The sequence below is a fragment of the Helicoverpa armigera genome, chromosome 7 (genome assembly GCF_030705265.1).
Source record: "Helicoverpa armigera isolate CAAS_96S chromosome 7, ASM3070526v1, whole genome shotgun sequence".
NCBI classification, from domain to species: domain Eukaryota; kingdom Metazoa; phylum Arthropoda; class Insecta; order Lepidoptera; family Noctuidae; genus Helicoverpa; species Helicoverpa armigera.
Genome location: NC_087126.1, coordinates 655,109 through 799,287, shown reverse-complemented (window position 1 = coordinate 799,287; position 144,179 = coordinate 655,109). Strand labels below are relative to the sequence as shown.

General features: G+C 35.5%; 3 protein-coding genes and 1 long non-coding RNA gene across 5 annotated transcripts; 2 read left to right on the top strand and 2 right to left on the bottom strand.

Moving 5' to 3' along the window:
- The first annotated feature begins 6,046 nt into the window (after positions 1-6,046).
- Positions 6,047-9,955, top strand: LOC110379859 (organic cation transporter protein). Its single transcript, XM_021339673.3, has 6 exons — positions 6,047-6,327; positions 6,574-6,811; positions 7,073-7,328; positions 7,769-8,410; positions 8,497-8,678; positions 9,019-9,955. Exons 1-6 carry the CDS (start codon positions 6,110-6,112, stop codon positions 9,178-9,180), a joined length of 1,698 nt encoding a protein of 565 aa, XP_021195348.3. The 5' UTR covers positions 6,047-6,109; the 3' UTR covers positions 9,181-9,955.
- Positions 9,956-12,356: 2,401 nt separating this feature from the next.
- Positions 12,357-16,269, top strand: LOC126056070 (organic cation transporter protein-like). Its single transcript, XM_064035534.1, has 6 exons — positions 12,357-12,686; positions 12,880-13,129; positions 13,377-13,632; positions 14,029-14,670; positions 14,743-14,924; positions 15,257-16,269. Exons 1-6 carry the CDS (start codon positions 12,469-12,471, stop codon positions 15,416-15,418), a joined length of 1,710 nt encoding a protein of 569 aa, XP_063891604.1. The 5' UTR covers positions 12,357-12,468; the 3' UTR covers positions 15,419-16,269.
- A 21,379-nt stretch (positions 16,270-37,648) lies between these two features.
- On the bottom strand, positions 37,649-51,427 carry LOC110377871 (uncharacterized protein DKFZp434B061). 2 transcript variants are annotated; one of them, XM_049847646.2, is made up of 7 exons: positions 50,541-51,426; positions 49,958-50,070; positions 47,697-47,883; positions 46,415-46,474; positions 43,131-43,320; positions 39,741-39,921; positions 37,649-37,787 (listed from the first exon to the last, which is right to left on the bottom strand). In XM_049847646.2, exons 1-7 carry the CDS (start codon positions 51,376-51,378, stop codon positions 37,746-37,748), a joined length of 1,611 nt encoding a protein of 536 aa, XP_049703603.1. In that variant the 5' UTR covers positions 51,379-51,426; the 3' UTR covers positions 37,649-37,745. The 2 variants fall into 2 exon arrangements, with proteins under 2 accessions (XP_049703603.1, XP_063891635.1); XM_064035565.1 differs by having other exon boundaries at positions 37,651-37,787; positions 39,729-39,921; positions 50,541-51,427.
- A 24,653-nt stretch (positions 51,428-76,080) lies between these two features.
- Positions 76,081-143,677, bottom strand: LOC135117115 (uncharacterized). The gene is made up of 3 exons (XR_010276654.1): positions 143,415-143,677; positions 97,494-97,519; positions 76,081-76,123 (listed from the first exon to the last, which is right to left on the bottom strand). It is a non-coding gene; the product is annotated as an uncharacterized LOC135117115 (long non-coding RNA).
- Between the last annotated feature and the right edge of the window lie 502 nt (positions 143,678-144,179).

The window sequence follows — 144,179 nt, the reverse complement described above, 5'->3', positions numbered from 1 at the left end:
AATAACTATTAAGGATTGTAGTTATGAAATTTTCCCTTTTTTTTAGTATGGATATTCCTAAATACATAGTGTGGATACTCCTTTCTCAATAACATAGATTAACTGCATAGAAAAAAGGATTAGGTCATCAATTCGGATGACACCAAAATATATTTTATTCTTTCAAAAATCTCAACCTACCTATTCACGAATCCCAATTTTCTTAGTCCTATTTACAAAAGGAACATGAAGTCCTACAAAGTCTTTGTACACCGGTATTGTTTGCCGCTAGATGGCGCGCCTCAGGTTTCAGAGTACCCCTGAACGGATATCAGATACCCGTACTGTACCCGCCCTTATCGATAACATAGGTATTTATTATAGTTACATCATACGTAGGGTACGAAGTTAGAATTAAGTCGTGGTGGTGTTTGATATTTAGGAGAAATAGTAGTACTTAACACGCTTTTAGGTCGATTTGTATGTAACCATGTATGTATCTAATGTAGCTAATTTAATCACCTTTAATGATCGTACTGTCATGACAATTGGTATACAATATAAAAATAAGGTACTGTCGAACTGATCTGATAATGGAGATATTTAGAATAGGTAGAAATAAATGATTCTTAGTTCAAATGGCCTCAACATCATTTGTACCAAATATATTTGAAAGCACCTATTATCATTATCAAGTGAAAACAATCTAAAATACATAAGTAATATCAAATCGCTTTAGTTGACGAAAATTAAATTCTAAACATAGAAACAGGGTTCATGACCTCTCTATAACTTCTCAATACAGTCAACGCCTACAACCTTATTATTTTAACCTTAGCTTCGCAGTCGAGTACTGGAAGCCAGTGCTCTCACGAGCTAAACGAAGCATGAAATGAACAACCCGTCAGCTTGGAGCATTTAATCCACCGGAGTTGCCATTGCACAAAGCTCACATGCGCACAAATCTCTAGGCGAAAAGTATGCCAAAACACTCGTCTTATCGATCACATTGCTTGGGAAGACCATCAAACACGAGTAAGTAGTTACAGTCAAACCCAAAATTCAATGAATACATCAACACTTGTAAATGAATTTGTTACACAACGTAAAGTCCATAAATTGCTTGGCAACACACCAGAATTCAGTTCACATTCTATAAATTCAAAAGCAGCTGAACACTTAGTTGGCAAAAATAGCGTACCAACAACAATTCCAGAAATCGCAATACGAATTATATTTTTTGGAGTTTGACTGCACATTGAAGAGACTGAGGCACCTAGCACCTTTTTCAAAGATAAAATCGTGTGGTTTACGTTTCCAGTTGGTTCAATGCTCCAAGTCCTCCGGTCGCGCCAATCTGCCGCAAATTGCATTGTGAATTAACTGCTGGCGTTGTCTCGCCCACACGTGATAAGCGCGGCTTCTACAGTTGGACTACACTTCGCTTAATTGCTTCTATCAAAAATAATTTCTACATTCAGGTTGATTTCCTGTAGGAATAGCAGACATTTACTTACATTTATCTCTTTTATTTTGATGTGGTTAAGTAGGCAGTAGGTATCTGCTGCCTGCAAAACTGCCTTTTCAAAAAACAAAATGTAAATTGCTGAAAAACAGTACTTTTCAAACGTAAAATATTACCTACATTAATTAGATAGCCCACAAAAATCCCCTAACTTCATGAGTTCCTCTATGTTCTTGCTGGGAAAAAAGGGGACACAACAACTCCATTGAGGCAGTTATCGACAGTGAAAATAAATATTGTTGAATAAACGTACGTACATAAATGTTATTAATAAAAGGGTCACTCCTATCTAAAATATTGCTTAAAAGATGCATAAAAACTTTTTAATGAAATTCAGTAAACAAGTTTGTGGTATCTCCCATTCCAGCTGTTATTTCCTTTCATAACCTTTTTAGAACATGCTAGAATAATCTGACTTCCGCGAACAAATGCACATACGATACTAAAATACCGGAATAGTTGTGCCACAGACATAGTTTACTGAATATTATCACGCTATGTCTCTTGTGGTATAAAATAATATGGGGAGTATTGGTAGAAGTTTTCGTGAGTAACTAACTGAACAGTCTCGCATGGGTCGATCAATGATAAGCTAAATATGGAACGCTTGACGCGGTCGGTCCGTGGATGGGTGACCACATCGTCAGGATGAGTCCGTGCTTCGGAAGGCCTGTTAAATTATTGGGTCCCGGGACTCATTTAAAAATCTTGGCAGTCGAGTACTCAGAAGCTAGAAAGATTGACAATTTGTGTCTAATTTTTGATCTTCATCATCTATTCGATATCAAAACGCAATTTCTACCAAAAAATATAAACGTAAATGTATAAATCTAACAACAGTCTCCAACATTCACGTTAAGTGAACTATTTCTCCACTTAACTTATCCAACACATATATTATAACTATTTCTCCACTACACTTAAGCCTTTATCTCTAACAGGAAAACGCTCTGAAGACAAAAATCTAACAAACAGAAAAACAGTAAACTCTGTTACATAGGAAACTACAAAGATACAGGAAAACAAATATTTTCGCGACTACTCGAACGAACAATATTTTTTTCGAACAAACAAATCGTTTGTACGTGATTTGTGTACTTATTAGTTTTGTTTTTTGGTGAGGAAATATCCAAAATCCAATGCGTTATCAAAAAAATATATAAATAGTTTTTTGACGATAAGAGGTGGTCGAGTAAAGTTCAGTAGGTAGAGATAGTAGAAAATAAGAGTGACCAGCAATTTTATATAAGTTCTCATATAATATTTCCTTTTAGTTTATTCTTTTTCCACTGTTTATTTCAGTTATCTACCAAAAACCCGCGTAAAAAAAATTCAGTTTTCAAAAGGATCTTTTCAGCCATGATTTATCTCTACCTACCAGCCTATCTCACCATTCAGCTTTGTCTTATTTCGTCTGAAATATCGTCAAACCAACACCTATTTCACCAAAGCACAATACTCCTTTGAATATTTATGCACCCATCTTCAAGTACAAATTCTGTCACCATTAAACCCAGGTGTGCATCAAAGAAAATATTTACTGCAATATATTATACTTCGCCACGGAGTAAGAAAATATAAGCGGAGATACCCTAACCCTACCCTAACCTGGGTTCATTGAGACATCTGTCAACGATTTTGGTATCACATAACATGGGCGGGTCCAAAGAAAGCATATAAAAATGACGATATAAACGTTCCTTCTCCACAGCACACTCGCATTTTGGCGCGCTATTATCTTACGAGATTTTCCGTTATGGCACCTCCGCTAGTCATTTTGTTCTCCACGTACTTAGCTTTGTACTCGCGATCTTAGAATTGTTAGACAGGCTTCGGAATTTCGTGCTAAGTGGCTGGAATTTACTTCGATAGATTTTGCCTGTTGCATGCGATTACAATCTTGCCTATGTAGAATTTAAGCTGGGTTGTTTCAGTGAAAATGTATGTGATGTTAACGAAATACCTTTTTCGGTTTATTCAAAATTGTTTTGTGGTTAACTTGTTAATTTCTACGATGCTATTTTTGATAGGTTGACCTCAAAAATTTAAGTATACACTGAAACTGAATTGTAAAAACTCAGATCATCTACGGTTATATAGAGTTAAAGTCTAACGTGTTAAAGTATTTTAGACGCACGTTGTGACCATGATATCATTAAAGAAAAGTCCTGTATCTTTGTAACAATCTTTATCAATATTTAGAGCATCTTTGCACGGTCTTGACATAATTCGCCAATATAAGTATTAATAAATCGATATCAATGTAATTCGATTGTAAATCGTCATTATGATATTAAGATAACAACTCTAATGAGATCATAAATACCAAAGATTATTTTATGCAAAGTAATGGCTGGTAAAAAATAATAATAATTCGTGCGTCATATTTTCAAGATATCGGCTCAAAAGCGGTCAAGCATTTAAACTACTCACTCTAAGTTTCCTTGTAATTTTCAATTATAATATTTAAGTAGGTGCTCCTGAAAATAGTGGACTCATAAATACTGCCTGGGATTGTGTTGCCTAAAGTAAATGTGATGATGGTCAAACAACAATTTATGCATTTTCTTTAAAAAAATCATGCTTTTGCCCAGCGTGAGATGGAAATGACAATACTGTGTGGGTATCTCATAATTTTGAGCTCCGCATCTGTTACAGCGTTTTTATAGTAACTGATTTTCTGCTCGGTTGTTTTCGGCAATGTCGCCCGTTTAACATTTAGAAAAATTCAGTTATATACGCGCGACACATTCTAAATTTTAATCTACTAGTGTGAAAGCGCTGTTACACTCGTGGAGTGCAAAATTGTGAGGAGCGCAAATACCTATCTCTTAGTCGAACAAACTGTCTTAGATTAAAGATTAATTCATGATTAATGAAGAAGTTATCATTTCCTAATACAACCATGATACTGGGTATTTACATATTATCTAATCCTATACAATTATCTGTATTAACATATTGATTATTTAGTTTATCTATGTGTTTCTTGCAAGGTCAATGTCTCGATCTGGTTTTAGTCAGCCATTTATGACCTTGAAGATAACAATTCTAGGTGAAGAATTATTGTTTATGTTCCGGAAAAAAAGGATTATTTTTATTTCCAGGTGTTTGGTTTGTCTTAATCTGAACCTTGAAATAATTATAGTTAATCGTATTATGATTCAGAAATATTTATTTGTCGCTAGTACATTTAAAGTTTCTCTTAATTTGTTATTGTCTTACGTATGGTCACCATGCGATGTAAGTATCATGTAAACTCTGACCTGTCTGACCAATGCCTTCTCAACCATCGGATTCAAAGCATAACCAGTAACGACTGTTCAGATAATAATTTACAAATCTTAGTTGATTATTTCAGTCTTGGAACGATAGAGAGCAACTTAACCTTAATCCATGTGGCTCATATTTAGTCACGAGATTATTATAATTTTTCTCATAAGAAACAAGGCTGAGAAAATTGTCATAAAATTTGTAGGCGATTATAGTAAGACTCTGGTAAAGCAGCGTAAAACCCAATTGCCCTGACATGATAATGTCATTATAAATGAAAAATCCAAATATGTAAAGAAAGATACATCCTTCGATAACATGCCTACTTATTATAATTGATGAGCACTTACCAGGAAATTGGACAGGTGCAAAAAAAATAACTATCTCTAATTAATCAATTGAGACATTATCTCTTAAAGCACTGATTTATTTTTTCCAATTTTCTTTTAATCTGACTGGGGGAGCAACGAACTATCATTGCGTGATAATCATCATACCTACTTATGATAGTCCGTCTGTAACATAGGTATACAAAATTACATATTCATCATGCTTTGTCACGTGATATCAATCACGTAAAAAATATTAAATGACTAGACAATTACAAAAAGTAGGTATAAGGAAGGAAAAAGATTTTATCGCGGGCAATTCCTCCTCTAGATATTTTTATGTTAATAATATAAGTATTTTAAGATCTGTCTGTATGTCTGTTTCTTTGTCAGTTGAGTAAATTGTTAGAAACTGCTCATTGTAAAATGTTAATGCAGTCTAATGAGGTTCTCGTTAGGCAGTTGGGTCAAGCGCTTGATACAAGAAAGACTACTCAGACATTGTCCATAACAGTCATAAAGATTTTAACATAAAATAGTAATAAAACTAGAATGAAAGTGATACACTTAACACTGAACATAAATTTCAGTACGCTCAATTGCTTGCGATGAAGTTTTCACGAGAAAATATGGCAATTCATGTAAACAAACAAAATTGTTAATAGAAAATTAAACGTCGATTTGTTTTTATTTCACATTCTGTAAACTTTACGTAAGAAGATAAAAAAGAAGGTATTAGTGGCAGTAGATTAGTCTGGGTACTAAGAATCACGAGACATTCCTGAAGTCCGTGATAATCACTTACAAAAATTACTGAAGTCCATAAAAATATCGATACTAATAAAGAATTTAATCCAATAGACGACAGCGTAGACGGTGTGAATGAATAGTATGTTTTATCAGCAGTAAATTATAAAATAGATAAAATGTTTATAAATACGTTATTCTGCACTTTGCTAGAGGTGCAGGCACTAGTCCCGGACGTGATTCGAGGCATACCAAAATGGACGGTGCTCAAAATGATCGGAAAATAGACGTGGATTTTGCAGCACCTGACACTGAACCAAAGCCTCATGTAGAACTAGATGATATTCTAGTACAAGAGATTGGTCAGTTTGGGAAGTATCAATTGCGGTCATTTTTGCTATCCGTGGTATTAGTCCTCTTTGTCGCATGGAGTGCTGTGGAATACGTGTTCACAACTGCCAGAATAAATACCAGGTAAATTAAAATTTTCATCTTCTGAATGGATGCTAATTAATATGTACTGCAGCTTGCGAGCCAGAAATTCAAATTATGAAACATTTTTAAAAGCTAGTTCCATTTCATGTTGGGTGTCTAAAATGGCTTTGCACATATTTTTAACGTATTAATAAATATAATTAGCGGCTGCAGTTCATGTCTGTTTTTTGAGACACAACTTCATCCACGTAAACACGTTTCTAAATTGATCACATTATATTCCAGATGTCTGATCCCAGAATGTGAAAGTGACCCAACAGACTTCTCTCCATACTGGTTAGCAAATGCAGTACCAGCAGGCTCCAGTTCAGGTTCATTCGACAATTGCCAGCGGTTCGCCAATACATCAGCTGCTTTGAGAGTAGTTGAAAGTGCCACTTGTCCAAGCAATCTCTTCAATAGGGATAATCTACAGCCTTGTGATGAATTTGTGTATGAGAATACGCACTCTGTTGCATATGATGTAAGTCTTTTCTTTCATTATAATCTGTCCTTTTGATGTTCTTATGGTTCTCATACATACTTAAAGCAAACGTTGAGATTTAAACTGCCTCACCATATGACTAAGTCAATAGACTTCATGGTTCTAATTCAAAAGATCTGTGTTTAATTTTATCGTGCACCAAACCATCGAAATGATAAATGTGACAACAGTCTTTTGTTGTAGACTTAAGTAGACTAAAATGTCCCCCCATATATAACGTTTTGACCATCATTGTTTTAGTATGGGCTGGCATGTGACGAATGGAGGCGCTCACTCATTGGCACAGTTCGTACATTTGGTACCCTCACTGCTTTGCCCATTACTGGGTTTGTCTCAGACCGATGGGGTCGAAGAGTTGCTCTCACCATCAATGCATTCAACACAGCCTGGCTAGGAGTGACGAGGTACTGGGCCGATACTTATCTCGGCTTTATGTTCTCCGAGTTCTTTGAGGCTACTTTCGGATCTGGTGGATTCTCGTGTGTTTATATTTTGAGTGAGTACTTATTTTCGATAATAATAATTTTCATTCTCATTTTATTGGAACTATTTCTGACCATCATACATTTGTCTGGTGATTTGAAGACTTCATCAATAATAGTATTTCTCGAAGTGCAGTTATTAAATAGTGCGCTTTGTTTATTATAATGTTTTTGTTGTATGAGACTTTAATCTTGGTATGTGTCAAAGACCGGATTCAGATTGTAAACATTTTTTTGTATATATTCCAGCCATAAACTCTTGCGATAAGATATTTTTCTTTGTTGTGTTTCAAAAGTTAGTTGCATTGTATTGTAAAAAATTTGAACTACGATTACCTAATGTTACATACTTGAAAATGAAAAAATACAAAAGATTCTTACTCGCTGCCAACATGAGTACAATTTTAAAACTGCATACATAAATAAGTAATTTCAATAAATACCTTCTTCACAGTGATGGAGTTGGTTGGTCCAAAATTTAGAGTGGCAGCAGGAGCAGCGATGAACACCTGCTTCGCGCTAGGACAAGTGACGATGGGCCTGATTGCATGGGGCGTTCCCAACTGGAGGAACCTGACGCTCGCACTCTACATCCCTCAGTTCCTCACCATCTTCTATTACTGGCTCATCAGCGAGTCTGTACGCTGGTACATGAGCAAAGGACGCTTTGATGAGTCCGAAGCACTGCTTAGAAAGGTGGCTCAGGTCAACGGGAAACCCATATCTGAGAAGTCATTGGAAGCTTTGCGTCATACTGCGCAAGAAAAGTTGAGAATCAGTGCTGTCGAAGCAGAAAAACGTGGCAGTGAACCATGGCTTATTGTCCAGGTGTTCCAACACAAGCCTATATTAATCCGTTGCCTAATTTCGCCCATTTGGTGGATTACAACCACGTTCATTTATTACGGACTCTCATTAAACGCAGTGAATATGTCTGGAAACAGATACTTGAACTACATAGCCGTGGCAGCAGTAGAGATTCCTGGATTTTGGATCTCATATTTCCTTTTGGATAGAATTGGAAGAAAGCCGGTATTGACTGGAGCTTTTTGGTTGTGTGCTGCATGTCAAATTGCATACATTTTTATTCCTACAGGTTTGTACCAAATATAATTATAAAATTAAGCTTGGAATAAGCTGGTTATGGATGAATTGTCAATTTTTAATAAATATTTTTTGCAGATCTCTACGCAGTATCCCTAACAGTGTACCTGATTGCTAAATGTTCTATTGCAATGGTGATGACAGCAGTATACGTCTATACAAATGAACTGTACCCCACAAGATACAGACACAGCTTATTTGCCTACTCTTCCATGATGGGAAGGATTGGATCTATGGTCGCACCTCTAACTCCCGCTTTTGTAAGTAACCAGAGTAAAGCCATTGACATAAATAATCACACATAAAAATCAAAAATATTCATTGTAATAATGAAAACAGCTCATTTGTATCATCAAGTGTATCATCTCATACCCTGAGTATACATTTTTCTGTCTGGGAATGCAATATCGACTAAAGATTGACAACTCATCGTTAGGAATACCCCAGGGATGTGTACTTGGTCTTATACTTTTTAGTGGAATATTAAATATTTTCACATGATTAAAATGTCGATATTGTGCTCATTATTTTACTTAGTAACAGCAAGTGTTTAGTGAACCGTCGCGAAATATTTTTGTCATGAATATTCTCCTATTACAGGGTGCACAATGGTTCGAAGAGTTGCCGTTCGTACTATTTGGCACCTTTGCTTTAGTGTCTGGGATACTGATCTTCTTCACGCCAGAGACTCTAGGCAGCACACTACCAGACACCTTCGAACAAGCTGAAGAAATCGGTAACAAAAAGAAAACAGTCTTATGAGCAGATTTAGGATTTAGACTTTTATATGTAATGAAATCTCGTATTACTTTTAGGATATACATTAGGGTGTCCCAAAAAAATCAAAATCATTTTTTTTTAACGCATACCTTCCTATTTTTTTCCTTTTGGTCCAAAACTATTATAAATAAAATTTTATGATGGTAGGACCACGGTAACCCGTGCCGACTTACATTTGAATGTATGTCATACTTGCTCTCTAAGACTAACGCGATCTAACGCGTCGATGTGCTTGTGATTTCTTGTTATTTAGTGATCGAATCATTGTTTTCAAACAGCCAACATGTCACTAGACTTACGCAGTTATAATTAGGGGACCTAAAGCATCAAATGACTTGCTCAAAACTTCCGTCTAATGGACAAGTTCTGGCAGTTTCATTGTACAACTAGCGACCCGCTCCGGCTTCGCACGGAATAACAGTATTTCTCCGCTATTTAATGTTTGTTATTATACATGTAAACCTTCCTCTTTAATCACTCTATCTATTAGAGAAAATCGCATGAAAATCGGTTGCGTAGTTTTGAAGAATTAGGTAAGCTTACAACGGGACACGGGGACAGAAAAAGCGACTTTGTTGTATACTATGTACTTAGGTAGTGCTATTCGGGAAATTGATTTAATTGTGAATGAAAACGTAAATCTTACTATTCGCGAATGCATTATCTACTGGGAAAAGGCGCGTATTCCAACAAAATCTTTGCCTAATTGTGTGACGAAACTCATCACCTTGTATCAAGTTTGGAGGGACAAAAAACACAAGACGTTTTTAAGCAACGCCATCACGACTTTTTCAGCAACTTACATATGTAATTTGTTTGATTTTGATTAATAAGAATAAATCATCATGTCCCGAGCCTTTTCCCACTATGTTGGGGTCGGCTTCCAGTCTTGCCGGATTCAGCTGAGTACTAGAGTTTTACAAGGAGCGACTGCCTATCTGACTTCTCAACCCAGTTACCCAGCAACCCAATACCCTTTGATAAGACTAGTGTCAGACTTATTGGCTTCTGACTACCCGAAACGACTGTCCAAAATGTTAGATGACAGCCAGGAGAGCAGCCGGCCTACAGTTAGCGCGAGTTACAGAAAGCACGCGCCTCAGAGGAGCAAAGAGGAAATTACTCTTGAAAAACTATTGGATGTATCGTTTTTCAGGGGTTATTTTGTCTTTGGTTAATTTTTTTTTTTCAAAAGAAGATCTTAACGGTACGTTGTATGACAAAATCACCTCTAACTTCATTTCAGTAAAAAAGTAGTTCTTTGATCGATCGCCTTAAAATTAATGATAGTTTTCTACATGAATGTGTCCTACCTTCTAGTCAAATAATGCTTCGTATCAAGAAGCCAAAGTTTCAGCACTGAGAGTTAGTGAACGATGTGGCCGAAAGATCGGTGAAGTTCATGCAAGACTTTTATTGATTAATCACAGTAGATGAGGAACAAAAACAATTATTGTTAGGTACTGTCCTAGAACATCGGAAAATTTATCCTGACTGTAAAAAAAAACTACTTTAAAATGAAAATTTTAACAATGAAATTATTTTTCAATGTATATGAGAAGATAAAACATTATTTGGATGTATTCGAGGTTTATTTTTAGTAATAATAATTAAGATCTAAATTTCTCCATAGTAAGTCAGTACAAATTTTCATGTGAAAACTTTGGCATTAAGTCGGCACGGGTTACCACTGTCTGATCGAGATAATATTTATTATAGGAGATAATGAGGTCAAAACGAAAAAAAATAGAGGGTATGCGTACTTTAATTCGAGAAAAAAAAATTCCCCCTTATGTCTTGGGACACCCTAATATACATAGGTTAACTAGTGTTTATGTTAATTTGAATGAAGCATTCGTCTGAAATAAATTACTGTTATGTTTTTTACTATCTTTTATTTCAAAAAACCTTACACAAACATAAGTAAAATAAACGGGTTCCAAAGAAGGTGTATAAGAGTCCCTCAAACGCCTGTATTTTGGCCCGCTACTCTGTTAGGAGATATTTCGTTAGTCATTTTGCTCTCCATGATAATAACTAAATGATCTAAAAATATACTGATAACGATTGATTTTCCTCGATAATGATATTCTAATTACAATGTTATTATCAACATACAAAGCTTAAAGATAACCTGGAGTGATTACTGTCACATGATCATCCATCATAGGCCTTCGTCAAGGCGATGTACTATTATCCTCAGATTTCGATCCATATTTGTACCCACTTCATCGCAATCGGTTTTTACCTAACACATAGCTCCCCAATAATCATAAAATAATTTACTTATCAATATTACTGTGATGAAGATAAATAGTAATATAAAATGCTATAAAATTCATTGATGTCGTCCGGAATTTTGGCACGTGCAATAATACTGCACTCGATATTTTATAACCGTAATTTGAATAGCGTCCTCCCTACTTTAGAATTGTGATGTACTTGAATCAAAATGTGCCTTGGCTTTAAAATAGTGGTCTCTTTATAATATTTAGTTTTTTTTTTTTTTATAAGCAATATAATTAAAATCATATTTGAAACATTTTCAAAATTGCAGTCATAGCAAATGATAGCAGCAATGGAATTTAGACTATCAGTTGTGATGGTGAAATGGACAAAGTGATGTAATGGTTTTTTAACAGCTCCTAATTTTAGATTACCTAAATAGACTTTTATCCTAAAATAACATTAATACAACGCGTGACAATGATTAGTGCAAATACTTATCATCATAAATATTATAATACAGTATAACAATAAGACACTTAATCCGATATATCTAATACCTAATAGGTGATGGCGTTAACAGCAGTAGTTATTAGAGTTTCTTTTTATCTGTAATGAATTAAATAAAAATCTTTCTTCCAAAAATACAACCAACTTACGAAATGCAAAAAGAAATATTCTTGGTCTTGGACACTTGATTTTCTTTTAGTAAAATTAGACACGTAAGGAACAGAATTATAGCAATCACCTCGGTTATATCTAATCCGATGAGTTATATTATTATAAATGCTAGACTGAATCTGTCTGTCTGATAATGTAAAGCTTGAGAAAAGACAAAAGCTATTTTAAACCAGGTGCAGTAAGCAGCTCTCTCAACACACGCGAGGAACAGCGGTGAAAAGCTAGTGAAGAATAAATTCTTAATCTAAGTGTAATAAAAAGACATAAAAAGACAGTAAATATTTATTAATTAGATAAGATAGTAATATTTAGTATGCTGGAGGTAAACATACGAGTACTTGCTGTGTTCCAAGAAACATTAAGATGGAAGATCCTCAAAAAGATCAGAAAAAAGAAGTAGATATTGAAACAACTAAACCAGATCAAAAGTCTAAAGTGGAACTAGATGATATACTGATAAAAGAGATTGGTCAGTTTGGGAAGTATCAGTTGAAAAGTTTCCTATTGGCTGTGTTATTAGTGATCTTTATTTCGTTCAGTGCCGTGGAATATATTTTTACAACTGCAAGAATAAGTACTAGGTAAGAGGTTTTGAATTAATCTTAATCCCAGGGTCATTAATTCCACTAGGGTCAAGTCCCACCGGGATTTCGGGATTGTTCGAAAGAGTAACCTTGGTCTTGGTCCATGAATGAGGGAATAAATGCTCATCATTATTTGATGACTTCCCATGAAAAAATAATCTGGATATTCTAGGTATTTTATCTATTTCAGATGTCTGATTCCAGAGTGTGAAACTGAGCCAACGGAATTTTCTCCGTACTGGCTACCAAATGCAGTACCATCAGGGTCTAGTTCAGGCTCTTTTGACAACTGCCAGCGTTTTGGCAATACGTCAGCAGCCTTTACCGTAGCCAGCAGATTAGTTGAAAGTAACACCTGCCCCAGTAATCTTTTTGACCGCAATGTGCAGCAACCATGTGACAGTTATGTGTATCAAAACACACATTCAGTCGTGTATGATGTGAGTCCTGAGACCCTTAAATACCTAAGTATATCAAACAAATCTTGATAATTGTCTTACTTTTGCGCCAATTATATTTCGTAAATATAACAGAGGTAAAATGATGCTTGAGCTAATTAAAATTTTGTAGTATTCAGTATTCGTCTGTTAGAATCTCAACTATTTGTACATAAAAGACCAACACAATTGTGATTTTGTGAACAGTTCTCGCTTTGGTCAATGTATGTGATGCGTTTGATTTTCTCAGTTTGACCTTGCCTGTGATGAATGGCGAAGATCCTTGATTGGTACAATCCGAATCTTTGGCACATTGACTGCTCTGCCCATCATTGGCTTCATATCAGACCGTTGGGGGCGAAGGGTTGCTCTCACCATCAGTGCCTTTAACACAGCTTGGATTGGTGTCACGAGGTACTGGGCTGATACTTACATTGGATTTATGCTGTCAGAGTTCTTTGAAGCCACCTTTGGATCTGGCGGGTTCTCTTGTGTTTATATTTTGAGTGAGTATCAGAAACCTTAGAGTTTTTATTCAGTGTTCAGATTACATATCTTTATCAAGTAGATATTTATAAAATAATAATACATTTCATGCCTATTATTATTTGAGAACACTAATTAATTAGTTGATAACCATATGTCGTTGGATTTTGTACCAGAGGTTAAAGGTAAAGTTTTATAAAAATTATCTTTGCACGTGCTCAAAAATATTTTATAAACATATAGTAAACTATTTATCAATAATACGTTGCAGTAGTCATAAACTTTAATCTTTGATAAGATATGTACTTTGTTTTGTTTGGTATTGAGATGTGACTTCTTAATAAAAAAAATATATAACTCTTCTCATCAGAAATTCATTGATATGCATACTTTAATATTCTTTATAATTGACACAGTGATGGAGCTGGTTGGTCCAAAGTTTCGTGTAGCAGCTGGTGCGGCATTGAATACCTGCTTCGCAGTGGGTCAAGTAATAACAGGTCTACTGGCCTGGGCCGTGCCAAATTGGAGGAACCTCACCCTTGTATTATACATCCCACAGTTCCTCACCATCTTCTACTACTGGCTCATCAGCGAGTCTGTACGCTGGTATATGAGCAAAGGGCGCTTCGATGAGTCCGAAGCACTGCTTCGAAAGGTAGCTCAGGTCAACGGCAAAACATTATCTGAGAAGTCATTAGAAGGTTTACGTCATACAGCACAAGAGAAGTTGAGAATCAGTGCTTTAGAGGCAGAAAAACGTGGTGGTGAACCATGGCTTATCATGCAAGTCTTCCGACACAAACCAATATTGCTACGTTGCCTTATTTCACCAATTTGGTGGATCACAACCACATTCATATACTATGGTCTTTCGCTGAATGCCGTGAACATGTCTGGCAATAGATACTTGAACTATGTTGCTGTAGCGGCAGTTGAGATTCCTGGCTTTTGGATCTCATATTTTCTGTTGGATAGGATTGGAAGAAAACCGGTATTGACGGGGTCATTTTGGCTGTGTGCTGCTTGTCAGACTGCTTACATTTTTATTCCTACGGGTCAGTATCAAGTAACACATTTTTTACTGTTTGATGTTTAGTTGCACATATTAATCTTAATGTCTTTTGCAGATTTGTACGCAGTATCACTGACCGTGTACCTAATTGCGAAATGTTCTATAGCTATGGTGGCAACGGCAGTGTATGTATATACAGCAGAATTATATCCTACGAAACACCGACACAGCTTGTTCGCTTATTCTTCCATGATGGGAAGGATTGGTTCCATGGTTGCACCGCTAACACCCGCATTCGTAAGTGACCTTTATAAAGCATTTGATGTCTTGAACACATTCTAATCAAAATAACTAAAATGACCTAGGAATGCCTTACACGTATGATAGCAAAAAATGCCTTAGGTATAATTAAAAATATGTTTTTAGAAATACTTTACGGTCTCTTCACAGTGTTGAGTCGCAAATATATATGGGATACCGCAAGGATCTATCTTTGGACCTACCTTTTTCCAGGGTAGCGACTCTAATACTCATCAATACGATATTTCTGTCTTAAAACTTCTGCAAGATTTTTTATCTTAATTTTTTCACTTTTAAAAGGTTTTTTTATGATGTATTTTAAATTGCAGGGATCAGAATGGTTCGAAGAACTGCCGTTCGTGCTATTTGCATCCTTTGCTTTGGTGTCTGGAATCCTGATCTTCTTCACACCAGAGACTCTTGGTTATACACTACCCGATACCTTCGAGCAAGCTGACCAACTCGGAAACAAAAATAAATCTACGAATTGATAGACTGCACATTGTGAAAATCTCGTCTTAATATTGTTAGATAGTAGTGCCTACAAAATTAATAGAATATATAGGGGGTAGGGTTATAACCATTAACCCTGTTATGTGTATTATATAAATCTGTAAGTCTTTCGATTAAATCCCTTATAATTATTTTTTAAAGTTACACCTACTTACCAGTTTCTACCAGAATTTTAATTTCTACTTCTGCAAACTGGAAATTCAGTTATTGCTTAACATTATGAAATAAAATAGGTAATACACATGTAATCTTATTGGGTTTTCTGAGGAAATTATACATATTTATTGATATAAAGATACCGGCAACTTTTTAAAGATTTAATATGCGATTACTTTATCACTATTTATGACACATTGTTAAGATTATCGTGAAAGCATCACAATGACTATTGATTTTTCGTTTAGTACGCAGTTGAAACTGGTTAAAATAGATATATTATAATTCATAGGTTAATACAGGTTAATACTAGTTTTTTGCGAGCTATTTTAGTCAAAAAAACTTTGAGACTTCTCTAGGCACAAATAAAATCCTATTTCTTGCCCATAGCATAACTAAAAAGGTAGCGTTCAGTGGATGCATGCGGGCTGCCCAAGACCAGGATGGTTGGTAGCTCATCGAGGGATATCTCCTTTCAGGAGTGGACGGCAATTGTCTGATATGATGAAGTGTTATGAGTAAAGGGCTGGATTTAGATAAAGTCCTTGTATTATTTACCGATTGATATACATGTGTAACACTATAAGTTAACATATTCAAGTAATCCGCTAGCTGCACACTGGTGCCTAACGAACCTTGCCTACAGCTAAATTGATTGACTAACCTTGTGTTGCACTTTGACAGCCCTAGAGATATGAATATGGTAATATGGATAGTGGTAATGGTATAAACAGATGAAAAGGATTTTTATTTTTGCAGTTATGATTGTCCTGTAGATATTAAATACATACTACTTTTAATTACACCATTGAAATCCAAAATATTTTTTCACATATTTTTTCAATTATGTGTATATCTCTAAACAGTTCAATTATGTGTATATCTCTAAACAGTACGGCACACGTGTATTTCACTGTACATAATATGATCATGGTAAAAAATTATAGATTGACTGTCCTTTTTCTATTCAAGAAAAAGAATGGAATGGTCTTAATTAGATAACTTCAAAAAGCACCTTATTGGACATACAAGAGTTCCTACATATACATAGGTAGTAAACAGTTTTTTAATGATAACTGATGTTTAAGTTGTCTCTGAACATGAGCCTTAGACATCTCCCAAAAGCAACGTTCGCGTGTGGTGGAGAAAACCTACTCAATATAACAGGAGAAACGTAGTAAGGTACAATATACGTGTGACACAATCACGTAATAATAATGACGTCATAAATCATGAGAACGAACACGTAGAACCGGCTGTGAGCCGAATTTCAATGTAAACCGTTCAAGTTTCATGTCAACGGGAAATATTAGTAGGTAAGGTACTCACGATTTGTTTACTTGAGAACGTTTCAAGTTTTAATCTGTGTAACCTTGGACTTAAATAAGGTAAGTAGGTGAATAGGATTTTGGGGTTTAATCTTGATGCCCTAGAATTTAGAAGGTGGTCAACGAGTAGGTACCCGTTTATTGTTTTTGATTTGTTCGGATCTTTACCAAAGCACTTTGGTAGTATTTTGCTTTATCCCTATGAATTTTGTATCATTCTGGCTCTTTTTACTTACCTACACATATTTACACTTATATGAGACTCAGATATGGTAAGAAACCGCACACCCAAGTATTACTAATTTATATAGGTATAATTTCTTTTTGATTTAAGGATATTGTGTAATAAACAGTACTGAAAGAGCCAACATAAAGCTAAACTAATAGAAAACAAATTAATCACGCAATTCCCAAGCACGTCCAGCAAAATATTAGTATTAAACAATAACTTAATACTTATAATCACATTAAACGCCCAATTAGGCACTTTATTGTGAACACGCAAACAAACTATTTTAGTTTTTATCCGATTAGCAAGTTAATCACGAAGTGTTTACGTGAAAAGAAACGGCGGCATTGAAGTACTATAATTTTGTTTTAGCTTAGTACTTGTTAAAGTAAGTGCTAAACATTTGGTATTGTTTAATCTTCTGTCGCTCCTTTTGCCAACAATGTTGGGGTTGGCTTCCAGTCTTACAGGATAGAGCTGAATACCAATGCTTCATAGTCAGAGCAACTGCCTGTCTGACCTCCACAACTCAGTTACCTGAGCAAGCGTATACCCCTTGGTAAGTACCTACTTAACAAGCAGAAGTAAATATTGCACCATTCAGATAAAATTCACACATAGACAAGCCTTTTGAAATAAAATGCTCATAAAATAGAATTGACAACTAAACTATTAGTATTCGGGACATTCTTACAAAGTCTATAAAAACGTCCCTCGTTTCACACATTCATTGTAATCCCAACTATTCACATACAAACGTCGGTCACTCGGAACTTTAACTATTACTACAGAAAACTTTTCAGTTCAGGATTAAAAACCGAACCCGATAGACAAAAAACTACTTTATTACGTGCCACCAAGATTGAATTTCGATACTTTCAATTAGGAGATAAAGGTTCGATATTATTCAGGTGACTGGGCCTTATTTCTGGGTAATTTTACATTAAGCCTGTGACTTGAATGCTTGGGACATTTCACTAATAATAAAGGGACATACGTGGGCGCAATAAGGTACAAGTTGGTCCAAAGTCGTCCCGTTTTGTGAAAATATACGCTCGTATGTACCAAATGGACCCGTGGACGTTTGAGTGGGTAATATCAATATACTTAACTTTTGTACGGGTCTTTGGTCATTTGAATGTGGAAAGTAAGTTCGCAATTTGAAGTATAGATGAAGAGTTTCCCTTCTTCTTTTTTCAACGGAGTTGACATAAGAAGTGGAAAAAATGATAATTTTGGCAGATTACAACTGATTATTGGAAGAAGAAGATACGGAAAATGGACCCCGTCACAAGACGGGATAAACGTTAAGAAGAAGAAGAAGACAACTGATTACTAGATGCTAGATAACAGATAATTTGTTAATTTGCTGTTCAGAAAAGTCCCTCTATTCAATAAATCCTTTGGACGTATAAAGTGCTGTTTTCTTAGTGCTATAGTTTCAAGAAAACTCTGTAGGTACTACGCATATTTTATTCAAAAAAGTCATCACTTTCATGAATGAAATATGTAAAACTTTACCAAGAAGCGTAGACAAAAATACCAGGCGAGAACTTAAAAATAATATCACATTTTGTAGTCATAGCGAGAAATATTTCTAGACTAGAAAATACAAAGAAAACTTGCGTTATTCCCCAAGACGATATTTATAGTGAAACGTTAATACTGCGAGCTGTAGTGTCAGGTGTCCACGCGATGGAAACAAATCGACGAGACTGTCCTGAATGTTAAATAAACTAACCAAAGTATCTGTATTATAGCTATTTGTGAAATGGGAGTGTTTTGTAAATTATGATAGTTTTTATAGAATTGATTATTGTGAATTCTATTGTAAGACTTCAGATGGAGGCAGATTTTTGTCGGCTAAACAGAGGTAGGTCAAGATTTTACGAACAAAAACTTGGGTCAATAATAATACTGGTTAACTTAATTAGTGCATATGTAAAGAAAAGGATTCATACAGGTAAAATTTTATTATAATTAGAAATTATTTATTTTCAAGGGAATAATAATTATTTATTTACATTCATCTAATGTCGTTCCCAGTCTACACCCCGTATGTTTCCGATCACGAAAACGTAATTACATATCGAAACTCGTGACGTTGCGTAACCGCAGCTTACCTCGCATTGTTCAAGGTCAAGGTCACAGGTCAAGTGGACCCGGACAAAACAATTAATTTCCATATTATTCTTTCAACGAAATTAATTTAAAATTTAGAAGGCTTCATTAAGGGATTACAGCCGGGCTTGCTTTATTTTGGGCTGATGTAAAGGAATATTTTTAATGAGTTACAGAATTTTTCGGTGTTGTTTTGCGGATGAATTTACGGAACACAGTAAAAAATTGAAATATTTGACTATAACACTAACCATCCAATGATTAAACTTCCAAGAAGACTTTGCTTCCAATAGCAACATGTTTTCACGGCCTTAACTTATACCTATTTTAGTATATAGTATGTTTTGTATTTAAAAAAATATGACATTTAGACAAAGTCGCATGAATAGCTAGTGTGGGAACTTCCTTCCCCTCTTAGTGTCTTCATATACTTCGTGTAGGAGATATACATGAATTGTATCGTTAAGGGCAATCGAGCGAGGTCAAGGTCAAGGGCGCGACTTGACGATTAATTGAAGTAGCTGCTCTCCTCACCGCTGCCCATGCGGTGAAGCTGTCAGCAGCCTTGGACACCACGGCTTGTCATGTAGCCGCAGCGCCGGCCGTTTTGCACGGCATGCGAATATCAATGACATAATCCGTCGCGCTCTTGTTGCCGTCGGCGTTCCAGCCATATTAGAACCCAGTGGTCTGGTACGCGACGATGGCAAGAGACCAGACGGTATGTCGTTGTTCCCGTGGAAGATGGGTAGGTCTTTAGTATGGGACGCGACCTGTGTCGATACTCTTGCACCATCTCACCTTCCTAGCTCGGCGCGATGTGCTGGTTCCGCTGCTGCGGCTGCAGAGGACCTCAAACGGCGCAAATATAGTACCCTGGTGGGTAACTATACCTTTGAGCCGTTTGGGGTTGAAACCCTCGGGCCGTGGGGTCCAAGTGCTCATCTCCTATATAAGGATATCGCTAAGCGACTTGCTGACACTTCAGGTGACCCAAGGGCTGGTTTTTATTTTGGCCAAAAAGTAAGCATTGCCATACAACGTGGCAATGCTGCCAGCCTCTTGGGTACACTCCCGGTGGGCAGCGATGAGGAGTTTTTTGATGCAATTTTTTAAATATTTTTATTTATAGTAAGTGTATATGTTAGGTAATAAGTTAGTTGTATGTTGTATATATATTTATTATTAAGTTATTGTAAAAAGTTATTTGTAAATAAATAATTATGATGGTATGTACCATTGAAGTAGCGTATTTATTGAAGTCAGACATTCAGTAGGAAACTTCCACTGTTTCCAATAAAGGTTAAATTTATCTTAAATGAAGATAGACATAAATATAGTTTTTAGAAGACTAAAAGAAAAATTTTAAGAATGCGGTATCTCGAAATAATAAAAACCTTTAAAAATTAATTATATCCATAAATTAACGCTCTCATTTAGCCAAATAACAGCAAATTAAGGTCAATATTTTCCTACTTAATATGACCCTTCTCATATTTTAGCTTCATAATGCGTCACATTAAGAATCAAAATAAACATTGTTGGCAAAATACAGCTTCATTGTATGTTAATAGCTAAAAATGAAAATAATTAAAAATGAGACCTCTATTGGCGGAAGCTACTGATTACTGTTATAAAAACAGGATTTTAAACTTAGGCTCGTGAACTCATGAGAAATCTCAACAACCTTAGATCTACCTATGAGATTGTAAACACAAGTAATAAATCGCAACAGCAAATACGAAGACGGTAAATGTATGTTATATGACACTTTCCCTATCCGAAACATATCTTCACATTACAAAAGAAAAGTCCTATATTGTGTCGCTACAAGGCCCTCTAGAGACAGATAAAATATTTATACGCAGAGAGTTAGGTCCACATTCTATTCTATGTGTCCAGCGGGACGGACATGCGTGTCATCTAGCCTGTTTTTCTAGAAAAATCTGTAAGGTCAACGACCGTTATATAGGGTATATAGGCGAAGAAATTGTGGAAATTTACCTAGGAGGGAGGAGCTTGTCTTAATATTCTGTAGCTAAAATACATAGAATAAAGTTTTATTTGAATGATTGGGATCCTGACTGGCAATTTGGGACTATTCTTTTTTAGTTATTTTTATGGTTAGGTACTCTGTTAGGAAGGTGCGAGTTTTTAAGGGTATTTGACAGATGTTCCTGAAAGCGACGATACAGCTGAAGGTGAAAACAGACTGCTGTCTATAAATTCTGGACTGGTAATTTTTTTTCTTAATCATAGGGGATTGCCACTTAATATTAAGTAATGAATAACTTTCGACACCACACGGTAAAAAAAAAAACATAACATAACGCCCATTCACATGTGACAAAAACCCCTGAACTTCCTCCACAAATCACAAAACTACCCTTAAAAAAAATACCTACCCCTAACTTCCCAAGCACGTTTCACTCACCAATTTCCCTTCTTATTACACTAGATCACATAGATATAAATAGTGAATCAGAAAAGGCTTGGTCACGTACCACGGGACCTTACCTGACGCGTTTGATCTCACAACTCGGTTTGAAGCCAAATTGAATTGCGTTAGGGTTATTGAGTTAAACCTTCTATGTTGTTATGTTATTAAACGTTTTGTACTGTTTGAGGTGTAAGTTTGTGTGTGTCTCGTGAATAGTTTTACTAAGTTATGTAATTATAAATAATTATTATGCTTTACGTAGGTGTTTCCTCCGCGTCACAGGGATTTTTTTCCGATAGATTTTTAAAAATCAGTTCAGTAGTTTCAAAACCTTTACGGTACAAATAAACAGACACAATAAAGTTGCCCCTTTATTATATTAGTAGAGATTATAAACAAGTTTCAAAAATGCCCCACAAAACCATTTACCTACAGATATCGATTCAGCTATTTATATATCCTTTTACCCATAAAGTGAACCTGAAACTGAATGCCTCAATAAATTGTTATTGTCATAAATTATGATGAAATGGCGTTTCGGCCAATTAAAGCACGTCGATAAATTGAGTTTATTTTTTAAAGCTTAACACTTCAATGGAGGTAGGGACACGTAGAATTTAAATTTAAATGATATTTTTTGTGCATCTGTAAATCAACTTCTACCTGTATGTACTTGTAGTATTTGTTTTGTTACCATTTTGATATGGCTACAAAAGTGACAAAAGTTATTAAAGTAATAATGCCATATAATTTTCATATCCACCTCTGTGCAAAATAATTGAACGCCCACGAAATCACTTTGCGTAGGATTTATACCTGTTCCCCGTTTAATGAGACTATAATATTCGGAGTTCCCTATGACTGCAAACATAACCCTGTTGAACGCAGAATTACGTAAAAACAAAGTATTACATCCTATCATTTTAGTAGCTAAGTATTGCTTAACCGCTGTTTTCCTTTTCCTAAAAAAAATCTAGTAAAAAATAAGAAGTAGATACTAATAACAATGGTGAGAAAATGCATGTATGAAAAATGCAAAGAAAGAAAATTAATTCATACGTAACCGCGGAGTGTTTTTCTACTAAAGAATGTTTACCGCTCTGTAATAATGTTTGTTTATTTGTTGCATTTTCTTCGTGTGGTTTCATAAAGTGAAGTTATTTTGTTTCTCGCTTGTTTTATACCTCATGTTATCTTAATATCTATTAGTCAGTTTCATATATGAGCAACGGGAGAACTTAACTAAAAGACTATAGCTTTTAGTGCAGATTTTTCCTTACTAAAAATCATTACGTGACAGTGAATCCTCAAGATGGACATAATTGTACGACCAAGGTCATTTTCACTTTTATTATTGATTTGGCTTGAAAAATAAATATGAGGTTCCCATAGTATTGTAATCAGGATAAGATAATTAAAATAAATTGTACAGTATTTACCTATTAACACAAACATACATCAAACAAAGCACTCACTATTTGAACACAAATAGCATCTTGTTGAAACTCTGCTACATTACATACCATTCACGCAGTTAAAACATAATACACTCATAATATGCCCCAATAGCTCTAGAGAGAGATGCACTTATACGACTCATATAGCTCCATCTCCCTCTAGCAGCAGATAATGACAGCTCTTACATTTCCCAGTAAACACTTACCATTTGGTACAGTTACGTTCAAATTGTTTTGGATATTAGTTTTCCTGTGTTGTGATAATCTAAGTTTACTGTTTGTCTTGTTAGTTTTCACTTTGGTTATAATTCTAGATAGAGGAATTTGGAGAGAAAATGTAACTGGGATGAAATAATTTCGGATAATGACTTTTAAGGAATCTTGCATTTGTACTGTCCATATTTTTGAGATTTGACGTTCTTGATATGCGAAGGTTGTACATATACCTCTACAGAAAACAATAATTCTCTATTTAGAGTGTAAAAAGTAAATGTATAGAGAATTTAAGCATTCAAAATGTGTAAGAAGAACCCTACGTACGAAGCTATTTTGTGTGAGAGTCAATAACAATCAACGTAACCACTATTTGTTTTAATGAAAATCAAAACACATTATTTTATGGTTTGAACAAATATCAAAATACCGCACTCTGTAATATAGATGCTTAAAAATATAATGTCCTATTTATAGATCCTTTAAATACCACTTATTAAATTCAAACTTACTATTCCAAAATCTGCTTCTCAGCTCAAAACCGCGCAAGCCCACAATCCGGCGTACAAAACGGACGCTAACTTATTGCAAACATTTAACAATATGACGTATACGGATAGAGAACTCAGTTAACATCCATGCTGAAGATATTTAAATATGGTCAAGGAATAACAGTGCATTTTCATAATTTAGTGTTAGTTATCTTGTATTGTATGGAAACGTTCAAATCCAAACATATTCTGAGAACTTTCTCCAAGAACAGCTTAATATTCCTTCACGTACATCAATAACCAAGAATAATTTTTTCATCTGAATTCGATACAGATTCAGTTCCTCAGATATACGAAATATTATTCAAGGAAATACGGATCTTTTACTAGGAAATTCGAAAGGTTTTGTAAGAAACCCTCATATGACAGTGAGTTCGAGAAATCAAGCCAGAAAGGCTGTCAACTAGTCTTATGAAAGTTATCCCGGTTGCCTTTTGAGTTTCAGTTTAAAAAAAAACCTATATTGGGAAGGTCAGACACTATTGGTAAAACACTGCTGCTGAAATTAATCTGGTTTAATGAATGCTAACCCCTCATAGTTAAAAAGTAATTAATACCAAAAAACTTGCGTTTCAATAGTTATGTCTGGTCTGTTTTTGTGATGGTTGGCGATAAAACCCTGATGATTCAATGTATAATTAGAGAGAATAGATTAGGCTGCTTAATTGCCCCGCAACTTTTCTATGAAATAAATGAAAGGCTTTTTTACTGTAGGAGCTTGCTTGATACAAGCTGCAAGCAAATGAAAAAAGACTTACGCAGACAGTGTTGAGTTTTGAAACTGAACTTAAAAAAAAACTACCAAGAACTCTTAGTTCCATTCTTAGTTTAGTAAAACCCATACAAGGCTATTACGCCAGTCACAGATACCTATGTAGATACATAAGTTTCTGTATGAAACAAAATCAAACATTTGTAAATAACCAGAAGAAAAATGAAGAGCAACGAAAAAGGTTTTTCCCCAGTTTCCTTAAAACCGGAATTCAATCAGCTTCAAGTAACATTTTATTAGGCAAATGCCATAAATCCAGATAATAAAATACGTGTAGGCCTGGCTTTACCAGAATAAAATCTTTTAGTTTAACACTCGAGGATTTGGTATCCAAAGGCTGTAGGGTTATATGTACTCGGAACATGTATGAAGTACTTCTGGGTGAATGAGTCAATCCGACGAGAGAGATTTTAGTACTGTACGAAAGAAATGTACGTCTATAGAGTTACAAGAAATATGCCGTGTATATCTACGTATAGCTAAAGTGTAGTAAAGTTTGCACCCTCTTAATGATACACCGTCAGTAAAACTTGCCAAAAAGATCAGTTTATATCACAGTCTAATCAAGAGCCCACCGTGGGGCTAACCCACCGTGTGTGGAAAAAAAGCGCTACTCTCGGGATGAAGTTCATAGTCACATTAAAGATGACTGTTAAAATACAGATAAACATAATAAATTATTTGAATCCTTCAAAGCAACAACAGAGCTTACAACCGCCAGACGTTTAATAATAACACTAAATAATGACATAACCCAACTAAATAACGTAGTAAGCTTAGCTAACCAGATTAATACTGGGGCTCTGTGTACTTAGTCTACTTCCAAACTTTGCCAACAAATTTGTCCAAAGTTTCCTAAAGCAAACCTTGTAAATACACCATCTTCGTCTGAAACTTTAGGCGTAGATATGACTTATTTTTCTTTGACGTAAGTTATTTGATTCGAGATCCAGTCACAAATAAAAAGTTGGATTAAGATTCCCCAAAACGTATCGTCGAATTTCCTCGATATGATTTCCGATTTGAAAATGGAAAGCTATGTTTGGAAAAATGGCGTCATTTTGTTTAAGAGATCACACAAGCATTAAGGTATGTTTTGTCGACTACAAATACTGTGACTACTGATTTGTATGTGCATATTTACAAAAAAACTGTTGTGGATCAAAACAGCAATAGCATGAGCAGTCGCCCTCAGATATCGACCGATTTCATGCAGTCGCTGCAAGTGCGGTCTTCAGCTAAGTCTCAAAATGCACCTTTACGCATTTAATAATATAAACATTTTGCCTGACTTCTTTGAAAAGGCAATTGTTCCAGATTAAAATTAGTTTCTAATAACTATGTTTTTATTGCTAACATTACAGTAAGCATAGTGCAATAACTCACAATACACATGTAAAGTGGTATTGTGTGATCCGGTTTAAAGGCTAGCCTTTTTAGCAAGGAAGAAGAACATTTTTCAAACCCGACCAAGTCCATTTGTTCTGTCCCGTACTCCACAGACGAAGAGGTATTTTTCTTTCCTCGTATTTCCTAGCTATGAAATAGAGTTCTATTGCGCGAAGTAATTTCTAAGTTTCCTCTACTTATTTTTATTTACCTGAGAGTTCTAGTTGCTGGAGTTTGAAAAACAATAATGTGCCTCTTGAGAGTGAAGTTTTATGTTTCATTGCAGTAATAAAAAGTGTTTTTTGTTGTGAAGGTAAAATTATGGTTTGTTTTAAACAAATGTTAAGGCAAAAGGGCTATATAGGTACCTATTATACTGCATACGTTATGTGCTAATTTTCGCAGAATAAATTCCTATTTACAAATGTGCAAATGATTAATGAAGACTACTTAAAAATAAACAGCAATTAATTAATTTCAGCAATCAATTACCAACAAAAGCTTTAACTAAGCCGTTCAGGAAATGAGCAACTAATGTAATTTCCGAATAGTTTTCCGTCCAAACTGGTTCCGTTGTCGACCCGTATCGATGAAATATTCCTGCCTATCGGTTAGTTTCGAAGCTGTGACGTACAGATTGACAGACGGTTAAGTGAATTCCAATGTTGTAGTTCATAGTTTTACGAGCCTACCCGCCCACGTCACACTTTTTGTAGGACGGATAATCGGGCCGATTTTTAGGACTTATAAGCTTTTTTTGACCAACTTTGCGTAGGACGTGTGTGCTTTGAACTAGTGCCGTTAGTGTGTTCTCCTACAAAAAATCGGTAACTGATTATGCGACATGCGTAGCGACATTTTCACACAGGAGGATTTTCAGAGCGGAAAAACCGACAACACTCGCTTCGTACGGGCGGAGTCACGAGTGCAAGCGCTTTAGCAAACAATTGACATCGGCCTATGTGACAGGCAGCAATTTTGCCTGTACCAAGAGCATGCAATGGATTTTGATCAGTCTAGTCAATTAAATTAGTATCAAGTTTCTAAATAAATACCAGTATAATCCATATATATATAATATATAATAATAAAATATTTTTATACATTTCTTAGATCTTTATTAGTACAGTTGAATAGACGTATTCTGTCGTCTTAATTATAAAACGTGGGATGCTGTTGCGGACTAAGCATTAATTGCTCAAAGAAATGAAATTCTTGATAAAAGGAGCAAAAACTAAATAAAATATTTTTGCTGTAATAGTGATGGAGCTTTACTCAGAAATTGCATTCATTTTCAGCTTTTTTCTTCGCGACAAAAGAGAAAATGAAAAATATTTGCATGATCATAAAAATCTCAAGGTTTTATTTTATAAAATAGTTCTTGGATTTTGATGTTTTCGCTTAGTTCCTTTGGTTATTAAACTTAACTGTTTTATAGAATATATTATTATTTCAATTTTCTAGATATTATTAAAAAATAGTGCATTATAATCTAGGAATTATTTCTCAGCAAACTCTGATAAGCTTTACCGGGAAGCTAATCCAGCAATAAAACGCGTAACAAAATTCTTTAAAAAATTAAGTTAATAAATATTTCAATTTTAAATTCTCGGTTTCCTAGACGAATTAAATAAACTAAATTTTCTTGAAACTCGGTAAACTAAAGAAGTCTTTACTGGGAACCAATTACCTATAGCGAATTAAAACATAGTTTAAATGTCCAGCAATAAAAAGCTTAGAAAAATTCATTAAAAAATGCAGCTATCATAAGCTTACAATTTCCAGTATATTGCTTTTCTGGAAGCAATCAAACCCGGTATATGAAGGGTTTCCTAGATACCCCAATACTGCAATACTTGGAAGAGTTATTTCTGTATTGAACCCGAGGGGAAAACTTTGTTGTGAAGCACCATCGTTTTCTTGTGAAGCCTTTGGTATTGTGAGGGTTAAAATATACAAATTGTGTACTTAGCTAGGTAGCAATAGAAAAGGTTGGCTATAAACAGCTAAAATTAAGTCGCTATTGTAGGTGCATCTGAGTAAAAAGTAGGTGGTTACGCGGGAAACGCAATATGGTTCAAAAAGATGCGAAAAATTTTAAAAAACTGGTGTTTGCAAATGCGACGGGAAAATCGGCATACTGCGGGCGACACAAAACAAGAAAGTATGCCTAAAGGAAAGGAGCACAGTACCTGTTGTCTTCTACGGCGATTTCTTGTACGAGGAGCACTGCCACAAATAAAGTTCAACACAAATCACACCAATTTTCCACTCAATATCGATTTTTTTATCGGAGAGAGACGTGAGCTCTCGCGCGCGTTGTCAGCCATTTTTTTGTTTGTTATGGTGCACACACGACTCAAGCACAAAATACATAGGTACAAAAGTCAATCTACATACAAAGCGCGTTCGAGTCACGCAGACATAGGTGTCTATGTGTGCGTGTTCACAGACGCGCTGTCTCAAAACAACTCAAAACAGTGCGAGCGCGGCTGCCGCTTTCTTGAGATAAGCGCGTCACACACAAGGTAGATAAATGTGCACGCGTTGTGATATCTAACTGTAATTTGATTTTTAATTTTAATAACAAAAGAAAAAGTAATAACAAAAATGTCGTATTGTAACTGTTCAGTGGACGGTTGTTTTAATACAATAATAAACAGTGAACTGTCGTTTTTTAGCCTGCCGGTTGATTCAGAGGGGTAAGTACCTATAGTATGTAATGTACCTACTTATTTTCTTATATTTCGATGGTTCGTTTAATAAACGCAGTAGGTACAATTAGGTGGGCAGGTAAGCCCCGGCGGTCTCTGGCCCAATGCCGTAATAAGTTTTGCTAGTGTCGACCCAGGCGAACCTGCCAACCTACCCTCAAAGATTATTACTAGGTAGAAGGAGTTAATAATTTTTGTGATCATGGCGAGAGTATATTGTAAGGTAGACGAAATAAAACCGGTCAAGTGCGAGTCGGACTCGCATTCAAGGTTTCTGTAGGTAGAAGCAAGCTTAGATTAGGGACTGTACCAACCAATTACCTACATACAAAAAAAAATTGTTCGCAAGTAAAGAGGTTTTACATAGTGTTTTATGGTATATACGTCTGAATAACAAAATTATAAATTTGTTTCTGAAAAAGATCGGTATCTCGTTCAAACTAATTTCCGTTGAAAGTGTTTATTAACCTCTTGTACCTATGCCACATCAAATATTTTATTATTATTGGTTTATATTTCATTTTTCCTGTTTTATTTTCAACAATAAATAAATAATTAGATACGAGTACCACTTCCACGTTAGTTTTATGCGCATAAAAAAGTTGACAACCCTAGCGCGACCGCCGAGTTTAGGCATGAAAAGTGAAGTACATACATGAGATTGACTTCTGTACCTATGTATTTTGTGACTCAAGGGCGCTAGTGTCGCCTCTCGCTCCAACGAATGCGTTGCGCTATGTGCGGGAAAAGGAAGGGAATAGGATTGCAAACACCAGTGAAATTACCTATATAATAAATTATGAGTATGAAAATTACCGCGCAACCAGTAGGTACCTAGATAATTATTTCCTATGGTTAGGTACTTATTTTATTCGTCACTCACTTGCTGCGTACTTATTTTATTTTTTGCTTATTTATGGAAATAGGGAAATACTTAGATTATTGACATTGGGTATATCTGCTTCACTAACAGGTACCTAATTAGTACATATATCTTATTATGTTTACAGTACACCTGATATAATTATTGTTCGAGAGCTTTCAATAAAACATTGGACTCACCGTTCAACGTGCCGCGCCGCGCAATAAAACACTGAGAATTTATTACTTTCCCTGGTCAAGGTCTGTTAAACAACCACCAATGTATAGGCTGCAAATTATTATTTCTTTACAGAAATACAGGCGCACTATATTTATAGGATTTACACCTTTGCAACTTATAATCATAGGTACATATGGACACTAAATACATAGTTACTAATACGACTAGATAGAGGAAGGAAAGCTTTCCTTTTCACTAAAATTGCTATACCTACCTAACACGTTCATCATCCATCGAACACAAAATCAATCTATGAAAAATCTTTCCTCGTACTAAAAATAATTGAACTCCAAAAGCCGTTCATTGATTAAAATTATTTTTATATCCTCCCAGTTCAATCATCCCAGAAATACCTAAGTACATACTTACATCTGTTCACTGATTAAATTCCAAGCATACTGGAATCTTCCTTTATACCTACGTTTCATTTTAATTACGCTTTTCATATTTTTTCTCAAAGAAATTTTTTCGAAATCTGTACGCAAAGAATCTACTGTTTCAAGGTCACACAGGAAGGATTCAATAGTGAAATCTTGCGAATCAATGTTTTTAATTTTATCGGCAATAGTTTGCATGCGAGCGAATATTCTATCACGTTTAGCTATTAGCAGCTTCAACGATTTATCTACCAGTGCCATTTTAGCGGCCTACGAATTACGAAAAAACTAAATGAAATACGTATTGAAAGCGACTGGAAAGTTGATATCTATCAACTAAGTAGGTACCTAGGCACCGGAATACGTGTGTACGCGAACTATATTTGCGGGGTTAGCGAAATTCAATGAAATAAGTACGTGAAATACCTATCTTACTTTTCGACGCGTATGTTAGGTAAGTACCTACGAAACAATGCGGGTTTGACGAAAACGACCTAATCAATGGCTAACACTGATTCTAAATACTAATCCGGCTATGCAGGACCAAATGGTTACGCGGGAAACGCAATATGGTTCAAAAAGATGCGAAAAATTTAAAAAACTGGTGATTGCAAATTCGACGGGAAAATCGGCATACTGCGGGCGACACAAAACAAGAAAGTATGCCTAAAGGAAAGGAGCACAGTACCTGTTGTCTTCTAAAGCGATTTTTTGTACGAGGAGCACTGCCACAAATAAAGTTCAACACAAATCACACCAATTTTCCACTCAATATCGATTTTTTTATCGGAGAGAGACGTGAGCTCTCGCGCGCGTTGTCAGCCATTTTTTTGTTTGTTCTATTCTATTCTATTTTTGAATATGGCAATCCGTGTCGATGTCAATTCGACGATTCTGCCAATGACAAGTGGGATGACAAGCAAGTAGTGCTTTTAATGTGTCGCCTCTCGCTCCAACGAATGCGTTGAGGTATGTGCGGGAAAAGGGAAGGGATTAGGATTGCAAACACCAGTGAAATTACCAATATAACAAATTATGAGTATGAAAATTACCGCGCAACCAACTTACCTCTAGTACTCGATATTTTCAATATGGAAAAATTATTGGGCAATGGAAATGTGACTTTAGTGCTGCCTACATCTTTTTCGATGAAATTATAATATGTGCTAGCTACAGCTTTCGTAAAACAATTTTGTGCTGTAAAGCTGACTAAGAACAATTGCGCAAAAGTAAAAATGATATAAACTTAACAATGGCTTACTTTAGGATGGTAAGATGAAAATCTGTAGCGTTTTGTTTATTTCGAATATCTTGAAGACAATTTGGCACTGAAAAACTTAATTGACGAGGACTGTACTGGTGACCATTTATTATCAAAACAACTAATGGTAAGGTATGGTTTCGAACGACGACCAAAATAAATCAAGCAAAATACGCATTGGCCAGCTCAATACTTTATTATTTACCATCTTAAAATAAACTTAACATCATCGTGAGATCTTGTCACTTAACATCGGGTGTCGTCTTTTGTTTACTTTCGGACGTCCAGTGTATAGAAGACTATTGCGAAATAAACAACTATATGAGACTCGAGCAGACATAAACAACACTGGAGTGGGTACTTTTTGGTTTATTTTTAGCAAGAAAACATTTTTTCTGTATTTTCTAGATAAGAGGCTGCTCTCGCTACTAAGTAACAAATGCCGTCCATCGATATTTTGGGTCAATTATTACAGGAATGAATTTTATCCAGTGTGCAAACTTTGTGAACTTATAGTTAAATAAGTTTTATAGATACGTATATTTTTATTTTGTAGTGTTTTAGTACAAAAAAGAAAAGTTATTGATATCGAAAGATGTTTATTTTGTAACCGATAGTACGGTCACAGTCGTCATAGTATGCACGGCGGCAACGCGAAACCGGTTTACTGACGCGAGCTCCGCTCGGCGCGCGTAAGAATAGTTGGTATCCATATTTTACTGATTTTAGGGCGGACAAAAGAATGAAAAAAATAAAATTTTACTGATGATGCAGATATGTTCTGTTAACGATTCTGGACCACCAGTTTTTTTTTGCGCACTGCTTAAAATTCATTCCTGTATGTTATGCTTGTCTACTAGTTTTTTGCGGATTTTCACAAAGTGCTCAATAAAGATATGGTTTGACTTACCTTTAATTAAAGCAAAAGATTGCGTCATGTAAATTTTCAATTACAAGAGTTAGGATATTCTGTTTTTTTTTTTACATAAAGTGTTTGTAACAATTGGGTGTTATTTTTTATATTTGATTTCATAGCTTTGCATTGTTACACCAATGGTATGATAAGCTGAGGAAAAAATATAAACTTCGTTTTTAAAAAACACATTTATTTACTTATGTCATCACAATAAATACACGCATTACAATCTTTACAGTTTTTCTATATATCATCATAATTATAATATAATAGTAATACCTATAGGTCATGCTTCCAGCGTTCTATATAATTAATATTCATATTTAATATATTTTAAAGAGACATCTACAAATAGTCTTTAATTAATTGTATTCCACTTCATAGTCTAATGTAAATATGGCTATATATTATTTTATATAGGGTTATATAAAGTGGACATTGATATGGGGATCTAAGTCATAGGATATACTTTTTATATGGTCGTTAAGTAACGCGTTTTCATCAACTCAAAAATTAATATAAGCCTGAAAAATAGCTGTACAATTACTCCTACTACTATGTAAAACAAAAAAATAAAGTCAGAAATTATTCTGACCATGACCTTGAAAAATAAAATGAATAGTGAAAACGCGTTTCCAAAAGCTTAGTTTTAGGCACTAATCATAATACAATATCTAAAGTCAATACTCACTATTCTTTAGAAATATTCTCAAAAGTTGGGCTTCCTACAAAAATATTGAGAACAAATCAATATTATGTTTTTAATATTTATGTTCCCAAAACCCAATGTTATAAGGATATTCCGAAACATGAAATAAATATGAGTGGTAACCAAGCCGAATTGTGAGGAAAGATCACCACCCAAGGTCAAGGACGATTTATTGAGACACTTCGCAATATGACCTTCATGAATATAAGAGTGTATCTTCAATATTCAGTATTACGATTTAGTATTTGACTGACAACGATATGATAATATAAAGTTTGGAGGAAAAAGAAATAGAATTTTGATATTATTTCGTTTGTAGGAAAATTCCTAAAAAATGAAATATCTATGTGAAAACAAATAATGTAATTTCACATTTACATCACCTTTGTAAAAAATATTATTACATAGTCGAATGTACGTAAAATTATTTTAAGAAAAATTGGAATGATGCCAAGTGCAAAAATTGCATTCAATTTTCAATCAATACAGTGGAGCAGTTATTTTTCATGCATCTACTACCTTTTCTATTTATATTTCATATACAATCTAATATATAAAAATAAGTCGGGTTTTCCTCCCTGACGCTATAACTCCAGAATGCATTAACCGATTTCCACAGTTTTGCATTCGTTGGAAAGGTCTCGGTCTCCGTGAGGTTTATAGCAGAAAAAAAAACTTTATCTTTTAATCACCAAACAAAATGTTACATAAATGAAGCCATCTGGTGGCGAAACGGAGTTCGCCGGGTTTGCTAGTGCATTATAGAAATTCTTTTGCGTACACAAAACGTATTATCATACTAAATAGGTATATTCAAAAGGTTTCATCTATCATATAGATATAAGATATCCAAGATTATAGGGATAGGAATAAAATTATATTCTCTATACAAAAATAACTACGATTTCATCTATGTTCCCAAATCCAGTACTAAATAATTTCTAGTACATTTTTTTTTAATCTAGGAAATGTCTTATTTCACAGTTTAACTGCGACATTACAAAATCCTGTAATCGTTTACATTTTCATAATTTGGTTTTGCAGTTAAGCTATGAATAAGTTTTTTTCTTAAAAGTATTTATAATTATAGATATGATACATAGTTAACCATTTAGAGATGGCGGTTGACTATACTTTTTCTAAAATAATTCAATTCTATATCGCATTGCCTAATTTACATTTTTAGTATTAGCATATTTTTTTATTTAAAATCCAAAGCACCAGTAAAGTGATGTTCCTGAATTTTCAGCAATTATTTGTAAAAAAGAAAGATTTTCAAAAATACTGTAAAAGCTGTTCCGATTAAAAATTGGTCTGAAAGGGACGTCTTTACAGTTTAGGACGAATTTAGCGATATATACAGGGTTTTATGTTAGGCCAGCTGTCCACTAACTTGATTTTGCCACTAACCGAAAATATGTAGTATCTATGGAGTTTCTTGCCGGTCCTTCTCCTTGAGATCCATACTTTGGAACCATGCAACTAGCTTGACATTTTGAAGGTGCTCTTATGGCCTTTTTGTAAATTAAAAAAATGATGAAAAAATGATTTAACCTGTCGGTTTGGCAGTTTGGTCAAGTTAAAAATTATTAATGAATTACTTGTAGTCATTAAACAATTTTTAAAAAATGGTCTTGGAAATGCCAGAGATAAAAATTAAGATAAATATTTATGATACAAAATATTTTGTGATATTCATCAAATAAACAAAGAAGTATTTTTTACAAGATCTAAAGTCAGAATTACACTTTACCTAACAACTCGAGACGGCTTCACTGTCTTGTTAGTTTTTTGACGAATGTACAAAATATAAAGGTCAGGCTTAAAATAAAATAATGATACTTTGGTAAGGAGATCTTTTACGCTGCCTGTTTGAATACCTTTGTGAGTTATATTTTTAAGAATAACAGAAACACAACATTTAAGGAAGATTTGGCCTGTTTTTTCTAGGTATATGCAAATAAATAATAGCATAAATGATAGTCTAAAGGGTTTTATAATAGGTAGACACTCTGTATAAAAAAGAATAAAATTTTGATATGAATAAAGATATGAAAGTTATTTCAATGGACAAGCATACCTTACTTTCTAGAAGTATTTTCTTATAGGACTTGTGATACTTTGAAACTACTTTTAACTGCGAAGTATGTTATGTGGGAGTACATAAGAATATCTTCAAATAAAAGTACATATTTGTCACTGATAATATAAGCCAGAGGCATCGGTTAAGGAAAACCCTTTAGTTGTCAAATAAGTTACATCCAATACGTGTTTTATCTACAAGCACATTGATTTAAATATCTTCATACATATATATTTACTATATAAACACATATTATTTCATATTCCTCTTCTATAAAAATATGATTTCACATAAAATCTCTATTAAAGCCTGTTCCATGCAGTTACGTGATCACTTTGTATCGAAACTCGAGACTTTACAAAACTCCGAAATTAATTTTCAACACTTTTGTTAACAGTCCATTGTATATGTAAAACATGCTGCTTAAAAACATTTTTATAAAGTGAGCCGTTTTTTTGTCACGCCTGTGTTTTTTTTTCGTCTCGAGTATCTATATACCCCGTGTTTCACTTACGAATATTCAGACATTTAGTACAATTTTATATAGATATTTAGGTGCACACAAAATTTATACAATACTATCTAATAAACTGTGTATCTTCTGTATATTATTTCTATCACGAAGTACCGTAAAATGGAACGTTATGACTTGTGACGTCATAAGCGAATGCTGATATCGGAACGTTCTGTCTATGAAGCTTACGACAATCCTAGGATCAACAAGTATTTCAATTTATGTTAATACGCGTCGTGGAATAGAGCATCTCTGCATAAATAAGTATATTTAGGATAGGGTATATTATTCCAATCTTTTGATGGATCTAAACGACGATATTATGATCTACAACTATGTAATGATATACTATTGTTATATTTGTGTTAGGAATTTAAGTCATTAATATGTACCATTATGACAATAATAAAACTGTTACTGCAAAAGGTTAAGTTACCTACGTAGTACCTATGAACTCGCATACAAAAAAAAACAACTTTAGAAACAAGGGAGTTAAATTACTTTAAATTACTCCGTTCAAAAATCGCTTACGATATGCATACTTTTAAAAACTTGTTCGTGCTAGGCTCATAGTAATGTCAATTTCATGAGTAATTATGTTAATACTTTGGTCTTTTTAGGACGTTGTTACCTACCAAACGTTCCATTTTCTAAAACTTGAATCATTTTGAAAATACTCTTTAAAAATGCTTAGTCTACTATAAAGGATATGTGTTAACTAGTACATAAGCTGATATGATATATCTACTTTACATAATATTATATTGATTATGTTAAAATCCCAATATTTACAATACAATATAAAAAGCACTAAGACTAATAAATATTCGTTGTATCTTAACGATAAAGAAACGGCACACATACATACCATTAATTAAGACAACACATTGATATGAAATTAAAACTACTATCACATATACTATGTTATTATTTATGCATTATATTAATATATACTATTTTAAAAGTACAGTTAAAGACAGCATTTTGAGCACGGACTCGAAAAGCAGTGACAGTCAAGCAACGGTACACTGGCGAGCAGAAATATCGAACCACAGAAATAACTATAAATACTCGCACTTTTGTAATTCTTAAAGACGGAGGTGTAGTTAGAAAAGTTTTCCCCAAAAGTCTCGTCTAAACCTGGATTCCAACTGTCAGAAACACAAGGTTACTTTTTATTCTATTTGGATAGTGAGCTGAGAAGTTGGAAAAGGTTCGCTTAATGTACGAACAGTTTAGAGCGGATAAAAACCTTCGTTTTAGAATAGTATTTACCTTTGTCAGGTTGTAAAGAGTTTTGTGAAGCCAGCTTCTGGTCCCAGAAATCAGAAAATCTATTAATTGTTTCATGTAATTAAATAGTTCTCTATTTATACTTAGACAGGCAATAAATCTCCGATTTATTTTCGAAAAACTGATGCTATAATTCATATTCCTATTGTTAATCTATCAAAACTTGGTTCGACATTTAGCTCCACCGGTAAAATATCGTCCATAGCAATTCAGAAATAATATATCTTATCTGTTGCTTCGAAATGTACATGCTTTTTGCCGTGCGGTGGCAGCACGACGAACAACCATCAGGCAGGACTGCCCTTTCTCGTGTTCTTCATAGTCACTACGTCGCAGCTCCTCACTTCACTATTCTTACCATTAGCACTTTTGTCAAAGTATTTCTTACCACCATTTTCAGTAACACTAGCACTTTTGTCCTTATGTACACTTTTGGGGTTGTCTACATTCTTAGGTGGGGTTTTCACTTCATCGTCTTTATCACTTGGTTCGTTTATTTCTGGGATGGTGTTCTTTGGTTTGGGGAGCTCTGCCTCCTTGTCTGCTTGGGTGAGCACCTCTTGCACATGGATGGTGAGCTCGGGGCGCACGACCTGGGTGAAGGGCAGCAGGGCTCCGGCCACGTCCATGGTGTTGTTAATGTTCCTGTGCCATAGTTCTAGCACGACGCTGCGCCGTTGCTACTTGTATCTAGGCGGCCCTAACCAGCCACAGCCGAATACCTGGACACAAATTACTTTAGGTATAATATTACTGTTTGGTTGGGTCGGTTTCTAGAAGCGGCCTGGTCTACACGTGGTCGACGATGGATCGTGTAATGTAAAAAACTTTTCCTATTTGCATAAGCAATGTTTTACCCAATACCCCCGAACCCTTTTTCAGTCCTAACTTTTAGAATTTTAATACACAAAGTATCCCTGTAATAAAAGTTTTTAAAACTTCTGTACCCCTGTTCTGTTTGTAGCTGCAAATTCTAGACCGAAATATGAGAATAATACACTCAGCGGCACGGAATCTGGCCCAAGCACATTTGGGCCTTATAACCATTATTACAATGAAAAATCTGAACTTATATTTTAAAATTGTTAAATTTACTCATTTTCCAAAAGAAAATTACTAACAAACAACAGAATTGTGAGGATTTTCATTAAGTTTCATTGAGTTAGAAAACAGAGTCCTTTACCGCAATAACCACTATAAACTTTTTAGTCCAACATTTTTAACAAAACAGAAAGTTATCGAATTTTAATAATGGGTGTTTCTTCCTCTTGATCTGATGACTGCCTGCATACGATCTGGCATGCTCTGGATGATGTTTTTTATCTCCACCTGAGAGATCTTCTCTCAGGCAGCTACCAGCGCGGTTTTCAGTTCACTAAGAGTACGTGGTGGATTACGACTTGCTTGGACCTGTCTTTTAAGCATGTTCCAGACATGTTCTACAGGATTCATAGCTGGGTTTCTTGCAGGCCAGTCCAATTTTCGAATACCGACCTCGAACAAGTAATCGGTTACGCAAAGAGCTGCGTGAGGTCGAGCATTATCCTGCATTATACGAAATTCTTCACTTCCTATGAATCCCTGACAGGGTAAAACATGATTTTGAAGGATCTCTTCAATATACCGCACTGTTGTCAAACGACTTTCGACAACCAATAATTCAGTACGGGCTTCTGAACTTATGCCTCGCCAAACCAAGATGGACCCACCATGAAAACCGACTGTTTGCTTGGTAGTGGTGGGAAGAAACCATTCTCCGCGCTTTCTCCATTCACATTCACGGCCGTCTGGAACTCTTAAGACGACTCCGCATTCATCGGTCCATAAAATTTTACTCCATTGGTCATGCGTCTAATTGGCATGTTCTCTTGCAAACCTAAGTCTGGCTATGCGATAGTGCGGGGGAAGTTCCGGGCCTCGAGTTGGTCTTCGAGCACGCAGATCCCGTTCCTCCATCCTTCTTCTTATTGTGCGCTTACGGACGTTGACTTCTCTTGCTGTTTGCAACCTCTAACGCAGTGAGAAACCGATTTTTCATTATTGCACGTACGATAAATCGGTCGTCGTGCGCCGACGAACACCTTACACCCCCACTTTCTGGTCTTCTTGTGTAAAGGCCAGTTTGGTCAAACATTTTCTATGCATATCTTTAACTTCTACGCAGTGCACTTAAAGTTTCAACCATCTTCCGCTGCTTCCGCCCTTGACGTCTTAGTAACACTACTTGAGCAACTTGAGCTGCAGTAAGGGTAATTTTCAGATCAAATTGTGAAAAAAAGAGAAACAAAAAACGATCACAAACATTTTTTTTTAGGAACGTGCTTAGTACTTCGGCAATTTCTATCTGAATTTAAACTTAACTTTCTGCTTTGTGTTCCAACAACGGAATCTGTTTCTAGTGTTACAAAAGTTAAACAGACACACATTTTTCTGTATTTTAATTAACAATTACGAAAGGACTGACAATATGTCATATGAAATTAGAATTTACAACAGCTATCTGGGCTGATATCTACTTGTGTTTGTTTGGGCCAAATTCCGTGCCGCTGAGTGTATAATTTCAAATAGGTATAATAATGGCAAACACAATGGTGTAGTTTAAAGAAAAGTCAATGAAAGTGCCACTCCAAAATGAACGAAATTAATACGAATTCATATTATACCTGAGCCATTACCTGACAAACAGCAAGAGCCATTAGCACCAGCAGCACCAGAGCCATGAGCCCCCACACCACGCCCAGCTGTGTGAGTGAGAACACGTATAGCGTTCTGTGGCACCACTGGTTCGGCTCGAACAGTGTTGGTGTGTAGTCTGGCCACATGATGCCCAGGGTCCAGTAGTTGCCGACGGCAAACCTGTTGGGGATGGTGTATTTAGTAAGGTTGATTGAAAAAATGTTGGTTTGTGAGGACATATGTATTTGGAAATGTTACGTTTTATGTTGTTATAAGAGAACCATTAAGGGATGAGATCTTATCTATGTATAAGTCCTAGAAAAAAGCTATTTTGCTTACGTTGTTATTGAAGTAAGATTAGGGAATGACTTGTACTTTAAATGACATTGTGGTAGGCATGTATCATTCATATACGTATTTAACCAAGTTAATTAGATGCGTTATTAATTGAACCAAACAATTATCTCACTGTATCTAGATATCTACATAGGTACAACTAATCGAGCACCTGTCAAGTACATAATTACCAAAACCAACATCAACTAAAATCTTTATTGAATAAAATAAAAGTCTTAATATCAAGAATATCTTTCACAATGATTGAAATCAAATCTTTCACAATGACAGCTCTGTTTTGGATACTGAAGGCATGTCTCTTGAGATTGATCGATCTATACGATGACAAGACGTTTTTATTATTTTATCTAAGACACATCTGTAGTATTGAATTTACTTTTTCATATGGGTTATTGATACCACACAGATGTTTGCGAAATATTTCAATCATCAATGTCACAATTATTTTAGGTTAAATTCTGCATACAGGTCTTCCCTGAACTTCATACAACGTTAGGCATTCATACACTTATATACTGAATCAACCAGTTGGTATAAGGGTAATTGACAAACCATCTTTCTATTCCCCTAGGAAACCATCCCCGAAGTAAATAATAAACATTCTCACAGAAATAGGTCTATTATTGTAATCTTGTAACATTTCCATCAAACTTGTCCAAAATTATTCATTTTCAAGTAAACCCAACAAAATAGAAAGTCACAAAACAATAAAACTATTTGGCAACCTCATTGTTATTCAAAGTAGGCAGAACCCAATCTGGCAAAATAAATTGCATTTGCTTTTTCACATTATTATACGTAATATAAACTTCAAAAACTATTTCTAACAAATAACGACATTGTTGATTACACTTGCGGACAATATTATCTACCAAAACCCGTAATGTGATTAAGATTTACAATGACTATTATTTTAAAAGTATGTAGTAAGAGAATTGTTGTAAATGTTCAGTAGGGTGTACTAGAAATGAGTATGTGTTATAGTATGTGACATAATTGGTTGAAGTTAAGATAATCATGGCGCTGGATGCAGGTCGCTTTCAACAGGTATCTGTGGAGATCCAAGTGGGAGGCCTATGTTCAGCTGTGGACGTCCTATGGCCTATGAGATTATGATGATGATGATGATAATCATTGTTCTGTATAGGTATCCACAGTTGGTTCTTTTATTTGACATTTTATAAATGAATCCTTCAGTGGAACGAAAAATAATCTCACATAACATGTTTTTATTTTCACAAAATGTCGCGATGGCCAAAGTTTTTTGCTCGACAGTGTAGTTAACGACGGCATAAAATAAACTTTTCCAACTGCTATTAAACTACTTTAGCCTTAAATAAAGCGAAACAAGTTTCCGTTTCCACAAACGTGAAATTCGACTATAATTTTGTTTGTGCCGTAAATAAGTTTCTGATTGGTTTCCAGTTTATAAATTATGAAACTTAATTGAATATTTGAGTAGTAATAATAATGCGTTTATTTTTGATGACTACAATGGCCCAATTCTTAGTATCTTATCAACTATAACTTAAAGACTAAGGGTTAGTAATACCTAAGAGCTAAGTGTCTGCCTAACAAGCAACTCGATCCAATGCCTAAGCACCGGAGCGTCATGCTTGTCGGCCAAGACTTGTAGGATGCTGTTAGCGCTGGACCTAGATCTGCTTAGCAACGAGGCAGCCTTCTTCCTCATGAGCGCATGGAAATCATCCACCCGTGCTTCAGCGAACATGCCCGATGCACTGCAGTATCTAGGCAGCCCTAACAGCAGCCGGAAACCATTATTATATTGTACCCGCAGGGCGTCTAGAGCCTTCCGCGTACAGTTAACCCACAGACCGCCCGTGTAGAACGAGGTACAAAAAGCTTTGAATAAAGTGATTTTAACTCCTCTGCTACAACGAGCAAATCTGTGAGCCAACATGTTGCATCTAACTGCTAGTGCCCTGCGTTCACGTTCAATGTCTACTTGATCCTTGAGGTCCACGGTCAGATAGTGGCCTAGATACTTAAACTGTTTAACCCTATTGAGTGGCCTGCCATTTAGTGAGATTACAGGTTCATACTCCACACACCTCCCGGGGGCCTCAAAGATCAAGTATTCACTTTTACCCGTATTATATTGCAGACCGTGAGTGGCTGCATACCTCTCGCACATCTGCAGCATCTCTCTGATTGAGCCAGCCGTTGGGCCCAGCAGCACCATGTCATCAGCATAGCTAATGTTATTGATACTGGTGCCATCAATCTTGCACCCGACATGCTTACTGCTGAGCCCAACGATCAACTCATTCATGTACAGGTTGAAGAGCTTAGGCGAGGTTAACCCCCCCTGCCTCACCCCGCACTCCAACCTGTACGGCTCAGAGAGAGTGCTACCCCAACGCACCTGATTACATTGGTTCGAGTACCAATACTGGAACAGGCTCGTCAACTCCGATGGTACGCCCGCTTCCCTGACCTTCTCCCAAAGTATGTCATATGACACCAGGTCGAACGCCTTCGAGAGGTCAAGGAAGCAAGCATATACCGGAGTATTCCTATCCTTATAGTATTGGACCGTCTGCTTTAGACAAAGAATAGCGCTCTCAGTAGAGAGTCCAGGCCGGAACCCAAACTGTGCATCATGCAATGTGATCCACTTATCCAGCTGTCTATCAAGCAGTAGTGTTGAAATAATATTGATTATGTAATTTGATGTAATAGATTTTAAATACAAAGTGTAAGGTCACCTGTCGTGTCTGACAGATTTTAAGAGATTTATTTATAATCAAGCTTTAGCTTATAATTGGAATATTTCGAAATTCTGTATAAAATAATTTATTATTTATAAACAAATAAATAAAATTTTCAATAATATTACTTTGCAATCCTTATCAATCATGTAATTTTTATTTGCTACACCTAATTTTTTTATTTTTATTTATGACTACGAGGATGAGATGGCACCTACCAAGACTCACACGCCTAGTTGGATTATGTCTTACATTAAACTAAAAGGTCATTAATCCTTATATCCACGAAACACTTACCAAGCCATCAGAAACAAAGTCAGCAACGACGCTAGAATCTTCTCAGGCACGCTGGCTGAAGAGTTGGAGTTTCTCCCGAAGAGTTGGGTGAACAGCAGCCAGGCGAGCCCGGCGCCTCCTGACACGCCACCCACGATCATGTAGACTGGCAGACGGGGTTCCGCTGGACAGTCTCGGAGGTAGTGGACTCCTGGGGGGGGGAAAAGGTGATACGTCGGTGTAGCGGTGATGGTGATTTTTGAAGTATGGATGAATCTTATAGGGGCAAAATCTAGGACATTTATGACGTTAAGAACCCTAGCTTGTTTGCGCGTCATGAACGCGAATAAACGTTTTGATTTAGCTCACTGGAGAATAAACAGTTGGCCGATAGTTGGTTCAATGCTTGGCAAACAGTTTATTTTGGGGGTAATTGAGAATCCAATCCAACTTTTAAGTCAGTCTGCTACCTTCTAAAAACCTGATCGTTGTAATGTGAGCGCTTCGATTCATCTTCGTAATGATTTAGGAACCAATTCAAATTGAAACAATCGACTGCCGTTAATTACGATATGAATATTTTTTATGATTAAAAAATAGAAAGTTACAAGTATGTCAAAAGCCATAAAATTGAAAATGTTTACTCTAAGTTTCATCGATATTTACTGAGCGACGTTTATTGATCAAAGTTCCAAGGTAGGTAATGTGGGAATATTCAATATCCTGCTTCTCTGTGTCTCAACCTTTGATAACTCATGCAATTTATAAAGGAAGCTGAGGTGACCCAATTTAGCTGCGAGTAGTGGCCGGAAAACTAAAACATCTAGGTATCTGCTATAAAATATAGCGTCTATATTTTATGAGAAGCCTGAGAAGCTTGTGGTTAACGGTAGATCCACACGATACAAACGTTAAGTTTGTAAAAATATTTGTAGGAACTTAAAGTTTGAACAAAATCTAAAGTCTGACTGGAAATGTGATGAAAATAATAATATGTTTGTACCTACAGTCCTTTATTGGCTTAACCTTTTGTATGCACGATTTACTGCTCAGATAAAATTCTATGAAATCTGTGTGAAGTTGGTATCGTGTGGACCCACTATAAGTAATAGCAACATGAGTCGCTTGATCATAAGGTAAAAGTAGGTTTGTGGATGGCTGACCATCTTTTCGTCGTTATTTCCTCCGTGTTTCAGTCACTAGAAAGTCTAATAACCAATTTTACCAAGTGCGTTATATAGGCGTTCTATGTCAAACGCTTATACCTACTCAACTGCAAGAAATGGCTAGGAAGGTGATTTTATGACAATTCTTGTGTCCCCAATTCTTTGGTCACGTCCATAAATCAGGAATTAATATAATGGGATATACATAATTGTCTTATGTAAGTAATTAACGAAAATTACTTAACAAGTCAAAAAAGAAAATTCTTGAAAGGAACTTTAACCATCATAGTTATTACGGTGGGACGAAGTGGGTCAAAGCTGGAGCCAGTACAATCAACAAGATTCCAATAATGTGTCACCGACCTAATTCCCGTGGCCGGCCCGCACGGAACCGGATTATACCAGTACGCACCGGATTCAACGATCAGCGCGTTGATTAAACCGTTCCTGACTGTACAAATATTTGTCCGAGTACAAACGATCGATTACAATCGAGTGAGCGTTTTTTATTCGATTTTATTGTCGAAAAAATGGAATCGAATTATGATAATTTTTACAAAGGTTTGACCTAAAAAGATGAGTTCATCGTTATTTTCGACCGTGAATAAGAATTTGTAGGTGTCTATGTAAGTAGATCCACTAAAGGGAAGGGTTATTTTGTTTATATTTTACTTTCAACGTGAATACGTAATGTGGGCTCGGATAAGTTTTAACAAGATAAACATTGAATATTTTGTAGCTGCTGTGTGTGGCTATTGAAATGAAAGAGAAAACTGATATAATATTATTACATCTTTTGACGGAATGTAGGTACCAGCGTCTGTGAAAATTCTTGTGTACTGTAAAGTAATATGTCTTGGATACCTGGCTGGTTAAGAAGATAGGTCATCATTATTCTTTAAAAACCGAATTATAAGGTAATACCAACTGTTGCCTATAATCATAACCTAACAATCTACACTGCTGAAAATCGCAATCTCAAGAGCGTTATTTCTAACCCTTTGAACATACAAAGCGTATTTCATTTTAATTAGCAATTTAATAACCTGTCAGATACATATCGACTCCGTGTAATGAGCAACAGTGAAACTTATTGGTTCTAGTGAAACGGTTCAATCAGATGTGTATTAATTAATTTGAATATTCATGCGATTCTACCGGTGTGCTCAACTTGTGTGGGGAATAAATGATCAGTTCTGACTTTGGGATGCTGGTAAAGCCACGAGTAGAATTCTGTTTGGGTTAAGTTTTTACCTTTTGGTTATTTCAACAAAGAAGAACAAAATTCAATTAGATAATACCGTTAAGTATGGTTCAAAATCAAAGTTCGTAGAACCATTTTCTATTTAATTAACTAGAGCTCTAATGATTCAAAGGTATTCCAGGTATTCCTTCCCACTTCTTATAGCAACATGTCGACATAATAGAACAAAAAGGAACCTCAACAATTTAATTGTATTAAGAAACAAAGCTGATCCCGCCGTTATCTATTCAAAAGCCTAGCAAAATTCCTGAACATTTCTCTTGCCCTCAAACTGAGTCAAACTTGTCTAAACTCCGTAACTTCAATCAAACACCGCCAAAACTTCTCGACGACCGCCATTAGAACCTCCTTTTAATCAATAAACTTATTTACAAACTTTTTGGTAACATTTTTTCGGCGCCATTTTGTGGCATCTGTCAGTAATGTCATTATGTTGGCATCTCGTCCGCGTGGACTTATCAGATTTGTGTCAACTTTGGTTTAAGCTTTATCTCGGTGACTGTACGCGGGTATTTACGTAGCTGCTTTAATGTTGTGAAGTAAGTTGTGAGGCAAAAATTAGGTACAAAGCTGTAATTATTAAGAAAGTTAATTATGTAGATGTTTAAAACTTTTGTGCTAACAAACTTTAAGAGTTTGTAATATTAGTAGATATAGATTAATGTTCTGCCATGGCTAACATGGCTCTTTACATTCGATATATTTCTTCTCTTACCGCGATAACACAATCCTGCTAAATTATGACTTTTCCAAGAAAAATCGAAGTGATCATTACTTCTAACAGATCCATCTCCTGATATCAAGATTTAGTAAGTTATGTTAGAGCCACCTTTAATTCTAATATATTGCTATAATATTTTGTGATAATAACTTACCCATAATCATCATAATAATAGGCAGTGTAGACAACATCACCAAGAACACCGTCATGAGAACTGAAACAAAAACATCATATTTAACATCACAACGTTTTAGCTAATTGCATCTTATTTTTACGAGCATAAAGCTTATATTAGACCACACGTTGCTGGCATAATATAGCATTGTTCTTTGAAGCTCTATCTTATAATTGCGAAATCAATACTTATTCCTGAATCTTACTTGAAACTGAATAAAAAATGTTGAAATCAAGATACTATAAATTATTATATACGGATTATTATATGCAGATAACAGTTTTTCCTCACTATTTAATGTATATTATTATTCATATAAACCATCCCTCTTTAATCATTCTATCTATTTAAAAAAACACATGAAAATCGGTCTGGTAGTTTTAAAAATATAAAATTTACAAAGGGACATAGGGACAGAAAAAGCGACTTTGTTTTATATCTACTATGTAGTGATAATGTAGGTACCTATTATTTATCTGGTAAATAAGTATATCTTATTGCATCACAATAAAAGGTTTTTGTGATCTAACACTTAACAGATTACTTGTCAAAAAGATTAAGAATAAATAATTCAAATGGTACATTATCTATTTAGCTTAATCTTAATGAGGAATCAAGGAAATATCGTGTTTCCTCATTTCCTCAAGTATCACTCTCAATAAGAATAATTTGTTTGACAAAAGCAAAATTACATTATATTATTATACTGTTAATAATGATCTTTAGGGCGTAAATTAAAATCTCAGTAGACTAGTTAAATCTTAATATTACTTGAAATATTAAAATTAGCTTTATTATCTTCTCAGAAAATATTAAAGTTATTGAGAACGCAATAAAGTTTGATAATAATATTATAATTTCTGTGATAAGTAGCAAAAAATCCGTCTTAATAAGTCTGTTCTTTTATTCAATTCAAGAAAGTTCTAAAGGCTTATTCCCAGGTGTTTCAAAAATTACGATGAAAAAACTTTTGAAAAATGAAAAAAATAATATAAGTCCCAAGAGTTTTTAAGTTTTTTCTTTGTACTATAGAAGGCATGAGAAAAAAATACTTTAAAACATTTGTAGATTTAACATAAAAAAATGACAAAATGAAATAAGTAGGATATAACTTTATGACGGCAAACATCATCTCGTTACTGAACTGGGCATAAGTGATTCGTACCCTTAAGAAGACTCTAGGACTCTTGGACTCACACAACTCTTTTATAGCTAAAACATAAATATTAAAAATATTTAATATGAGGATTATATAACTTACTCGTCCTATTCATAATCTTAGCAGCCCTGCATACGAAATCCACGGTTCCAGAAGCTTCCATATTGGCGTCTTTCAGCTGGTAAGCCACTGAGCCGTACGTCGTCAGGCCCATGCCTAGGCCTAGGCCAGTCCTATCACTGTACTTGGCCTGTTCACCGCAGAGGCGACGTTGTTCATCTCCTGAGACCTGTGCAAGAAGGATTGAGAGTGAAAATTGTTCAGAGATTGTTATTAATCATTTTGGAAATATTCATTCATCTGTATGGACCATGAGAGTGTCAATAAAGAATTTGCCAAGGTATAGTAAAAGGTACGTATAGATAAGACTACGCCAGTGCTACGAAAGCGTAGCGATTGCTACGCGGCTACGAATTCTACTTACGTAGTGTTTGCATGAGCAATTAATAATTCTTAGTTCACGCTTATTTAAAACAATTTAAAACCTACTGTGAGTGAAACACTTAATTTAAATGCAAATTATTTTAAAATTCAATCGTAATTAGTAGTGCTGTTAAAGTAATGACATTCATAATAACTGCATAATTTATTATTGCATGTTTCATGGAAAACTTCGTTATTTGCTTGTGCTTTAAAACTTGAAATTATAACGCCATTTACTGGTCATTCACCTTCCGGCTTGTGTTTAAGTTTGTTCGTTCTTGTAACTGCTCATTAATAGTTCTTTAACCTGAACGAATTAGGAAACAAAGCCCTTTTGTTGAAACGCTGAACTAAATTAGAGCATACTTTACTTTTACTTTAAGCTGTATAATCTGTTAAACTTTCCATAAGGACATTGGTTATTCAGCTGAATCTGGAATTCTAGAATTTTATACCTAGTAGTTAAATTATGGTAAAATTAAATTCATAAAACAATTGAAAATCACGAATCGAGAATTTGAAGATATGTGTGATGTTTGACAGAGTTTTTGGTTTCTGAGTTATTTTCTTGTCAAAGTTTTTGTCGCCACAAAAAATTACACGAGTCACTTTGCAGAAAACTATTTTATGTTTCAGTGGAAGACGAAGATGAGGGAATTTAGTTGCGGACTGTCATTGACTTTTGTGAAAATGGAGCCTTGACTTCTATCAAAGATTAATTAAATGATAGATGGATTCGAAGGGCTAGCATAAGTTATACTAAATTGCAAAGTCTATTAAAATATTAATCCCCACTATCTGCTTAACCCTTTGCCAAACAAGCCTGAAGTTACGTTATCTCTAACACCAGCAAGTTAAATGATTTATTTGCAATCACAAAATATAATAATTTATACGAACATCAGAACTTGGGTGCTGAAATATTTTATCTCAGTCATTTCATCGTAATTGCTTTTCGTCTTTCAGGTTATATCAACGGCTAACGGCATTTGAAATTGCTATAATTTCAGTCGAAATGGTGACTTTTTGTTAACCATTTTGAAATATGAAACATTTTATTTAAAATTGAACCGCCTTTCATTTTAGCTGTAACTGCTTATTGCTTCCAGCTACATAATTTTGAAAACTTCAATAATAGAGTAGACCAAAATATCAATAAATAATGTAATTTTTTTACCACTAGCATACGCTGTCAAAAACATCGAGATTTTTTTGCAAATATTTTTCAGAAATGTCCACGTTTTTATTAATATAAAACATTTTTATAACATGCACCAAAATCTCTTTAATCTCCGGCTTATGAAAAATGTGTGCAAAAATATATTTAAAAAAACCTTTTTATTTTTGTTTATGTGTCACATGCATTTTAACCGACTTTCTACAAAGGAGGTTCTAAATTCATCTGTACGTTTTCCTTCTATACTGTCGATTAATATTTTGAAAGTTACACTAGTTTCCAAAAGTGTCCATTAAACGCTTTAACCGGACTTTATATGACACAGTTAAGTCTTCATCACCGGTCGTCAAAATAACTGGAAATAAAACTTTCTGGTCATGAATGAGACCGTAGTTTTACGCGTTGTTATAAAATATTATAAGCTTTTGGGGTTAAGGTTGGTCAAAGGCGTATTGCATTATTTTATAATCTATACTGAATCTGATAAATCAGCAGTGTCATCACAACTACAGGATTATTAGTTCAAAAACGTTTTACCGACTTCATCTAAATATCTAATATCATCTAATATTCTCCAAAATTTGGTTCCATATTTTCTTACTAGAATCTGAACAGAAGCTCATTACCCATTATCAAATCATCAAGCTAATATAGTCCTTAAATACTACTAGTCCTTAAATATACAAAGTTCATGATACCTTACCTGACTCACAGAGCTGGAGGCTCTTCGAGACCCAGTGTCTGAGGGTGCACCAGCCCCGGTTTGTCTGCCAGCCACCGACGCTCTGTAGGGAGACACGCTCCGTCCTCGGGTACCTGGTGAAAAGAATTCCATTGATCGATGCGTGTAGACAGATGAAAGAATGATTGAATTTTACTAGCTATAGTAGAAATCTTATCTCTTTTGCATCTTAGTGCAAAAATGAATTTGCATTTAAATAACTATCTGTTGGTGTGCAGCGTTAAATTGCCAAACTAACACAGTTAATTAAAATGTCTAAATGGAATTAAACGCATACTCCAAACGGAAATTGACTTTAGGACCCAAACTCTCAGAGCTGGCACATAATTCAAATCACGACAAGCTGTCAAAATAGAGATTATTCCGAGAAATCCATCAAGCCACTTAATTTAAATAAGACAAGGATTTCGGGCGCCATTCCGACAGGGTTGGCGTCAATTTACCTTCATTTTGTGTCGTAAATATTAAGTCTGTCTATTAATCGGGCTAATTGAGATATTTGTCTCGGGACTCGGTCAAAGGTGTGACTAATCAACTCACTTACCCGCAGTTTGGCTGTCTTCGCTCGGCCGTCGCTCTCGGGAAACCAGTGGCTCTTGGAATGTCAGCGTTAAACTTCCTCTGGGGCTGATCCTATTTGCTTCACAGTCTCCTGCGACTAGACTACCTCGCGCACTCCTTTCTGATGGTGCGATACTTCCTCGAGGACTCCTTTGTGAATCAGGAATCAAAGATCCTCTCGGACTCCTGTTCATTTCTTGAATATCTTTCTTTAATGGAGCTTCAGGCCCTACACTCCCTCTTGGACTGGTCCGAGGACTAGGGCCTAAGTCTTTTTGACTCCGAGCGGGGTCTATTTGAATACTTGCTACAGAATGACGAGGACTTCTTCCAACATCTGGCACCAAGGAGTTTCGAGGCTGATTCCATGAAGTACCCTCAGGGACCAAGCTTCGTCGCGGACTTCTGGCAGTAGCATCAGGCGTAATACTGTTTCTTGGACTTCTGTTAAAGTCTTGAGGATTTAGACTGAGTCTTGATCCATAATTCATGTCAACTGCTAAGTTGTTTCTAGATGGTGCTAGAGTGTTTCTTGTAGGTAAAGCTGTATCGGGTGTTATAGAATTTCTGGCAGATCTAGGTTCGGGGACGAGTGAGTGTCTTGGACTGCGATGGTAGTCTAGCGCAGCATCTGGTGCGAGGCTCGCTCGAGGACTTCTTTGTGGCGGCGGAGTTGGCTCCATTTCTTCATCAGTCTCTGTAGCTGCTAACGAGGCTCTTCGAGAGGGCTGCGCTGATGCTCTCGGGGATCTCGCTTGTGGTGACGTGGCTGCACTCCGGGAAGCGCGCCGTCGTCTCGACGATGACGTCCTGTGAAGCATTTTGACGTCTTCTCACATCCACCTACTGCTCGCCACCAGCCTCTCGCGTCCACACCATCATTTTATCTGAAACAAAGAACATAATATGGCCTTGAAACTTCCCGATCATGTTCATGGATTTAGTATTCTTTATGCTTTAACAAAATTTGTAACTAAACTTGGTAATCCGATTGCAAAGCCGCAATTTCAAGTTCTTTGTTTACAGTCTCAGGCCATGAATCTTAATGCTGTTTAAAATGAGCTGAACGTTATAATGTCACGTAATTTATCACGGACTTGTTCGTGTGAATTCGCTTGTCATACAAACCGCAGGAATATATTTCTAATTCTACCATTTCATCTTAATGTAGCTGAGTAATTATGATGATTCATAACCAAATTAGTTTTGTTGTCTCTTTGTGGGACACGGGAAACTCATCAAGTAATTAAGTCTTCCAGTGATATGGGAAAAGTGCTTTGTAATGGACACAAAAATATATGGTTCTGACGTAAATATCAGTGTTTCTCTCTAACTAAATTATTCTATTTGTTCTTCAGGTTTAATGCAGTTATATTTTGCCAATTATTTAATACATGTTATGCAAATGTGTTGCAACTTTATTGCGCCTAACCTGGCATGAATCCAAACTGCAGGCCAGCACTGACAACTTACATAATGGAACAACTGAATACCACTTTGATAGACCGCACGCGAGCCTATGTTTGCCACCACTACACAAAAGTGGCGTTTAAAATGCAATTATTCATTTAACTGCTAGGTATTGTTTTGGTTTCATATAGGAATCGATTGATATTTGGTCTGTAATGTTCTCTCAAACCTAGATAGGTTATATAAGTTCGATAGATAAAACACACTTTGGCTAAAAAAGTAAACTCAAACTCAAAAAAGTTTATTCATTAATGAGCACTTTTTGGGTGTTTAAAAGACAGCCCTAAAACGGCCCGCCCTTCATCACTTCCTATGTGTTTTTGCATAATGCAGTATACTTCTTTAGTAAGTTTGTTAACTTTGCGGTTATAAGATTCCATGACATTCAAACGAATAGTTCACGTCTGCCCACCATCGAACTTCCAATCAGAAACACAATCCAACTTCAACCTACCCACGGATTACACAATCAAATTGCTGAACCCTGTCACTAACTCACGAACTTCAACAATCCCAGCTGCGGGTCACTTTAATACCAACTAAATGTTTCATTATTACTTGGCTGTGACGTTGGCGTTATGCAACTTCCATTGCGGGCTATAAAGGATAGATTTCTTAGAGCGTTTAACATACTGGATACGCCATTGACGTGTTCTGCCTACCAACAAAAGTACAAAACCTCATCGTCGTACGTCACGTTTTGTTGTGCGAGCGTAATGATGTGAACATCGAAAATGTATAAGTGGGCTATTAATAATTTAATTTGTTGCATATGTATTGAAAACTGCATAAATATTATTTTATATTTTATTTAATGTATAAATAGGTACACATAACCTACATAATGGTCAATTTGAGGACCTCCTTTTTAAAGTCGGATAGACATTTGTGCTCAAGCCGATTCCAGTTAATTCAATGCTCTAAGCCGTTACACAACATCCATTGCTATCCACAAAGGAAATATCCTGAGTAATTTGGGAACTGTCAGAGCATTATCTTGGCAACATAAGCTGGCAATTGGATGATGTGATGAGCTATTGTTAAGGCCTATAAATAGACGGTTTTGTGTTCAACTAAATGGGATTTTTTGTTGTATCTAGTAGTTTTTTGTGGGCGGTACTTAATTATATTTTGTGTGAGTTTCTCGTGTTTGGGTGCTGTTAAATCTGAAGATAGTGTTTCATGTCCAAATAGTATCTGGGGAAATAAACACATTTTTCCCAAATATAAATTGATAATTTTTTTTAATATTGCATTATAATGTGATATCTGACTGCCATTTCATTATCTCAATGCGATTTCACCCACTTTCCGCATCCGGATAAAATGTAACCTATATGTTATTCTGATAAAGAGGTATAGACTACATTACTGTCATGTTTCATAAAAAATCCAATCGGTAGTTTTCGCTCGAAAGAGGAACAAACTTCCTCCAAACATAATAACATTGGTAACTAGAATATCTTCCTGAACAATCCAGTGCTGCAAACAGCGAACATACAAGTATACCTCTTTATTCGTGTGTATAAATAGTTAATGTATGCACCGCTTGCCAGAAAGGGAGTTAGTGACCGCAGCAGTTTGACTGCAGCGCTGATTCCGAGGCTTCAAAGTGAACGCCGGACAGTTCGCTTTAATTGTATTATTTTGTGGCTTGTTTTAACTTCCAATTTATACTGAAACTGGTTCGTTTTGATGTCACTGTATCTGTGTTAGGTTTGCTGTGAATAGGATTCGTTTATTTTAATTGTTTTACCTATTTTTGGTTTCATTATTATAGAAAAGAGATTTTATATAGAAAGAAACTGAAAGTTTTTCATATGCAGTTGTTAAAGTTTTACGATCGTTTTCCGTTCAACCAGTAGATGTATCAATTTGTGATTAAAAGTACCAAAACTGCACTTTCCAGTAAGGGAAACAACGGAGTTAATAAAACATACTTTTCATACAGGAGATTTTGCGAAGAAAATTTAAATCTATACATATAATAAATCTGTAGAAAAGTAATTTTTGTACATTGAAGAAATTGGCAAAAAAAATAGCCAGCATGTTAAAGGATAACTAACAGAACCCATTTCCATCATTTTTGTCATTTTTGTCTGTTTGTCTGTTTGTCTGTTTATCTGTTTGTTCGTTCGGGATTCACGTAAAATCTACGAATTCAATGCAGACAATGCTTATATACAAAAATTCTACGTAACTTGGGGTATTACTTAGTTTTTGTTTCATCGAAATCGATTCACTCTATCAAAAGATATGATTAATTTTGTGAATTCAAGATGTAAAATATCACGACACGCAATCTGTTTGTCAAAACTGTACATTTGAATGTTGCACTTATATTAGTTGATCGGCCTATTATTAACCTTTACACAGAAAATCACACCTTCATAAGAAAAAAAAAATGAAAATTTTGTTTAGCCAAGGTTAAAGTAGCTCCATCTGTGGTAATCTGTGTTAAATAAAATACATAAAATTTGTCAAAGGAGCGAGGTGGTAAATGACAATAAATTACCATACATTCTTTATAAAGGATTATTATTTCAACAGATGGAGTTGTGTATTTTCCGTAATTCACCATATTTTAACACGTAGTGTAATTTTTCAATAGACATTTCAATAGTGTTTGTCAGTTTGCCGTACCACATCAAAATCCAATTATAATTATTACCTTGATGAAAGGAAAATTAATAGTTCTCAGCCAAATTTAAAACGGTGCCATCTAAATTATTTTTTGAACATTATGTCAAAAATGATGACTTTAGTGGAACAATTAATTATCATTTAAAGTTACAGATGGAGTTCATATCAGGATTTTTTCATGAACTTAGTTTAGCTTATCTTCCACTAATGTGGTGGCCTTAAAACAAATTACTTTGAGTGAGTAGTATTAAGTAGACCTTAATTATTTTTTCTGATGCAAAATATGTAAACTTAATCCTAGAAGCAAGGAGGATCTGTCTCTCGCAAGCGCTGCTAAGCGTGAGGTAGGTAGGTAATGTAGGATTCTGTAGCTTTAAGAACAAGCCCAGATACAAAGTGCAGATAAGAAATGGGAGCTTTCTCGATTTAATACCATACACACGTAAAATGCTTTATGCGTCTGAAAGCGTACAAATTGCGCGTCGCATACCAGAGACATGCTTACTTTCAACTTCTGATCGCAAATAAACTGGTCACGATTACGAACAGTCTCAGTAAGACCCGAGCCAAGTCTAAAAAAACACCTTTTATATAAAACTACGTTTGATGTCATTCAATCACAAAGACAGAATTGTTCTCTGTTGCAAATCCAATCCACCTGTATCCTATCCTAATCCAGCATGCATTGCAGGTGTGCATTGCACAAAAACCAATGGTATCCTATTCGAGAAGTCAAAAGAGTCGACCTGCCAACGTCAGCTTCTGCGCTAAGCAAGTGTTCTTAATAGTACCATACCATCAGAATTACATTCATCGTTGAATGAGGTGAATAAATTTTCAGAAACCACAATAATAGTAGGAGCCAAAGCATATGATCGCTTCATAGAGCTCTGATTGGCCCCAGGTGACCAAGTCAGGTCTGATTTGTTCGTTCATCAGATCTTTGAAAGTGTTTCGGTGGATACTTACTGTCGTCCTGTGTGACACAAAATATGGTATATAAACGTCCTCCGCAAGAGCGAAATTTTCCCGGTGTGCGGTAGTGACGCACAGTATACAACACTTATGTTTCTTTCGATTTGCTGGCTCCACCAAGAAATGACAAATTGCAAGCGTACATTTTGAAAATCTTGGCAAAACTGCAGGTTTCAAGTACGAACACATGAAGTGGACTCTCACAGATACGTACATTTTGCCTATTCGTGAACTAATGCAAACATTTCGGTGGAGTCCCGGCTTAGGCCTCCCCCACATTAGGCGTGCGCGATCCTCGGGCGTGTGAGTAGCGCGGGCGCCAAGCGTGCGTCGCGAGCGCGCTGCGTGAGCGTCGCGTTTTGCTGCCCTGCGGCATTTGCAGCGCGCACGCGCCGCTCTCCTTGACGTTTAACTGCTAAGGCGTTTAGCGGGCGGCGGGGATAGCGGGCGAAGGGGTAAGAACGCAACTCGAGCGCCGCGTGCTCGCCGCGAGCGCGTCGCTTGCACGCGACGTTCATGCAGCGTGCTCGCGACGTCCGCGCTACTCACACGTCCGAGGATCGCGCACGCCTAATGTGGGGTCAGCCTTACCATAGTGAGTAAGTGCACAGAAAATCCCCGTCATACAAGTGTTTCTCCCCAGTAGTGAAACTATCCTACCCTATGCGCCTGCTGATGATGATGACTCATTTTATCATCCATCCAGCTATTCCCCAACTATGTTGGTGTTGGCTTCCAGTCACCGAATCTGTTTGAGTACCAATATTTTGCTTGGAGCGACTACCTATCTACCTATCTTCAATCCAGTCAACTACACAAGCCGATATCCATGGTAAGACTGACAGACTTTCTGGCTTCTGATTAGTCGCAGCAGCTGCAGAAAATGTACAAATGACAGCTTTGTCAGACTCAAAGCATATAGACATAGATTATAGCTGTTTCCTGTGAAAATTACTTACGCACCATACGTAATAATTTTCCAAATTGGCTGACTAGATCCAGAGATATTCACAACGTCACAAACTTTACTTCTTTTGTTTAGATAAATGGTCACATCCACAACACAACCTCGATCAATGAATCTATGCGACTGCTAAGTGCTAATCCTAATTATACTGTCACGTGAAAGAATGCACCTACTGGATAAGTAGTATTTTGACTATTCTATATTGCCCACGCAGACGAAGTTGCGGGCAACAGCTAGTTTTCATATAAAAGTTGAATCTTTTTCTTTTTGTTTCTAAGAGCTCGTTAAAAGACTACCTCGGTTCCACTTCACTTTTCAACAACAATGCCTTATGAAAAAATTTTGCGAACATTAAATTCTAATACTGGACAAAGTAATAACCGAATAATTTGGTGAAAATAATTCCAAGTAATTTCGTCGCAATGCCCATTTCAACTTCACATTACCTAAATACAAATAAATGTCTGTGTTTCGTAGTACTTTCACGAAAGTCTCTTCTCGATTTTTCGCGCAATCCTACAAATTGAAACGTGGGACCCTGAAATATCGACCGTATTTGCTACGTTTTTACTTGGATTTATTAACAATTTGCCTTTTTTCCTTCTCCAAGGCTCTATTGTACTTTAATTTGAGAAATAGCTCGACTTGAGAACAGTTTTGTACAAGACTTGCGTAACTTTCCAAATGAATTGGTTTGGACTTTTTCGGGATGGGACTTAGGCTAAAATATTGTGCCTTTACACGCTACGCTTTGTAGGATTCTTAGCCGTGATAATATTTCAGCACAACACACCCAGACAAACTATTGTTTCTTGTGAGCTAAGAGAACTATGTTTGTTTATAAGCGTTGAATAGTTTTCCGGGTTTCCGAAATTATATAAGTGGTTGGGGTCAAGTAGTGTTTATAAAGGTAAGGACCACACAAAACCAACCAGGCAAGTCATAACCGATTCAAACATTCTGCTCTCCCAACATTCTCAGACAAACAAAAGAAATATTCTTCTACGAGTATATCACTTCAGCTTCCACAAAAGAGAACCATTATCACACTTACCAATCTTTGTCGATCTGACGACAAAAACTCAAACAGCGCCAATATCAAGTTTCTTACTGACAATGACAAACCGAGGTAACTATTTTCTTTGAGCTTGTCGAACTAAAGGCGAAAAGCCATGGAGAATAAAACGACTTATGGAGATGTCATAACGCAAAACTTCCTAAGAAAGTAGTGCGTGTGGGGGGGACGAGGAACGTTACTATCCCTCATACGCCTTCTATAGAATCTGCCCATCATTTTCTAAACAAAATCACCAATTAATCAAGACCAACAGATTAGTTTTGATTTAACAAGGAACCCGAACGCCTCGTTAGTTCTAGTTACTGATGACGCCTACCTTTTACATGGCCTACAAGGAGATGCCTGGCTTACCCTCTTATAGCACCTCTGCTATCTTTCCTTTATCCTTGTGAAAAACTTTGTGGTTGTCGAGAACCAAAATGGCCGGCGCACATCCGTCTGACGCGATTACGCGGGAAACACGACGGAAATTGCGAAACCGTGCTCAGACTTAATAACGCACTTTGGATGATATCTATTCGATTTTGTTGTACCTATGTTAGTGACGAGAATTGGTGTTCTTACCCTATTTTGGATGTGTTTTTGTAGTAAAAAGGTAAATTGATAAGTGTTATTTTGAGAAATAGCTACTAGTTAATATATGAGAGTTGGTTCTGAAGTAACCACAACAATTATTTCTTCTCATGCAAACTACTTCGCGCACCCGGATAAAAAGTAGCCTAGCCTTCATCGAGAAAAGGGCTAACTGAAATATTTTTTCAAATTGGACAAGTAGATTCTAAGTACCCACTTAGGGTTCAAACAAACTGTTCGTTTTCTAGTTTTCACAATGTTAAATAGGATACTCTTTCAATACCACGGCTTACTCATTTTACTTAAGATTTGCTATATAGATGAGAGCTTTAGACCTGCTACAAGAAAAGGTAACAATGAGAAATAGGTCAAAAATCCAATTACTTTCGAAAACAAATCTGTGGCACACTCACAACAATACATACAAATATATTATAAGGCCATGCTAAAAATATTCCACAAGCTAGTAAAATTAACCGAATCCGTATTTCGTGAGGCGTGAAACTGTTGCCGGCTCTTACAACTAAGTACCCATTAAAGTACTTTTCGCAATTTCACACTGGCGCCGCCATTACGGAATCAAATGAGACTAAAATACTTTTCTGTTCTAAATAAGATTTGTGGTGTTTTGTAGAATGTTCTAGTTTTTTTCTATGCTGTTGCTGGTGATACTAGTAATGTATTTTGTTTATTTCAGAAAAAAAAATAATGTGTATATCAGTTCGCTGCCGAGTCACATAATGGCTATCATTGATTTCACAATGGTCGAAATATAGGTTCGTGAATTTTCCATTTTAAATCAGCTAATTTGTGTAAGGATTTTCAAATGCCTTATATTCAGTAAGATGCTCGTACTCTTCTATTAATTGTGAAGGATAGCCTTACCTGCTAAAACCACAGAATAATCCTGAAAAAACCAAGTTCAATGACCGCGGAAAAAACCTACTACAAAATAATACCTTACCCTTTACAAGTTTCTTGCTCAAAACCTCACTATATCAACTAAGATCATAGAAAATACCCTTTTCTCCAGTCCTTTTGTAAAGCCCTTACAGACGTCGTTTGACACTTGACGGTATTTCGTATGTTCTATTGTCGTGTTCGATCCAAGCGACATATTGGATTTGTGACGTCACGAACCCTTTTCAAAGTGTGTAATATAGAAAAACATCGCGTATTTCTAAAATGTATTGCAGTTTATTACGGCGGGTTGGTAACTGCTGAAAAGATAGGTACGTAGGTTGAGGTTAAACTGTGCTTTCCGCGGTGATTAAGTGGATGATCAGAGGTGATCAATAAAAACATGCTCAGGTTTTCACTAAGCAAGTCAATAAAAGTGTTTTCGCTATTAAATTTTAGATTTTTGACAACATTCAATGAAAAACCTAGAAAACACAAGAAGCTAGTCTTAGTAATTAATTGATATTTTGAAGTGTTGTCGGGGAACGAAGTTGATTCTTAGATTAGGGAAAACTTATTACGTAGGTACCCATTACTTTTTGGGAAAACGTATATTTTCCCCTATTTGGAACCTGAGATATTTTATCACTTCGAATATAGGTGCTCTAATACACCTCTTTTGGGAAATTAGGTCTAACACGAGTATGATATTAAAGTTATTATCTTACAGCCTTTCATACTTCAGCGAAAATAACACGTTATACGCTTCATTTTGTCTCTATAGCATAAAGTAAGGTAAATAAAAATCTAATATTCCTTAAGCGAGATGCCTTTTATATTTATTTATATTGTGGAACTTCTTTTACTTGTTCTCATCAACAATTGTTTATCGTCCGCGAAGAAATTCTACTTTTATTTGTTTTCACGGTATTTTCCGCTATAATGTGGTATAAGGCTTTTTGTTCTTTTCAGTCTATTTAAGAAAGTTTCGTCAAAGAAACTTGCTTCTCGTTTCTTTGTCTTTTATTTGGGAATAAGTTTTGTAAAGGTAAAAACAAATTCTATCTTGATTGGTTTTTGTTCTCATAAACTATGTCTGTTATAATTAAATTAATGGAACAATTTTGGAAATGAATTCCCAAACCACAGAATTATCAATTTTAATAAACTCCAACCGTCATTTTCCCTGGGAAACAAAACTCCAAAATACTCCGTACTTTATATTAATTTCCTTATAAAATTAATGATGTAATATAACAGAATTTGAATCTGTAATTTTATTAACTTCTTCGGACACTTTAAATCACTTGAGAACTTAATTCAATTAAATTATTCAGTACAATTTGACAGATTTCATTTCGTTTGGAAACTTGAGATTCCCGACAAAGGAATGGCAGTCTATTATAACTTTTATTTTTTGAAAGTTAAAGTTGGGATTCCAAGGACATTCATTGTAACTAAGCCTAATTCTTGTAGAATAGGTTTTTGTCATTTTTTTAGTATTCAATCGTCTAGGTTCTTTAAATGGTATATAAGTAGTTTTGTTCACGATCAAAACCATTACTTCTATTGCGACCAATTTTGTTGAGCGATGAGACATAAGTGAACAAAATTTGCTTACCTAGTTTAAAATAAATCAGGCGACGCCGAGAAAAAGAGGAAGTCAAAAAATACTTTCCTACCGATCGTTCATAATATTTGAAACGAGTCTCTACCATTGAATAAACTGTAGACACTCAAACATACCCAATAGGTACCAGATACGCATTAATTTCCCGTTTTAATATACAAAATTAATTATTTCCCTCGAGTAATCACGATCAAACGACCGCCGAAGATTGCCGACGATTGCCGAAGTTTCCCGAAATGATACGATCCGTAAATTATTGTGTTTTGATCGGAGTTACAATATTGTAAATGTAAAGGAACCTTTTCAGAAATCAATGTCTTGAAAATAGAAGAGAAAACATGAAAGGTAAAATTATTTTGGGGAAACCTTTCTTCCGCTCTTTAAAATTAAACCATAGGTAATACCTGAGTAATTATATAATACACAAATATAATCTACGACTGCAATGATAAACGTTAAATAAAAGTATCTGTTACAGACTGCGTACTTAATAAGAATGAATAACTGTTACAAGGATAAGAAAAATATATCCTCAAAATAATGAAAAAAGGAAATAAAAATCAAAACAAAAGACGAAAGCAACACCATCTCTAATTACTCCCTCGAGTACAATCAAATAAAATTCTAATCCCATTTAATCCGTTAACATTTAATTACAAATCCTTTTAGTCTTAACAAGTATTTTAAAAGTCACTCAAATGTTAACTTAAATTCCTTCAAAGAAAGCTATGAAGATAAATGATCTTCCTCTTAATACCTCGTAGATAAATAGACTAGTCCGCAATGTGATTCGCTCTGGAGACATCAAGAAATACCAGGAAGGTTCTATTATAAACTGTCTTGCATTAATATTGTGGAATAAAGAGGATTGCTTTTTATCTACTCTGTTAATTTTATTCTGTCTTTATCTGTACTAGTCGTATTAAAAGTGTATTTGCTTAAACGCGCTAAACCCAAGGACTACTGGACTGGTGTTAAAAACTATTTCAGTGTTAGGAAGCCTATTTATCGAGAAAGGTTAGGCTACTTTTTATCCGGGTTCTCAAAGTAGCCTACGGGATTTAGGTGAAACTGATGGAGGAAGTCGAGTTATGTATTTTGCAGGCAAATCTTGATTAGTAACGCAATAATGGGGTATGGTCCAAAAGCATGCAACAATTTTCCTTTTTTGACAAAAATCTTGACAATCCGTCGAAAACGGTGATAGATACTTTATGTGAGAATAGGCTTGTGTCTTGCAGTGGGACAATAAAAAGGTTGACTATGAGACTATCCTACTACAACACACGTACAACAATGTGAAGTGAAGTCTCGAGCGATTTTCTACCCAGAATTTCCACGCTTCGGAACTGGCAAATACCATCAACTTCTTATTAACAAACTCATCATACAACGACAGCTGGAAATTGTCTGCGAATGCCCTAATTAAAGCTGACGATTTGATTTGAAAACTCGGGGAAGTAATTACAGGTACCTACAGCCATCTTGCGAAAGCGATTCCAACTACAATCGTAGGTTCAATTATCAGTAATGGAATCTAATGTCGGTGCTATCGAACAGATGAGCTTAATGACAGCGTTTAACTCAGAATGCAATTAATATGTTGAATTAATATTAGGATGTTGTCGGATTATGTTAGTGAGGTAGAATTTTTATCCTTATGTCACTGGTATAAGGTTTAGTCTACTATATTTGATACTTTCTATAATGATGGGATATTATATAGCTACATTGCAATATTTAATTATATTGACTGATCTAGACACACGGCAGTGTGTCCGCCAAGTTCGAGCAAAAAAGCGACACACCGGCCGTGGGTTATATTACACGAACCATTTCGGGCCAAATTCGACCCCCCTATAACTCAAAATCTATTTTATTTACGCATATCAAATTTCTAGTATCTGTTGAGACCCCCTCACTTATCTAAAATACAAAATTTCATTAATATACCTATTGTAGGTCTTGAGATATTGACGTCAGAAAATCGCTATTTTTACTATACACTCACTGACTGACTCACTCATCAAAAACCTAGACCACTTCCAATGGTCGTATTGACTTGAAATTTGGCATGGAGGTAGGTCTTTATGTCAAAGTAAAGGGAAAAATCTGAAAATGGCCAAGTGTGAGTCGGTTTCAAAATAATGAAGGTGTTTTATACCCCTAAGGAACTAAAACGAACTAAATTCATCTGTGTTTATATAATATATCTTCGAATGGTCGTACCGATCTGAAATTCGTTACAAAGGTTTGTATTTGGTCAAAGTAAAGTAAAAATCTGAAAACGGCCAAGTGTGAGTCACTTTCGAAAATAACGAATGTTGATCCACGAACATAATATATATGATAACATGTCATGTCAGTCAGTTGGTAAATCTAGTCCATTTACTTAATCTAGTTAATTTCTTTGTAAGAAGCATAGTGCATATTCAAAAATCTGAAAGATAGTATAAATGAGACATTTCCTTAAGTAACTTAATGATAAGAAAAAAATTAAATAAATAACCTTACAAAATAAATGAAATCCACCCAAAACAAAAATGTGAAAGGCTGCCAAGTTCGATAATATGGGAATGCTTCGCCTATAAAAGAAGTGAGATCTGAATAAGTACCAAGTTCCATACACATACCTCAGTTAAAAATAGTTACTTTTTAATGATGTTACTTGGCAAGTTTTAATAGAAAATTAAATACTTGATTCGTTGCGTTTAGTATGTTTATAACAAGGTGTGTGAAAACTTGCCAAGAAACATCATCAAAAAGAAACTATTTTTAACTGAGGTATGTGTATAGAACTTGGTACTTATTCAGATCTCACTTCTTTTATAGGCGAAGCATTCCCATATTATCGAACTTGGCAGCCTTTCACATTTTTGTTTTGGGTGGGATTATAATATAAGAGCCCGCGCAGATTGCTCCCAGAACTGTCGGCCCATAGTTGGTCAGATGCTTAGCTGCCAGTTAATTTTGAAGGTAATCACGAATCAAATCAAACTTTTTATATGGACCTATGACGACTGGGATACCTACCCGATAGTTATAATGTGCGTACTTACTACCATTCATCTCCATACAAACTAAAAGAGTGCGTAGGTACTATAATAGCAGAATTAGGCAATATACCAGGAATATAGCTAGAACTAACAACTATTATCCGTTATAAAAGAGCACAAATTGACAAGCAGATTATTATATTTCAAACCACTTAACTCTTTGATGAGCATAAAGTATTAAGTTTAATGAATGAGTAATATAAAACACTCGAATAATTTCACAGGTAAAACATAATCTGTATGAATTTCACTGCTGGCAGAATTAACCCACTCGTCTGTATTTCATACGAAGCGAGTGAATCCGGCACAAAACGATGTATTTTGTAAGCAGCTTACCGCCGAACTGGTTGAAAAATGTGAAACGGACGTGACGGAACATTGTAGAGCATCGTTCTACGAATTTATTGTATTGTAATATTTTAATCAGACTTCAAAAAGGCGGAAAACACATATTGACATAAATAGATCCTTTAGAAAAGAATGGCACCGGGGATTTAAAAACTAGAAACAAGCTGTCATGGTATGGGTAAGAGATGCGAAGGAATGAGGATCATGTTATAAAGAAGTTTTTGTGAATGGATATACCCAGTGGAAAGCCATGACCTAGGAAACGATGGATGAATTGTGTGAAAGTCGACATGGCTATAAAAAGAATGTTACCTACTTGTGAGATGACGGCAAATAAAATAGTATGGAAAATAAAACATGTTGCGCTGACCCCAAATCAAATTATGATGAATAAGGCCAGGAGGATGACGATAATGATAGGTTTTAATGAACATAGGATAATTTTCATTGACAACTTAGTCATTCGTTATTCAATATGCCGCGTAAAGCATTCGCTGTGGTGTTGTATGTATTTTTATAATTCTACACACTATGAACCTTAAAGCTCAAAAACGCAGAAAATAAACACCCAAAAACACTCCAAAATACATCACAAACTTCCTTACAATTCCTTAACAAACCACCACACTGCAAGTATTGTACAAACGTCATTTGAAATGCAGCGGTTGCAGCCGATGCCCGTGACGTCACAGTACTGAATCAACGAACAATACAATACAACTAGAGGGTACTTGTTGCTATTGTTTACCAAGTATACTGCTGAACATTGAACTAGTTTCGGGAATTTACTGTTAAGTTCTTGCTTTGGTTTTGCTAGTGTTATTTTTGTGTGCGGTATTTTTGAAGTATTTGAGGAAAGGAATATTTTAGACAGAAGTCCTGATGGTCAAATGGTTGAACCACTAACCTACTAAATAGAGAGTTCAATTTCAGGTCAGGCAAGTAACAAAGTCAATTTTCTACGTATATTATGTACATTCTAAGTATATTATATTGAGCAGCAAGAGTAAAACTGAAGGAAAAACCTTCTAGGTGCAGAATAAATTGTATGAAAGTAATGAATCATAAAAAGTATCAAATTAGGCAATAATAAATCACTCAACATCTTTGAACATCATCAAACAATACTTAAGTATTGCAAACTGAAGAAAACTTTCCCGCAGAAAACTATTAATTAATTGTGAAGAACATGAGATCGCTCTATTAAAACAATATAAAAACTTGAGAAAACTTCATGAAGAACATTTTTGTAATGGATGTATTTGTGAGAAGAAATGGTAGATTTTTTGATCCTGGCAATTCACTGTGGGAATCTACTCATTTGATAATGACAGTGCATTTAAACTAAATGACTAAAACCTCTTTCCATCTTCTATTTCATAAATCTATAAAATTCTTACTGAGAGAACTATGAAATTACTTATTTTAAAAGAATTTATAAAATGCGGCGATGTAACGCTTGTATTATATGGTTCTAGTTGTTGGTTCGGCTTGGTATATAAGCAATTTTTAGCACAATATCAAGCTATGTGCTGGCGGTAAGGGATTGTCTTGACATTATGACGGTACAAAATAAACTGCCTCAAATCTTCACAAATATTATACACCAAAATATAATAAAAATCATAAAACAATGGTTTGGACCTTTTTTTGGTGTAGTTGACAGTTGCTGTCAGTCTGTAAAAAAAATACTAACATCCCTTGAAAGCCGTCAACTGCACATATAACACGACGCGGCCTCACTATACAAAAATATTAAAACAAAAAGCACTCATAAGTATCGCAATTAAAACGGTCCACTCAAATGATTTTATAAACGTTTTAATTTTTACCGCGACCATTACAAAATGGCGGATTCGCCGGCCGTGATAGATTTAATTTGCTCTCACACATTACGACTCGTAATGGATGCTTTAAAACTGGAATTTACGTGAGTGTGCGCTGAAAAATGTATATCGGAATAAATATTTTTATTCTGATGCGGAAATGTATTTTATAGCTAGCTATTTCCAGCAGTTTTTCAGCAAGAACACTGCATGAGCTTGGATAAAAGAGGCTATTTAACTGACTTTAGCTTTGTTTAAACTAGCTTATACCCTTGGTTACATCAATAACGCAAGGCTACTTCTATCAAAGGGATAGAAAGTCTTCTTGGTCTTTATTACCTCAATAGGTGATGCAGTTAATTATAGCGTGAATTAGAGAGACAAACAAAGTATCTTCTACGTTTATAACACAGTATGATTAATCTAGAATGGTCCGTCTCTAAACATAAGCATAAATAAGTAGATGAGTATCTACTCCATTGCTGTGAATACGCCCACTACAACTGCATTCAATTCAGAACAGTTCTAAAACTTTTAATACTCCATTTAATAGTACAGAACATTGAAATACGATGGTCATTCTACGCAAAACTTTCACAAAGCAAGCTTTGACAAAAGCAAAAGCAATGTAAGATTAAATTAGGTAGGTATCCATGCTTTAAGTTTCCCAAACTAACTTCGCAAAGTTGTTTGGAAGTCATTAGTAAGTGAACGAGTATTTCGTTCACTCATTCATTCGTTCGTTCGTTCGTGATATGGCCGGTCTACATGCTATTGAATTTTAAATAGGATTCTTCTGAATTCCAGTGCACTGGGTTACTTAGTTGATTCTTTGAGTAAGAAATATAAAAATGGTATATAATAAAGTACATGCCCGGTACTGAAAAAACAAATGAAATGAGAACATATTTTTTAAGACATGCAAATATCAATTCAATTGCAATTGCAGCCATTGCTATTGGTTTATTAAAAACAAAAAGCATGTTATATTTTAGTTACTATAAATATGAACACGTATTTATTTAATTGATAGAGTAACCAATTTCTCCACAATCTTGTTACATATTGTTTCCTTTCCATTACTGTATCAGTATTGAAATCATTCAATGGAATTAAAACAAACAATTCCTTGTATTAACAATAGCAGAATTCTGTAGTATCAATACCTTTTCCACACAAGCGATAATAAACTCTATGCTATAGAAGTTAAGGTTTATAACAGTTTGGTGGTATAGTGCGTGGGTAGGTGCTTATTATTGCCTTAGTAAATAAAGTAAGAGAAGTGATGAAGTCAATTTGTTTGTGGTTTGCTGTCTATGAACGCTCCTATGAACGGCTGTGGTTAGTTCTGAATAGTAAACCGTATTAATCAGGTTATTATTACATAAGTATTATAATGTTATGTTTAGAAATGACTTAACTATCGTTGTTCGATATTTGGGGAAGCTTTGAATTCGAACCCCATTATCTGCCTAGCCTTTTCCTAGATAGATTGGGGTCGGGTTCCAGTCTGATTGGATGCAGATGAGTACCTGTGTTTTACATGAAGCAACCCCTTGGTAAGACTGATTGATTTGCTGTCATCTGACTATGCGTAACGAATGCTAAAGATATTCAAATGCCAGCTAGGACTTATAAAAACATGCTTTCCGAAACATCACCTTTCCAAGGACCGGCCGCGCTTAACTGTTGCTCTACTTTATGAATCATTGATACGTAGGACTGTTACTTACGTCCTTCAAGGATGTTACCTAACTAGGTAGCACAAGAATATTCGACTAAATGGCTGCCTAAATTTCAATGCCAGCAAATGTATTTAAACCACAAACAAGCTATGTTATTTACACGTTTAAATTCAATTGGTGTCATACTGAATCACATATCTCTTACACATGTGAATGCTATGAAAGGGTATTTGAATTTAGTACAATTCCTTTCTATTTATTTTAATTGAGTTAACTGGTATACAATAGTACTAATAATAGTAATTAAGGGACCCTACGTGTGCGACTCCGATTCGCACTTGACCGGTTTTTTTTGTTTGTTTGTTGGTTCATAAGGGTAGCTCAAAAGCTAGCGAACCAATCAAAAAACTCCCTATTGGAAATATACATCATCCATTAACCTGGGCTATATTTTATCCGGGTATGGGTAATAGTTCCCACGAGACGCCAGGAAAACCGCGGCAAAACAGCTTGTAGAATACATAGGGCAATATAAATTATACCTGCTCATAGTGCTCATTAAATAACCAGATGTAGCCAAATGTCTCTAATTAGTGTTTGTGGCTAATTCATGATGTCTACGTTTGTAAGCCCAGGTTATTGACTGGCCGACATGCTAATAAGTGGGTTATATGTCACTGACATGGTAATCTGAGGCGACGGTTCAATCACAACTGTTGAGTTAGATACATTATTGATGCATGAGTTCAAAGGTCAGAGTACTAACCTATTTCGTTTTGATGAACAGCGCTTTCACACTAGCAGATATTTGTTTTAAGGGTACCCGGAGCTGCCGGTAATAAACAATTGGTTTTAACTACTTTGGATGACACGTGAAAACGCACGACAGGTGTTTTATCGTCCGGAATTTGTTCCGCGTAAAAAAACCGAGTGGAAAATCGCTGTAAGAGGCTGATCATGGCTTATTGATATTTTTTCAGATTGTCTTGTATTTCCGTTTATAGTAACGTAACTAATCAATAAATAACTAAATAGATACAAATTAGCTAACCACATCCTATTTTAGAACACTAATCACCATAATTAGGATTTATGAGATTATCCGCAAACCTCTGAAATAACAGCAATCCAACTAAAATCCACCTCAATTACCTACTAGCCAAACAAAATCCGATATGACCATAGTAATTTCAGATGCAGGAATTTCGCTCGCTTTCCTAGCTTCATGAATAATTTGCGTGTATTCAGTAAACAATCACAGTTGGTAATTAGTGTAGGTAGTTGGTAATTTAGTATTGTCCATGTTTGTCTACATATTGCTAATGGATGGCCGATGGATGTTGATTCAAGTTGATGGCACCAGTATGTGGGGTGAAGTAGGTCGGGGTTGATTCTGTGTGGGTTATTGGGTTGAGGGTGATAATTTTAATATTAGCTATGAGTTTTTTAACTGTCTCTGTTCATCGTTTAGTTCAGGTTAATTAAATAAGATGAAAAATTTGTCCCTTAAACAGTACATAGACCAATGAGAAAGCTAATTGCCAAAATATGTACAAATGATAGCCGGAAACCACCAATTTACCCCTTTTAAAACTGATTAACTCATTATGACAAAATAGTCACCCACCCGTGCGGCTGTTATTTGACAATTAATTGACATACCCAGAATCAGGTAATCTATTCAACCATAAAATCTTAATTTTCATCAGCTAACTTAACATTATTTTCTCTTCAGGTAGGTACCTAGCAACTGCAGCTTGCATTTTAAACACGTAGTTGCTGGATCTTCCTAACACATCTAGTTCAAGAGTAATGTAAGAGTAATGTAGTGGTCACGTAACAAATGACTCGCGGTTGCAAATTACCCGTTCGCGGCTACCTACCACTTGCCCTGACTTTGATTTATGTTTTGTTCTAAATTTAACCCTGTTGTGGTAGTGATAGAGTAGTTTTTACATTGATGAATGAGAGATATGATGACTTTATTTACATTGACGTTGTTATTTTATCGCACAAAAGTCAGAAGGGATTTTGATGAAACTTGGCAATAACATGGATCGTTATTATATAAAGAAAAACATATACACTAATTCTATCTGAGTGCGGATAGTAGTAGATAGATAGTAGTTCCCTGGGATGAGAGAGAAATCGAGTCAAGAAATAGCGAATTTTAAAATATAACAACACCATACCACATACAAAACCACAACACAAATAAAGCTCAAATACCATTACTAATTGTTAATTTTCATTTACATACAAACCAAAATCATAATAGCCAATTAAAAAGCCAGTGAATACGCTCATCAAAACAATATGAGATAAAACTAATTATGTTAAAAGTACGAGCGATCAATTGAAACATTCGCCAACTCAATTACTAGATTGGTTTTATTCGTGCATCCCAAACAACTGTGATTCTCAAAGTTTTTATACTTCAAACTATGATCAATATTTTTATCACTAACCTAAAATTACGTTCTGGTTAGGAGAAGTATTTATTTGTGTTTTATATGTAAACGACGTATGTTATTGATTTTTGATTACCCGTAACACCTCCAAAGATGACTAAATCCTATTAATATCCTACTATAATATTATAAACGCAAAAGTTTGTATGTATGGATGTATGGATGTTTGTTACTCTTTCACGCAAAAACTACTGAATGGATTTTAATGAAACTTTACAATAATATAGCTTATACATCAGAATAACACATAGGCTACAATTTGTAAACATATTGTTCGAAATACTAAACCTGCGCAGACGAAGTCGCGGGCACCAGCTAGTGATAATATAAACCGGGGCCCGCCAATATAATTTGCTCCCAGAAACAAGGAAATTCGAGAATTTAGAAGATCATCCATCTGCAAAAGAACCACGCCAAGAGTTGCTAACCTTATGATCGATTGGCACCTGCGGCCCCCACATTGCCAAGAAACCCCCTTTAAAACTAAGCCATATAAAAATGATTCCCCCATTTGTCATACCCCGCTTTTATTCAGCCCATACTTTGAGAGCCAGCGACGTACAGCGTTGTGATTGCAATAGTCCCCGCAGAATCGCTAATGCATTCTCATTGGACAACCGCTTCGGTTGACGTCGTGTCATGTCGGTTCATTCCAAATTGAAATTCGAATTACGAAGCTTGGAAATTGAAAATGTTCGTTAAGTTTTTTGCACTGATCACTTTTGTTTCAGAATTGTGGATTTATACTTTTTGATTTATTGCGGAACCTGTATCTATTTTAAGCAAACGTTAAGGTTTTTTCAGACAATGGTTTATTGTTGAAAAAACTTGAACAAAGAAAAAATACTTTGGAATTATGGATGGAGGGGAATTTTCAAAGTAAAGGCCGACGAGGCAAAGATGTTTTAATGTTCTAAAAGTACACAAAGTACGACTACTGTATCAAAACATCGTTTGTATAATATACTTAAGATGAAATCTCCATAACTCCTACGCAAACTCAACAATAAACTTCTACTTTACGAAGTAAATGAGGTACTTATTTTTCATATCACTATTTAACAGAGCGTAAAGGACACATTTTATTCAAAGTCAAAACCTCTTCAGATATCCCGGCCTTTGATATTTCCAATACACTCGAGAAAGGCCCAAAAACTGAAGAACTCTTTAGAATAGCCAACATCAGCTTTTTCATGAAAAAAAGCGATTAAGTTCGAAGGTTCAATCACTTATTTAGGCTTCTTAAAATTCAATTGTAAGTTCATTTCTCATTAGTCAAGAGTCACTTGTGACGGTGGAACTTTCCAAATCACCTGAGCACTTGCTCCATTAGCCATTCATTCATTCATTCACTCAGTCAAGTTGAGGAATGAACGATGATTACGTAAAATGGATCGTTATGCGCAAACTCACGCAGGCGGCTGTTGAGGTGATGTGAACATTTTTATGAATTGAATCTTTATTAATTTCAATGAGTCGGTTGATTTGAATTTTTCACGAGAAACGTTTGGTAAAATATTTTTGTTTGGTTCGGAATTTTTGTACTTACTTTCTGATGAAAACATATTTCTTGAAGCATCAATACTATGTTTAAAACTGGTCTTTCATACTACATCATTTGTACTTCAAAAACACAATGGTAGATTTAACAGCAAACGCGTGTATCTCTCAAAGCGTTCGTGTTTCCCTTTCATTCAAAACACCCTTGAACTTTGATAGACAGATAAAATGGTAACCCCATTGTATTTTTAAGAGCTTCAGATTTCCTTGTAGCGGCAAATAAACACGGGAACTAAATAAATGCCGATCTATTTTAGAACATTGAGAAAACAACGTTTTCCAATGAGAAATGCTTCAAAGAGTAGGTAGGTATCATTTGTTCATTTAAAATTGAAAATGCCTTGTTAATTTTCGCATTTCCGCTAAGCAATAAATTGTTGCTTAATCTTTACTTGAGATGTATGGTTAAGCGAGAAAAAGCGAGTTGAAATTAAACTCCCCTTCTCATTCACATTAATTGAATGTATTTTTTTTTAATTCAAATGTTTTGATTTTCAGCCTACTTTGAATAAATGACTTTTGATATTGATTTAACAGAATGGGAGTTTAAGGCCTTCACTGACTGAACCTTTGTTCATTCTGGAGTCTTTTGTACACCAGCGCGCGCGGGTAACACTTGCAAACTATTTTGCAGCCCTATCGACTGTAGAATTGTTGGGCTAAGAGCTATTGCACACGAAATACACATACATTTCAACAATATTGCAGGTAATCTAAAAAATATTTTCAAATTATATCTACCCAGTCTTTCCTCCCAAATACCGACCTCACGTAATTTTATTTCTTCACCTAATTTATAAGGCACGTCCTTCCTAATTAGGGCGAGTATCTCGTTAATGAATGTTTGTAAATTAATGTTATCAACTGCCGTGTACGCAGTCAAGCGTTGCTCCAGGGAGACGAGATGATAAGTCTGACTGTAAAAAGAAAATAATATATGCTTGGTTAAATAAAAGATGAATTTTAAGTGATCTTTTATGTGGCTGCTATGGGTAAAGGTGCTTGGAAAAGTGATTGGCTAAAGTCAAGAGTCTGACACTCCCTTCCGCACGGAGTTAGACCAAAAAACATAACAAGGAACAGACGTGTTACCTAATACTGAAATAATAGGTGTAACCGATATAAAATCCTGATGAACTGAATTTTTAGGAAAAATTTTCCAACTCTAATAATATTAACCCCGACAGCCTATGACCGTTTTTTGAGAACTACTTGCCTTCATGCCAAACAACTTAATGAGTTCAGCCTTTATAGCATAATCAATGTGTCATACTCGCAGAACTCATATATTTCTCTAAAATAACATTATCTCTAAAAAGCCATGACCTCCACAATAAAATCATCACATCTTCCGCGAATTATAAAGCCACGTTAACCAGCAACCAATATGGCGGACCCGCATCAAGTGCTACTCATGACATATGACGTCACATGTCACGACAATATGGCCGATAAGGCTGTATGTCTGTATTGTAAGGTTATCTACGCGTGTGGCAACGGAGGACGAAAATAGAATGTGAATTACGTAACCTTTGCGGTTGTAATCTTGAATTTGTGTTTGATTGTCGTGAAAGGTTGTGGTTTTGGGGTTTTTTTGTTACTATGTTTTGGGACAGTCTGTTTTTCTTTGTCCTGTCTACTACGAGTATTACATCGACCATATACCTGAAAGTTAAGTTTGAATGATTGCATGTATATGCTTGTTTCTCTTTACAAAATTACTGAATGAATTTTGATCATAATTTACTGTAAAGCTTATCTATTAAGTAGATAACAGTTTAGTTATATCAATATTTTATGTAGTATAAAGTCACAAGTTACGTAGTTTCTTTTTCATATTAAACCAACTACAGATAAGACAATGTTTCATACCATACTCAATTGACTGAAAGTTTATAGGAACTCCTCTTAATAAATAGGCACAATACTCACACTTAATCTCTTACGAACAATAAGGCATTATAATCTAACGCCCGAATTAAGTTCAAGTGAGATTGGATTACCGCACTTTGTAATCTGGTTAGTTTTGACGCCGGATAACTTAACACAGTTAACTGTAATACTGTTATTTGTGATGAGGGTGTATGTTATTTGTTTGTTTTTTACCGAAGACTGACCATACGTAAGTTAAACAAGGTTTATCTCAAGTTAACAAAAAACGAAGTTTGACGAGCTTCATACGAAGACTATATTCTTTAGAAGTATTTAAAAAAAAGTCTTTTAAACAGTCTATCTGTCAAATCAACACCTACAATCGATTACAATTAAAGTTCCTAAATCCCTTTTATAAACCTACATATTTTCGGAAACCGAATCATTTCCAATATACCTACTACCTACCCATATTCTCTTAACAAAAAAAGGCTCCGAAACCCAGTTGTGTACAAAAACAGTTAGTTTCGTAACAATTGCACGCGACAGCCACGTAGGGAATTGAACTGTGCGAGTGTGCGAGTTTTTCCACACTTCGGTCTTTGTTCGCTCTGTAGGGAATAAAGTCCTAAGTGTAATTCAACTGTAAAGTTTGTACGAGCGCTTATAGAAATAGACGGATAGAATGGTGTTTTTGGGTGGTTTGAGGATTGGGGTACTTGCTTCATAAATACATTGTTGTAAATTTATAAATCACACATTATAATAACAAATCACTTAATTTTCCTGAATAGGCCTAACTTTAATGCAGGTTGGGTGTGTGTCCTTTCAATTTATGAAGAAAGCTATTTTATTATTTATTTATACTTTATGTACAAAATAGGTACATTGGCGGACTTAATGCTTCAAGGCATTCTCTACCAGTCAACCATCGGGTTAAAGGGAGAAAATAAATAGGTAGTACAAAAAAAAGATAATAAAAATTTAAGAGAAAGACATGAATATGAATAAAAACAATACAATACATAAATACGCAATACATAATTTTATATTGTATTGTACACAGATCTAAATGTTTGTGCACTGCACTATAAATGTCCTGGGTAGTTGGAACATCTCCTTATGTTATGTGAACAGCCGCCGTGGCCGATAATCGGCTAGGACGACATCAGTACCTACATAAGCATTAGTTCAACTGGTAGAAAACTCCAACATAGGGCTAGGCAGATATAATAAATCCTGAATCTTTATTGGTCCTGCTACTTATCTAAGCATAACTATCATAAAGTGATCATCCTCCATAAATTTTATCTTGAAAGACAAACTTGATTCTTTGGTTAACCGTTCGTTAAACGTTACATTCAAGTTAATTAAACCAAGCATGATTAGAAACCATTATCGAGCAAATGTTCTGTTTAATTACCGATTATTAATTAAATACAATGTAAATAGATCGTGCCAATCATCGTGTAAGTATATTTAGTACCAATTAACCCTGTTAGCAAGCGAATATTTATGTAAGCATTAGAAGTGAACCAATTTAAATTGTATTTTGCTTACCGAGTTAGAATTATGAAATGTGTTGGTTAGTTTGTCAATATTACTTTTCAGTCTATACTTCTATTAATAGAGCTTTATTTAGTCTAGACTTTAGATACTAAAATAGCCTAATTGGCTACGTCAAAGCAATAGTTTTTTCTAGGTACTTACCTACTATTCTTTCTATAAGCAGGAGCATCTAAGAAAACTGAAAGTGACTTTGTTTGGTCACTGAATCTAACCTATATTTGGCATATAAAATAGTAAAGTAAGAACCAAATGACGGTTCGGTATATTGCGTCGAATTTTTTTGGGAATAATTTTTTTGGCTGTTGAAAATGCACAATGGTCATTGGGCTACATACTCATACCTATGCTCGAAAGTTAGTTGGAATCCATTTAGTCTCATTCCTACTATACCTATCTAAACCCGGCTTTTGTAATTACGTATCCGCATAATAGGTTAACAATTAATTGATGTGGTAACACGCTTGATTACTGCTAATCCTCTTGTCTTTTGACTTCGCTCGGTGACGCATATCTAATGTCTTTTGTTTTCTAGAACAATGAGCCTTAGCGTTATCTCCCCTTTGAGCTATATGACTTATCTTGGTAGCATAGATTAGATTAACATATTGACCGGTCAAGCAAGACTTAAGTATTTATTTAGTAGGTATGACTTATACAAACAAAATTAAACTTTTATGAAAATCACGAGACAAGTAAGTATTAGAACCAAACACATATGAAAAACTCATTTTTTATGTTTTCCGGGTTTTCTATAGGTCCATAGGTACTTAGTAGTAATGTTTTTCAAGGTCAGTCACAGCGAAGATTTTATTTTTCCTTGATTTTGAAAAAAACACACACACTCGTATTCCGTATTTCTACACAAAACATTATCGCATGCTAATAAATAATTATTGTAACTCACAGAGTATTAGTTTTCCTAGATGATTTCTCGGAAGGTTATCTGAAAGAAAAAACAAGAAAAATTATTATTCATAAGGCATATCGTATTTCCATAGTGCATTTAAATCGCTGAATGCAACTGTATAAAGAGAGCCGTTGAACCGTGACAATGCTTACATAAATATTCATAAACTGAGTCTGCCAAACGCAATCAAAATCGGTCGTTTAGTTAAAAAACGTTGCGAACGAAAATTCCCAAAGAGAATTTTAAATGGGTAGTGTAATAGCTGGACGGTTTTTGTGGGTGCAGTAACCGATAAAATAGTTTACTTTTAGTAAAGCACCTAGGTGTTTTGCCTCTAGAGACAGAATAAGGAATACTGCTGGTGAAAATATCTGAACACTTTCCTCGCCAATTGGCCAGGTGTGATTCTGAAAGGGATAGACTGAAAAGTCTGGGGGAGACCTTTGCCCAGCAGTAGGACAGCATTGGCTAACAAAAATAGGTAAAACACGTTACTGTGTTGACATATGATATTTAGATTTTCCGTTACTAATAAACTAGACTTTAAACGTATTAAAATGAGTGTGTGTAAGCTGTTCTAATTGATTGTTGCACAAAAGTAACACGGCAATTGTGATATTTATTTAGCCACATAAACTCTTAGTTAATTACCCTAAAGAAATATATTTTAAAAGTTAGAGATAACTAGATATTTACAAATTCTAAAATGCTAATATCTAATCACAATTTTAAATAAATACACAGCATGGATGGAAGCTGATCTCCCTGAAGGGTTCGGCCTAAATGAATAATTGGTTACCGGTCGGCGTAGAGACTACCAATTTATTCATCCTTAGGGCAGAGGTGAGTTATGGTAATATATCTAAACTACACCCACATTTCATCAGTTATGGTTAATACGTTATCGTTATATTGATCTTATAGGTGTAGGTGTCTTGAAGGTGCTTAATTTTGCCCAATAGCCATAAAATTCTCTTACGTTTTTGCATGGTCTACGTTATGCTGACCTACCTAGTTGTAATCGATCAAATTCTTCAAAATATTAACCTACTTATATCTAAACGTATAAACTTTTTGAATGTACAAGCTGTTATTTTCGCCTTCATCTACTTTACTTGTAGTAGAGATTTGCAAAGCTCTCTACTAGATGTGAGGAGAATGGAAACATTTGTCATGAAATACTGGGCTTATGATACTCATGTAAAGGTCCGATTGCCAAAACCATACACAAACATGCACTCACTTATAAATTCCATATAAACTGACCGAGTATTTAAATTAGAATCGACCAAAGCACTCTTAAACCACAACTTTCCCTAACCAAATTCTACCTTACCAAACATAGTGGATTGCATACCTCAAAACAAGACCCTTATCAAATCCAGATGTTAGATCGACTAAGCTCGCAGCAAACCAATCTATTCCACGTTTAAAATCCTTTGGCCTGACAACCATAGGAACCAATGGGCTGGAAAATAGGGTTCCCAAACTAATTGATATGTACCCATTTGGTGTTTTCCAAAAGTCGATTGCGGTTTTCGGATTTGCAGAAATATTCGTTCGTTCGTTTCGGATTCCGTTTGAGCTGGTAGGTTTTGAAGTTTAGCTTTTAGTGGCGGGATTGTGCTAGTTTTCACGTGATTTTTTCGTTAACTTTTTCGAATAGTATCGCTTAGGGAAATGGTTTAAAAATTGCAAGGCCTCTATAAGATGCATTTTAAATATTTTTCTTGGAAAAAATTAGTAGTACCCTTGAATCATTATAAAAGGTATAAGCAAAGGTAAAGGTATTAAGATTAATATAAGAATTGAGCTCACTAATAATTCCACCAATAAGTTCTTCTTTAAGATCTTCTCCATCTCCTTCTCTTCAAAATCATCATTAGTTAGCATTTAATATGAACGAAATTAGTATAACATATTACATAATGACAGAGCCCTCACATAAAAAATCAATCACCCCCAACAAAACAAGTACCAAAAACCAATACCTTTAGTTTATCAACAACAAAAATAAACTATAGCAAATACGGCCAAGTTTGCCCGTTTACGGAAATCCTAGATAAGTGTGCCTTAATGCTTGATGGAGCTAGCTATATCCCGCCTCCCGTGTTTACTCGGCTTGTTTGTAAATCGTTAGTTGTGCACGTAAAAACGGGTAAACGTGTTTCTTTTTCTTTGGAACGCTCGTTACCAAAAATGGTTGGAAAATGTACGAATGTAGGGTTGCTGTTTTGTCTCTTTTTGATTGCTGTGTAGTTTGGAGGCTGGTGGTTATGTTTCTAGGTATCTTATTCATTTTAAAACTGTTTTCTAGACTAAAATTATATAGAGAGCTTAGATTTTTGTTTGTTTATCCCTAAAGTTTCCTTTCAGTGTTGAAAGCTACACTGTTCCCGAGTGGACCAGCTATAATATTTAATCCGGATACGAGAAGAACTTTCAACGGGACATGGTAAAACCGTTAAGATAAATTGAAGCTTTGAAATTTTAAGTTACCAATTATAGAAAAATGCTGATCCATACCTACATAACCCAGTATAGTTCATGTTACTAGAACATTCGTACTATACCTACGCTCTCAAGGAGATGAAAGGTTTGATCTAATCGTTGACTCGCACCGTTGATTTTCTGTAACTACTCGTATCTACTGTTTGTAGGAGCTAGGTCTTAGCCAGTTATTTGTATTTGTAAGCACACATCACGTTGTCGGTAAGAGCTGTTGATATAAGGACGCAATTAAGATTTTCACAAGTATATTTTAGCACACTGCTAAGTATAGTCGGCCGATAGTTTGATCAAGATAAAAATGCTTGGAAACATGCTGGTCCTGCTCCATAGGACGCACTGACAGTATCAAATTATTGCGAATTTAAAATTACACCCGCTAGTAAGATTGTGTTATTCTTTTGATTGTTTGTTTGTAACTTTGTACAAAAATATAAACTGTTTTGTAAATGTGAACACCATGTAGCATTTTAACCTTTTTTTATTATTATTTATTCTCATATTCTTTGTCTATTGTGATTCTACATGATCTTCGCATGTTATTATAGTATGTATCAATACATACAAACTGTAATACCTATCCCACCCAAAACAAAAATGTGAAAGGCTGCCAAGTTCGATAATATGGGAATGCTTCGCCTATAAAAGAAGTGAGATCTGAATAAGTACCAAGTTCTATACACATACCTCAGTTAAAAATAGTTTCTTTTTGATGATGTTTCTTGGCAAGTTTTCACACACCTTGTTATAAACATACTAAACGCAATGAATCAAGTATTTAATTTTCTATTAAAACTTGCCAAGTAACATCATTAAAAAGTAACTATTTTTAACTGAGGTATGTGTATAGAACTTGGTACTTATTCAGATCTCACTTCTTTATAGGCGAAGCATTCCCATATTATCGAACTTGGCAGCCTTTCACATTTTGTTTTGGGTGGGATTTCATTTATTTTGTAAGGTTATTTATTTAATTTTTTTCTTATCATTAAGTTACTTAAGGAAATGTCTCATTTATACTATCTTTCAGATTTTTGAATATGCACTATGCTTCTTACAAAGAAATTAACTAGATTAAGTAAATGGACTAGATTTACCAACTGACTGACATGACATGTTATCATATATATTATGTTCGTGGATCAACATTCGTTATTTTCGAAAGTGACTCACACTTGGCCGTTTTCAGATTTTTACTTTACTTTGACCAAATACAAACCTTTGTAACGAATTTCAGATCGGTACGACCATTCGAAGATATATTATATAAACACAGATGAATTTAGTTCGTTTTAGTTCCTTAGGGGTATAAAACACCTTCATTATTTTGAAACCGACTCACACTTGGCCATTTTCAGATTTTTCCCTTTACTTTGACGTAAAGACCTACCTCCATGCCAAATTTCAAGTCAATACGACCATTGGAAGTGGTCTAGGTTTTTGATGAGTGAGTCAGTCAGTGAGTGTATAGTAAAAATAGCGATTTTCTGACGTCAATATCTCAAGACCTACAATAGGTATATTAATGAAATTTTGTATTTTAGATAAGTGAGGGGGTCTCAACAGATACTAGAAATTTGATATGCGTAAATAAAATAGATTTTGAGTTATAGGGGGGTCGAATTTGGCCCGAAATGGTTCGTGTAATATTACCCACGGCCGGTGTGTCGCTTTTTTGCTCGAACTTGGCGGACACACTGCCGTGTGTCTAGATTATTTTTAAAAAGAGTAACCATGGAGTTTCTTGCCCGTTCTTCTCCATAGGAAGCTACTTTTGGAATGGGCAACTAGAATCAACTTTATTTATATTTTTTGACGTTCATAAGTGCTTGTGAAAGCCTAAGTGAAAAAATAAATGATTTGACTTTTGATCAAGCTCATAAATCAGTATGGAGATGAATGGAAGTGCTCACGTTACTGCCATATCCAGCTGGTATTAAATCGACAGAAAAGTTTGATTGAATTCAGAACTGAAATAAATTGTCGGGCTAACCATTGGCCTACAATAAAAACTCATTATTGCAGTGTTCCTAACTGAACCTCATAGAAGCTAAAATAGGTATTCAAAAATACACATTGAGTTGCGAATATCATCTGTGTTAACACACGCGAACCTATTAAAAAAGAATAGTTTAAAAAACTAAAAAAACACTCTAGTCATGTATTGTCATCAAAACTCAGAGCGTGTGCAAACATCCTAATTGAAGATCGGGAAGTTGGTCAAATTAAGCTTCCATGACTTTCTTATATACACACATAGATACAAGATAAGCTAATACATGCGTATTAAAAACATTTGTGTCCATTTCTTCACAACAAAGTACTAAAATATACAGAATATATACTCGTATGTTTCCCTGTACTTCCTCAGGAACGAGGAAGCTAGATAAGTGTGCTACATCGAGACATTTACACATCCGCGCACACATGTGTTACTAATGTGCTTAATGGGAAATGGGTCAAACGGGCTACTGTATCAGTAAATGGTAGAATACTTTAGCTTAGTAATGTTATAAATGCGAAATTAATTTTGTCTGAAAACGAAATTAAAGCCAGTAGATTCTGTGACGAATTTGAAATAGATAGTTACTTATTTATATAGCCGACCAAAATACAGTAAATATCTAAGTATACATAATAATTAAGCATCTACATAACATTATGTTAGGTTTATAGCCGCATATAAACCTAGGTGTAGTCGCACTTTGGGCTTTACCCGTTATAGATATACCTACCTTTATAAGAATATCAATAGTACCTACATTATTTCCTTCATATTTCAATCACTGCTGAATAAAATATAATTCAAAACTAACGGAAAAGGGAAAAAGCTAATAGGTGCCCTCGAACATTTACACGTGAATGCACACAAAACGACCCAGCTCCCAATACCCAGTATTTTCATTATTCAGTGCTTGTATGCAAAATGAAGTTATTCCATCGGGAAGCTAGGACCAACTAGGTTTCCTAGGAATCTATTATAATACTGTGAAGGCTTAAATTCTCTTACGTGTATGAATAAATCTTTAAGTAATTCCTGGATATTGTCTTTCCAAGAAATACTATTTAAGTGTATCATATTTTTATAGCATGTATTTTCTACGGATCAAAAGATTTGGTACTGAAAGAGTATCCAATATCCATGTTTTTCTAAATTAATACACTAGAATTCATATTATATTGACATTCAATATCATATTATGCCTAGTCCTTTTCCAACGATTCTGGAGTCAGAGCGAATGAAGCTGAGTACCTACCAGTGTTCAACAAGCCTTCTATGAAATAAAAGATCTGATTCAGGGCTACTTCTAAATATTTTGAAAAATTGTATGAAAAACAAAACATGCTGCACCGACCCCAAATAAAATAAAGACAAGGAGACGATGATTGATGACATTCATGATGCCATAGAATAAACAAACACATAGATAGATATTACATACTTTTTATTTTAAAAGATAATGTAGATTTATATATTTACGAGCGCAAAAATAATGAAGTTTGACACGAGCCATCACGGAACTTCGGAACATCGGAAAATAGGAATCAATTATAATTAATTTAAACGCACGGGACGTTTCCCAGAATACCTGATTTAAATTTTGATGAGAATTCGGCGAATGTTGTTCAAAATCGTGTGTTAATTAGATTGCAGGAATTGCTGACTTTCCGTCCGTGATGCTTTGAACAACGCCCTTGTTTGGACGTATATTATTACATTTTGTAAACACTGTATGGATAATAATGATTAGTCATTTTGATGTTAGGAGCAACTAGTAGTTTGTTGTTAACATAATGTTTGGGGCATCCTAAAGGTTAGTAAAGATATTTAGTGTTAATTCCGCAATACAATAAATCGAGGTTCGGCTGCAGGATCTACTCTCATGTATATATTTGCACATGCAGCAAAGGTAAACATGCATAATTATGCATAATAGATACAGAATGCTACGGAACCGAACCTATACTCGACACATATTTTGCCCCTCCACAAAGCATCCACAGATTGACGCGTCGAACACACTGATACCGACCCCGAATAATCGCAGTTTATTATGCCACCTGATAAAATCTAAAATCAGTTACACACATAGTTCCCAATTCCTGAAACTACTGACACTAAAACACATACAAAAGTAATAGATATACTCACGAATCCACGAACAAGGTAACACGAGCTATCCATAAATATTGGTTTGCAAGCAATCTGTTAGTAGCGACTAAACAAATGGCGTGCTACGCAATAAAAACGGCATTACATTGATATATCGCGTTGTTTGCTATCGAGGAAGTGAATTAAATGTGTTTTAGTACTATTTTTGTATCTGTGCGTAAGCTATTGTTGTCCTTAATGGGATTTTATTTTGGTATATATAGATTAAGGACCTATTATTGGGAAAAGTAGCGTCCTTCTCTATGGTGAAACGTAAAGGACATTTTTGTCATGTCGTAGGAAGCAAACCACTATACAACTGTTCATAATGGTATAATGATAGCCAAAACTGAACCTGTTTCAACGCATAGGTATGGCCAAAACTGCCAAATTGCCTATATAGAATCAGGAAGTACCTAGTTCCCATGGCAAACTGGTGAAACCGAAGAGCAGAGATTGTTAATTACAAGATTGCGGTCATTTAACAAAGTAAACATTATAAATATCTAAGTAGAAATCACGGCCCAAATTCAGAGGAAACTCGACCGATCCATAAATATTGGTTTGCCACCCATTTGTTCGCAGTAGCCGGAGCAAATGGCCGAATGGGCAATAGGCTATAACTACACTATTACTTTGATGTAAAACCTACTTTAGGTATATTTGTTAAGAAAAGTGATACAAATACATTAGGGTTTTTATTATTGATCACGTATTAGGTAACTTTTGAGGAAAATAAGATACCGCTTTTGGCGAATTTTCTAATGGTTTATCTGTTTTTATGAGGTTCTAACCCACTTCATTTTATGGTAGATGGTCTCGATACCTATATTTACAGATACAAAAAAGGTATCTCTCTCATAATCACTATACGATCCAAATTCTTTATTTTCTTATTAGACCAACTATGTGTGCCTCTTCCAGAGGTATATTTTTTCTATATGTAAACAGTAACAAAACCCTGAGGATCGGAATAATAACATTGCAGTTAAATAATTCTATCTTCTGACGCTTATTGTATGACGGCTGTACAAATATGATACACTTATCTTCAGTCTTCAACAAACTTAAGCCGCGAACAGACTATATAGACATTCCAAAGTACGCCTACACACATTTTGAATCCTAAAGCGAGAATCGGTTGCGTGCTATAATTTTACACATTGTCTATACTAAATACTTATGTATCATTCTCCGTGTACTCGTAACTAAGTTCTCGTATTGAGAACCCTAAGTCTGTGAACGCCTAGCTTTATAATTATACATGCCCACATACATAAATGTTCTACCATCTCGTACAGTCTTCTCGTCCATATTGTCATGACATGTGACGTCACGAATTCCTCTTGACACGGGTCCGCGATAATTGCACGCATCATGCCCACTAATTCCAACGCCATTTTGAATTTTGACAAATATTATAATAGATGTTTAAGTGGTTGTCTCTTGTTATTATATTCGTCCTTACACATTCCTTACTATGAATAATGCGAAAGAAACTTTATCCGTCTGTATTTCATAACAAAACTGCAGAACTGACGTAATCAAAAAACACGCAGATAGTCCTGAGAAAGGGCAAAGGCTACATTTTACCCTGTCGCTGAAATTAATTCTTTCGTAACGTTTCAGAAGCGTGGGGAAGAGCCAGTTCTTAAATAAAAACAGCAAACTAACGAAACCAAAACCAAATTCCAAAATCAGCTATAGTAGGAAATAACACACAAACATGTTGAGCCCACAAATGGTGAATACATCAATAATTCTTCATCTCCACTAAAAAGGCAGAGGTTCAAATCAATTTCCCGCTTATATCCGTCGCCATCTTTGTGGGCGCTTCAACGTTAATTTTATATCAAACACAGAATGTAATGGTTTTTAAAAGATGGGAAATGTGATCAAAACGTCTTTTGAAGTCATAAGATTAGGAACTTGTGTGTTTTTGTTATTATAACCCGTGCCTTGCTTTTTTGCGGTTCGCTAAAATGTGGGGTTTCCATTTTCAAGTTCAGCGTTGTTTTTGTTTGTCCCTATGCAATCTTATAAATCACAGCATCATGTTATTTTCTATGGTGATATTTGATTTAGTTTTCCACAAAACAATTGTTATAAGCTTTGAATTGTAAAATATTGAAAGTTCATTCTCTCTCTCCACAAGAAGAGGCTTGTGCCTATCGGAACGACTAAAAGGCTGGCTGATGATGGTAATTAAACAAAAGCTAGCTATAGAACTATTTACCTAGTCAAAGCTTAAATATTTCAAGGTCATATCAAAAGCAAAACCTACAAAGGTCATATAAAATAAATCCTCCAAAGAATAAGCTTTATATCCGTTCGCTGTTTTCTCATCCATATTATCCAAGGCAGAAGATTCGCTGGTAGCTGTAATCGCTTCAACGCATCGACACAGTCGGCCCGTTCTGCCAGTTATCCGGGCGTTAAGGCTTCAAGTGTTAACGTGCTTCAGAGACTACAGTTCTAGGAAACACTGATGTAGTTTGTGTAGGTGTTCATGAAGTAGGAGAATTTATGTGGTATTTATTAGTTCGGGAAACAAAGACTTGGGGGTAAAATTGGCTTATTTAATTGCAATGTTATATTTAGAAAATCTTTAAGTAGTTCTTTTGTACAAGTGAATAAAGATCTCCCTACTAGAATGATTATTGGACGACTGGCTATAAACAGGGTAACTGGGCTAAGGAGGTCATATCGGGTTCTTGTAAAACACTGGTACTCAGCTGCATCTGGTTAGACTCAAAGCCCAACATAGGAAAAAGCTAGGCAGATGACGATGGACTAATCACTATAAAGCGTTAAGTTCATTTTCAAGACATTCAACTAGGTTTACGGCCTTAAAAAGCCTAAAAATTTTTTAGAAATCCTCATTCATTGGCTTGGTTCCATTCAATAAAAAATACAATAGGTATTCATTGTCTGCAATAGTTCGACGAAAATCCCCAGCCCACTAAGGTCAACTTATGCAGCCCTTAAATTCTTCTAAAGCGTTCAAGCGCATGTGAAGTGCTATTTAACTAGAATTCTAAGTATTTGCACGAACCAAGCATTCACTTAAGAATCAAGAGGCATAAAGTGGGGTCAGTTTCAAGTTCTCTCATTCAAGGTCATTAAAAACTAAAATGTCTACACTAAGTGCTAATAACTCTTGCAAACGTAACTTAGTTAAGTCAATATAAATAACTCAATAGAAAGTACGGATTAAATAAACGAATCACGTTGCCGCGTTCACATCAATCTCTTCATAATGTGCCAATTATTTTAAAATACCTGAACAAACCCAAGATAAAATTGTTAAATATTCATTATTCGAACCTTTTTATTTTAGATAACTGAGTCAAACGTTTTGCAGATCATTCTAGCGTAAATTACTCGTCTAGATTCAAACCTTTTCACTTGACTTATCGCAATAACTTAAAATCACACTTGTCTGCATTTATTCAATTCAGTGCAATCAAACGTGATATGGAATTTTAAGTAGGTTCAAGGTCAATTCAAAAGGTCAAGGTCACGAAATATTAACATTGTTATGGAAAAAATTGAAGGTACTTTTTCTATTAGCATTTCCCTGGAGAAACATTAGACGTTCCTAGTTAAGTGATTGGGTGGTTACTATGAAGATTAGAATAGGATGAGATTGATATTCTGAATAATAAGCCATTGAGTTGAGGAATAGAAAGTGGTATTGGCAATTAAAAATTAAAAAGATTTTTTTAAACTAATATAGTTGTGTTAATTTCTTTTGAAAGTGAGAACAGGTACAAGATCATTAATTAGGTACTTCTACACCATATTTACAAAACATACGTACGTTACGTACTTACGTAGATGCATATGCACCTGTGGCCATTCACTAACTTTAAAAGTATCCATTACTTAAAATTACCTATTTACTAAATAAGCTCTTAGAAGCCTCAATGTGCTCAAATTGGCTAAATTATAATAAACTACGTTTTCTAAACAGCTGAGACTTGCTGAAGTAATGTTCTACTGAAGTAATATGTTTCAGATTGTCTAGAAACTACACCTGAGAACCAATCAATATTACTTTATAAGGCTTATAAACCTAACAAGCGCATTATGTAATAAACAATTTATCATTATTTAATATTAAACAAAATGCAAAAAAAAATCCCTGTGAAAAATTAAATCAAATAGGTAGCTAAACTGTCTATAATATTTTACTCTTTGCTATCATATTACATCTACATATAATAATATTTCAGCTCATGCTATCATGTCACATAGATAACATACCGAGGCCTAAATAAATAAACATAACTGTCACATAACATATTCCAAGTTCCGACATTCTCAAACAATAATAAGTTACCATCGATACCCAAACTACCGTAAACCATAAACCTACAATAACTTAACTACTTCATAAGAACCCAAATTGCTCAAAATTAGTTCACGACCTACTTCCAAAACCAAATAAACTAAAGCAAACAGTCTATGATCACGCAATCAAAAAAAATATACCTGAATATCGATAAAAGCAATGTCGTAAGCACTTCCCTTTATTTATTTATAAGGTTCACCCATAGCATCCTAAAATCAAAAACTACGTAACTGATCATCATGAAACTTTGTACACATATTATTGGTGGTATAAGAATGAAGATAGGATACTTTTTATCAACACACCACGCGGGTGAAGCTACGCGCGGAAGCTAGTACACAATAAAATCTTAGGTTCTATTCTAGTGCATATGCTTATTAAGGGTAAACACAATATTAATATTAAAAACGACAGATTAGCTAGATATACACATATGTATTTGTATATACAGTACATAAAATCAAGAAAAAGTCAAATGAACTGAAAACCAAATGATAATATTAATAATAGAAAACACTTATGTTTAGTGAAGTTATGCTAGTTTGAAGAAAGGCCAAGATTCTTCTTTAATTAAATTCATTTTATTCTTATTCTTGATGGAAAAGAATATATTTCCTTAACAGAGATAGTGTGGGGCACTGCGTATCGACTTCTAACGATCGATATAATACTGCTATTACCGCGTGCTATTAGTCCGAAAATAAATGTCCGCGGTTGAATAACTAGTGGCCTGAGCGAGGAATGAACTGTGTTTTGTTGTATGAAGTCATTTGTTTGTTCTTTTGGATATTTTAAAAAGGAATTTGATAGCACGTATGATAAGGATCGGTGGAATCAACTGCTATGTTGCGAGTTGCAGGTTTGGTTCCCACACGGGCAACTGAAATGGTTGATTCTAAATACGTGCTGTGTGAATGTGTGTTTTTTTGTCAATGTACCGACGACAGTGCAACAGAAAGGTTTCTTTTTTAAATTCATTACCAAGTGATAGTGTTATTTTGAATCTAAACTTTAATCATTGTCCAATACTTATCGGTAAACTTCTCGATAATTAATAAAACTTTTGTTAGACTAACTATGACTGAGCTGTGCTATGCTAAGGTTTGATCGTTTATTCATAGGAAGAGTGACTTGTAACATCACACGGTGTGTAGTTAGTGTCATTTTATTATTTATGGACTGCATATTATTTATACCAATGGCTGAAAAATACCAATGAAATGAAAACCGGCAATCAAGTTGACATACTTTTTATGGAAGTAAAACGTGATTGTCATATTAAGTTTTTAGTGATATTATTTCTTTCGTACAATTTTACATAGTTAGTATCAACAAACAACTATGAAATACGTTTCAGTTGATTTTGGTTTTAAGTAAAGAAACCTATCCAAAATTCCGTAAATAACTGATGACCTCAAAAACTGTATCCATAAAAATATTGAAACCGGTCTATAGGTAAACATTGTTGATCGTTAGAGCTATTTATATCAAAGTGAAACATTTTCCCGTACCATTAAAACATCAAGGTAATATCGATTGAAACTCATATTTATAGAAAAACGTAGGCTTCGTCCATATTTATAGTGTATCCGTTTTCAAGAAAAATATCATAAATAGATTCTGCATCGGCAGCTGCGAAGGAAATTTAATCCTAGCACAACGGAAATAAGATTAAAAATAGATTACCGCAGCACTGCCTTTGAGGTACATACCAATACTAACATTTTAAAAATAAATAAATGTATAAGTACGTTAAGTAACTTTTCCTGTTTGCTTTTACTTTGCAGTAAAAATTCCAACGATTTCAAACAGAGAGAATCACGAACAATCTATTTTTATTTTATTTTGTGGAATTTCAACTCGGATAAAAATACTCCTAAAATTCTACGAGACGTTTTTCGGGCGTCAAAAATAATTCTTACAAGGGCACAGCTGCAAAAATCGAACGTAGTTCAATATTTCGTTCTGAATCAACCCTTTTACGTGAATGATCATGCGTGTCAGTTTGACACACTCCTTCACATTAGAACCTTCGCGGACCCTTTTCCTTGTCAACTGAAACATACACAAGAACTCGTCGATTCGTCCCGAAACTATGTGACTGTTCATGCGAATTGTAAAAGATCGTATTTACATGCCCCTATCAGATTTTTTTATTCTTATTCTTATTAAAATGTAAAGGGGAAAGTGAGTTTGTGTTTTTTTTGCTTTCAGGCTAAAATGGCATATTGGGTAGTGCCTTGGAGATAGGCTATTTATAATTAGAGTTTGAAGTGCAAAACGAGTTCTAGAGTGGAGACCACACCTCGGCAAACGTAGTGTAGGACGTCCTCAGGCACGGTGGAGTGATGACTTGCGCAAGACGGCTGGCAGGAGCTGGATGCGAGAAGCCGAAAATCGATCTCAGTGGCGTGCACTTGGAGAGGCCTGTGTCCAGCAGTGAACTGCGATAGGTTGATGATGATGATGATGAATTAAAGTGCTAAGTTAACGCGGAATGGGGATGAATTCGCGAGAAAAATTTTGTTACATACCTGTAATAAATGTATCTTTAACATAAACTCTGTCTAGTTAACCTGGGTGAGGCAAAAAAGGTCAGTAGTTCATGTGCACGCATGAGTTCTTGTGATACAGTGATTTGCAATACGTCAAAGACACTGTATTGGAAAACAATTGAATGCCTATCATGTTAGTGATCTTGGCAATTTGTATGTAGATACTTTGCTTACATAAAATACGTGCAAGTGCATGATTTTCAGATTCTTGTTTACTAGCTCTACCATTTCCACCTCAGAATTAGTAAGAAAGTAAGGATTCGAGAAAAGTTGCCTGATAATATTGTGTTAACACCTTATACATATGTGTGGCTCCTTAATCTTTAATTGCTCTAACTATTTGCTTAATAACTAATATACTTTTTAACGCTTACGGTAACGTTTTACGGTTATGAAGTCACTAAAATTCGAATAATTTCTTTAATCATATATTTTAATCACATATATAAAAAATTTCGCACTTACCATCTATAAATGTTTAACACTTAAGTAAATGTACTGTTGTGTTACCACATTAAATAACATTAGGTACAGACAGCAATTTGATTTGACGAATAGTTTCAGATTTAGGTTCTGATGATGTCAGACTACCAGACAGATAACCTAGCTGATGGGAACCTGTCACCTAAACAATAAACATATGCCTGTCGTAATATTTTATTTCGCCTCATCAATCTTCTATCGTCTTTTTATTTAGTGTGTTTCCAGCCGTCCAAAAAATTGGGTTTGAAATATTCCGACTTTTAGGTACCATTTTATATTTTAACGAAACTGTCTATTTAGTCTAACAGCGCATTCAGACTAGCAGAATGAACGCGTGACACAATCTGAGCGGAAAGGTCTGCCCTTTGAACCAGCAGTCGTCAATTCTGTGCTGACTCTCCTGTATATCCGCGACAACATCAGTGCAAACAAAACCTGCAGAAAATTGGCTAGTGTGAAACCACAAGTATTAATTAAAGCCTTGGCTTCCAAAAATGGAATCCTGTGTGAAATATTTTTAATAACTACATAGTTATACCATCCTGGTTTAATCTAATTCTCAAATACTAAATGTAAAAGTCGGTTTCATAAAACAAATTAAATGGCCCCGCGGACGGCTATTAAGATCATAAAATATTATTATCTCGTCTCTATTTACACCTCGAGGCTACAGCTGGGATCGTGAGTCTATTTATAATACAGCCTTTATTTAAATTACAAACAAATTATTGAAATTGTCTGTTTGATATTACCATATTTTTGTCATGGAATATTTTTGAGTTTGAGAGAATAAAGAAAGATACTTAAATAACGGTTTGGACCCACCAATTAAACAAGGCTTCTAAATTACAGAAAAAAAAACTTCGCGTGACAAGATGGTCATCCATCCACGGACTCACCGCGTCAAGCGTTGCTTAACCTTATGATCGATCGATCGAATTATTATAATGAATAATGATCTACATTCTACATCATCGGTCATATAAGATGACTAGCCTACAAAAGTTAGGTGGCTACGACCGCCTAGCGACGTAGCATTATTTATGGCGTAGCCGACGTAGCAGCTACGGCGTAGCAACATCGTAGACAGTTCTAACTATGAGCCTAGACTTAGCCTTAATGTTGGTGACTTACTAGGTACTCAATTTAACGATGTAAGGACAAGAGTTAATTGTAACTTATATTATTAATGAACAATAAGTTGGTTTGTTTGTTATAAGCAAGGAAGGCAGGATTAATGTTTTGTCATAAGTCTTATGCTGTGATTGGACTGGAAGAAGGAAAAGCCTTCTGTGCTCATCCTCTTGTAAATAAATATGGCTTTACTAACGTAGGACCCTTCATAACGAAGGTAAAACTATGGGGGATAAATTTTTATCAATCAGAACTATTCCCCAATGCCCATCTACTTAATGTCAAAATCTAAGGTCATAAAAAGCTATATGTAGATTTAATAAAGAAAAAACAAAATTATCACCGTAACTTGCTTTACCTACAAAAAAACTGACATCAAAATAATTGCAATACCTACAATCAACTCAAAACATATTTTTGGTTCGCAAAACTTAATTATTTCGTTCACTAGACCAAAATATTATCTTTTGAACTATTTTTCATATTCTGAAAAGTAATTGCATACACGTTTCATATAGCTTGTATGTTGGGTTTATTCTCGGAAATGTAATTTAGTTTCCTAGTACTATGGAGATAAAATTAAACAGGAAAACCTGACAGCGAAGTCCAATTTGTAACAGTCTCAAAATAGGGACTTTAATTTTAGAATAAGGGTTAGTATATGACTTAACTATTTTGTTTAACTTTACTTATGTTATACACGCGATAGTAACTCTGTATGGCCGTCACAGCATAACTAGTAAATTGATTAAAACCGAAATATTTGCTCAGATAATATAGAACCTAGAAAAAGGACAATGGCCACTTTTTTCCGGGTGCGGAAGGTAGTTCCATCTGGACGTGGGTGAAGCCGTGGGGAACAGCTAGTACATACATTTAGTATTCTATATAGGTAAGTACTACATTAATACTATCAAACAATGACTAGGTTTGATCGCCAAAATTATATTCATAACTAAAGATTTATTAAATAGAGAAATAATGAACCAGGCTCGAAATAATTTCAAAATTATTGAAAGCCCTGACTTACAGTTGGAGCTCCAATATTACGAAGTATGAATATTACAATTTAATATCATTAAAAACCCAATTTACTTGAAGACATTACGAAATTGAGCAATCTCACCGAATTGACCTCTAAACTATAAGTTAATTGACTTGTAAAAAGGTTCGTCGCCGACGCATAAAATTATATCAACCTATAACATCAAAAGTATGTAAAGCCCTTTCACACGAATAGAGTCAAACAGCGCGACAAAAAACACATCAAACTTAACGTAAACTTCGTCGAAGAATTAGGAATACAGTTTTAATTTTTTTTGATTTGATGATGACCAGTCACGTGTTATTTATAATATAAATTTTCAGACAATAAAACCACAAAGACACAAATCTACATGCATACCTTATCTTAAAAACACATAACTCTCCTTTACTTGGCGCAGTCGGAAAATCGCCAATAATTTTTATGCAAGCCACAGCTGTCTTAAGAAGCCACCAAAACAACGAGTCAAGAGACAGCTGCAGTAGCATGTGAAGTGCATAAATATCACATTTTCGCAGTCACGTAACACACAGTTATTTGCAGTAAGTGCTCCGACAGTTGAGCAGTTACTGCTGTTTGCTCTCGCGGTTATGTTGTGAACTGTATTGAACACGTTTCTGTAGTATTGAACTTTGCGATCAAGATGGCTGCTTGAAGTTTTAGCAGCGCTCTCATACTGGTGGAGTTTCGTCGCGCGTGGTGATACTGAGCGTATACGCGGGACATATTCTGAGCGGAAAATATATTTATTTGTCGCGTATCAAAGGAAATCTTTTGAATCGATGTTTTTTCAATTGTTTTTTATAGCTTTTACAAACATGTAACACCCATTCGAAACGAGCGTTGTTGCTTGGAGATACCGAGGGGAAAAATCCACTAGTGTAAAAGCGCTGTAATTATGATGATTATTTTTCCGACCCAAATATCGACCAATAGAATTGCACCATTCGACGTCACGTGGTACAACCTACATGGTATTATACTGATATTTTTTTTTGAATATTTTCTCTGGTCGTTGCTACGTCAAACTGACAGGTTGTGGCCGACATTTGGGACGGAAAAATAATCCCCCGAATACCACACGAGCTTCAAAATTATCTGGCATTTCCCTCAAGGTTCCCTGCAAACAAATAAAGTCGTCAAGTTTTCAGGAAAAATCGCTCGCGCTCGTTATTTTTTAACCTGAAAAACTTGACTCCTTCATTTGTTTGCAACGAACCTATCGGAAAATACCCGATAATTTTGAAGCTCTTGTGGTATTATAAGTGATAATTCGGAGTACTCCATTAACCAACAAAAAGTACAGCAAGCTGAAATCATAAGAGACTTAGGTGTACTCTTCGATAGGAAAGTAAGCTTTATACCCCACATGGAACATATTATTAAGAAAGCGTCCAAAATGGTAGGTTTTATAATTCGAATTACAAAGTGTTTTCGTAAAAGTAGCACCAAGATAACATTGTACAACAGTCTCGTACGGAGTATCTTGAAATATTGTAGTGTTGTATGGAGGCCCCACTTTGCCACACATATTCTGCGTTTAGAACGTGTACAAAAGCGTTTCGTTTGGCATCTGGCTTATCGCGAAGGGAAACACAAGTCTCTGCCCTCGTACAGTTCTCGCTTGGATCATTTTAGAATGCAACCTTTATCCACACGCAGAGATATCGCAGATGCCTTATTTTTACTTAAACTGTTGCGAAACCAAATTGATTGTCCCAATTTATTAAATCTTATTAGATTTCGGGCTCCTTCTAGATACCCTAGGAATATCATAACGCCACTCTGTCCACCATTTCGAAGGTCCGTGCTTGGATCAAACTCCCCAGTCCCCAGGATGTGTAGGGTTCTCAACAGCTTTAGTGATCTGATAGACATACACCATGACAGTATTCATACAATTTGTAAAGTTGTACTTGGTCTTAAATAATGATTGTTTTGTTTTTAATGTTATTAACCTGGTTTGTTTGTTATTTAATGTTATTTAATGATAAGTGATTTTAAATTAGAAGTATGTAATTTCTAATTAATTTAATATACCAGTTAATTTATTGATGTATCTTTTGTAACTTGTAATTCTAATTATTATTATTGTATTTTTTTTTTTAATCCATTGTAATTATCATGTAATCAGTTTTTAATATTGTACATATTATATTTACCACAATATTTGTACAAGCGGTGTTAACCTATAATTAATTGTTACACAAGTGTAGGATAACATACATCTTGTGCTGTTAATGTTAAGGTGTAAACAGTTGTTGGTTAACCTCAAATAAATAAATAAATAAATAAATAATTGCGTATGAAATTAGCCTTTTTTGTTCGTTTGTTTTGTGTTGAATTTTTTATTAATTAAACAACCACATAGGCTAACTTCCTACATAACAAGCCCACATATTTCACTAAAACACACTTCTATATTTGATCTAAGTTGTTAAATTCTACTTCCAGATAACTGATAAAGGAACGCGTCTTGACAAATAGTGATACATCAAAGCGCGAATCGCAGCGATACGTGCCGTGTGAAAGAGCCTTTACAGCCAACCTCTACATGTTTGTTAACACATAAATGCCGATGGTATTTATCCAGCACAAAGCTTGTTAAATGTCAGCTTTGTGGTGTTGGCGTTATTTCTCTATTTTGAAATTATTTTTAGTATATTTACTTATTGAATCAAGAATAATTTTGTTGAGTAGGTATTTAGAACTAAAAATGTTTGTTTGTAAATGGTGTATTAATGTTAAACGATTAAGATTACGTCGCTTATGTAAATATCTGAAAATAAACTTAGCATCCAGCTAGGTATTTTTTTTTCTGGGTACATGAAGTAGTTTTCTCATAGCTCAGATGAAGCTGCAGGAAACAACAAATACATTCTAATAATATTATTGCTAGTGAAAGAAATCAGTCTTATTTGCCTATTTACTAGGTTCACCAAGAATTGTATCCTTTATATAAGACAAGTGAAGCAAGCAACAAGTTGGGACAAGGTTTAACAATCAGGTAAAATGCATGCCCTCGAATAAAAAAATATTGTTTTTGGAATAGAATCGCTTACTCCGCGTCAATAAGTCTTGTATTTCACTTATCAAACATCCACTGAAATATTAATGTGCGATGTCCACTCGGCAATCGATATATTCCGATCGAGTTTTGTTTGAATAATTTAATTGATGTCGATGTTTTAGAATTATTATCGATGTTGTTATGCTGGCTCTGTTCTCAGTGTTTTGTATTCTGAGCATGTTTTTAATGGAATAATTTGCAATACCAAGCACCTTTTGATGTTAACTAAATTGCTTGTGTGTCCTTCGTAAAGATTATCTTAGTCAAAAATGTTTCTTTGATAATGTTCTAGGTAGATGTTTTATTTTACTAAAAGTGGATTACATATATAAGCCAGGTACTTGTGTGCTCATTGTCAATGTGCATTTACACTTACGAACATAATTTGGAAATACATAAAACCATAATGTCCCATTAACTTGGAATACCTATACGATGACCTTTTCAGATAAAAATCTATGAAACACCTGTCACTAAATTAAACAGCCGGTTACATTACAGGTGTCCATAATCCTCTAATAATTTTTAATTCAAGCCACTCTAATGATGATTAAAAACAATAAAGTGTGCCATTCACCGTCCAATTTACTGCAGGAACATAAAATAGATCGGTGTCATGACATAAGCCTGTAAAAGGTCGATTGATAGCGCGGTGTATGGCGAACTTTAAGTGTCAATCGCGATATTATAGAGATGTTACTTCTGAGCAATTTTATAACGATACCTGAAGGTTATAGAAATGTGGTCTTATTAATATAAGGTACAAAAATAAGACTCTTATCTTGTAATTTTATATCCTGGTAGGTTTGATAAATAGTGCATTTTGGTATGCTTAATACTTTTTGTCCACTGTGCAGCTAGTTAGTTAGCTATCTACAGACTCGTCAAGCTATGCATATCAACGTCTGATTATTTTTTAATAATTGATAATCGTGAACAGCTTCTTTCTACCGTTATTGCCATCATCGTCATCCTCTTAACCAACATTCTCATCATCCTCCGAGCCTTTTTCCAACTATGTTGGAGTCGGTTTCAATCATCATCCTCTTGTCGCAGTAGTATACTATTTCATTTATTAAAATACCAGTAGAAATAATTCAGAAATAACCAAACCAAAATAACGCGAAGGAAAGGTATTTTCCTCACTAACTTATTAGAAAATTACCTACATAAACACAAAACAACTTCTATTTATACCCACATTACTTCACAAAATCCCTCTTAAGAACACGTTAACAAAATTCATACAGTATTTTATATTTTCCTCTCGGTTCCAGGGATGTGTAACATAAGGTACGCCTCAATAACTTGACAGATTATTGTCCAAGCCGGGTAGAGCGAGCTTGTCATGGAGAAATACATAACTAGCGGAGATGTCATAACGCAAAATCTCCTAAAAAAGTAGCGAGCCAACATGCGGGTGCTCGGTCGACGAACGTTACTAGCTCCACTCTTATACGTCTTCTATGAAACCCGCCTATTATTTTCTAAATAAAATCACAAATCAACCAAGATCAATTTTTGACAAATTGATTTTGATTTGACAAGGACCCCGAACGTCTCGTTATTTGGGCAGGTTAGTTAGGTTACTGATCACGTCTGCCACAAGTTACTTTGACCTACAAGATTGCGCCGAACCCACCTTCCTTATGGCATCTCCGCTTTCTTTCCTTCCTCGGTGGATCTTGTTCATAAATACGTATTATGTGTTATAAGAACACAATGTTGCGCATCCCTGACTTCGACTATGTTCCGTAAGTTTTTATGTTTATTTTTAGTATAATATTGGGTGGGCTGTTCCAATAAGTTAAAGTGAGCACTTTAATTTTATAGGTAACTATACTAGTTCTTACCAGTGGTTTGACTCGCGTGTTTACGAGTGTCATTCTTCGGCTTATACAGGCATTATTCATTCGGTCGTCAATAGTAAACAATTGACAATTGCCAAATCAAAATATGACCAATAAAACCCGTGACAGATTTTGGCCGCTCGGATTGCGTCACTACAAAAAGCTACCAGTATGAAATCGCTATTAGGCTATATCTGTGTACTTTCCAGGTAGGCTTACTTGCTACATAATCCACTTAAGTAGGTACTTACATGAATGTTTTCCGCACTCAGGTAATCTGAAAAAACGAGAAGAATAATAATGTTTAAAATGTAACAAACATTTCGTACATTTCAAATTCGGTCTCTATTTGTACCTTATTTTACATTTTATTTTTAGAAATGCTTTATGAACGTTCACGTATTGTTTGACAAATAACAGACAATTGGAAATGGTTTCCAAACACGGTTTCGCGGAAAAAGCTTCCCGTTTGCATCTCAATGTTACAGTACTTTTTTCAGTACATTTCAGCCGGAATGGGTTTCCAAATATAAAATAGAGATAATGTAGCAATATAATATACGAAAGACAATAAAATATTTATTTGACATATTGTAACTTAGGGTTATTTATTTCAAAGACAGAGAAATATCCACATATCTAATAACTTAATTTTAAAGCATGCCTTATAATCAAACGAGTAAATTCTTAATTTATCTGCACCTATCAATTATTCCCTATTACCGCGTTTCCACCCGCGCGTCCCGGAGAAACATCATCCCGCTCTGGCTAGACTGTCTGTGTGCCCAAACATTGAAAAGTGTCCCGTATTTTTTGCCATACAAATAGAGCTACTTTTATAATAATAATACCCTTATTCTATAAAAAGACAACCCCCACTCTAAGCTTTATAAAATTAAATTAATTGTATTTATAACTCCATAAACACTCGTTACTTTGGTTCTTACAAAACTTTATTTGCTCTTTAAAACAAAAGCTGGTAGATACGTTTGTATACATTATATAATGAAGATACATAGGTACTACCCACGCTTAAAGAATATGGTTCTACCGTGGAAGTTCAAGGTCAGCCATACAATGGAAAATGTCTTGATGATACTCGTATTTTGTAGGTATACCTGCATACTTAATAGGGATGAGTTGTAAATCACATTGTTTAGGTTGCTATGGCGGAGGGCCCAGTCCAATGACCCTTAGTGATAGTTCTCAATCTAAGAATCAAACCTAGTACCTTATGTTTATAGTAATTTCGGGATATATGTTCTCTAATAACTCAATGGCGGTTTACAACTAAATTCAGAACACAAGTAACCGCATGTGACCTATACATATGCACCTCCGCATAAGCTAAGCCATCTAAAAATCGTTTCTGCATAGACACTCGTGCACTGTTCTATTAAAATCAAAAAATCAAAATCAAAAGTCATTTATTCAAAGTAGGCTGAACATCAGCACTTTATTAGGACATTTGTCGAGTAGTATACCACTAAACTTTTGGTAGCATAAAAATTTACTTATATATTTTGATTATTATGATCATAACCAAGTCTTTATGGAGAATATTATGTTGAAGTTGTTTCCAGATTTTATTCCATGTGATTCACTCTTTAGAACCATACAGCTTGAGTCTGACTTTTCATAAGAACGAAGGCCTATTTTTAATAAAGCATATTATTATTTAAAAAAACAATTGAATGCTACAAGTTAATACTACTCGTATACCATGGTGGACTGAAGGCCAGGCCACCACTCTAGTGCTCGTCGATAACACTGAGGAATTGCTACTAAATAATGTATCTTAAGTCGGTTAACCGATTGAAAAAGTGAGGTATACTTTTGTAGATTTAGTCCATAGAGTTAAGTTTGGATCATTTGAGGTGAGTCTCTTTTCTTCGTTGAATATTTTTTATCATTAAACTTACGCTATTATAAAAATGCTAATACTCAAATAGCTTGGATACCCTATACTTACATATAAATGCATTATTTAAACAACACTCGAGGTAGAATATATGTACAAGGATTCAAATATATCTACTTTTATATAGTCCTCCTTATCGGTTAACGGCAACCCATGGCTAATTCATCTCCTAGCGATCTGTCATTTTTGTACCTATATTATGCAAATTATATAATAATTGTATTCTATTCTCACACACATACCAACACCTACTAAATCCTGTATATAAAAGTCAAATTCAATAACGTTGAAATATTTCAAAAGCACTATAATGGAGTCCCACACTAAAGTGTTGACCTCGTATGAACTTCAAACTTTGAGAACCGCAACTTGATAGAGGAAGACGTTCAATGCAAAGGTTTGAACAACTTAAAGTATACAAATCTTCGTATAAACTTCATGACGATTGGGAACCGTTTGAAGATTTTATTTTCATATCCATGTAGTGGCATTTCCAGAAATGTTAAACTAATATTATAAAACTAAAGAATTTTGTATTATCTTATATGAACGCGATCATCTCTGGAACTTTTGGATGAATTTGAAATATTATTCGCTATAGACTACTTTTTATCCGGGTGCGTGAAATAATTCCTACCAGACACTACTGTACGCTAGTGTTTTACATATAGGCAAAACTCAAATGGGATTTACGTCGATTAAGTTTGAAGAATAGTTAAGCAGCACCTATTGGAACAGATCGATACAAACCAATGGATAGAATCAACAAACTCCAAACTGAAGCTAAACAAAATGTTCGGTCGACTGTCACATAACTGGGTACAATGACACTATGCAAGTTTATATACAGAAAATTAAGCAGACCATGACCAAAGAGAGGTCTGTAATGGTTTGACTTTTATATAGTCTCACTAGGTAAGATCACCATATTTATTACAGGTCTGTGGCCTCTTCTTTTACAGAGAAGGAATCAGCGCTAAGCACCTCACTTGCTAGATGCGGATTGGCAATTTCAGACTTCTAAGTCCATTTATTTTTCAGTTATTATAGTTCCTAATAACGGGAGTTAGGTAAGAGATATTATAATCTTTAGACTCATCATCACAATTCGCAGCTTCACAAATACCAACAAGAGACTTTTCTAGAGTAAAGAATACTCACACCAAAACTAGTGAGTCTTCTGTACTCCCACATAAGACAAGTGCTGGTAAAGGCACACACGGTTTTTATCAATATTTGTGTCTGATCGATCGCTGGGTGTGCTCCGACTATGAGGAACGAGCGCTGTGATTGACGATGTGAAATAAAGCACTTATTCCGATTACTTGTTTTTTAATGCTTGTTTACTATATGTACTGTCGTTTTGATTTGGGGTCATGACTACGTTTTTCAAAGTAAATAATGGACACGTTCTATCAAAATGGAACTGTAATATTATGTGTTTTTGTTGTCCAAAATGTTTGGTATGTATTTTATGAATAATACTAGCTTCTGCCCGCGACTTCGTACGCGGATCCTGTCCCTTATGCCAGCGACGGGGTTAGCAAAATCAAAGATCTGAATCGTCTGATATTGAATTTTAAGGGCCAGTGACTTGTAAACAACGGAATACGCATAGCCATTAGAAACGTTCCATATATTTAATTTTTGTACTTCAACGGCAAAAGCACAGCAGACTAAACAAAACGCTGAGAACTGAAGCGCAATAGGCGTGACCATAGGGATAAAAGTAGTGATTCTAATTAGTCCGCATTTATGTTGTGTGTGGCAAAAATATTACACGTATTATTACGTAAAAAAACATTAAATGTTACTGAGACGACAAAGTCGTGATGACTTAGTGGAAGTTGTGATGGTTTAGTGGGTAGAGAACCAATCTCTCAAGTATGAGCGTGCGTCTTTGATTCCAGGTCTGGCAAGTACCTGCCAATGCAACTTTTCTAAGTTCGTATGTACTTTCTATGTATGTATATATTTTTTTTTTTTACTGAGATATTTTATTTTATTGGGAAGAGACAACAAACAGTTACATTGTAAATAGTGAACACAGGCATTATAAACTAAAATAGATGTAACAATGCAACCCACAACGTTATCTACACATTTTGGATACCAATGACCGTTATTTGGAGGGGATGTTAAACTGTAGGTTCCGGCTGTCATTGAACATTCTTGGCAGTCATTATGGGTAGTCAGAAGCCAGTAAATCTGACCAGTTTTACCAAGGGGCGTAGGGTTGAGCGGTTAACCGGTTTGTGGAGGTCAGATAGGCAGTCGCTCCTTGTAAAACACTGGTACTCAGTTGCATCGTGACTGGAAGTCGACCCTAACATAATTGGGACAAAGGCACTTGAGATAATAACGACAATAATAATGAGATATAAGCACCGCAGGGCATTTGAGGCTGATGACGGGGAGTAGCGACCCCGCGAGGAATATATACTGAATTCTCCAGGGAGAGTATACTGTCCCCCATCTCTGGCCGGTCGGAGTGAACCATGACGGGGGTAGGTCTCACGCCTCTGGCTTGGCTTGACCGTCCAGAGTGGAATCGCTAGAGCAGGGTTAGTAGCCCTGCTCGGAGGATAGGTGCCTCGTGGTAAGTGACCCACAGGGAGCGCGTAATCTGCGTTTGAAATCCGCCGAGTTATCCTCACACTTCAGCCGCTCATGTCCCTGTTGCCCTCCTAGTCTCCACCTGCCACTTTTACATGTATCTAATACATTGTCATCGGCAGGTGCCATAGTTCCCGTAGTTTCCCCATTCCTAGTCCATTAGCATCCCATCACAATAGCCCCAGTAGTATTCATCCACAGTTAGCAATGGTATAGCACAGAACCGAGGATTGACTTTTTTTTTTAACGACGTCCACCGGGGATTGTCCTTGGGTTCATTTCTATAGTGTATAAAGGGATAATCGTCGGTTTTGTGTCACCATTTCATTAAAGTTGTCTCGAAAGGGCTTCAGCATGTTGGCTTCGGCGTCACGTTTGCCTCCCGAAAATTCGGAAATGTGTAGTCCCGAGGTCTGGAAGAGACATACAAAATAATAATGATATATATATAATGCAACAAATTCGGAGAGTGGGGGCTCGTGACGCCACGTCTAGGTATGTAAAATTTGTACTAAGGAGTGACTTAACACAAAATTCAAGCGTGTTATATCTTCGTTATTGTCTTGTTTGTGTGAGAGAGAAATGACAAAATACGTGTCCATTATTTTAGGGTTATCTAAAAGACAGACTAATTACTTTTTTTGATTCACCATACCTATTTCATATCATTCATTTCTATACATTTCAAGTGTAGTATTGCTCTTGAAGTTCCACATCAGGTGTTCCAGATCTTCGATGTTTATACGTCAACAGAGAGTGCTTATCAGATTGAACAACTTTTGCTAAAACGTCATACCTCTATATGCTATAGTCTAGCTGGGCCCCTGGAGTTCCACATCAGGTGTTTTAGATCTTCAATTTGTATAAGTCAATAGAAAGTGCTTATCAAATTGAACAACTTTTGCTAAAACGTCATACCTGTATATGGTATAGAGAAGCTGGGCTCTTGGGGTTCCACATCAGGTGTTCCAGATCTTCAAATTTATTATCTCAGCTGAAAATGCTCATCATATGAAACAATTTTTGCCATGGCACCATTTTTGTATCTCTTATAGTTTTGTTGGTCTGTTGGTGTTCTGCATCAGGTCTTCAAGTTTCGAAGATAAATTATAGCCTATATGTTGACCAGGCTTAATACTGACACAACAAAGAAAAAATCATTGAAATCGGTTCAGTAGTTCCGAAGATTAGCGTGTACAAACAAACAGACATACAGACATACAGACATACAGACATACAGACAGAATTTTTTTTTTGGATTTGTGCTCCATTACTGTTTCTAAACCCCACCCAATTATTATTTTTTTAATATATTCAATGTACAGACACAGTTTTTTTACAGATTTATTATATGTATAGATAGATGTTATGTTTATGTAACTTTTCATAGGTTATCGTATCTAGGGTTACACGAAAAGGCGGTTGGGGTTTACTTGTATCCCACCCAAAACAAAAATGTGAAAGACTGCCAAGTTCGATAATATGGGAATGCTTCGCCTATAAAAGAAGTGAGATCTGAATAAGTACCAAGTTCCATACACATACCTCAGTTAAAAATAGTTACTTTTTAATGATGTTACTTGGCAAGTTTTCATACACCTTGTTATAAACCTACTAAACGCAATGAATCAAGTATTTAATTTTCTATTAAAACTTGCCAAGTAATCATCATTAAAAAGTAACTATTTTTAACTGAGGTATGTGTATGGAACTTGGTACTTATTCAGATCTCACTTCTTTTATAGGCGAAGCATTCCATATTATCGAACTTGGCAGTCTTTCACATTTTTGTTTTGGGTGGATTTAATTTATTTTGTAAGGTTGTTTATTTTATTTTTTCTTATGATGAAGTTAGTTAAAGAAATGTCTCATTTATACTATCTTTTAGATTTTTAATATGCACTATGTTTCTTACAAAGAAATGAACTAGATTAACTATGACTAGATTTACCAACTGACTGACATGACATGTTATCATATATTATGTTCGTGGATCAAAGTTACACATTCGTTATTTTCGAAAGTGATTCACACTTGGCCGTTTTCAGATTTTTACTTTACTTTGACTAAATACAAACCTTTGTACCATTCGAAGATATATTATATAAATATAGATAAATTTAGTTCGTTTTAGTTCCTTAGGGGTATAAATTTACACCGGGTATAAAACACCTTCATTATTTTGAAACCGACTCACACTTGGCCATTTTCAGATTTTTCCCTTTACCTTGACATAAAGACCTACCTCCATGCCAAATTTCAAGTCAATACGACCATTGGAAGTGGTCTAGGTTTTTGATGAGTGAGTCAGTGAATAAGTGAATCAGTGAATCAGTGTATAGTAAAAATAGCGATTTTCTGACGTCAATATCTCAAGACCTACAATAGGTATATTAATGAAATTTTGTATTTTAGATAAGTGAGGGGGTCTCAACAGATACTAGAAATTTGATATGCGTAAATAAAATAGATTTTGAGTTACAGGGGGGTCGAATTTGGCCCGAAATGGTTCGTGTAATATAACCCACGGCCGGTGTGTCGCCTTTTTTGCTCGAACTTGGCGGACACACTGCCGTGTGTCTAGATACCAAGAAGTTCTGGAAGTATTTCTGTCACAGAAAAGTGTTTATATATGTGTGAGCAGTCTTGAATATTGAGTGGCATTTCAGTGGTTTAAAACATTTGGCCTCTAACGAGTGCTTCTTGTCACACGCCAAGGAGAAAATATGTCTTAATATGATAAGTAACTACATAAGTATTTCAGCAATCTGATAGGTTAAAATTTCCGCAGTAAACTAGGAAGTCATAGGCATGAATATTTCATATCAGTTTAGTATTCTAAAGGGTGCAAGCGACATTAGCATTGTCAGACAAATGGCGACTACCCACGGTATTTAGTACCTACCTCTATATCTTCGTATGATATACAAAATACTGTAAATAGCTAACATGACAGTGAAATATTATGTTGAACACAATAAATGATAGGATGACTAATTTACTAACATTTGTTTGTATGACAACCTAACAGTATTGAACATTGATTTATTGTTGTTATTGAGGTTTTTAGGAATGAAAATATTAAGCTGTACAAGTAATGTTATTACTAATGAATGAGTCGATATTTTGAGAAAAATTATAGGAAAACAAAGAAAACTATTTGTTTTTTTCACTTATTAGCCATATTTCTTTATCTACATTGTACGTGATTAATTTGTGAATGTTTATTATTGACTCCCTTAAGAAAGCATTTGATATAAAAAACGCTAGAACATAAAATTCGAGTAGTTACATAACTTTTAGTTCTCACATGCCAATTTATAACAGTGAAGGCCCATTATTGCCATGAAATCAAGTCCAAATGTATGTCAATTACGAAAGTTTCATAGAATCTAACGCCTCTCAATTACGATAAAGAATCAAGGGACGAAAGGATTTCAGTAAAACTTTAGTAAGGCGTATCACACACAATCACGGGCTCCTCTCTGGTATGAGAAGTTACGACTCATTTATTAATACGAGCTTTAACATGTTGTTAGTAATTAACTCGCCAATATTAGTTAAGAATTAGAGTATTAAAGCCAAGCGTGCCATAGCGGTATCCTCATAATTTATTGTTCCACTGGTAAATGAAAGTGTAGAGTCCATTATAAGTTTTAGAAGTCAAACTGAAATCATTTATTTCACTTAAGCAAAAGCACTCATTGAAATAAAAAAATATCTAAATAAATAATAGTCAATTCAGTTTTGCCATATCAGTAGTGCGTGATCAGCCTAAATCACCTACTAGTTTTTGCCACCATTACTATTTCTCAGCCGATAATCTCGGATCTCGGATAGACGGTTGCCAAGTTACTTTGAAATGGCCGCTCCTAATATTAAGTATCTATTTGTGGAGTTCGTGACCTCTAACGTCGTTTGTAACCTTTTTCTTTTAGACTCCATTTGGACTTATCTGGTAATGTTAAGAAGAAGTTATTTGACGTTCTGTGGATAGGTACTTCTCAGTTTAAGAGCCTCCACACTCTATAGACTAACCTCTGTAGGCCGATAATCAGTTGACAGTTTACTTTGAGGTAGGTAATTGTGAATTCAAATTTTTTGTCGATGTTATCGATTCGGATGTAATTGATAGTTGTAACGTCCGCCGTTCCATTCATAATATCCATACTTATTTATGAGCCTGATTAAAATATTACCTTATTAAAGTTGGTAGTGTGCCGGAGGCTTTAAGGCTATTAATTTGATCACTGGAAAACTATATTAACATAAATAATTATGTCTTGAATTTAAAAATTCAACTTATTTATTTGCAAAAACTTCAGTATGTAAGCCATTTGTCAGACAATAGCCACTATTATTTGTAAGAACGAAAAATAAAAGGTTCAGTTTTAATTAAACTACCCAGTTTAAACCACAACTTTAATGGATATAATCCCAGTTGGCTTTTTACTTTAATTAGAACATATTTTCAGGTTTATTAAAACAAACAAACAACAATACTTTTAATTTTTTGTGATTTTATCTTGAAGAAAAATTTAGAGGTGAACGGGCTAGTTATGAAAAACTTAACGACATAAAGAAAAATAAAACTATCTTCCCTCCAAGTTTAAGTTAGAAACTTTCAGCAGATAAGTTTATTATTTATTTATTTATTGGCTGCTTCTAAGTCGTATGGCAAAAGTTGTTTATTAAAACGAGTTCATTCACCTCTTAATATTCTTGTCTTGGAAATTGTGCATTCATGTGTTAGCTAATTTCTCCCGAAATAATAATGTTTATAAATATCTTTGTTTATGCTTCTACCCACGCCGTTTTCAGTAAAGAATAATACGTCTTCTTTGAGTCAAAGGATTGATAGAATTCACTGGGTATTATTTTTAAACCAGCTTTTACCAGTACCAGGATACACGAAATATTTCCGACGGGATGCCTCTATTATTATTATTATTTTATAACCAACTGGTAATACCTACACGATTGGATAAAATGAAATAGGTACCCAAACAAAACTATTAAAATAACAAAACATTTGAACCCTTGGACCGTGAAAGGGTCAAAACGGGATATTTTCAGTGGTAGTTTTGTAATATTTTGATTGTTATAACCGCAATGATACACCAAGTTAATATAACCTTAATTTTACAGTACCACATGGGTACCGTAGAGTATACATTGAGGTTAGTGAACTTTGATTTTAGATTTGTTTAATTACATCCAACCTTACTGAGTCTGGTTATTGTTGTAACTATGGTTCAACACGAATACTGTGAATTCAAATATGGATACATCGCGGGGAAACTTACTTTAAGTTTTATTCAGTACTAAATGTTCCCGATTGCACCTGTGTAAAATGCGAATGTAATTCTCTCTATCTGTTGCACTTTCATGCAGAAACTACTTAACTGATTTATATGTTTGGTAAACAGTCACAGCCTTGCTTATAAACGTGAAATAAATAATAAGTAACAGGACTTAAGGGCTGTTTAACAAAAATGCTCACTTATAAACGTGGCTTAAGCAGCATGTCGTAATTAATTAACCCAAATATTCAATCACTACTTAAGGCTTTAAGTAGTAATTAGTTAAAATGATGCTTAGAAGTGGATTAGATGATTTTTATAAGTAAGGCTGTCAGTGTATAGGTATAATAGACCAAAATGTTTATACTCTGTTGCGGGAAGTCGTTCTCTCGGATCGTGAGTGAAAACACGGAGAACATCCCGTAAATTATAAATTAAAATATTGTAGTTTCAAACATTTAAATATTGTAGATAACAAAAACAAAATTAACTTCTTAACAAGAAATTAAAATTCATATAACATTCTTGGTCGCCAAAGTCTAATTGTTTCAAAATTAACACCGTTCTTAGAATCCTTTTAATTAGTTAAATTTAAATAATTAAATGAACTCTGAATAATGTTAGGTAGTGTTTGGTCGCAGCTGGCTCGACGTTACTTAATTATATTTTAATTGAACCGTGTTCGCGTGAATACCGAATTCATTTGATTTTGGTTTTTCAGGAATGTAGGCAGTGTTTTAGATATCTTTAGCAAAACAAGTATAAAAATATGATATCTACATCGTTCTACAGGTTTCAACGCAATTTAATTATAATTTTGTGAATTTTGTGAAACTCGTAACATGCACTTTTATTTTCAGGAATGCATTTGTATAACTTTAATTTTCAAATTCTCAAGAGAAGGTTACACTGCTAACTAGTTTCTACTTTCACGAAAAATAAATGGTCAAAGTAAAACGTTATAGGTAAGTCATTTATTACATAAACAACAAAGACCATTATTTACTGACCAGAAGAAAACATTGTAAGTACTGCAATAAAAATAAATAAAGATACTCTAATATAGCAACAAAACGTCCCCCAAAAACCAAGAACCTCGTAACCTAAATAATAATAACCCAAATAATCAAGAAGGAATCACATTACTGTCATCCATTCCCCTGACACTTCAAGTCGGTCCCTTCATCAAGACGTCGTTGTATTCTTCAGGGACCAACCCTGGTGGATCCTCCTGTCTTGTGGAATACTTGGAGTGAGAATAACTTGACTGATGATTGAGACTGCAAGGTTAAATCCCATTTTCATGTAAAACGTTTGTATTTCGTTAACAACTGTGTACTTTCAGAACTTGAAAGTGGAAAAAGTGAAAAGCCATTTTAAAAAACTGACGGTTATGTTGTTGGTGAACTTGGGTTTCAATAGTCCTGTTGGACATTCTTCTTTCTTTCTCCTGCCCTGTTCCCAAATTTTACTTGGGGTCCTGTTGGACATTATGTTTGAGTTTATCAAGAGGAAAAAGTTTTACTAAAAAGAGGTATGGAAAAACCCATAAAGTATTGTTACCTACCTAATTAGTTACCATATTATCCTGAAACTTTTCAAGACTAAAAGACTCCTATTAACAACAAGAAACTTCGACCTTAATTTGAAAGACGGTCCTTTTAATGTTGTCACTAATCATGTACCTAACTACCTACGTACCTAGGTTGTAAGAAAAACAAAAACTTTTTTCCTGTCTAAAATTAAATAAGTTTTAATTTGATGCCAAATTGTGTAGAAAATTACCATTCACAGGATACTTCAATAATATTCAAGACAAAGCCTTAAACCAATTTCTGTTGAACACACATTCATTCCACTATTGTTTGGCCCACAAAGGATATTAGTTGGAACACGCATTTCTCTATCCTCGACATCCCATATATCGATATAACCATTAAGGCGAGGAATTGGTCAACAATAATTCCATAACCGGCACGCGCATCTAAGGCGCCAAAACGGGGTCGGAGCGTCTGAGCGGGGCGAGGATAACAATACGCGCGCTAGCTTATAACTAAAAGTCGTAAGCGACAAAATGGTTTTGTAATTTTAATATTTAGAAATGATAATTTAATAAAAATTCCTACTACAATTTTAAAGAGTATGTATATACTCAACTACTAAAAAAGTTAAGAGGCTTAAATCGGTCCCGTTTGCCCATAATATGTGAATCTCTTTTTAAAAAGAGGTATGTTTGATATATTTTTCTCTGTTATAAAAGTTACCTAATCATGTTTCTACAACTAACAAAATAAGGTTTATATCATGAACTTTCAGGTAACCAAGTTGTATTTTGATCCGTTTTGTATTTACTGAGAAAAATTGACATCCTTGGCGCCAAAAATGCGGATATCGATAGATATATTAATGGACATTCACGTCATAGACAATCTGGTGTGCAGTTTCAAAAGGAATATGTGAAGTACGCCTTTTGGGATTAAGGAATTCAAATAGCTGAAATTTTCAGTCTAGGTTGATAAAATTGTACGTCTTTAAAGTCATGTTATGGTATTTTTAATTTCAATCTTAGTTAAAACTACCTTATGTCCTCCAACATTCCAATAATTTAAATTCGTTATGTTTATTTGTCACCTGAATGTCAAAATACAAGGATTAACCAATTTAAGGTTTTTCATACAAATGTTAGAATCTTAAAAAGACATTATTTTCCCGAATTTCCTTATTTCCATTATTAAATTGAACACATTACTTTTACTTATCTTTTAAATATTTTTTATATATTATCCCCTAAGGGAAATAATAAGTGTAGCCACAAAATTATTTATTGGACACATGATTAAACTTCTAATTTTATAACTAAGCAACGGGGAAATGACATAGCCTCTAATAAACTAATTCGTCTTTTTTACAACGCCATCTACTAGAAAGCATCAATAAAAGATCATCAATTATTGTAACTTTTCCTTCTTATTTATACATTGTCATCTAATTTACTAACTCAGCCCCATTTTTCCAAAAACGAGCCAAGAAAAACGAGATCAACGTTGTTCTTGGCTCGTTTTTTTTTTGATGGTAGAATTTAATTTGGATTCATTTTATGTAGCATATTTCCATTTATAACCTTCAATTAAAAAACAATGTATTAAAAATTGAAGTTAGTGACAAAAACGAATCGCTGCAAAACCGACTCCACGTAGTCTTGTCTGCCCTACCCCTAGAGTGCAATTCAAATCCGCGTAGGCGCGGAGGGGCGAGGCGGCCTGCGAGCTGAGGCGCAGGTTTTTTGTGTGTTAGTGAGCGTGAAAACCATCTGCGACGATAAGCTCGCATGGGACCGCCGGAGCCCCGCAGCGCCGGAGCCGTGACAGAAGCCATGCTTGCTGCATGTTGCATGCTTACTTCCATGCTGGGTCAATTAATATGGGATGTGTTATATTTTAAACTAAATATTTTTATGATGTCACTTAATAGTATTTAAGAAATTTACTGTTAGAATGCATGCTACAAATTTAGATGCAAAAAAATAACCATCATGCTGAGTTGTATTTAGAGTGGAAGATAACTCGTGGCTAAGATAGTATTATTTAGATGCTCGACGCTTTATTAATTGTGGCTGACTTAGTAATTTAGAAGGCAACATACATTTTTGGGGGCGAATAATGTTATTAAAAAGAAGCCTGTTTAATTAGCACCCATATTCTAATGCTTGATATCTCTGTTTATTTACTAGAGTAAACCTAATGAAAAATGCACTAAACTCCACCACTTTTGGCTATCTCAAACTCAAAAAAACAGCTCTAAACCTTAGTCTTATTTACCCTACCTATTCCCTCTAAAGCTAATTATATAGAAGTACCCCATACAGTTAGTTCATCTCCATCTGCAGCTGTGAGCTGTGTGACAGTCGCGGCGTGCCCCTGGGAGGCGTGCAATTTAAGTCTAGTTGCTATCAACTTAGATTAGATTTACTGTATCTATAAGTAACAACAGATATACAGGTATACGTAGTACATACAGGCACATAGATAAATGATTATCATACGAACTAGAGAGGTTTATTTTGGCCATGCCTCGAGATAAACAAACCAAATACAGGGTTTTATGCTATGCGATGTGAATATTTTTAGGGACATCAATTTTTAAAGATATAAGTGCCGGCTTTAAAATTGCGCTTTTACAACTAAATTCAATGCCTCTAAGGTATAATTTAGAGAAAACTTTTCACAAGCAGCCTTTACACTTTCTAAAACTCCACAAATCACAGAGGTGCTCAAAACTTCAAGCTTGCAAAAAGGAACTAAAACTATGAAAGTCTTTAAGACCGAGAGAAATGTAACTTCATTTTAATTAGTACTTTGGAAAGTCGCTGGCTTCGTGATTTTTTCTAAAATAACCTCACTGGGAAACTCGTCTATAACTTTTACTTTGAACTCTTTATCATTTTATTTTTTGCCAGATTGCGAAAAGTTTATCAAGGGTTTTTAAAAAATGTAATAGAAGTGAATTATGGTTGCTATTTTCGAGTACAATAACATTTCTGTGTTCCAATTTCTCAACTTTTAATTATTTAGGTTTAAACGATAATAGACACTTTCCTCGCTTCAGTTTTTCATAGATTCTTAGTTACATTCATTTTTCTTCAGGAGAATTTAATTTCACTTTGAGTCTAAATAGTTTACTATTAAAAATACCTTAAGAACCTTCCTTCATATAAAATTTGCATTTTAATATTAATGGCATTTATATTATTTTCACAGTTATATCCAACGCCAATGTAATTGGATTATACGTTTTGGCATTTGACATCTGTAATTTTAGATAGGTATGTCCCCAAATATGCCATTCATGGTCCAGAAATATTCTCGATTGACCCTCAGGGCCCGGTAATTACCGGGTCTATAACGGGGTCCCACGTAGAGTCCCCAATATAGACATGAATGACCGTACTCATCAAATATTCATTAAGTCACGCTACAGGTTATTACGAGAAAATACAGGCGAGTTTTTAAAATTTTTCTTTACGTGATATCTTCAATATTATAAAATGTATTCTCTAGAGTACTAGAAATGTGCTCTCATTTCGATATTTGCAACTTTAAGCAGGTATTTAATTGTTATTTCGAAGATTGATCTATGGTTTGGTCTAATAATATAATCGTACGATATCTCAATGATTCATGCATTTAAAAGAACGCATTCACCTTATTGCTTACTGCCAAATCACTTTAGCTATTATAAAATGTAAAATGTTTCAAGCCATTGAACAAATTCACGCATAAATTCACTCAAAGCAAACTCATCATATTTCTACGAAAACGAGGTTTTGATCGTTTAGAAAATTCACGACTTTCATGTCACCTACGTACATTTTTGTTAAAATTTCTGCGAAATATTCAAAGTAACTATGTAATAATGACAATATTATTTTCATTCATGTTGGAATGATAGGCTTTGAATATCGCCCACGTGTGCAAGCGAAGGGTTTCCCAGAAATATGTTTAATATTGAAAAGTTTGTTAAATTGCGGTGTGATGGTCGAGTGCGTGTCGGATCACGTTTAAAATTAAATTATTTTGTATCAGTGAGACCAGGTTTGTAGGTACTTATGTTTTTCATGGTTTGTATACAGGTCCCAAGGGAATTACTGAAACTCTCATTACAATGAAATTAAGTAGGTATTTTTTGAGCTTTTCAGAGCTATTTTTACATGTATTTGTCAAAATGATGAAGTACGTATGAGTAACTAACTAGTAACTTGTTAAAAAGGGCTTCAGCGATAGTCATATTGAATTTTGAAAATAAATGGAAATGCTTTCACTTTTACTACTGCATTTAGTACTATGTGTATACTGACCGTTTATTTCTTTCATGAACGTTTAGTTCCGGAAACAGTTTTCAGAATCAAGTTAGTAGTTCCTGAAATTTTATTTACGTTATCCTTGACATGTTCTTGATTTCCTCTCTTGGAAACGTTATAAATAAAGTTTAGTGCCTTAATTTACCGGTTGCACATAATTGTTGCAGTTTTAAGTCTCTTGAATATTTTGTCTATATCATTCTATTTATATATGACCACAGTCAGCCTTTCACTGGTATATTGTTGGATCCAATCTTAAAATTTTCTAGTAGTTAAAATTTATTGAATAAGACTACTACTAATACCTAGTTGGCATAGTGGTGGGTAGAAGAAACCTACGCCTCTTATATAAATTGCTATAAAAACTTCAGAAATAACGTTTGTATTCATAACTGGAGCTTAGCTCAGGATTAAATTCTACCAAATCCCTCTAGGTGTTGTTCCTTTTTTGCCATTTTCCCAAACAAACAGACACAGACTCCCACATTTATTTAAATTTTGAAAATTATAATAACAGCACGTAATATAAATATACGACAAAGTCCAGCTTGTGTAATAAATTAAATTAAACATAATGAGCTTGTCAACTACAACTTTTAAAATTTTTACATCTACATTCAGTTCATAAAAAAATAAGCTATTTATTTCAGCCGGTTTTACACATAAAGAGCTCTGTGAAAACCATTTCTAGTAACAGCCGAGCCTTCCATTGCACCAAAGCCAGATTTAATAAAATTTTATAAACCCTGTATGGTTAAAAGTATATATTTTATTTTAAGTTTGGAGCTAACACAAGTTCTAGAAAATATATATTTATGAAGCTTGATACTTGAGATCGAAACTGCCAGCGAAACCAAAAAGAAAAACAAACATCTGTAGCGCGGGGTTTTTGAAAGCCATACGTTTCGCGCCGCGCGGCTAACGGAACGCGGCCGCATCCCCGCGCCCGCGACACCCGCGACCCTCACCCCGCCGCCGGTCCCGCGCAGCGGCGCAGCCCGTGACGCGCAAGAGAGCCACCCGACCGCCGTGTGATTCGGACGCTAGATTTAATTTTTCCTCCGCGGTGCTCCGTGTTGAGTGTTTATTGTAAAATTCTGATTAAGTCACCTTTGGTTATCCATACTGTTGTATACTTGTGTTATTTTATTAAACGAACTGTTTTTTCTAACGACGTGTTTGGACTGGTAACAAACCCTGTGTTATAATGGCGCCCTACTCGTGGCACGAACTTACCTACTGACTGAGTGAGTAACACGTGCAAACTGTGAACCAAAAGCTGTGAACATTGTGTGATTTGTGCGAACTGTTGAAGTGTGCAACTACGCGTTATCCTATCCAAAATGCCGTTAACGAGGCAGGAAGCACTCCGGCAGCGAGGCCGTGATGACGACGCCACGCTCACGGAGGACGAGGACAGCGTCGTGGAGCTTGGTCGCGGGGACGCCGCGAGATCCAGCAGCACGGCACCGACAGCGCCGCACCCCACAATGCAGCCCACGGATCAATTTTTATCCACGCTAATCGAGGCGATTACGCGTGCGCAGATGGAGGCGAACAAAAGCCTCATCACAGCGTTGACGTCCACCGGCGAGTTTAGGACATCCACTCCCATCGGGGCCTCTCTTCAACCGAACGCGTGCAGCGGCGACACCGGCGCGAGCAACGGGGGTGCCGCGGCCGCGGGCAGCGGCGTCGCAGGCGCGGGCCGCGCCGATGCGCATGCGGGACACGCCACAGCGCGCGCGGGCCGCGCCGACACGAGCGCGAGCCGCGCCGACGCCGGCACGAGCGGAGCCTCCGCCGCCGGCATCAACTTCGCCAAGTGCACGGCGAGGTTCACCGGAGCCTCCAAGGACGCCGAGGTCCTGGAGGCGTTCCTGGATTCCGTGCAGATATATAAAGAATGCACGGCCATCAGCGACGCTCATGCCCTTCGAGGTCTTCCTATGTTGTTGGAGGGCGAGGCAGCGGTGTGGTGGCGCGGCGTGAAGGCGTCGGTGAGCACATGGTCCGACGCGCTCGCGCGCCTGCGCGATACCTACGGCGTGGCGCAGCCCGCGCATCAGGTACTTCGCGAGATCTACGCCGCCGAGCAACGTGACGACGAACGTGTTGATTCTTTCATATACAAAGTGCGTGCATTAATCGCAAAGCTACCATATAAGCTAGACGAACAATTGCAAATAGATATGTGTTACGGTCTACTACATAGACGTGTAGTTAAGCGTGTACCCCGCGATAGTATAGTAAGCTTAGATAAGTTATTGTATAACGCCAGAATCGCGGAGGAAAGTTATTTTAAATTGAAGAAAAATCAAAACAAACATTCGTTATCTAAGATACCTACCGATAACACGGGGACCGAGTCCGAAACCGCGACGCGCAACCATAATAAGACGAGATCGCGTTGTAGGCATTGTCGTTCTTTCGGGCATCTTAGTGATGATTGTCGTCACCGCGATAAGATGACTGGTGATAAGGCGTCAGGTGCGGGGCCAAGTAGCGAGCCGTCCTTCGCGAGTAGGTTGCGGTGTTACGGCTGTGGTAAGCCGGACGTCGTGAAGTCCCGATGTGACGTATGTAATAATAAAAGTACAAAACCGGTCGAAGCGTCGTTTAATAATTTTAGTGATAACGATTCGAGTTACGTACGCATCAATAACGTCACATCGCGGGAATTATACCCGATGGTAGGTATAAATGTTATGGGCCGTCACGGCGTGGCCGTGGTGGATACGGGTGCAACACATAGTCTTGCGAGCCCTTTATTATACCGAGTTTTAGTTGACTCCGGGGTAAGTTTTAGCAACACGAAAAGGTACGTTCACCTTGCTGACGGAACACAAGGGTGGAGGCACCTGTTATCGGCCGACGTAAGTATTGTCATTGAAGGTCGTAAAATTGTTTGCCCGATGTTAGTGTTGCCAGGGGCAAACACCAAGACATTACTAGGGGTCGATTTTTTGACCCGGGCGGGAATAATAATTGACGTCGCCCGCCGCGTCTGGACATTCGCGGATGATCCCGGTGTCGTTTACAATTTTGTTTACTCGTATGTACTTAGTGCAAGCGATGCGAATACGCAGCGGCCCGCCTCGTCTGACACGGGGCTGATGTACGCCGCGCCGTCGGAGTTGATGCTGCGCCCGGATGAAGGTTGTAAGTTAACCTCCGAGCAGCGACGTTCGCTCGACTCGTTTATTGATAGTCGTGCGCCGCAGTTCGCGCGCAACGGACCACCCACGGAATTTGCTACGCATCGGATAAAGGTGAGTCCACCGTATAGTATTGCGTGTCCACCGTATAGGATGTCCCAGACCAAGAACGTGGTGGCGGACACACTATCGCGACCCGTTTGTCCGGACGACCCGGATAAATGTGAACTACGCACGACGATTGTGGACATGCCGAAGAGAAGCGGTGCTGATGTCCGCAGCAATCAGCTCCTGGATCCAGAGGTTCGTAAAATCATCGAGGACATGGAGTCCGACGAACCCTCTAGGGGGAGACCATGGTCAGATCGGGGTTACGTGATGTCTGATGGAATCCTTTATAGGTACAGTTTGGAATCAGACGACGGAGAAGACTGCTGTTTGGTTGTTCCAGAGCAAGAGCGCAGGCAAGTATTGATTGACCTTCACGACGCGCCTACAGCCGGTCACTTCGGAGTAGAGCGCACGTTGAGCCGTGTCCGGGCCAGGTACTATTGGCCGGGAATGAGGGCTGTCGTGGAGAGTGATAATTTTGCACCCAGCATTACTCCTTACCTAAAACAGATGGCGGCCACCCTGGATCAGGCCAGGGACACTCACGAGGAGGCTCGAGCCGCGCAGAAGGAGTATGCCGACAAGAAGCGGAGGCCACCGCCAGACTATAAGGTAGGTGACCTCGTCTTGCTAAAGACACAAGGGCCGAACGATGCGGGCCGCGGACAGTCCGCAAAGTTCATCCCGCGCCGTGACGGCCCATATAGGATCGGGACGATCGTAAGCCCCACTACATACGGCTTAGAGCACATCCAGACCGGGGGGGAGCGTTGGGAGGTTCCACGTCTCGAACCTGACGCCTTATCATGGTGAAGTAGAACCGCCGGTCCGCGAAAAACGTAAGCGTGGTAGGCCGCGCAGGTACCTAGACTAGTCCAGCTGTGGGGGCACGCTAGCTGGACTAGAGGGGGAGACTGTAGCGCGGGGTTTTTGAAAGCCATACGTTTCGCGCCGCGCGGCTAACGGAACGCGGCCGCATCCCCGCGCCCGCGACACCCGCGACCCTCACCCCGCCGCCGGTCCCGCGCAGCGGCGCAGCCCGTGACGCGCAAGAGAGCCACCCGACCGCCGTGTGATTCGGACGCTAGATTTAATTTTTCCTCCGCGGTGCTCCGTGTTGAGTGTTTATTGTAAAATTCTGATTAAGTCACCTTTGGTTATCCATACTGTTGTATACTTGTGTTATTTTATTAAACGAACTGTTTTTTCTAACGACGTGTTTGGACTGTTAACAAACCCTGTGTTATACATCTTTAATCCTCACAGATCATGAAAAATTCGAAAATAAGATTCTCTTTTTTGCGCATTACATAAATCTAATCCAGTATTTTCTGATAAGCCTTTTAAAAATAATAAGAGAGCTGGCTGAAACAGAAATCTAAAAAACAAAATACTGAGTAAAAAACGCGAAAGAAAAACCAAAACAAATTACATTTATCTTATTTTATGTCAAACGCAAATGCAAGGTCAACGCACGATATGAATAAATATTAAAAGCTGTCTGGTTTATGACCAAAATTATTCGTAATTATTCGAACATGTCACTGGAGACAAAATTAATTAAGTGAGCACAAAGGTTAAGCGCACATATTATTATGGCAGTGGATTTTAAGCCGCTCGCCGGTAATAACATTATGTCGGTGCAAAAAGCTCCCTTTGGACAAGTCGTATTTTTAAACCGAGCATTTTTTCATTTAGGTTTATTCCAACAAACTGAAGTTGGAATGAAACTTGTATCGAGTATGTCTAATTGTTTTATCACACATCCTTCATTTCGCCATGGTTTCAGTTACTTATATTTTAGTCAGAAATAATTACGTAAACGAACCTACCTTTTGTAATAATCACATCAGAACTACTAATATTTGTATGAATGAAGGGTGTGGTTGGATATTTAAATATAAACAAAGCTACCATTGATATTTTCCAAAGGGAGATTGAAATAGCACTTAGTTACCATATAATCAAACCATAAAAAAATCTTCTACATTTCAACATCAAAACAAATCATCTCTCATTCCCAATCACAAGAAAAAATCAAACGCCAAATCAATTAACGTCCGAAAAAGAAATGTTACTACAGATAAAATGATTAGTTAATTCCGTACCCATCTCAAAGAAATCCTCCAAGGCGGGTAAATATCGTCGCGATTTAATTTCCTCTTGGTTGGGGAAAAAACCCTTTTCTCGCCCTTCGGAGCTAGAAATACATTAATCGAATACCAGCCTGTGTTCAGAATACTTGACATTTAGCGGTAGATGTAGTGTCGAATTGTTTTAAAAATAGATGCGATAGTGCGATCTTTTTTCTCATGTTAATAGAAATAGAAAGAATATAATTTTCAAGGAATTATATTCTTTCTCAATCCTTTTTACCTTTTTAAAAATTAAATATGTAGAGGGGCAGGAGAATTCAAAGTTAGACAGAGGTGTTTTCTAAAATTCCGCTTATTATGATTAGATTTCACACGGTTGCAAATTAACAATTTATCAAAGAACTGATGAAAACAGGTGAGTATAGAACATTTTGGGAATTATTTTGTTAGCTCTATATACCGGCGAAAACTAGAATTTCCACAAATTTTCAGTTTGGAATTGAACCAGAGTTTTAGTTCGGCTGACTAGCTGACCTATCGATTGGAATTCTCGCTATTAGTTTCAACTATTTCACAAAGCTTTGCAATCATGCGGCCCATGTGGTAAACTTGAATTTATTTCAGAGGTATAGGAACATTTCCAAATAATTTATATTGGATAGAGAACAATTTATACTTTAAATACGTTTAGATTACAAACCTATTACTAGAATTTTCTCTAGGATCTTAGGCGTTTTATAATATAAATCGTATTTTAGAATCCATTCAGTGATACAATCTACATAAACACACCTACCACCTTTTAACCAATTAAAAAAGAAATCAAACACTTCTAAAACATAAAAACCATATTCCGTACGAAAGGACCAACTCGTCGAGGCATTCCGCATTAAAAACCTTCGCAAACAGATTAAAAACGTCTTCATGTCGCGACCAGGGCGTGACTCCATTAAACTGGAAATATTTTCATAATAAATTGGCCCCTTCAAAGTCCCAATAGATTTACCAACGACAATCACCCTTCGCCCTTCTGGGAAATTAGCTTCGACCTATATTTCACCAGCTAAGTGACGATATCCAAAATGGCCGTTATTGGGAAATTGATAAAAAATAACTTCTTGATCGTATACTTTTATGTTTCGTGTTAAATGATAGAGGTTTCGTCGATAAAACTTGACTGGAGTTTATGGCTTTTATGAGGGTTTTCGTATTGATATAAGTAATGGATTATGTAGGACAAGTGGCTACCTGAAGCTTGATAGCTGGCTATTAATAAACCCGTTCTTGGTGAAATGATTATGCCAATACTCATATTACTTTGACCAATGCCCTTTCACCTCTAAAATACTAAACCAAGGAACTCAAATTCTGGACATATTTATTTTTTATTTATTTATTTAAATCAGGCTACAAAGGCCCATAGAACCCATATAGAGCCCATATGACCTACATATATAGTTAACGAGCATGATATATTATTTATGCTTAAATACATAAAAAATATTATTTTTGGTCGCCGAAAAATGTACACATTGACACTAACGCGTATTTCCCTTTCCGTGTTCAACTGGCGACACCGGTCTCGTGAAATCCACACGCTTTTGTTTTACTACGGAATCCTACGATCCCGTGTTCAATTCGCGTCAGCTGAGCACGCTTTTGCGATCAAGTGGCGCTGGGTAAGGTTTAACAAAATTTGAGTCTTCAAGAGCGTCTTGAATCGCTATCAATAGTAAACAGTAGGTTGTCTTATTAACTGAATATGATTTCAATGAAATATTACATACAATACCTACAATTAATGAAACATTTATTATCAGCACAAAAATAACAAAATAAAAGCACCGACAAGACAACTATTTTGCGGAACATTCGTTTTGGTCTATGTTCACAGCGATATTGTGTGCACCTTTCTTTTTAACAGAAAGGCCGAACCGAATTCTACCACTGCTGGGTAATTGTTTTTGATGTCAGTAACAAACAAATAACAAATGCAATGAGAAGCGCCCGAACAATCCAACTTCGGGCGCTCTCGCCTGCTTCGGCCCGCACGATTTATCCCGAACATTTACGAACGCGCTAAATCAGTACGGATTTGATTCGAATAGACAGGTTAAAAAACCGTGTTCCATTCAATTACACACTGTTTTGTAAAACTTCTTTTAACGTTGCTTGATCGCAAAAGCGTGCTCAGCTGACGCGAATTGAACACGGGATCGTAGGATTCCGTAGTAAAACAAAAGCGTGTGGATTTCGCGAGACCGGTGTCGCCAGTTGAACACGGAAAGGGAAATACGCGACACTAACCTCAGAAAAACAGAGGTGTGATATTTTTATAGTCATTACTATGTATTAACTTCATCTTAAAAAGAATATGCTGTAGTATATTTAAAGTCTTTTTAAAGAAATAAATGATTCAATTCATGTTATAAAAATATTCTAAATACACGTGTTTATAAACAGTGTAGAGCGGTGGGCGTTAATCTTTAAGTTAATTAGTTATAATTGCATTACTGAGACTGTCTCCTTTAAGCCGCAGATTATTTTAGGAAAGCCTTATTATGATGTTGACATAGAATAACAACTGTTATGATTTTGTAATCTTGTTTAGGTAAGATTCATTTATAAAAACGTTACAGTTATTAAAGGTTACAGTCATAAACTGTAAGAAAATTGTTCACGAAACTGAATAAATAAGTTTTTCTTTTTTTGCCTTATCTATCATTCATTTGTAGCAATTATAATTGCTTATATAATGCAAATATAATTATAATGAAATGAATGACATTTTATGACCTTTTTACACAACCCTTGTTTGTATAATATTTATAAACATCGTTATTACTATTTTATAATGCGTAACTAATGTTTCTTCCTTGCCCTTTCATCTCCATAATAGGCTACTCTTGGAATGGGCTACTAAATTCATTATAATACAAACACTTTAGTTCTAATATTTGGGTCACAGAAGTCCAGTGTTCCTCACAATCCCATCCAACAATAACAAAACAAAACCATTTCTCTCAGTCATACCAAAATAAATCCTTTTAATACCCTCTCATCGGCTCAAAAACAAACTATTCTTCCTTAGAGCAAGACAATTACATTACTAAATACGTACAGTCAACTGCAGGTCAGTGGTAACAGTTTTATAGTAAAATCGTACTTATTACTATTGAGTTAAGGTGCAAGACTGTTACCACTAATGTGCAGTTTACTGTACTTTAATAAATAAACAGTTCGTACTAGAGGGAACTTAAGTTGACCTTCTTATCTCGAGCCCACATTCGAGAAAGTTCTAAAATATTCATCAGTGATTGGATGTTTTCAGATGTAGGGTAAGCGAATTAGTTTTTACGTGTACTGAAATATAAAGTAAGAGCTATAATGACTGTGTGTGCTGAATAATTCTAGGTGGTTGAAGAAATATTTTGTAATCTAGGTCAGATAGAGAAATATAAATATTTGGAATCTAGGTGCCACCCACACATACCTACAGTTCTCACAAAACTGAAAGACGGCCCGAAACTAAATTCTGAGCACAAGTACACTTTTTTTCTTTAGCCAGAAAAGTCTGAAACTCTATTCCTTTCCGACCACGACGATTATGATTTCTCACCCCTAAGAAAAGAAAATGAAGTTGTCTTAAAAAGTGAGTTATGCAGTACTTGTAATTTCCTGTGCTTTAATCTTATTATACTCAATCTCCGGAACTTCTCTCATAACTCCATTTATTTCAAAAACAGAAAAAAACAGCAAAAAAGTCTTGAGCTTAGTTTTGAGTATTTTTTTTATTCAAACTAAGTAGATTTATTCCTACGCAAAATTTGATGTCATGTTTTTATATTATTTCGTAACACAAACACGTATTACACTTAATTCCGTATCCAACGCGTGTAAATATAAGCTTAATTTCCAAAACATTCTAAGAGCCACTATCTGTCATTCAAAAATAACCCCTAATTCAACTGCATAAAGTTCACTAAATATATTTCGCTATGTCACTATGGATCTCACCTTCGTTACAGAAATGCTCTAGGGACATCATTCGTCACAAAACATATTCATTGTCAGCACTTTATATGGCGCAGTTCTCAATTTGTGGGCACATCCCTAACCATGTTACGGTGGAAATAAAATCATTTTGGTCTCCAACACTGTGAAGTACCGTATATACCGTAGTTACCTAGCACTATGTATTGATGTGGTCCTTCAAACATACCTAGTAAAAATCCAGCATTTTTTCCAGTACTTTTACTTTACACCGAAGTATATTTTTCACTACCATGATTTGCCTAGCCTTTTCTCAACTATTTTGGGGCTGGTTTCCAGTCTAACCGGATGCAGATTCGTTGAATATTCGGGCTCTTTGAATTTGGACGTTTCGAGTTGTGCAGTGCCGTAGCGGTGCATTCGTCGTACTTCTACGGATGTTCATTTGTTTTCAAAGAGAGCTATGCGGCTACAGTATCAGCGCTTTCATACTAGCGGATTTTCAGCTCGGTTTCAAAACTGACAAATGATAGCGTGCATGAGCTCGATTTTGGTACACGCGGAGAAACCGGGCAGAAAATACGCCAGTGGGAAAGCACTGTGAGGATTGTCGAGCGGTTCTTACAATGCCATGGTACGAAATGTATAATTTGAAAGAACCCTTCCTCTAAATATAAACAAATTGATGGACGACCAATGCAGCAGCTGCAATCTAACTACAAACGTAATTACTGGCGGCCATTTTGTGATTTAATTTAATTAAAAGGATCCTCGTCTCTGTCAGTGCAACTAAACTAATTACGCTTTTGTAAGAGATTTGCTATCTAACAGATTTCAACTGGGATGTTTTCGTTGGTAATTAACACCTACTGTTAATTAATTGAACTATTTTATACACAACATTTAAATACGAAATAAAAAATATGGACTTAGGTGTAGACAGCAGTGTGATTTTATAAGACTTCACTCTATACTTCGCATCTGAATCCGCCGTGAGTTACTACACTAGCGCTACTCTTGCGAGCGTGTTTGCGAGTTGAACTAAATTAAACTCGAGATTTTGACAGATAAAGTATGAGATGACTTTTAGAACGTTTTGAACCGAATGTGAAGTGAGAGTGAATAGCGAAGTGAAATGCGAGTTGTTGTCTGAATTTTATAGAATCGACGTACAGTAAACAAATTAAAACTGCAACCAGCAACAGTATAAACTAACCAATACGTAAATCAACCATTCAATCTACAGTTCCCCGGTCCATTCACAAAATAAACCGATCGAACGTTTTAATGATCGAAACGAACTCTGTTACTTGTATAATTGACGTTCGCGACTTTTAGCCAGCCGTCTTACCTGGACTGATTGATTCTGCACTTTATGACGTGGTACTAAGGTTGAATATTTATTTGGGGCTTTTAGGAGCTAGTTAATCCGCTTGCCCGTTCGTGTTCACGCACCAATATTGCGGCCGGTAACTTTTTTAATTAATGGTCCTTGGAGCCAAGCCGTCTCAACTCTCTACGAAAGTCTACACTACGAATACCAACTTGTTTTTTATTAGGTTCTTTTTGTTTCCTAACTTTGTCTGCGGTTTCAATTTGATGAATAGCTTTTGCTTCGTTTTCACTGTATTATTGTTATGACGAGTTTTCGTGTTCTGATTTTCTTTTGAGTTCTTTTTTTTGTTGTGTTGTTCCGTGAAGTTGTGATACGTTGAATGGGAAGCCGTTATAAATGTTTAACTATTAGGTATCTGCGTATTTTTGATAAGATGATAACAAATGGTTAAGAAATAAATAAAACACAATGTTGTTTTTGTGTGAATGTTTTCACTTTTACAAATACACTAGTATTTATTAAATACTTTTTGCTCAATGTACAATGGCAGACTTTTAAGTCTACTTTTGTTTAGAATGGTGGAGAAATATGGACAGCAAAGTCGCTATTACTTACTAGTAAGCTACGACTACGTAAAACAGTAACAAAAAACTGATTGATGCCATTCAATAAGACAGTCAGTTCTCCGTCATATTGCAGTTCACATTTACATATTCGCTGATAAATGGTCATTTTTTCTCCATCCAGCAATACAGCAATCGCAGTTACGTTAGAATTTAGATCTATCGAGAGTAAAATTGCTGCAGCTTTTTGGAAGATTAATCTCCTCGCAGATATAGCTTTGGATATTTGACAGCTTCATATTGATGATTTCTAGTACATTTATGACAGCTGGCTAGTAACGGCTTTTAGTTTTGAAATGAATTACGTTTTTTTGATAATCTGACAGCAAAACAATAACTATTCTACTGTTAAATTTTTCGAATATGAAAAAGAGATCGTTCCCTTTGTGATTTGACGCAAGTGAGTTTGTTTATGGAGAGGTAATAAGGTACTTCTTAACTGGAAAGTAGTTCCCCCAGGACACTGGTTGAACTTCGTTTCAGAGGCATACTAGATTACTTGTTTTTATTCCAAATCAGATATACACAAGACACACATATCTCCAAAGAACTGATCGAAATCCAAGGAAACACATTTCCCATACTTTATATAAAGTGCAACTCTCAAAAGCCAGAAAAGCCCTCGGTTTTTAAAACCGCGGTTTTGCGGAGATCCACCGACTAGCTTCAGTAACAAACCACGAACCCGCGGCACATCCCGACTACAAATACGAACCTTAATATTTATGGGGTCCATCCATTTTCAGCTGGGAAGTAAGTCAACAGACAAATTAATGGTCAAATGTTGTGTTTTAGTTAGCATTATTATTTAAACGTAACTATTATATTAACCTGATGTTTTAACGAGAATGAAAAAGGAGGGGCGTTGTACGTTTGAACGCTATGTGTCAGTTTGTATCTCTGTGGCATGAACCGATGTGAACGAGGTTTTTCTTTGAAGAAAGCTAATTTCTAAGACTTATGCAGACGTGTAAAGAAAGTTACGTTAAATTACCAAAAAACCCTAATTATACTGGGTACTGAGAAGTAACTAGGAGACAACCCATATCAGTTATCTAGACTAAACAAAGGCAATTATAAAAATATTCTGTTACCAACTAACAATAAAGAAAATAAATCATCCCAGTTATAAAAAGCAACCGCTCCCTAATGAGCAAAAAGTTAGTCGGAATAACCGGCGTGCTAGGAAAAAACGCTGCGATGAATTTTAATATTCTCTCCAATAAAATGGAGACTAGACTATTCCGACTATATTATCCTGATGAAACTCCATTACCTGCCATAATGTTCTTGTCAATAGCTCATATAGCGGAGTTAGGTGACTGGCATTAAATAAAAAACTGAATAAAAACCGTTGAAGTCCGACACAAACTCGCTCACGAAGGGATCTGTACCGATCTATAAAATACGTTAACTGTTTTGGGATCTCCCTAAAATATGTATGTATTTTTGACAAGTTTTCAGTATTTGTTGTTAGCGGCTACAAAAAACATAATTTTATGGCAATTTCATCCGTGGCATAGTCACTAAATACAGAGTGGTGACTGACAGACGAACCTCGAAGTTTTAGTCACAGGGTCCCGTTTACCGTTTAAAATAAAAAAGATGGCCGCTCCATTAAACTCTAGCATTTGGAACAAAATGGCCGAATGCACTTCGCAGTACAACTTGGACGTAGGTTTTTTACGAAGCTGACAGGTTTCAGGAAATGTAGGTACTATTTAGTTGGTGATAATGGAATGGGAAATGGCTAGACAGATGATTAATTGATGGTGCTGGTTGAATAGTTTTGATAATGTTTGTTTTTCAATGTTGACCATGTTAAGGGGTCTACACACCAAAGCCGCTGACCCGGCGGCACAGCCCGGCTTAGTGCCGGCGGGTTAACCCGGCGGCTTCAGAATGTCCAAGCCGAACGACTTTTGCCGGCGGCACGACTGCCGCGGCATGTGGTGTTCTAGTAATTGTCAAATACTCTATGAAAGCCGGCGGGCAACTGACTGAGTGAGTGGAGAGGGATACCGCCGGCTTGCGCCTGCGCGGGCAAGCCGGCGGCATGATCGTACAAAATACGGCCGGCGGTTTAGGCTGCCGGGCTGTGCCGCCGGCGTCAGCGGCTTTGGTGTGTAGACACCTTTAGATTCTTGATCAGTAGCTCAACGTTGAATTTCCGCGGCGATGGTACATAGAGGTAGGTACATATAATTTAAGAAGGTACATGATGGGTTTTAGTCAGTAACCTGACACTCCCTCACACTTTTCAATTCATTTGATTTATTGCATAAAAAAGTTCTTGAACAAAATATAATTCTTGATATCAAAAGAAGATAAAAATCATCTTTTCCACGACTTTTTTTTTCTTAAAACAAGAAAGAACTAAAGACTTTCTCAAAATACATAGATACTCAAGACTACGAAACAAAAGATTAAACACCGCACTTGAACTTGCCTCACCATTGATTTTCCGTGACCTTTCCGAAGACAATTAATGATCATGATACCGCGCTTTTGTCCTGTTTGAGGTTTTTTTGTACCTGGCAACACAATTACGAGTGTTGCCAAGAGTGGTAACGATCTTAGTTTGAGATAAGGAAGCCTTTGGTTGGAGCGAAAATTAGACGCCAAGACAATTATACGTGGCATTTCAGATATGCGCTTGGCATTTTAATATCAATAGTCATGTGCTTTATTAAAAATCGTCTATTTAAAGAAAAAAAATGTAGGTGTATTGTAAGTAGGTGCGCTGCTGAAACTTTGCACTTATATGGCTTCAACGAAAATGAAAACTGAAGAAACTAAAATCATTCCAAATCGAGAATTGTCTTTTGTCACAACTTTTAATCGTCTTTCTCTCTTTATCGTTCTTTCTCGGTCAATATTTTTCAAGGACAATAATAGAACTATATAGTAACGACAGTACAATTATATGGACAGACAAACACAGTAAAAATAATTATAGAATTAAAAATTAAACCAAACAGTTACCACTCAAACTAATAACAGCAATTATAAACATTCATATTTCAAAAAGGCAGCACAATAATATTATTAAAAGGCTAAGTGATAGTGTAACGTGTATGTTTGTTCCTCTCTTACGCAAAAGTTACTGATCTGATTTTGTTGAAAGTTGGCAGTAAATTACCTTATACTCATAGCTTATAATAAACTTACTTAATATCCAGTTGCGGGAAGAAATTTTCCCCAGGGAAATGGAAGAAGCTATCAAAATAAACTACATACTAACTTAAAAAATATTGTACATCAATGTTCAAGGTCTATAAAGATAAGAAAAATCAAGTGTAAATAAGTGCAGAGGGCCCATGGGTGCTGTTCGCAATGTGTCGATACGACAACGGGCACAGGATAATGGAAATGGCTCCAGAGATATCCACTGAATGCCTTCTTTATCTAGACGTCTCGGATTTTTTGGGTTCCGTGGGCAAATGGTAGAACCTTAGAGAAATAACTTAATAATGAGACCTGTGCGTATTATACATATAAACAAATCAAATTAAATCGTCTATTTGTAAAATACCGGTTTTTACTAGGTGCATAAATGGATGTGACGTGGAAAATGTACCAATACACGGTTTTTTATACCCTGCCTGTATGTCTGATTGTTCCAGCTAACCTTTAAAATGGCTATACCAATAATTTTCTTTATTACAATTTCCATGCATGCATGTGTGTGTCCTTATTTCCTTTTGTCAGATTCAGAGACCACAAATGAAAAACTTAAACACTATGTAAATTAAAGAAGTAGGTTTTTTAATTTCTAGCTCAGCATTTGAAACTAACTACATACATAATATATTCTACGTACGGAACTCCAAGAGTCGCTAGCCATTTGCTCCGGTTTCCTTAGAATAGGATTTTCGCTATCACGAAGGTGGGTCGGAGTGCAATTTCCTTATTTTTTGTTGAAGATGAGGGAACCACAAGGGGAGTATGTTTTCATCATACCAACTCATTTCCCTGTGGCGCACTACATTTATTTCTATGGGGTAAACAATTGTGATTTACCTTATGTTTTTTTATAGAAGTGAATTTTGTGTTGTAGGTACCCAGATGTGTTTTTGTGGTATCTGATAAGTGCAATTTTGATTAAGTTAGAGCCATAATCGACAAAGAACTAATAGTTGATTGAATTATTGTCCTGAAATACTAATTTTATAGAAAGAAAATGTAAAGTTCCTCAAATACGTTTTAATGAATCAATATAGTTTCATGAAACTTGACAGTTTTAATAATTTAGTTGGGGTATTAGGAAAATATCAACCTAAGGAAGCGGGTGCAGTCGCGGAATTAATATTTTTTACACTGTGGCCATGAAAACGTCATCACACATTGATGCAAGCATTCGTCAAGTGATCGTCATTTGTCGTGCTATCTTCAAGGATTAACATTCATTTTCCTTTGTGGTGTAAGTAGAAGTTAGGTCAACTTAAATCGAGTCTAGCAGATTAGCTATCTAAAGGTCGAGTTCCAGATAATGACTTTGCTATCAAGTCGGTCGCCGTTCAATTTCCTTTTTAAAAGACAAGGCTTAATTTGCTAGAAGTTTGCGTAATTGCTTGGTGTAGATAGTTTGACTATAACCCTTATTAATATTTTGAATGCCAAAGTATCTTGGTCTCAATTTAAATGAAAGGATGCGATTCAAACAAAGATATCATATAGCCTGAGAAAGGACACAGCTATTTTTTAAACTGGTGCGGGAAGTTGCTCCCTGAGGGCGCAGGTTGCTTATGCTTTGCAAGGCTCAAAGGAGAGAGTCTCCAATTAAGAAGTTATCTAGATTCATCTATGTGTCGTAGCCATATCGTAGAATTGACCACTTCATGAAAAACTCGAGCATTTCATGAAATGGTCGCGTTTCATGAAATGTTCATGTTAACTTGACCAAATCGTTAAATCGTCATCATTTCTCGATTTTGTCATCCATGTCTGGCCTTATGGTAAAATAGGGTATCCATAAAATATTTAATATAAATCCAAAATATTTTGGGTCGGGGGAAACTCGCGTAGACCCATTGGAGTTTAATTTAATGAAATCTGGTAGTTGTGAAATTTTTCACAGCTCAAAATTGTCAGGAGGCAAAAAAACTTAGATTTTTTTCAAAACTTCAATTGTGAATATTAAGAGTAAGAACTTGTTCATTGTCCTTTATTTCCGATATACATTATTATTTAAATAAAAAAGGAACCTTAGTAACATTTTAGGAATCTTAAAATAGAACACACGTAGTCTAAAATGACGTGATCTGTAGGATCACTGCCTAGTTGGTCTAGCAATCGCAAGCGCAGCTGCTGAGCACGAGGTCTCGGGTTCGATTCCAGGGTCGGGCCGAAATCGCTTTGTGGGTTTTAGAGACTTTCATGAAACAGCCCACAGCCTGGAAGTTGGTGATTGTGCATCGGAGAGCACGTAAATGTCGGTCCTACGCCTGATCTCCTTCCGGTCGTGTTGGATTGCCGTCCTATCCATGCCCATGTCGTGTCGGGTTCTGGGAGTTAGGGAGTGCACCTGTGTCTGCGCAAATGCTCGTGCACTATAGGTAATATGTCCTGCGCAGCTGGCTGATCTCCTTAAAATGAGAACAGCCGCCGTGGCCGAAATTGGCCGTGGACGCCATTATAAAGCTTATCTTTTATGTGTCCAACAGTTTTTTGAACTTCATTTAATATTTCAAAATACTTCTCCATTGGAAATATACGGATAGTAGGATCGTCGACATTTTTTTTTAATATATTTTCCATAACGTCATATTTTGACAGTCAGTAATAGTCCATGGAATTCTTTCGCGTGGTCACCCTACTGTTCTTGATTTGTTTTATAACCTAAAAAATAATAAAACGTTGTTATAATTCTCCAATGTAGAATTATATCAGTTACATAAAAACACGATGATGTTTGCTAGTATGGATTTTTAAACATACCAAGTAAATGATGATGTTATTAAAAATTTTTCGCTGCGAGAATTGTCATTGTAGTCAACGGCCGCCATCTTCAAACATAAACAAAGCGCTGGCAGCGCCCCTAGGGGCTGCCAGCATAACTATTTTACGATGTGATCAATTAATTTTGACCATTTCATGAAGAAGCCGAGTTTTCAGTTGCACATATCGAGAAACGATTTCTTATCATTGATTTGCCCAAGCCACATCATGATGTGGCCAATAGACAGTGAGACATTTCATGAAACGCGACTATTTCATGAAATGGTCAAATCTTTTCATGAAGTGGTCAAGTCTACGATAAGGCCACCACATATGTACCATGTCCTTTTAACAAGATCAAAACAATAAGTGCACGGAACAACGAAATTTTAAAGTATTGACATGAAAAATTGAATGAAACCAGACACAATTCAAAAATCCTCCATCTTTACATTCAAAACACATCCCATAATACGTAATCCCATAAAGAGAATGTCCTGTCCGATAACAGACATAAGTCCCCTAACAAATAGCACTCCATACTCCAGTCTAGTAGTTCTAACTTCGACGGAACCACGGAGTAAGGAAAGATGAGCGGAGATGCCATAAAGAAGGTTGGTCAGGCGCCTTCTTCTAGGTCAAATTGGTGTGGCTTGCATGACCAAAACGAGTGAACTAACGAGGCGTTCGGGTTCTTTAAGACATCTTTCGTCAACTTTTGGTGTTGCAAAAAAGGATTCAGATAAGGCGCATAAGGGCCAAAACAGTAACGTTTCTCATCCCCCGCACACCCGCATTTAGACGCGCTACTTTCTTACTACATTTCCCGTTATGGCACCTCCACTAGCAATTTTGTTCTCCGTGGACGGAACGTTCTCGAAGGTTTCAACACACTGGGGCTCCAGTTAATAGGATTATGACGTCTAGTTGGAGTTCTGATTATTAATTGGCTGTTCGTCTGTCTGTGAATGACGTGGTTGTGAAGATTGGGTGCTGAAAGGACTTTTGTGATGTTTTGGCATTGTTTTGTAAGTTGTTTGTTTGCATACGAGGTAACTTGAAGTTATGTTGCTATTCGTATTCTAGAAACACTTTAGACATACCTTTTTTTTTCAATGCCTGTCGATACTTTTTTAGATTAGTTATATGAAATTATTTTTAGACGTTGGACGGATTAAACGTTGCATCTATGATCGACTCTCTCTTTAGAAAACAGTCACAAGTTGCTCGCTAACATTTTTTAATGACCAGAGGACTTGATTAAGCGCGCCAACGCTTAATTTTGGTGGCTTCTCGCCACAAGAAAAAAGGTGTGAATAGTTAAACCTAAACAAAGCGTAATACTAAGTAAATTACATTATTACAATTCATAAATCGGTTACGCTGCTTATTTACCGAACCAAAATCTACTTGCTTTACATACCTTTGATTCGATGGAAATGTAACCTTAATACATATACTACCTACATACGCACATACATAGTGGAAGAAATTGCCTTCTTTTGATGTTAACATTTGAAGTGAGGAAGCCCTTTGAAATCACATGTTTAATTTGTAAATAAAATATGGGTGTTATACAAATATTGGTTTGGGAGTTCATCTTTTGGTGAGAAGTGTCCTCAATAAACAGATTTACATGCAGATAGTTTTGTGTTAGTGTAAATGTGGTTATTTAATTATCAACAAGTTGTTCCTAGCATCTCCACCCACGTTCCAAAGGAGCTACTTACCGCGTGCGTATAAAAAGTAGCCTATGTTGTTTTCAGGCACTAAACTATGTGCGCAAAATTGTTATAGTACAAAAAAACATTTATCACTTAAAATTCCAGAACTGTGTGTTTAGTTAGAATAGAGCAACTATATTATACCTTCAAAGAAAACAAGTGAGAACTATTTATTCTAAAACTACCATTCAAAAGTTTCAAATTCAAAAACATCACACTTAAACTACCCACATTGTCTGACACTGGACTCATATGGGCTGTCTACTAAGTATTCGCTTTTCAGATAGCGATATATTGTACCCACTACATATAATATACCTCTAGTCTATGTGTAGGTATAGGCTTCTGAGGGCCGCACAATGGCTGGTCAACGGCATGGGACAAGATAATAATGTAAGCTAATATCGTTATTATATTCCAGTGGAACAATTTGTGTGTTGCTAATTTTTTTTACTATGAGTTTCAGTGAAACGAAGAGGAAGATGTCCAGGATAGAGTGAAGTGGAAGAAGAAGATACGGAAAGCGGACCCCGTCACAAGACGGGATAAATGCTAAGAAGAAGAAGAGTTTTAGTGAAACGAACAAAAGAACTGGAAACCTGTATCGGTTTCTATTTAAATGAATGGTTAGGCTATATGGAAGGTAACCCAAGAAAGCACATATTGTACTTTATATCTGGATGTTTAAAGTATTTACCTCGGGACGCACACCTTAATTACCTACCTGCGTTAAAATACAAGAATTTATTTCTCTACCGAAGTAAAATTCCATTCTGATATTTACTCAAACCTTTACTCATTCATACAACACAGCTTTGGAATTCCATTCCACATCCATTCATACATTTTCAATATTCACTCATTTGGTTACATTTCGAGCGCTTCACATATAGGTAAGCCGAAAATAAACAAAGATAGGCATTAGAACGAATGGAATTTAAATCCCAGTTACGAACCATTCAATACGCAATACTGCTGTGAAATAGAATTTCAGTTCATATTTCAGGTTTACAGATTATTTAATATCGAAATCCTACGTATTTTGTACCTGTAGATATTTGCTATTGACATTATTGCCAGACGAATTTATAAGCATGTAACTATTGTATGATGCTTCAGTTATGGTTATTCATTCATCATCTATGTATAAGGTGTTAGTTTGTAAAATGTCGTCAGATAGTAAAGTATGGAAGTAGAAGACATGTTGTGCGCAGACCAAATAATAAAATGGGATGTAGGCAGGCTAATGGTGATTGTAATGCGGATAAATATGTTAAAATATTTAGGTAGTTTCAATAACACATTTCATAATTTATTGCATGTTTTTTTCTTCTCACTCACATCTTTGTATTTTGGGAAACATTTGGTTTCAAATATGTCGTAGTGTGTTCAAGTATGAAAGTAATGGAGAAGATACCAAGCAAGGCCACAATGATTCGATTTTCTACAAGATATACTTTTTAGTAAGAAATGATTTTCAAAAACCTTTATTTATCGATATATTTTGTTAAATAACTTTCCGAGAACAGAGTGTATTTTGTTGTCAACTAATTCCAAGTTGTTTATCGTGAAAGCGAGTGCTTCGGACTTTGTTTTTCACAAAACTTCAATTTAAAAGGTTTCTCAGTAACTTGAGATTTATCTACCTTTTACTTTTATAGGCATGCGCTTCATTGAAAATGTTTTATAAAGTTCGCGACCTTCATCTTTCTTCGTTATGTGAATAAGATTGCATTAAAATGAATTATAATTTTTTATCATGAATGTATTTTTTTGGCTCATATTGTAATAAATAACCACTTCTAAAGATCATATTTTGCCCAGGGGTTCCACTCGCGTCCAATGTCCTGTCAACTCCTTCCTTCTACAGTGTAAAAGGCATCCTTTGTCCTCTCAACCTTTAGCTTATCCGTGTTCCAAAATCGGTTCAGCTGTTTTGGGGTGAATGGGTGAGATTTAGACTTATTGCGAGAGATTTATTTGTGGAAGTATGTGGTTAAAACTAACCAATAACTCCTCTTGACATTCGGGTAATTAACTACCTCAGGTACAAACCAAACGTCTAACTACAATCGATAGTCGATAACACTCATAAATTATGATAGAAATATTAATGAAACTTCTACGACGGTGACATAACCAAGTTTTTTAATTTATTGCCTTTCGATATTGGTTTCCGAACACTCGATAAATAAAGTCAATGTTTTTAGGTAATTTTGCAACAAAATTATGTAAGGAAATAAGTTGAATTTTGCGAAAATTAAAGAATTTTGTTTTGGATGAAAGTTTTATTGGATTTGTGAGGTGTGTTGGAAGTAATTTATTCTCCAGCTGTAGAAACTTTGATTACCTATTATGAGCTTATCACATCAGCACATATTCAATCAGATCATATCTGTCGTATAACCATACTATTCAACGCTTAATTATTTTAACTTGAAGAAAATCGTTACTAACGCTGTAAATGCGAAAACAACTCTGTCTGTCTGTCCAACTTTTACGCCAGCACTATTGAAGCAACATAAATTCAAGGTACACAGATAATCTAAGACCTCAGACGGAAAACCTTTAGTACTCAGTCAAACTGTGAAAAACAGCTAGTTGCTAATATTATCCCCAGCAAACTGAAACGATTTCTTACTATCTTCATTCCCTTTTCATACACAAATGGTTTACGAGCACCATTCAAAGCCATAAACTATGAGACTCCACCTACAAAACTAAATAAACGGAGGCCGAAGCGACTCCCTAATTAAGCCATCCGTCTTAGCATGCAGTATACACATACAGATATACAATATAATATGTTTATATACGTATAGCGGCATGAATGTTCAGGTCTCCGCCTGCCAAGATACTACTGAGAAAACTAGGGTTGGCAAAGGGTTTCAGTGAGCTAGATATTTACATATTGTTTAGTTTTGAAATTAAAGAAAAGTTCATATTCAGGTTTTTTTTCTTTAAAACAATATTCGTTATGCAGTTTGAAGAAAAGATAATATCAAAATGGGGTCTGATGAAAATAATAAGTTTGGTTTTCATTCATTCTGAAAAAGTACTATACAGATGTTTAAGAAGATAAACACCAAAAAAATTGCTTGCCTTTGTTTTTTTTGACGAATTTCGCTGTACCTAGGCTGTAGGTATTTTTATTTATTTATTTAATGGTTCACCTACAATTGTTACATCACACATATGTACCACCACTCGGCATTTTTGAGCCTTTTTAATATTTTATACACGTAGCAGCCCTACCCGAGTGGTATAACGAACTGGACCGTTACAGTGTTGCATAAAATACCCTCGAAGTATAACGAAGATACAGGTAAGTTTGCCAGCGAAGTAGGACTCATATGATGTATGACTTCAAACTTTCGTTTTAGAGCTTGTATAGATATGAACCTAAGTAATTGGATAGTTTGTATGATTATTACAGAGATAGAATTGTTAATTAAGAAGTTAGACAAGAATCGGTATGTAGGGGGTTAATTCGCGGTTGAAAAACAAGGTTCATTAGCCGCAGAAATTATGTCGCTGCCAACTGGTTAAAATAAGCATTCATTGAAACAGCTAGCCCTTTGACCGATTAATGTCAATTAATCACTCATCTACTTTACTATAATTGGATAATTCAGCACCCACCACCACGGTATCAATGTCGTAGAATGTTTTAAGATATTTTTTTGACTGTGTTTCGGATGGCACGTTAAACTGTAGGTCCCGGCTGTCATTGCACTTCCTTGGCAGTCGTTACGGGTAGTCAGAAGCCAGTAAGTCTGACACCAGTCTAACCAAGGGGTAACAGCTGAATCCGGTTAGACTGGAAGCCGACCCCAACATCATCATCATCATCTCAGCCATAGGACGTCCACTGCTGAACATAGGCCTCCCCCTTTGATCTCCACATGGTTGGGAATAAACTCGGAGGATGATGTTTTAAGATATTTTTCTAAAATGTGAGAGTTTACCGTAGTTATCAAAGTTCATTAGGTATACTAGGTACATCGTGACTAGCAATGTATTATCAAACCTAATGTAGAACATAATTACAATTTCCTTCAAAACACATATCTTTATCCAAACGATATATCAATTATAATATATCCGATGTAATTTGTATGTAACTCAATACATTGACCGTTGGGGTCGGCAATCATTGTAAGCAATTAGACGGATCAGCTCTATACCACCAATTATGTTTGTATTGTCCCCAAATTGAGGAAACAGGTCACAACCGAAACCCTTTGTAATTTTAAAGGTTTCGACTTTCCTTTTGAAAGCAAAAGATTTTCGTTTGTTAGAAAAATGGTGATTGAATTTGGGTTTCTTGTGAAGGTGAATGAATTGTGTAATCGGTTTACAATATTGATTATAATGCGGTACTTGCTATATTTTACAAATTGGTATTAATCAAGACAAATATAAAGGAACTCCTGTATTACATTCCATGACATAATTATGTTTTGCGGTTTCAGTTACCTACTTTCTCTGTGGCAAGTAACTTACTGCCTTGCCAGTTCTTTTTTTTTAAGTTTTCTTTATTTAAAACCATAACAACACAAAGACTAAAGATCCTATTCTATAAAAGATACCGTTATACTACCAACCCTTAACCGATTCCTATTATTATAGCTAGAAAGTATAAACGTTGATAAGCAAACTTCCCAGCAACACAGCTATCTATTACAATTTTACAAATTTTACTAGCGCATTCGTCAAACTTTTTGAACGACGCAAAAAAGATTCAATATCACCCTGCAGCTGCAGACGTATTCAATCAAAAAACCTCTTGATTTTTCAATATTATAATACTTTAAAGGTTACGGCTTTCCACAGGTTTGCATCAAAGGTGAACGCAATCAAATAAGTCTTGGCTCGTTACGTCTGTCAGTCACAGACGGTGATCTCCGAAATCAATATGATGTCGCAATTTTAAATTATATTGGAACTCAGTGATGCGCATTTTTTGAAGTCAATGACATCGAGGTATTTTTGCTCTTTGTATAACTCAGCTGCATCTGGTTAGGCTGGAAGCCGAACCCAACATAGTAAGGGCTAGGTAGATGAGATGATTTCGAGATACTTTATATGGTCCGTAAAAGAAGCTCAGAAAAATTGAGCGGAAAATTCTCGAGTGTGAAAGCGACATTTCTTAGTTTTACAGCACCTTTTATATATAAAGTCCTGATACAAAAATGTTTACTATAACACGGATTAATTCAAGTTAAGTCACTATTATTGCCTACGTTACTAAACTGAAAAAAAAAGAAAGAACTTTACTGTATAACTTTCAAAACACAGAACCTTCAGGTCAAATAGTCGACTTAACTAACTTTGTCAATTATAGCACATTCTTTTTTATTTCACGCCCAAAATAGACTGCAATCAATACCATTACAATTGAATTAAAACAACTAACACTATTGGAAACTATCGCTTTCATCTAAAAAGGACCGAGCAAAGAAAAAACAATCTTGTTTCTCTGAAGTTAGAGATTAATTTCGTGTGTCATTTGTCACAAAGGGATGAGCTAGGCGACTGTAATTAAGGGTTGACCGAGGTCATCTGATAACATGCTATCAGGAATTATTTCCGGTTGGTTGTTAAAAAATAGGCTTTTTCCAACGATATGTTTACTTCGCTTTTTTCACTCTATTTCTGTTACAATATTGTTCGATGTAGAGCTGCAGTATTTTTTTGCAGGATGAATGGATGTTGGTTTATTTATTTTGATAAATGGTTAGTGTTCAATTACTAAAATATACAGCGATAGGTGTTTCTCGTTGTTATGGCCGCGTCCGCTACTGTTGAACTAACTTTGTAACTTGGGAAAAGTCTAGCTTACCAAAAAAAAAAGTGAAATATTTTTCAAATCGCTTCAGTAGCGTCGAAGCCTTGGTGTATAGAAACAATAACTTCTTTATACCTCACATTATTATGAAAATCAATACATGAGGAATATGCAATATACACATTCACAAACGAATAACTGACCTACCTCAATGACCCATCCAATACGTGCATACAGTTCCCAGTCAGTATGCAATTGGGCAAGTTGCCAATGCTCCTGCAGGTGATTTCATTGGAAGGTGACTAAATAACACCATTTTATGTCCAACCATTTCAAGCGGGAGACCTACCTTATACCTATGCCAATTTGCAATAATTCTAGCCTATTTTGTAGCTATTCTGACATGATTTGTATTCACTTAAATAACATATAGACATTACATATCAGTTATGCTAACGATGTGCTTTTATCAGGCAGAAATATTGCAAGCCGTGAGATCTACTCCATGCACTTATATTAAAAGTAGCCAAAAGACTTTCCCGGTCAATGGGCTACCTAACACTGAGTCTTAAATCTTTCCGATAGATCCTGAGATAAGCACATTCAAGCAAACAAACGAACTCTTAAGCATAACTTTACAATACCGTATTAATCGCCTTAAAACAAAGAAACACGCTGATTCTCATCAACGAGATACAGAATTTTAAAAACTTTTAGGGTGAGTTGCACCATTTAACTATAGGTAACGATAATAAAACTAAAACCAGCCACTCAGGCTAATTAGCGATTTGACAACTGGAAATGGCTTTGTTATCGTTATAGTTAAATGGCGTACACCAAATGTATACTTAGTTACAAAACAACTAATTGACCAACAACAGCTTAGGATAAATGATTTATTATGATTAGTTTTCCTCATACAAAAATACATAAATAAACCTTAATATTTCAAAGCAAAAGCCCCATCGATATTCATTTGTGATTCCCCTCGGTTCAAGGAAAAACTATCGTATAAATAACAAAGGAAGCCTGATCTCTCATGGCCGACAACAAATTGCTTGCAATTATGTCAGCAACTAGTTTAAACGCGGTTTCCTTGAATCTAGAGAGATCAGGCATTAATTTAAGCTGTATAAACTATCTAGGAGAAGTAAGTTTTATAATGAACTTTTGAACGCAAAACGACGCAGATAAGATGCAGCATCTTAAGAAAATTCAGATAAAAACTTTAGGTTCACTTTCATTATGACCAGTATTTTTTTTATTGTCTCGCTATATGACACAGGCCGCACAAACAACAAAGAGTGGTACAAAGAGTGTCGATCACAACATGTGCGAAAGGTGGATATGTGACTTCAGACTCTCAAAAATTTGCCTTCACTTTTACGCTACACTTACAATTACTATTGGGGTCCAAGATATACTTAGAAAGTACATATAAGTATAATGTACTTGCCTGACCTGAAATCGAACCCGAACACTGATTATTGAAAGGCAAGTTCTTTAACCACTAAGCTACACTGACAAACTACGTATACAATAATGCAGACCTACTTTCAATTGATAAAATCAATTTATAACAACCGCCTAGTGTGTCATATATACATATAAACACTATTGTAACTATAGATATGTTGAATTAGCAGTATATTACAAGTACATTGTACGTAAAGCACTTTGTGTGGCTTCCCTCTGATTAGCTGCACGGATATAAATTGTACCTATCTTGTGTTCACTGCAATTATTTAGCTATGGCAGTTTTATTGAATGTGTCAGTTTTTATTCGACTAGAATATAGACTTTCAGTTTTATCAGATTTAAATCAAAGATTTGATACACAGGACAACCTACGTGAGAATTATGTAAACCTGAAAAATATGTCTTAAAACTACAAACGGTTTTAGTCATCGATTAACGAAGGGCTTTAAATACACTTCACGAAAACCCAGATAACATCGAGGCAATGTATTCGTTCTTACAAAAAACTGTGAGGCACGTAACACTCTTTTCTAAAACACAACGCTTTTCCAAGCCAGTTTCATACAAAAGTAAAATTAGTATAACTTCCAGAAACGAGAAAGAAGCCACGTTAAAATATACCCTTCAGCTTAATATACGCTACAAAATATTAAACTTATACCTACATTAACATATTTCCAAACAACAATCCAGTAAAAGTTGAAAAGCAAAAATTTTTCCGAAACCAAAGCACGTTGTGGAGATAAAGTTCGCCTCCATAAGTAGGTACTTGCGTTTTAATTTTATTCCGAGAACATTCTCCCAGTCTTTGTAACTTCGAGCACTAGAAGAGTTTAGTTCACTTAATTTCCACATCTCGTACTGGTAATTTTATTCGTTATCTCTATTTAGAGGGGAACAAGTCAGTTTTTGTAGGAAAAGTGTTTTGTTAAATGTACCAATGGATGATGATAAAATGATTGATGAAAAAAATGTAGGTATATCCCTATAAGCCAAGGTGCCCACCTACATATAATATTTATTTATAGTTCAGTTACTTTTATTGTTTGGTTAAAATGGTATGTGAATATTTTTTTATCGCTGTGGCATATTTCATCGTTACTTTTAACTGCTCTTTTAATGGCACGATATAAACATACAAAGTGATATATTAGTCGTAACAATGATACTAAGTAATGTATAGTGATGTGTACATAACACACAGATTTTCATATATAAATAGGTAATTTTATTAATAGGCATATCAACTAAAAAACTCGTAGTACCTTATAGTAAAAGTGTAAGTAGGTACATAGATTATTTGATAGCACAGTGAAGTAATAATAGGCAGCATTGTTCAATATTTTGGGACCAAAACTTTTTACTGAAAGACTGAAATAAGGTATACTTTCACTATACAAAATACGAGTCCTTTCTCCCTTTTGAAAAGATACTCGTATTATTAAGTTCACAATATATATTATTCTGTGAGCAAATATTATGTTTAGTAATGTGTAAACACAAATATAACTTAAGCTCTTTCAACTCCGAAATAAACAAACACACATCATTATTTAGAAACCTAATGAAACAAAATTGAAGAGCAAACAAATATACTGAAATATATTTTATTAAAATATCAACAAATGTTTCAGCATTCAAGAATGATTTGTATATTAAATTCAGTTTTATAGAATCAAATAAATTATGTTACTAATAGAGTTTGTACTTTTATATGCAAATCTTAGCAAGTCTAAAACCACTTCAATGGAGCCGTTGTGGATGACAATGTAAACAAGAATATAAAAAATATAAAGATCATCATCAGTTATTTCCACTTAATGGCACAGACCATTTCTCAGACAGAAAAAATATGAGATATCAATGTAACCGAAACAAAATTATAAATTCCGAGCCTAACTATTGTTTTTTTATTAAACAACACCAAGTAAAGTAAATAAAATTCTAAATTCACAGCCTAACTGTTGTTCGTTACTAAGTAACACCAAAATGATCTTTTAAAATACGGAACGGCTTAAAAACCATTTCTTCAAATAAACAAGACAATAAGCCTTCGTAACAAATAACAACACTTAACGACGATAGCTCAATACATTATTTTATCAGGTCGTTACCATCGGCCGGTGAAAATGGCAGCTTTAATTGATCACTACAATTAACACTTAATGAGTGACAGGTTATTATATTGTAATTATCAACGAACAGCTTGATATGATATCATCTTTGACAAGTGGAAGTATGGAATTATGTGGTTTAAGGGATATTAATGAGAAGATTATTAAAATTATATTTCCTAGTGGTAATATCCGCGTCTTGTGGGAACTACTTCATATAGAAAGAAACATTACTTTAAGAAATTTATAGACTTTATCCATAAATCGGCATTCTAACACAGTATTTTTTTTTCAAATCTATTTTCCGTAGTTCCTACGATTAGCGCGTTCAGCAAACAAAGTTTTCAGCTTTGTAATGTTAGTAAGGGTAGCATAGATGAAAATTACCCTCCCTATGTTATTTTTAACAAAGTATGAAATACCTTACATTACAAAATGATAAACGAATAATAATTATCTAGCTCACTACAAAAACTATTTAGTTTTTACTTTATTTTGTCCTTAAAATCTTAAGGTATTTAGACTTTCTGAGAACAGGCTCATTCATTTTTAATAGCATTAAAGTAATTTACCAATAGATGATTGAAATATAACCCTTGAGATGAAGAATACAATTTTAAGATAAAACTTAAATCTCTTTTAAATTTAAAGTAAACAATAAAGCTTTTATTTTGTTTTACATTTATTAGACTTTTAAATTCTGTGAACCAACTTACACCATTTATTATGCTTTAATCTATAAAATTATTTCAACCATTATTGTTTTTCTACTTCTAAATAATAAAGCACTAACAGCAATAACTCAAGGAATATAATAGAAAACGTAAATCATGACATCTGAGTCACGCCTACTATTTGAATATAAACTTCACTAATAATATGAATATCTTCATATCGGTTTGTTTGTGCAAATACAAGAAGATTACGGGTGCAATTTTGATAATACTTTCACAATGATAAGCTTTTTGATTCCGACGTTCGTATATAGGCTAAACTTTATGTATAATACAACTTAGCAGATATAATTTCCCATAACTGTTTGGAATAATGTAGTTGTTACCCGTAATGTCAATGAATTTCCGACTCCAGGGTTCAAGAAAGAGATACAATTTTTTATTACGCGTATTTATATAGGTACTTAACAAATCCTATTTCTTTGAAAACGCCCTGATTTATTTCTCGAACCTCGCCGCGGACCTTAAGTAATTGCAATTAAAACCTATGTACATATCTTCTTGTTATGTCAATGAATACCACCTTGTTATGTAAATATATACCTCGAATCAAGTGGTGTTTCCACATAATCGAAGTTTATGCTTTTAGTTATTAGCTTCTCTTTAATTGGGTAAAATGCTGTTACTAAGTAAGTAGCGCCAGTTACAGAAAAGATGAGAAGTAGAAGATTGCCATGGTATGGGCATGTAATGAGGAGGGATGATACGCATGCAACAAAGTATGAATGTAGATGGATGGAGAGGAAGAGGAAGACCTAAGAAAAGATGGATGGATTGCCTGAAAGACGATATGAATAGGAAGGGGGTGAGTGTCTGTATGACGAGTGACAGGGGAAAATGGAAGAGAATGACATACTGCGTCGACCCCAAGTGAAATTGGGAACAGGGCAGGAGAAAGAAGAAGAAGAAGAGCTGTTACTAAGTAGATGGTCACAAACACACCCCTCTCCTAATAGGTCAATAAAAAATACCTACCGCCTTAAAACTCAAAAATTTAAATCAAAACCGACGTCAAAACCTCACAGGTACATTAAGTACAAATTGAAAATGAATTCACGTGTGTTGTAAAACGATCCGTGAATTTGATCCGTCAATAGATCCTTCCGGCAGGAGGCTCCGCGGGTCAGCGGACAATGGCTTCTCGGCTGAAGGTAAGTGCGCACTCGAAGCTGGGACCTTCCGATAGCCCTGCCTATATTTAACCTGTGCTTTATGTAAGGTATATAACGGGTATTCTTGAATATATAGAACGGTAAAAAATATTACAAAAGAGGATGATTTTTGCTGTTATATTTTTTTTATTTGTAGTTATCTGGGCAAAAATCGAGTGAAAAAAAACTACTTAAAACTAAAATATCATAAATAAATTTACTTACAAATCAAACAAATTCCATCAGCCAAACAAATCGATAGAAAAGTTCACTCCAACAAAATAAAACAGACAACTTGTCCAATTCTAACACAACGTCCGCGAAGTGATCGACAAAACAAATTTCATCAAATATTTGCTCAGCTGAACAAATGTACTGAAGTCACAGTCGCACAAAAGATAATGGAAACTCGGATAACTCGAATTTGTCCATACTCGGAATTTTCGAGTACGCGGCTCGTAGCCGTAGACGTCCGTAGCGAACCGGCCCCGTAGAGCAACTGCTACGCCGCGTAGGCCGCTACGTACTTTCGTAGCATACGTATGTATAGGACTGTTAACACCGTTATGATAAGAACTTTTACAAGTATCGATAACGGTGAACTATATTAAAATGCAAATGTAAATTATAGGCGGTTTTACACTTATCTACATAATTGTTTGAACAATTTCTGTTATTAGTGCTCATATTGTAAAACTGTAAATTATGATTGTGTTATCAAACAATAAATGGTATTATGGTGCCTATAAACGTTTATTTCTGACTGTAAAGTGCGATCGATGGTGAGTTGCAAGTAGGCCATATCACCTGCTCTAAGTATGATGGTGTTGGGCGTTTAACTGGTTATGTAAGTGTATTATAGGGAAACAAACAATAAATAAAATATAAATCTTTAAATCGGTACTTTTACTAACACACACATAAAAATATTAAATGAACCACAATTATATTAATCCAAAAACTAACAATAACTATATAAGTTCATTCGCA

Excerpts from the sequence above, each read along its gene's own strand:
- LOC110379859 (XM_021339673.3), top strand. The coding sequence starts at position 6,110 with ATGGACGGTGCTCAAAATGATCGGAAAATAGACGTGGATTTTGCAGCA. Across the intron at positions 7,329-7,768 it reads CTCGTGTGTTTATATTTTGA|TGATGGAGTTGGTTGGTCCA; the intron begins GTGAGTACTTAT and ends CCTTCTTCACAG. Across the intron at positions 8,679-9,018 it reads CACCTCTAACTCCCGCTTTT|GGTGCACAATGGTTCGAAGA; the intron begins GTAAGTAACCAG and ends CTCCTATTACAG.
- LOC126056070 (XM_064035534.1), top strand. The coding sequence starts at position 12,469 with ATGGAAGATCCTCAAAAAGATCAGAAAAAAGAAGTAGATATTGAAACA. Across the intron at positions 12,687-12,879 it reads ACTGCAAGAATAAGTACTAG|ATGTCTGATTCCAGAGTGTG; the intron begins GTAAGAGGTTTT and ends TATCTATTTCAG. Across the intron at positions 14,925-15,256 it reads CACCGCTAACACCCGCATTC|GGATCAGAATGGTTCGAAGA; the intron begins GTAAGTGACCTT and ends TTTAAATTGCAG.
- LOC110377871 (XM_064035565.1), bottom strand. The coding sequence starts at position 51,378 with ATGCTTCACAGGACGTCATCGTCGAGACGACGGCGCGCTTCCCGGAGT. Across the intron at positions 50,071-50,540 it reads CGAAGACAGCCAAACTGCGG|GTACCCGAGGACGGAGCGTG; the intron begins GTAAGTGAGTTG and ends TCTTTTCACCAG. Across the intron at positions 46,475-47,696 it reads TAAGATTATGAATAGGACGA|TTCTCATGACGGTGTTCTTG; the intron begins GTAAGTTATATA and ends TTTTTGTTTCAG.